The sequence below is a fragment of the Coenobita brevimanus genome, chromosome 107, assembly GCF_032717465.1.
Source record: "Coenobita brevimanus isolate Jiangsu-jjx chromosome 107, ASM3271746v2, whole genome shotgun sequence".
NCBI classification, from domain to species: domain Eukaryota; kingdom Metazoa; phylum Arthropoda; class Malacostraca; order Decapoda; family Coenobitidae; genus Coenobita; species Coenobita brevimanus.
The window spans coordinates 23907961-24052139 of NC_137060.1; the positions used below are offsets into that span (position 1 = coordinate 23907961).

Genomic DNA, 144179 nt, shown 5'->3' on the forward strand with positions numbered 1-144179 from the left:
CCCTCCCCTCCCCACCTCACCCACAGCACTCTAAGCGTGACAGAGTGAGAGGTCCGCTGAGATGGATGACCGCACCACTGGACCTCCCCCCGTCCACCTTTTATCCCCCTATCCCAACCTTTTATTAACGAATTAACCCGCTATTCCCACCATTATTTTCTTATAAGGGCACCAATCATTCCTACACGGCCTCGAAGGGCGTATGTAGCGGTAGGCGGGTGGGGGAGTTTGAGTCTAAAGGAGGAGGGTACTAGGGTGGGAATTAGTGGCGAGAGGTGGGTGTTTGTGAGGACTTTGGTGTGCGTTAGAGTGAGAGGGCATTAAGACCTGGCAGAGCTGGGAAACAAGGAGAGAAGTGGGAGGGAGGGATGGAGGGAGAAAACTGGAGAGGAGGGGGAGGGTAGGAGAGGAGGAGGGAGGGATGGAGGATGCGAGGAAAGATGGTGATGGAGGAAAACTAGAAAGAGGAGGAGGGTAGGGAGGAGCAAGAGAGCGGAGCAAGTTGAGGGTAAGATAGGGAGGTAAGGGAAAAGGAAATAAAGGATAGGAGTAAGAGGGAGTGAGAGATGGAGGAAAGGAGGGAGGAAGGAAAGGAAGAGATTGAACGAAGGAAGCAGGGATGAGGGAGGCAAGAAAGGAAGTAAGGTTGGAGTGGGATGAGGAAGTAAGAAGGTTGTTCAGGAAGAGTAGAAAAGATGGAAGAAGGAAGGGAAGGAAAAGATAGAGGGAGGAAACGACAGAAGGAGGGAACAGTGATAAGAGGCATGGGAAAATGGCAGGGGGAAGGAAAGAGGAGAGATAAAGGAAGGAGGGAGAGGAAGAAGGAGGGAGAAAAGGAGATAAGTGAGGAGAGAATTACACAAACTCACCCCGAAGGACTTTTTCCCTCCCCTTCCCCCTTTGCTGGCGGGAAGTAGGGAGGGAGAGAGATGTAAATTTTGGTGGAAGGAGGAAAAAGTAGGATCAGAGTAGGAAAGGATGGAACGAAAACAGACTGCAAAGAGAAAAATAAGGAAAAGACAAAGGTTGAAGGAGGGAGGGATGGGGAAGGAGACAAGAAAGTGGGGATTAAGGAAAGAAAATTAGAGAAAGAAGGAAGACGGGGGAAGATAGAAAGGAAAGCAGGATTTTTTAGGAGTAAAAAGGATAAGGCAAGCCGAAAGGGAGTGAGAGAATGTTATTGCCGTGTATTTTCTTTCACCCAAATATGTGTTTTATTTTGATTTTAATGTTCTTCTCATCTTTTCCTTTCCTCCATCTTTGTCTTTCATTCTCTCCTCCCTTTTCCACCCTTCCCCATCAGTCTGTGTATCCAACCTCCCTCCCTTCCGTTCTGTCTTTACTCCTCCTCCCCTCCTGTGTCTTCTTTCTTTCCCTCCCGCACCCACCCCACCCCTTCCAATTTCTCTCCCTCCCCCATTCTCCCTCCCTCCCTTTCACAGCTTTCACAGCTTTTACTTCTCCCGCCCCATTCTCTTTAATTCTTGACCATCTTCCCCCCCCCTCTCTCTCTCTCTCTCTGGTTTTTCATTCTTACTCTTCCTTTTTATCTCCTCCTCGTTCTGACTCAATTCTCCTTCTTTCCCTTCTTCCATATTCTCCAGTTTTTTCTCTTTTATAGTCTCTCCTCCTCCCATTCTGCTGTTCTTCTTTCCTCCCCCCTTTCGTCCCTCCTTCCTTCTCTCTCTTCCTTTTCTTGTCTTCTTTCCTTCCTCCTTCCCTCTTTCTCTTCCCTCCCGCCTTCTCTTCCCCCTCCTCCTCCTCCCTCCTTTCCTCCTCCCCTCCCCTCCCTTCCCCCTTAATACGGTCAGCTCTGCACTTTCTGTTAATTGTTTAAGTTTGGGATGGTCAGACTGGAGAGAGAGAGAGGGAGGGAGGGAGGGAAGATTGAAGAGAGGGGAGGGGAGAGGAGGGAAAGATTGAGGAGAGAGTAGGTGTGAGGGGAGGAAATCAAGGAGGAGGGAGGGGAAATGTGTGTGTGTGTGTGTGTGTGTGTGTGAGGGAGAGAGAGAGAGAGAGAGAGAAAGCAGGTTGTTCCATTATTCATGTTTCCCCTTCTAATTGACACTTGTTTTAGTCTCCTCCGGTCAGATTTGGAGAAGGGAGGGGAGAGGAGTTAAGAAATGGAATAAAGGGAAGATTGGAAGGGAAAGAGAAGAAAAGAGAATGGAGGGAATAGAGAGAGAGAGAGAGAGAGGGAGGTGGGGATGTGTGGAAAGAAGAATTAGGAGGTGAGAGAAGTGGGGAATAGAAGATGAGGAAGAAAAAGGCAGGAGGGAAGGAAGTAAAGGCCTCGGCACTTAAACGCATGTTGTTCTGTACCGTTAACTTAGCCTCTTGTTCTTATACCTAACAAGGGGTAATCTTAAGACTTACTGTTAACGTTGGCGATGATATGTGTTGTTTTATGAGTGGATGGTTAGTGTTATCGCCCTGTTAGAAATTCATGGCCACCTCTATTATTATATCTATTATGTTTATTGTAGGGGATTATAGGAGTAGTTGATGTGGCGGTTTGTGATCAGTCCCGCCCATTACCCTGGCCTCTTTCTACACCCACACCATTAGTTGTGAGGCTAATGTGGTTGTGGTGACTCTCTCTCTCTCTCTCTCTCTCTCTCTCTCCCCCCCCTTTCCTTCCCATTCTTTTCCGCACATTCCTTCACCTCTCTCCGCGTTTTCTCCCTTTCTCTCCGTTCTTCTCCTCCTTTCCTCTCTTCCCCATCTTGTTTCCTCCTGTTCCTTCTTCTTACCCCCCTTCACGTCTTCTTTGCTTCCTCAATATGTTTCCTCAGATAGCTCACCTTTTCCTCAATTACCTCTCCCTTTTTCGTCACTTTCGTTTTCCTTTTTTCCTCACTTACCTCTCCTTCTTTCCTCACTTACCCCTCCTTGTTTCTTCATTTACCTATTCCTTTTTCCTCGCGTACCTCTCCTTTTTTTCTCACTTACCTCTCCTGTTTCCTCGTTTACCTCCTTTTTTTCCTCACTTACCTGTCCCTGTTTCCTCACTTACCTCTTCTTTTTTCCTCATATACGTCTCACTTTTACCTCCCCTTTCTCCCTCTTTCCTCACTTATCTCCCCCCTCTCTCTCTCTCCTTCTTTCCTCACTTATCTCCCCCTCTTTCCTCCCTGACCCTCCTTGCCTCCGCCTCGCCACTGCCGTAATCTTATTCTTCTCCTGCTAGTAATCGCCCACTTAATTCTCACAGTTACGACAAAACCTCTACCCCCTCTCCCTCCTCTCTCCCCTCCCTCCAACCTCTCCTCCAACTCTCCTCTCTCCCTTCCCTCCATTCTTTCCTCCAGCCCTCCTCTCCTTCCTACATTGATTCTGTTCTTTTTTCTTTCCCTACCCTCTTGTTTCTCTGCCTCATTTCCTTCTCTCGCCGTCTTTCTTTTCTCCTTTCCATTTCTTCTTCCCTCCCACCCTTTTCTCCATTTCACCCTCCTCCCTCCCTTCTTTCCTCCTTCATAGCCTCTTCTTTTTGCTCACTACCCTCTCCATCTCTCCTTCCCTCCTCCCTTCCTTCATCTCTCGCTTTCTCCGTTCTCTTTCATCTCTCCCTTTTCCCTTCTTTCTCACTCAGTGTCTTCTTTCTCCTTACCCCATTCCCATCCTTTCCTCCTACTTTCACTGTCTTCTTTCTCTCTTCTTTATCTCTCTCCATGTCCTTTCCTTTCCATCCAAGTCTCCCATTGTCTCTCTCCATCTTTGTCTCTCGCCTTTTCCCACACATTTCTTCCTTTTCTTCTGTTTTCTTCCTTCTGTCCATCTCATGCTCTCCACACACTCCCATCTCACATCAATCACTCTCCAGTATCATTCCTTCTGCATTCTATTTTTCTGTCTTCTTTGTTATATTCTTTCCATTTCGTAGAACTTTACTTTTACTTCTTCACCCCATCCTGCCATCCCCCTCCCAGCCCTTCCCTCAAGCCTGTCCTTTCTTCACCCTCTATTTTCATTTCTCCCATTTCCGCATTTCTTTTTCTCGCTCTCCCTCTCCTCTGCTCCCTCCCTGTTCCTCCCTCCTTCCCTGTCCCTCCTCCTCTTCCTCTTTCCTTTCCCCTCATCACCTAACTTTTCCTTGGCACATTCTCTCTTCCTGTGGCCCCCCCTCCTCCATGCCTCTCCCCTTCCATCTCTCACTCCCTTCCTCCTTCCTTTCTTGCTCTTAACTCTTCCTTTGTTCTCCTCCTCTCTTCTCATTATTTCCTCGCTCATGTTACTTCTTTTAGTCTTCCTGTTCTTCATCTGACTTTCGTCCTTCACTCCTCATTTCTCTCTTCTTTATCCACATTTTCATTTAGTCAGCCTTCTTTTCTCGTCTTATATTATCCCTCCACCTCATTTATTCCTCAACTCTTCCTCTCATTCTCTGTTTTTCTTTCCTCCTCTCTTCCAGCTTCATGTTTACTTTTTCTTGATGTGTAAAGCAAAAACTCTTCCTTTTAATATCAAGGCTGACCCACGCAACAAGGACCCTATGACCAGCATGGTTTGTGTATGTAATCTCTCTCTCTCTCTCTCTCTCTCTCTCGCTCTCTCTCTCTCTCTCTCTCTCTCTCTCTCTCTCTCTCTCTCTCTCTCTCTCCATTAAGCCATTATCGCCCCTATACTCCTCCTCCACAAGGGCTAAATTCACCTTAAGTGCCAGAATCGCCATTGTTCTCCATTTTCTCTAGCTCTTAATTTCTCTTTTCTTCCAACTTCCCTCACTTACACTTCTTCAGCTGCTCTCCTCCCCTCCCTTTTGCTCCTTTTATCCCTCTCATCTTTTAATATAACCTGACTTGATTCTCAGTCCATTCCAACTAAACCCAACCTAACTCTCTGTACCTTTGCCCATCCCAGCTCAGCCCAACTCAGCCTAACTCAGCTGAGATCAGAATAACGCGACTCATCTAATCTCATCTCCACACAGCTTATCTCATCTCAGCCCAACCCAGCCACACACAGCCCAACCCAGTCCAGCCTAGCACCCCATTACCTCAAACCCCGAGGCTCAAACTTTCAACCTCATTTCCAACCACCTCCCTCCCCTCCTTCCCCCCCTCAAACACTTAGTCACAACTCAGGCAGCGGGCGGGAGTGTAATTACGGTGGTTAATGAGGCAATTAGAGGTGCGGTGTCGTAAACCCGGTGAATTAAGGCGCGATTAACCCTAAGTCGTGGATAATTGTTGTGAGGAATACTTTGGCATTTGCATAATTGTGGGTGCCTTATGAGTGTGTGTGTGTGTGTGTGTGTGTGTGTGTGTGTGTGACAGAGAGACAGACACAGAAAGAGAGGGTGGGTATGGGTATGAGCGAATTGTGTGTGTGTGTGTGTGTGTGTGTGTGTGTGTGTGTGTGAAATATTGTACAGGTAAGAAGAGTTTAATGCAGAAGTCATCGTGGTTGTTGTTGTTGTTGTTGTTGTTGTTAAGGCCTCAAACTCATGCAGACGTAAGCTCGGTGGACTGCTGGCTGAAATGACCCTTGTATTGCACTCCACCATCCGTTTTTCCGGGGATTGGGGAATGAGTTGTAATTAACGCAGGACAAGTGTATGTGTGTGTGTGTGTCAGAGTGTGTGTGTGTGTGTGTGTGTGTGTGTGTGTGTGTGTGTCCATCTCTCGCACGTATCATCTCGGTGAAGATATTAATTACATCTATCAATTACTAATCTTTCCAATCAGCAGTCAACCAGCGATATGTAGATTAATTACTTTAATACCGTCACTTGGATATGACTGATATTAATTAGACCCAACACACACACACAAACACACCTGTCCTGCGTTAATTACAATGCTATTAATACCTGGGGTTTGACCCGGCTCACGTATTCAATCAGATTACTGCACAAGTGACAAATTTCTCTCTCTCTCTCTCTCTCTCTCTCTCTGTACTCACAGTTTATCTTCTCCCACTTCACTTCCTCGTTATCTATGTCAGAAGCGTCAAAGGTCAAGTGTGGTTTGTGTAACTATGTATGACACTCGTTTCCCTTCTCCCCACTGACCTTCCCTGTTATCCCCAGCCCACCCTTATCAACCTCGTATGGATCGTAAGTTCTGTGTAGTCTGTATATCTGTAACTCTATTGTCCCTCCCCTTTCATCACTTCCCTCCCTCCCCCAGCATGCTGCTCACTCCCCTCTCATTCCCTCTTCCCCTTCCCCTCCCTCTTTTTTTCTTCTACCTCCTTTTCGCCTCCCCTTCCCCTTTCCTTCCCCAATTCCTCTCCCTCCTCCCCTCTTCCCCTCTCTCCCCGCTCCCCTGTCCCTCTTCCATTTCCTTCTCCTCCCCTCCCCCCTTTTCCCCTCCTTCCCCTATCCCCGACCCTTGTCCCCTCTTTCCCCCCTCCCACCCTTCATTCCACTCACTCATGCAATTACACATTATGTTTCTGAAATTAAACATTAACCTTTTAAAGTCCATCTCTTTCGCACTCACTCCCCCTCCCCTCTCTCTCTCTCTCATATCTTTACTCCCTTCCCACATGCATCCGTATTCAGTCTCCCCTGTTCTCTCCATCTCACCCTCTCTCCTTTCCCACTCTTCCCCTCCCACTTTATCTCCTATTCTCCCTCCCTTCACCGTCTTTCCCTCTCCACTCTCCCCTCCTCCCCCTATTTCCAGTCTCCCCCACTCTTTCCTTACTCCATTTCTCCAACCTTCTCCCTTCCTCTCCTCTCTCTCTCTCTCTCTCTCCATTCCCCCCTCCCTGCCCTATCCCTCTTCCATATCCCTTCTCCTTTCTCCCTCCATTCCCTCCCTCCCCTTCCCCACATTATAATTAAATGCTGTAGACGTGATAGGAAGGGCAGTAATTAAAAACGGTAACGAATTAAGCCGTGCTGCAGCGTTGTACAGGTAATGAAGTGTATAATCTAGTGGCTTTCATCATTCCTACAGCCTCGCTACTCATCACATCACCTCTGTTTGGCAGGTGATGTTTGGAGTGCAGCCCCTCCTACCCCCACACCCATCGTGATTCTCTCACTCTCTCTCTCTCTCTCTCTCTCTCTCTCTCAAGACAATTACCGGTGTTCAGTTTAATATCATTGTCACATTTTTGGACTTACCTATATTTTTGAGTGATTTTATTCATAATTTTTCAACTCTTGCTGATTGTTTAATGGTATTGCTTCGTTTTTTAGAGTCATTATCGTACTTTTTTCCGATTTAGTGTTTATTTTTATTGTACCTTGTAAGTGCATAATGTCATTTTTTTATCATTATATTTCTAATTCCATTTTCATTGGTTTTTCATATCCTTCGCCTTCTCTGGATAATCATTTAACGCTGTTTCCCATATTTTTTTCGAGTTCTTGGCGTTTAAACGGAGTACTTAATGTTTTTCTTTCTTTTTTTTTCTGATTTAGTTTATATCGTGTATCAGTGTTGGCGTATTGTCTTTTTTTATTTTATCTTTTTTCTAACAAGTCAATGTTGATGGATTTTTTCCCCTTGGCTCTTTAGCGGATTATTTGATGTCATTGTGTCATTTTTATTGCACTCCTTTGTGTAAATTAGTTCTTTATATTTTACCATAATGTTTGCGTGATGTCATTCTTTTCATGCCTCGTTTTTAATTGAATCTTATTTTTGGTACCTCGTCAAGTTTTGTTTAATATTATTTTTATTGCTTCAGTTATTGCCGCCTTTTTCTGCTTTGCTTATATTAACTGAGTATATGTCATGTCTATTTATTAAGCTCCTTATTGCTGTTTTTTAGTTTATTTAATGCCACCGGTTTATTTTTATTATTACCCCGTTTTTTTGTTCATTGGTTTTGTCACTTGTGTTTAATAATACTTTTTTTTTTTTTCCCTGTAAATGTATCCGTTATTAGTTGCATCGTATTGTTTATTTCATTGGTTCCTACTGTTCGTTTTTCTCACCATCTTTCTGACATGGTTAAATTTGCGGCGTGTGTGTGTGTGTGTGTGTGTGTGTGTGTGTGTGTGTGTATGTGTGTGTGTGTGTGTTTGTGTGTGTGAGAGAGAGAGAGAGAGAGCGCCCTATGACTCTAACACTTACCATAGATATTTGCCTTTTACCTCATCTACTCTCTCTACCCAATCCCTGAGTTCACCTCCACCATTATCACGGCACTCGGCCATTACACACATCCCTTAACCCACTCCCCCTTTTTTCCTCCACTTCTGACATCTGTACCCCTCCCCCCAGCCCCCTTCCCCTCCTCGCGCCTGTCCCTCTACTTAACTCTCCTCACAATGACCATCCCCCCCCTCTCTCTCTCTCTCTCTCTCTCTCTCCCTCCCTCCCTCCCTCCCTCCCTCCCTCCCTCTCTCCTTCCAGCGCATTATTCCTTTTACTGGGCCTAAAGACTTGTACAATTTGTGTTGAGGGTTGAAGCAGTCATGTAATTGGATGTTAGTGTTGTGTACAGTACTGGTGATGGTTTGTTGATGCCACTGTCAGTATTGTTAGCAGTGTTTTTGTTGTCATCTTCACCACCACCAGCAGCTTGATTCATAGTTAATGTTCGATCGGCATCATAAGGATAAACAATGCCGTGTGAGCCAATTTTCCTGCATTGTCTATTAGCTAAAATGTAATAGACTGGGTGTAGCAGTGACCAAATGCATAACCAATATAGTCGTGGGTTATGAGCAAGAATAGAGTTGATAAACACATCAGAAACGTGTATATATTTCACAGTGTCACTCTTCATTGCCGGCTTGTGACTGTCATTAGGTAAAAACGTTATTACAACACTTACATAGAGGCTTGAAGTGGAGAATAGTCAGGCACAAAAGTTGATCTGTTGCACTGCATCTACTTCACACAGATTCATTTTGCAGAGTAGATGTTGCCTAGGGTAGATAAAATTGTGTTATGGAGGGTAAAGTACTTGAGTAATTTTGTTCGTCCTTCGTAAATGTTTAATGGAAGTTGAGAGAATGAAAGAATTGACTTGAGATAGAATTGGATATCATAGAGGTGGCTGTGACAGGTTTTACCCTTCAGTTTTATTGGTCACCCATTTTAATAGCGAGAAATAGGGTTACGGTGATGGTGGTGGTTGTGATGATGGTGGTGGTGATGGTGGTGGTGGTAATATTGACCGTGGTAGTGTTGCTGATGGTAGTGGTGATGACAATGGTGATGCTGATGGTGGTGGCAGTAGTGGTGGTGGTGATGATCATGATGATGTGATGATGGTGGTGGTTGTTGTGGTGAAAATAATAATGACGACGGGCATTACAGTGAAAAGAGTTCATATTTCATTACCTGCTCTGTTTCCCCAGCCGTATTTTCATTGCCATCAAGTAAAAATGTGTATAAAGATTGCTCATTTAATTTCCAGCGTTGTTATGCGTTTTTCACTGCGTCAATCGCTTTCCTTCCCCTCCACTTCTACTCTCATTAGCTAAAAATTGTGCAGAAAAATGTGTGTGTTTCTTTTTGAGTCTACTGTTGTTATTTGTTTTGCATAAAGTGAGTCGGCGTTCATATTTTACGATTATTATTTATTTGTATTGTTTTATGTCCTTCCTGATCATTCTCGTTAATTGGATGCTTAAGTATGTTTGTTTGTATTTTTTGTAATTTTAATAATAGTTCCATGCCTTCCTTTCCCCGCGTTAATTCAGTGACATCGATCTCCTTTAGTTTATTCTTGCTACCACCACACGATTTTACCCAAAGTAGGACTGATTGCAACCCCCCAAATATTATTAAGAATCGTCGTACTGAAGAGATACGGTAAAGTGTGTGTGTGTGTGTGTGTGTGTGGAAAGATTTTTCATACATGTCAGAATTATTTTTATTGTTTAGTACTGCATGGCTTATCTTTGCGTGTTATTCTCGTGCCATCCTCTCACAGCAACTAAATTTTGTATGTATGGTATGTTAAAGTACTTTCATTTATTTTTCCATTCTTTCTCTCTGTAAGAAATGACGTCATATGGACAGTTTTCATCAGTATTTTATTGTTATTATTATCATCATCATCATCATTATAGAATTGTAGTGACTTCCCTTTTCTCGTCGTTCTCTCGATGTTTTTTCATGATTATAATTGGTATTGTTATTTCCCTGACATCAGCTCGACTTTCTCATCGGCAAAAATTCTGTGCATAGTTTTGATTTACGAGTATATTTCAGTTTTGTTTATTTTTAATTATTTTAGTGGTCTGTCTTTTCTTATCATTCTCTCTCATTTAATTCATTTGTATACTTAGGCTATTCATTTATGTTTTAATTATTTTTTTCTCTTAATATTTTTATTTATCCTGACGTTACCTGACTCTGAAATTGTATACATTTCCTTTATATTTCATTACTGTGAGTCTTTCAGCGTTTCATTTACTTTTATCTCTTTGCCTCTCAGTTGAAAATATATATACAGTTATGGTTAATATGTTATTTACTTCTCTTTTCCCCGCCTTTGATTCTTAAATATACAATAATAGTGAACGATATTTATTTCCTGTGAATTTATCTCGGCGTTTCTCATTTTGCAATATGATAGTTGACATTTCACTCACGTCAGATCACTCCCTTGTTTCGTGAAAAATGAAATTGTGATATATATTTGATAGTTGTATAACACTTTCCAATCGCTCATCTCCCCCCCCCCCGGCACTCTCATTATTAACTCTAGTCCAGTAGTTGGCATTTTATTTTACCTTATTGTTATTATTTATTAGATTTTTTTTAATTGTTATTGTATTTACTTACTGTATATATTCTGCGTGCTGCTTGCCGTACTTCTTTTCTTCTTCATCATTTCTTCTATTTCTTTTCCTCTCCTTCTTTTCGTCTACTCTTTTTCTTCCTCTTTCTTCTTTCTTCTTCCTCTTCATCTTCCCATTCTTCTTCCTCTTCTTTCTTCTTTTGTTTACTATTTTGATATAAGGATTGGGTTTTCAGTCCTGTATTTTCATCACTCTGCCTCACTCATTAGTAACTAAATTTCAGTCGTTTGATTATATATTTATTTTGTCTTCTGCTGGTTTCACTCATTAAAATTTCATGATGTTATAATATACATCAGTTCCACATTTCTCTCCCTCCTCCCTCTTTGACTCCCAAAGTGTTCAGTACTTATTACACACACACACACACACACACACACACACACACACACACACAACGAAATTCCCCCACTTCCCCTGACTCACATTAACATTCAAGCTCCTATGGTCCACTTCAAGCTGAATAGAATTGCTTGTTATAAGATGAATGAAAATACTGGCATTACCATATCTCGTTATTTAGCCTAGAGGGTTAGTGGTGACCTATTTTACTCATGTCTCAGCTGAATAAAATCGTCTGGGGTTTAACAGGAATTCGAGAAAATACACCATCATTAGTGCTGTGTTTGTTATTTGTTGGTGTGTTTGAAAATATGTGTGGTCTTGTTTTATGAGGTTGTGTTTGTTTGTGCGTTTGAAAAGTGTGTGTGTGTGTGTGTGTGTGTGTGTGTGGTCCAGTTGTATGTAATCCCGTTTGTGCTAGTTTGTGTGTGTGTGTATGTGTGTGTGTGTGTGTGTGTGTGTGTGTGTGTGTGTGGTGCTGTTTTATCACCTGCATGTAAAAGGCAGCTCTGGGTATTTCGCACTTTTGCGTCCTCTTTCAGCGATATTGTGTTCACCCGCGTTTTGCATTGTTTTCGTGTATTGGTGTGATTCTGTGTGTGTGTGTGTGTGTGTGTGTGTGTGTGTGTGTGTGTGTGTGTGTGTGTGTGTGTGTGTGTGTGTGCGCCATCAATCTCACTGCATGGGTTTTTGGAAAGATTGGAGTTCAGATGCATTTATACCGTTTTGTGTCGATAAAATTTCATTCCACGGTATTTTGAAATGTGTAGTGAAATGGAGGTAACCTAGATGTGTTGTGTCAGTCCTTGTGCTTCGATACGACGTCAGTCTCACTCCATGAATTTTTGAAAGGTGTGGAGTTCAGATGGATATAAAGTCCTTTGTGTCGATGTGCTCCTAATCTCGCTATTGGTGGCTTTTACTAAGTGGTGATGGGGAGAGGACAGACTGATGATCGAGGACAGGCTGACATAGAGGCGATTCGTTTGTGGCTACCTCTGCCGAGATAAGACATGTAGTTGTCGATAGAAAGATAATTAGATAGACATTGGGATGGAGTTGTACCTCTCTGTTTGGGTTTCGGTGTGCCTGGCTGTAGATTGATAGATAGATAGAAATGGAGATGGATTGGTACCTTTCTATTTGTTTCGATGTATACTGCAGGAATTTAGAATCCAATGGCACATCTCAAGCAGCCATTGCGTTGTTATTTTTCTCTGAGCAGTGACAATAGGAAAATATAAGTAATGTAAACGTGACGGTATTGGTGTTTATCTGAGAGGGCGAGAAATGCAGGCAGGGATGTTTACGTGATACTGTTGATGTAAAGACGGTATTATGTATCGCATTTAGAACAGAATACTCTACTGTCATGAATATACAGTATTAAGTACCTTCATCACTTTTACGTAGTGTCAAACCTGTATTACTGTAGGGCAGAATAGAGTCGAACTTGTATTACTTGTGGGATAAAATAGTCAGACCTGTATTACTTTGAAGGATAGGGTCAAAATTGTATATCTTTAAGGATAGAATAGAGTCAGACTTGTATTAATTTTAGGATAGGGTGAAGAATTATGTATACACAAAGAATCTTATCCACAACACAAGCTCGGGGGAATATATAAATGCCTGTTGCAGTTCCTAACGTGTCCAGAAGAAGTGAAGTCGTTTAATCTCGTAAATGAAACGTCGTGTCGGTGTTCAGGTTTGTTGTACACTTAGCCCCACCGATTCTCTTCTCCCTGATGAAGTTTGGAGCAGATGAATTCAATCCCATCAGGACGGCTCGCAGCGCTTCTGGTCTTGTTGATGTGTAAGCAAACGATGACATATACTGATTTGGAGACGTGGGTGTGAGGGTTTATGGATAGGTGGGTGGATGGAGGGATGGATTGATGGATGTGTAAGTTGAGAAAGGCACACTGGTTTGGAGACGTGTAAAAATTGATAGATAGGTAGATGGATGGATGGATGGATGGGTATATAGATGTGTAGATGGATGGATGGGTGGGATAGATAGATTGGTGGATGGGTAAATTGATAATGTATACATGAACACAGTGGTTTAGAATATCACACACACACACACACACACACACACACACACACACACACACACACACACACACACACACGAGAAACTGTTTAAAGTCTTTTATACACAGGTTTTTAGTCACGTACACGCAGCACGTCGAATGTCATACACAGAGAGCGCTTTGAATCTTGCATATGCACACAGGTTGGAAGTCTCACATATACACAGAGGCGTGGAATCTTGTACACTGAGGCAGCTTTGATACATCGGTGCAATTCAATCCATCAAGTGATTGTCCAACAGCCAGGTATTCCGGCCCTGCATACGACTTGAATACACACCCATTTGGCACGCGACCAGCACCAGGCGACGCAACGATGGCAATAGTTAATGGACGTTGTTTCTGACGCCTTTACTGAGAGAGAGAGAGAGAGACGTCTAGGTGATGAGAATTACCTGGTGGAAACAAGATTAAAAAGCCGTCGTGATGTAGGTGTGTTGTTTTTTTTAATTGCCGACGTACCAGACATCGCCGCTGAGCTGAATGGAAGTTGCCTAAGAACAGCGAGAATGAAATACCAAATGTCCTGTGAGAGTTAATGTCGATCTGTTTGGTACCCCTTCACCACGAGAGTCCTGTAAGCTACGTTGAATCGTGTACGGGTAACAGAAAAAAAAAAATGTTAATGGAGGATGATTGTAATCGGCGGAGCATTTCAAGTCGCTTCTGATACCTTACTTTTTTTTTATTTTTTTCAGTATCCTGTTGATGAGTTTAAATTATATTTCCATTTACTAGAATCTAGATGCATAGATGTCATTTATAACATAGCGTTCTCATTTATTTGTGTGAAGGATTGTACTTTCGGTATCACGTATCAATGTACAAGTTAACGGTCCGTGCTGTGTCCATTTGTTTCCAGTTCATCTTATAGTTCTTAAGAGGGTGCTGTATGGCCTTTCATGTGTTCTTAAACGTTTACATCCAGTTTAGGAGAAAGAGGAGGATTGGTGATGATGGTGGTGGTGGTGGTGGTTTATGAAACATCAAAACTTGCTGAGGTTAAACTGTGGATTTTTTAAATTTTATGCTATACTAACACACACACACACACACACACACACACACACACACACACACACACACACACACACACACACACACACACACACACACACACACACACAATCTATTCATCGTTGAAGTGACAAAATGACCAGGGGCGGTTTTGGGAGGGATTTTATTGTTGGGGGGGGGGTGGATCAGTGGGGTAACACCATAATGAAGGAGAGGGGAAGGGGGAATTGGGGAATGGGGTGGAGGAGAGGGGAGTTGTGTAAGGGGGGTTGGGGTAAGGGGATCAAGAAAAGGGAGGGTTGGGGAGGGAGTAAAGGGGGTAAGATTGGTTGGAAAGAGGAAGGGTGATTGGTGGGGATAGGGTGGAGGTGGGATTGTGGTAAGGAAGGGGGTGTAGGCGATTGTGTTTGGGTGGAGAATGATTGGAAGGTTTGGGGGAAAGTTGAGTGTTGGAGTAGGGAATTTTTGTAGGGGGATGGAGGAAGAATTTGAGGATGGTATGAGGAGAGGGGAAGTTGGAAAGAGGGGAGTAAGCTAAGAGCTGGGGAAAAGAGGGGTTGATGTGATTGGCGGGGGGGGGGGAAGGAAAAATGGGTGGTTAGTGGGGAGGACAGAGGGAACGGAGTGGGAGGAAACGGAGATGTGAAAAGAAGAGAGGAAGAAGGTTGGGGCTGGTTGATTTGAGAGAGAAGCAAAGAGGGAGGGAGTGGAGGGAGGAACGGAGAGGAGATTGGGGGTGACAGAATAACCAGAGGCACTTCAGGGGATTTTAGTGTTGATGGGGGGAAGGGAGGCTGATATGCAGAGGTAATCACTTAATGAAGGGCTTAAGGGGAGGAGAAGAGGAGCGGGGGGGGGGGGAGAGGAGGTAGGGAGTGGCAGAGGGGGAAGGGGAGATAGGGAAAAGGAGGGGTTGATAGGTGAGGAGTTGAGAAAGAAAGAAAGGATGAGTAAGTTGGGGATGACCAGAGGTGATGATAAGAATGGATGAGGGATGTGGAATGATTGAGGGGGGGGAAGGAGGAAATTTGAGAAGGAGAAGTTGAGGAAAGGAGGAAGAACACTGGGAGGATTTTAGATGAAGGCAAGAATGAGGGAGGAAGGGGGTGAAGGAGTGAGTAGGGGGAATATGATTGTGTGTGTGTATCTGTTTCAACTGTTCATTCTTTTATTTCACGTAATTCAAAGCTCTTCTGGGAATTGCACTTCTTTTTCACGTTACTTTCAATTCCATCAACACAGCCGTGCAACACCGCCATTCACTAAATTGTTGTTGGATCAGACAACCGAAACATGAGGAGTTGAGTAATATTTTAAGCTGGGTTGAGTGGAGGAGAGGGGGACAGGTCAGTTCGAAACTAGATAAAATTAGAAAACAGAAGTACAGCTACATGGGAAGTATTGATAGATAAACAGTAAGATAGATAGATACAGAAGGGAAGGGGTCATTGCACAACGAAATGTAATTGAAAAAAATAGGAGTACATAGACAGTAGGACAGTAAATAGATATATAGATAAAGAAAAATTATTATTTGTGTATGTATTTATTTATTTACTTTATATTGTACAGAAAGGGGAGGGGACAACACTCATCTGCGCCTCCTTCATGCCTGTGTCACTAACCACAAAAACTATAATTTCATCATTTACCATTACAACCCTCCTTTATAAATTACACACTAATTAAACCTTTATATCCTTAATTACAAAACCATCACGCATTCATTTATCACATCACAACAATGCACTTTACGTCAAATCCCAAGTCTCGCTCCCTCAGGCCATTTTTCTTTTACAAAACGGCTAAATCCCTTCCATTAACACGTTTCCTATAGCTCCGGGTGTCATAAGGATCAGTTCTCCACGCCTAGCACCGTTACTCTCACCCTAACAGCACCGTTCAATCGCTCTTAGATGGGGGGTTGGGTCGTAAGGGTGATGGGGTGGTTGTTAGGAATGGGAGTTTGCGTCTTGTAGGATGTTGTGGATTGGCATTGTTTCGGTACCAGTGTTGTCCATTTCTGTTGATTAGTAGATGATGCGTAGATAAGATTGCGTGTGTGTGTGTGTGTGTGTAAGAGGAAAGAAAAGGAATGGAAATTCTCTCTCTCTCTCTCTCTCTCTCTCTCTCTCTCTGTAATAAGATATATTGACCATAGCCCCTATGATGACTTGGACAGATAAAACAGATAGACTACACATATAGGCATGTAATTCAGATATGGAGAGAGAGAGAGAGAGAGAATGTGCAAATGTATATGCACCAGGTATGTATGTGTGTTTTGCACGAGCATGTACAGGACGTCTGCTTGTGTATAAATATAATTATTCATGCAATTAACACCTAGACACAGGCAATCATTCTATTTAATTACGCAACTAACCAGCCAAAGGTGATTAAGTCTGACTGAGTATAATAATTATCACAGCTTGCCAGTGTTAAATGACCTCATATTAATCTTATCATTATATATATTCTGGGGTAATTATTGGAAATGGTGTTAACTGAGGTATTTTAGAGAATAGTTAAGGTGTCAGAGGAATCACAAATAACCGTTTCATTACGATGACGCCTGTTTTCGTTTTTGCCACCGCCAGTCTTGTTAAGCCTGTATTAAACCGTTTCTATTATGTACCGGTGTGGATGTTTGGAGATATTTCAGCATGGGGATCAAACAGGCTGGATATAGGCGGTCAGCTCTAGTACAAATAGTAGTTGCACCCCAGGCTCATCCAAACGTGAACCCGGTGGATTGCTGGCTACTACCCTTCTGCAGTTCACCATCCTCCTTTCAGGGATAGGGAGGCAGATGAGGGACGTTTGTATAGCCATTCGGTATCCCTTTTCAGCATCGGCAAGCAGCACATCCTAGCAGTTTTACGGGTTTTTGAAAGGCATCAGACCCTTAGGGTCAAGAAAAAACAATTTCTGTCAGTAGAGAAGGGTATAGGTGTCTTTTGCAGTGTAGGAGGGAAATCCACGTGCCAGCTGTCAGCTCAGCAACGGTCTGGTTTACTCTGTCCTTCCCACTGCCTGCGACCTCAAACCTTTAAATGTAGTGTATACAGCGTCTCACAATTCACGGAAATTGAATAAGGTTTACTGTGATTTTGCATTTTCTATTATTTTTCTTTGGAAGGAAAAGGTTTTAACAAGTTGTGAGTCTTGGGTTTTTTCGTTGGTCTGAGAAATGTATACTGTATGGTATATATATATTACGCATCCAGGCTTAGAAAGCAAGATATCCCAGTCAGGCTTGTGAGTTTTCCTGCAGCTGAATAAAGTTGTGTGACGGTCCTGGAAATAAAGCAGTAAGAGGCACGTGGGTCCCGATAGAATGCATTAAAGAAAAATTATGTCTTCATTTGTGGTGAGTGAATGGCTGGGTGCAGTGTGTGTGTGTGTGTGTGTGTGTGTGTGTCTGTGGCTGCATTAGTACACACTGGCAGCAGCTTCTTGTGCCTCCCACTGTGACTAAGCACTAATATTACACATCTCATTACAACACCGGATTCTAAACACCTTACCCCCTTCGCCACCCCCCAGACCCTTCCAGCACCCCTCCCCTTCCCTCTGTGCCCCCCATTACCTCCTTTCCTCCTGAGTTCTCTAGCTCTCCCTCCCTCCTCCTCCTCCTCCTCCTCCTCCCCCCCCTCCCTCGCTTCTTGTGCTTGCGACGTGTGACTAAAGACAAATATTAAGATCTGATTACACCGCCACGTCTAAACAACCTTCCACCTCCCCTCCCACCCCCTCCTCTCTCTCTCTCTCTCTCTCTCTCTCTCTCTCTCTCTCTCTCTCTCTCTCTCTCAGCCTATTCAGCTTCTCCACATTACTTCCATTTGTACCTTTTTTCCCTTTTGTTCCTCCTCTTCCCTCCCTTCCTCCCTTCTCCCTCCTCCTCTCTCCCTGGCCTCCCCTCCCCTCCCCTGGCCTCCCCTCCCCTGGCTTCCCCTCCCCTGGCTTCCCCTCCCCTCCCCTCCCCTGGCCTCCCCTCCCCTCCCCTCCCCTTTACACCCAAGGGGAGGTTGAAACATAACGCCTTCATAACCCGGTTTTAATAGATGCGGTAATGGTTGTATTAGAGCGGGGGGAGGGGAGGAGGGAGAGAGAAGGGAGTATTGGAGCAAGAGAGAAGAAAAGAGTAAGAGGGGGAGAGGTAAGGGAGGAGGAAAAGAGATGGGGGGGGCCGAAAGAGAGGGAGAGAGTATCGGTATGAGAGGAAGATGTTAAAGGGTGGTAATGAAGGAGTTGAGAGGGAGAGGAGAAAGGGGAAGGGGTAAGTTTGAAGAGCGGGGTTTGTGAAGGAGGGGAAAGAGGGAGGGAGAAAACGGGGAGGGGGGAAGTGTGTGTGTGTGTGTGTGTGTGTGTGTGTGTGTGTGTGTAGTCATCATCTCTTGACTGCAAATTGTGTGTAAAAAGTAATGTGCTTTCTGTTTTAGCCCCAGAATGCTTACGTGGAGACACTGCTGGTTGGCTGAGTTGGTAGATAATGTGGCAGATAAATAGACAAATGGATGGATGGGTAGGTAGATAAACAGGTATATAGTTTGACTGATTGAGAGGGAGGAAGGTTAATTGGCAGAAGAGGTAGAGCGAGAACAAAGTAATGTCCTGTAAGTGGTTTATCACGTGAAAGAACTGGACAAATCCCACACCTTAAATACTAAGTCGTGGTTGCCTGAAATTCGCGGACCCTTAGCTATGAAGTGGAAATGAGTCTCCTTGGTTACTAGTCAAAGCGTCCCTCAAACTACGGAGGGTCGTGAACCGAGCTGAAGGGGTTAGGGATCAGGTTAGAGCAGACGCATTATAGTTTTCCGATATATTAATTGAGTGAATTGCGTTCTCTTTATACACGCATCATAACGAATATCGAAAACTAAGGTAAAATTATTTATCTATCTACCTATCTATCTATAGTCCGACGCCCTAATCCCGCAAAGGGTGGCCGCAGACAAAACACCTCCAAGTCGCTCTGTCACAATGACGATAAAAATGTGAATTAAAATATAAGGAGAATTTTGTAACTGCTTCATTATATTTCGCGTATTTCATTATTATCGTGAAATCATAATGCCGGATGGTCAGGCTATAATTCTAGTGTGATATCCTGAGCTAATCTTTCACAAGTGTGCTTGAAATGTATTTGATGCGAGTTTGTCTGTTCTAAATAGCACACTTATTCTGTTCATCATGGTAAGAGGATTTGGTTATTGTTATTCAGAGTTATTTGGTGTTATTTTATTGTTATTCAATTATTGTTAGTTATTGTTCTCCAGTTATATCCGTGTCATATCCCAAGTATTTAAAATTCTCTCTTGTATTTCGTTTTGTATTTTTTGTCTGAGTGTTTCGTATGTGTGTATATATATATATCGCTATGCCTATATTTCATCGTTATATTTTTGCTTGTGCCATCAATTCCCTTTCCTTGTTTCTGGATCCAGCCTTAACCCATCCTTAGGTGGAAATAAGAGTCTTTGGCCGTATGAAAAGGATGGAGAGTGAGAAACTGACGAGGAGAGTGTATGTGAGTGAGAGGGAGAGGGAGCCCATGGATGAGATGAAGGGATGGAGTGGAGAGGTATATGAGAGAGGGGGATGTGAGCTGGGAGCAGGGCAGTGAAATGGCGGGGAACAGGGCGACATGGAGGCGATTTGTTTGTAGCCACTCCTTACGGGATTATGGCGTCTGGCAATAGATAGATAGTGATGATGGTTCAGGGAGTAAAATGACGGACATGCCTTAGCTGTCTTTTGAATGTATAAAATGATGTTGCGCTGCCGGTTTTCCATGATCTGTATTCGTGAGAGAGAGAGAGAGAGAGAGAAGGAGGGTAAAAAGAGATGGAAATTTTGCAATGGTAATATTCTTGTCTGAGCCTGGGTTATCATTCTCACATTCTCTCTCTCTCTCTCTCTCTCTCACCCGTATACACACACTTTCCATGTTCCCAGTTCCTCATTCTTCCGCCCATCTTCAATCTCTTCCCCTCCCCTCCTCCATCTCTCCCATATCTTCCCTCTCCCCTCCATCTTTTCCCCCACCTTCCCTCCATCTCTGCCCCTATTTCCATCTCTCCCCCATCTTCCCTCTCCCCTCCATCCCCCCCATCTTTGTGCTCCATCTCCCCTCCCCTCTTTGGCCATGAGAGCATCGTTAGCACAGCAGAGGCCGTCGGCGTTGTGTCCACTAATTGTCTAATGATGACAAAACGCTCTGCTAGGACACAAGGCTGGGGGGATGTGTGTGTGTGTGTGTGTGTGTGTGTGTGTGTGTGTGTGAGTGAGAGAGAGAGAGAGAGAGAGAGAGAGAGAGAGATGAGGGGAAGTGGGGGTTAATGGCCGAATAGGGGGGTTGGGGGAGGTGATTAGAGACGGGAGGAAATCTTGTCTAATTGTGTTATGGTGGGAGAGGGAGGGAAGGAAGAGGGGAGGGGGAGGGAAGAGGAGAGAGGAAAGGGAGGAGAAAAGAGGGAGGGCGAGAGGGGGGAGGGAGTGGGGAGGCTGTGGTGTCTTACAGTAATAGTCTTCTCTCTAATTTATTTCCTTTTCTCGAGTCACCCCTTCAGTACGACAGTGTAATTTGTTCCTGTAGCCACCAGACGATTTTATTCAACTTAAAAAAAAAAAATAAAACTCACGGATAGACTTAGGCCATTATTCTTGTCGGTTAAGTCTCCCTAACACCTCTTCCTTAGCGATTCATTTCTACATAATAGTTCGTTATTAATTCCTTGTGGTAGGGAGCTTCCTGAACCGACGGGAATACGAGCCCTGGAGTTGTCCCGACCATGAGACGGCTGAGAGTGGTGAGGAGTAAAGAGAATGAGTTATGATTAGGCGTGTGGCATAGATTGGTGGCGTGTTGGAAAGATAACTGAATGGACAGGTGTAGGTAATGAAATACTAGACATGTCGGTGATTAGGTATTTCGAGATGAACAGTTGTGTACAGCATTTTAATATCTAAATTGACGGATTGATAGAGACATCATTGGGAAACTTGCAGATATACTACAGACAGCTAAAAGAAGAGAAGAAAGGAAGGGAGGGAAAGCGGAAGAAAGTGAAAGACAGGAGAGGAGAGGAGGGGGGGTTGGGGCGGGGTTGTAATGGTCAGCGGGGTGGTAATGAACAGAAGATGGTGGCGGTGGTAATGATGACACAGTGATACCGATAATGGCTTACCTCCTATATAATGACATCACCACTATCATCTCATACGTGCCTAATGGGAGGAGGGATAGATAGATGAAGGTAGATAGATAGATAGGTTTTTACGTAGTTTTAATTACATCATTATTATCTCGCCCAGTAGAATACAGAATCACTATACAGTAGATAGATAGATAGCTTGGTTGGTTGGTTTAGGTAGGTAGGTAGGTAAGCAGCTCTGTAATCACTCAGTAACTCTTCATGCCATAGCTTTAATCTCAGCTCGCCTAATAGAGATATAGATAAATAGATGTATTTACGTTGTATGGATAGATAGACAGACAGGCTGATAAATTTAATTGCATATGTGAATCCCCATATTCATATACACAAAGCCAATTTATAGTTCTAATACAGTAGTAAGTTTCAAGTAAAAATATTAATTCCCACCTTTTCTTCCGTACAGGTGGCCATCGATCGGCCTACATCCCTCTTCACTGCGTCAAATAAGTAAGTTCAATGCATTTATAGAGGTTTGATTCTGGGCATGAGTTACGAAGCCTGTTTTCGCGATATGCGTATCCTGTACACGGGCCTGTGTGTAGGGAGGAGAGCGTAGGGTAAGAGAGGAGGGTGAAGCAGGGTGGTAGGGGGTGAGGCAGGATGGTAGGGGGTGAGACAGGGAGGTAGTGGGTGAGGCAGGGTGGTAGGGGGTGAGGCAGAGAGGGAGGGGGTGAGGCAGGGCGGTAGGGGGAGATGCAGGGAGGTAGGGGTGAGGCAGGAAGGTAGGGGGTGGGGCAGAGAGGGAGGGGGTGAGGCAGGTCCCAAGGTAGATCGTCGTAATTGTGTTTATCTCACTTACTTCTCTTGTGGCTGGCAGGCAGGGAAAGGAAAGCAGCGAAATAGGAAGGTTGAGAGGCAGGAAGTGGGAAGAGAGGCAGGCAGACAGGATGGGAAGGATAATGAAAGGAAGAGAGGCAAAGAGGGAGAAAAGCAGGCAGGAAAGGGAAGGAGAGAGGATAGGAAGAATAATGAAAAGGAGGGAGGGAGAAGAGAGGAGGCAGAGGACAGTTCGAGGAAGGGAGAGAGGGAGTTGGAAAGGAAGGGAATGACAGTGAAGAGAAGAGAGAGAAAGTAATGAGGGAGGGTGAGAGAGGTAGTGGTGGTAGGAGTGGTGACAGTGATGACGGTCCTTGTGGTTATGGTCTTGTTGTGCTAGCTGTCTCTCTCTCTCTCTCTCTCTCTCTCTCTCTCTCTCTCTTTGTTTTATATATACTTGTTTTCCATGTTCAGCGTTTTGTCTTTCTCTTCGTTCTTCATGATTTCCTTCTGCAGTTCTTTTCTTTTCCTACCTCGTGTGTTTACTTTTTTTTTTTTTTTTTTTTAACAATATATTGTTGATATATTATTTTCTTATTTTGTCTTACTTCAGAGGAGAGATTGAGACAGTTGGTAGAGGAGTTTGGAAGGGTGTGTGAAAGGAGGAAATTGAAAGTAAATGAGAATAAGAGTAAAGTGATGAAGTGTACGAGGTTGATAGATGGTAGGGGGATGAATATAGTTTTGAATGGTGAGTTGCTTGAGGAGGTAGATTGTTTTAAATATCTAGGGTCACATGTTGCTGTGGATGGAAGAATAGATGCAGAAGTGAAGTTTAGAATAAATGAAGTAGGAAAGGTGCTGGGAGGAATGAAAAAAGTGTTTAAATGTCGTTCGCTTAGAATGGATGTAAAGAGAAGGCTGTATGAGGGTGTTGTGGTACCGACTGCATTATATGGGGCTGAAACATGGAATATGGGTGTAGCAGAGAGGAAAAGTTTGAATGTAATGGAGATGAGATGTCTGAGGAGTATGTGTGGAGTGACGCGTATGGATCGGGTGCGAAATGATGAAGTGCGAAGGAGAACTGGAGTTGTTCGGGAGATGGCTGGTAGAGTTGAGCAGAGGGTGTTGCAATGGTTTGGACATATGGAGAGAATGGATAATGAGCGATTGGTGAAAAAGATATCTAGATCTGATGTGAGAGGTGTAAGGCTGAGAGGAAGACCACGAATAGGATGGATGGACAGTGTGAAGAGAGCGCTGGATGCGAGAGGGATGTCTGTTGAGCAAGGAAGAGTGGCTGTGCGTGACAGAAATAAATGGAGAGAAATTGTGAATAAATAAGTGATGACGCAGCCCTGAGGGGATATTCTCCCGCATTTGGTCTGATCAGCTAGTCAGGTCAGGTGCGGGTAAGGGGATGGGTCTGTTATGATGTGGCAGGGGTAAACCAGTTCTGCTGTCGGGCCCTGCTGCGGATGTCACTGATTGCATTGCCCAGTTGACCCTTGTGCGGTGTGGTGCGGTGAGGATCTGTCCGTTCTCCCCTTTGGGGCTAAGATGCAAATGATTGTGTTTGAATGGATGAGTAAATGGAGAGTGAGTCGTCCTGTCTCGGCTACCTCCCTTTCCTTGGGGGAAGCAGCCTAGGTATATAGATAGATAGATAGTCTTACTTTTTCCTTCTCTTTCATTACTTTTTTCTTCACCATACCTATCTTTCGTCTCATCCCTTTTCATTTGATTTCCTTCCATCCCAGTTCTTATTTCTCCTTTCTTCGCCTTCTTCCCTTCCCTTCACTTGTATTCCTTTCTCTCCTCCACTTCCTTCTCACTTCTCTCACTTTCTTCCCCCTTTCCTTCCTGTTCCACTTCTTTCACCACCCTTAGAGAGAGAGAGAGAGAGAGAGTCACAAACGAGTGTGGCTGAACTGCTTGTCTCTCCGCCATTACTGGGTACCATATCATCGTGGGGGGGGGGGGCTAGGGAGAGGAGGAAGAAAAATGGGGAGGGAACAGAGTGGAGAGGAGGAATGTTCTCGTGAGAGGGAGAGGAAGGGGATGAGAGAAATGGGGAGGGGGGTTTGTGGAAAGAGAAGAGAACAGTTGAGAAATAGGGACAGAGGTGGGAGGGAAAGGAAAGGGACTGGAGAGGATGTGTGTGTGTGTGTGAGAGAGAGAGAGAGATGGGGGATTACAGTGGGGAAGAAGGGAGGGAGAGGGGAAATACTGGGAGGAAATATAGGGAAGATGATGGGCGAGCAAGAGAGAAACGGGAGGGAGGAATATAGAGGGGAAAGAATAGGCGAGCGAGAGCCAACGTTGAATAAGAATCAAATTAACATGATCACAGACAACAGGTTAAAGTTGGTAGGGATCTCGAAATTTTATCCAGTCATCCCAGTCCACGTCGTGTCTGTCTTCTCCTCCTGTACTGCTTCATATGCACCTGGGTTTTCTCTCCACCCTATCAACACACGATTTTGTTCAGTGGAAAGAAGTCCTGTGCTCTTTCTACTTTAACTTGGCCAAAAATTGCACTTCTCCCTACTGAGTGCTGAGTTGTAACAGTAGGTTGACAGTAGAATATGATGATTGTCACGAAGAAGTGCTGCGGAAGTTAGAGCCATAGTATTATCCTTCTTTTTCTGACTGCGCTGTGTGAAAAAATCAGCAGAAGGACAGATATTTGGACCAGGTTAAGGTGAAAAGAGTATAGCCACGGATGCGCCTGTTTTATTCTATGCATCACCTGACAGTTTTATGCTGTTTAGTTTAGCTGACGGAACCCGCCTTTTCCTTCTCATTCTTCTAGTCTGATTCCACCCCCCCCCTCTCTCTCTCTCTCTCTCTCTCTCTCTTCCACCTCTCTCCGTTCCCTTTCCTCCCCCTCCCCCTTCCTCTTCCTCCCGAAAGGTTTGCTGACTCCCCCAAGCTGACAGTCAAGAGGCACTCGACCTGAAGAGAGAGAGAGAGAGAGAGAGAGATTTGATAGATGCAGAATGTGAAGTTTGAGAGGAAAGATAGCTAGAAGGTTGAATGAGTACGTAGATAGACGGATGGGTGGGTAGGTAGGGAGACAGTGAATTTGATTTTGTGGAATAACTGTAAATGGGGGAGTTGGGGAAGATTTACACACACACGCACACACACACACACAGGTTTGATAGAATAGATATAAATGGGAGAGATGGGGAAGATTGACACACACACACACACACACACACACACACGAGAGAGAGAGAGAGAGAGAGAGAGAGAGAGAACGCTGACTACACAGGGAGGGAAGAAATAATGAACCGTGATACACACTTGTTTAAAGCTGACCCCCCCTCCTCTCCCTCCCGCCCTCCCTTCCTCCTCTCTTTCCCCCCGATCTTCTCTCCTCTCTTTCTCAGCTCCTCCCCCTCTCTTATTCCCTCTTCCTCTTCCTCCTTACGCTTTCTTCTTCCCTCCTTGCCCTCCCCCTCCTCTTCCTTATTCCTTCTGTCCTCCTCCTCCTCCTATTATTTCTCCCTCATTCTCTCTATATTCTCTCTCTCTCTCTCTCTCTCTCTCTCTGTAGAAAAATGGAAACTGACAAATCCTCTCACTTTAAAATTTCTCGTTTAAGCTAAATAAAACCGTTTGGAGGTAACAAAAGAAACACGTCCTCGGCTTGAAGGGGTTAAAAAATCAGTGCTATCCTGACTACATTGGATTTACTGATATCTTCCCTACAGTGGATTTTATCTGTGTTGCTCAGTGGTTCAGGTTATGTAGACCCGATGTAGGCAGGAAACTTGTACTACACACACACACACACACACACACACACACACACACACCTGTCCTGTTTTTTTTTTTTTTTTACCCCTTGATTAATCCCGTAAATTCCATACTGTAGATTCAGGCTTGTAGTGACGCGTCAGAAAATGTTCCCGGCATAACACTGCTCGCTCCGTAACTCCCCTGTCTCTGTCTCTATAGTCCATGACCCTGTTCTGTGCATCTGTTCATTTCATAACTTCTGTTCTCCATATCGTCTCCAAGTCTCTCTATACACCGTGACCCTCTTTTCATTTCATTAACCGGTTCTGGCGGTGATGGTGATACTGAATGCTCTCTTTTGTGTTTTCGTTTATTGTGACTCGGATTCTAAATACGTAACTGAAGTACGGTATGGGAAATTGAGATGTGATGGTAATGTAATCCGTTTTTGTGTATACCGTATCTGTTTCTCACTTTCCTGCTCCGTGGATTGTTCTCGGCTGGTACAGATGTCGAACATGGGGTGATGATTGGAGTTCGTGGTTTAGTGGCAGGTGTATTAATGCATCTTTCTACACAGTGTTTGTCTGTAATACCTGAGTAATGATAGTAATGATGATATAGTTTTTTTAGGCTTAGTATCTGAAAAAATGCCAGAGTATGATGGTGATGGTGACAGCTCTTTCTGGCATAGTAACTGAATAATGCTAGGGTATGATGATAATGGTGATGGTGGTGGTGATGATAGTGATGATGATATACCGGTAGCTCTTTTAGGCTTAGTTGCTGAATAATGCCTGAGTAAACGGAAATTAGCGGGGAGGGAGCGGAGATGAGCGGGAAAATAGGAAATAGGGAGTATGACTAGGAATGTATTTAGTGGCTGGGAAATGGGGAAATATATAGGAAAACAGGAATGGAATTAGTGTTGGATGTAAGTGAAAAGTAGGAAAGTATGTGGTGGGTACGGCACTAGTGGGTGTGAAGGGAAAGTAAGAAAAAAACAAAAGTTGTAGGTGGGGTAGAGCCCATGAGGTGCTGTGTCTTAGGCCTTTGAGACTGTGGCGGGTTAGTCGTCCACAATCCTTGGTAACAGGGTATTACACCATCCAGGTTACCATGGTTACCTTCTGTAGCTGTTATCCTACGTACTCAGAGTAAGTTTATCTAACAGCCCCACAAAGGCGCCAACTGCCCGCGTCAAGAGTCTAATCTAGTGCTATGTAGCTAGGAATACTCGCTCCCTAAAGGATCATCTACTCCCTCACTGAAATGACGTCCTCCGAGTTGGATCGAACCCAGCTTGTGTAGGTAGTAATCATGCATTATACAGTGCACTTGCTCAAAAGGAGGGTAGGGTAGAGAATAGTACACATAAAGATAAATGGTTAGAGGTGTGCATCGTCCCGTCCGGCCGGCCGTATGTAGCACTGAGGTGAGCGGAAATTATTGCCCCAGCGGTGTGTGATAAGAGTAGGTGATTACTGTGTTGATTAGTGTCACCTGCCCCGCCTGCCTCACCACAGTTCACAGGTGAGGTGAGGTGATGGCACTGTATAATCAAGCGGCCGCACCTGCACACTCATAAAGACCGGGAAATTATTGTGTGGGTGGATTGTTGTTTAGCTGCGGTGACACTGTTGATCATGTGTTGGTGAGGTTCTTTGCCTGCTCGCCTTTTTTGTGCAGAGGAGAAAGAGTCTTATGTGTTTGTGTATGTATGTATGCGTGTGTTTATAACTGAATGGGGGCAGACTTCAAAATTCCTATTGCCATGATTTTCACTCATTGTTATTATTAATAGTAGTAATCTATCGCTCTTGATTTTTTATTACACACGATAAATAATTCATACATTTTCTCATTGTTCCTCGTTTCCTCTGTTTGTGTGGGATCTAGAAGTGAACGATGCCGAGTGAGATAAAGCGATACACACTGACACAAAGCGAGACAGACAGGCATTGACCGAGAGCCTGTCAGATGGACGAAATTGACAGGAAAACAGACAGGTGTTTAATCAGTGAGCGGACAGGGACGACACACACACACACACACACACACACACACACACACACACACACACACACACACACAGTAACCAGACGCAGTGAAATAGATAACAACAGTAATTCAGTAAAAGCTGCTCTAGGCCACAATAAATCAGAGAGAGAGGGAGACATTTTAAAGTCAAGTACTCTCTTCGCCAAATTAAAACTCTGTAAATTGTCTGGCGCGAAAAAAAATGAAAACATTAATTAATAAAACAATGAAGTTCAGAGAGAGAGAGAGAGAGAGAGAGAGAGAGGGAGCATGAAGGGACAGAAAGGAGTAAATTGAAGATATACAGATGAAGTATTTGAGTAAGATAGATAGATAGTCAGAAAAAAAAAAAGCTAGAGGGTGAAAGTGAGCAATAAGGGAGAGTAAAGAAAGCGAGCGAGTAAAAAAGAAAAAAAAACTAGAGAGTGGGAGGGAGAGAACGTGAGCAAGTAAGGGAGAGTAAAGAAAAGAGAATGAAGAGGGAAAGAGAGGTAGCTGCCCCCCCTGCTTGATTTTGAGGGCCTTCCACTCTTGATGTGATTTGTAAAGTTTTGCCTTGATTCAATTTGGCGGCAGCGGCATTTAATCCAATCAAGAGGTGACGCGACGGGCTGCAAGGATGCTCCGGGCCACGGCTGCTGGGGACGGGGGAGAGAAAGATGTGGGCGGGAGAGATAAAGAGAGACTGATGGAGATATGAGATAGAGTTGAGGAGGATAGGAGTATAAAGAGGTAGATACATAGACGGATGGTAGGTAGGTAGATAGACAGAGGGGAGAGGGATGTGGGATAGGGAGGTATAAAGAGAGATTGAGGGAGATATGAGACACAAAGGGAAGGCAGATGGAGGTAAAGGATATAGAGCTGGAGCGGAGGAAGAAGGTGACAGATAGATACGTGGAAAGCTAGATATAAATAGGGAAGTGAGGAGGAAGAGAGAGGATAGATGGAAAGAGGCAGGACGAGATGGAAAGATAGAAAGACAGTGAAGACAAAATGATGGCTGGCAAAGAGAAGAATAGATCGGAGAGAAAACATTGCTGAGACATACTGTAGAAAGCGAAGGAATATGTAAGGAATGTCGTTAAGAGGTGAAGATAGGATGGAATATCGGTAGAAGTGAAGATGCTGGATATAAGATGCTCCCCGTCTTCGTCCTTTCTACCCGGAGTTAAACCGTCGTCTTATCAAGGGGACCGAAGGCAGGAGGGAAGGCAGAGGGAGAGAGAGGAGGAAAGATGGGGAGAGGGAGAGAGACAGGGTAGGGAAAGATAGGGGGAGTAAAGAGAAGGGTGGGGGAAAAAGAACATGAAAGATATGTAGAGAGGGGAGAGGAAAGGGAGGAAAGAGGGAGAGATGAAGAAGAGGGGTGGGGGAGAAGAGCTGCAGGCAGAGATAGGGAAGAGAGAAGGGGGGAGATGAAGCAGAAGGGTAGGGGAGTAGAAGGAAAAGTAGGGCAAGGGAGGGAGTGAGGGAAGATGGATAGTGATGATACTGGAGGAAAGGTTGGGAAAGAGAAGGGGGGGGGGAAGAAATGAATAAGGGGAAGGAGAAAGGACTGTGGGTTGGTTAGGGTTCCGTTAGAGAAGGGAAGAGGTAAGACGAAGGGGAAGAAAAGGGAGAGGAGTGTAACAGGAGGAAAAGGAAATGTGGGGGGAGAGAGGCGAGGGGGGGGGGATGCTGTCTTTAATCTCATCTGCCAATGTGCGTGTCAAGGAACAATTGGCCTGACTTCATTTAACAAGCCTTAATCCATTTTTAGCAGCCTGACTGAGTGTGAGGAGACAGTTGATGGATGGACGGATGGTCGATGTGACGGATTGACGGGATGTTTTGGTTGATAATTGAATTGCTGACTAATCTTTCACTGCGATTATGTATTTTTTATTCAGCTTAGACTACAGCGTGTGTACTCTTCATAAACACCCTTAACCCATTTCAGCTTAGTTGGTGGTCAAGTATAGTGAGATTGGGGGGGAGGGGGTTGATTTTACTTGTAACCAAAGAGACTCGTTCCTTCCCCATAGCCAAGATTCATCTAATTGTACGTAAACGCAACTTGATATTCAGGCTTTAGGAGTGGCCCTCATTCTTCTCTTCTACACATCCCTTCTCGCTTTCTGCCTCACTCTCTACCTCTTCCCTCACTGATCAATCACCCCTCTCTCGTAACCCTCCCCCTCTTTGCTTTCTCTTCACCTCCCACCCCCCACTCTTCCTTCTCCCCCTCCCTGCTTCATAATCCCTCCACCTCACTCATCCCTCACCCCATACCTTCATCCTCTCACCCCTTCTACGCTTCCCCTCACCCCACACCCTCTCCCTAGTCTGTCCGCCTCCCTCTCCTCTCCCTTCATCCCATTCCCACCCCCTCCGTCCTCGCTTTCATCCTCTCACCCACCCCTCCCATTTCAAACCCTACCCCATAAAGTCATATTTGTCGACGTAAATTTGAAGCCTGATTCACCCCTTTAAATCACGCCGTAAATAAGCGATAAATAACAATAACAATAAAGAAATGACAATGGTACTGAAGGATTTGATGGCGCAGATTAAGTTGGGAGAGAGAAAGAGAGGACTACGATTTTTTTCCATCTTTCTCTACGGGATGATAATGAAGTTTGACGCACAGTACAGCAGAAATAGATTACCCCAGTATGTGTAGTGTGCTAACTGATCTTTGATGAAGTTGAGACTTGAACCTGTGTTGGTGTAGCATTTATATACCCCCAAATCAGCCGTAGACTCATCCTGAAGCTAGTACATCTTAGGTAGATCTGCACACACACACACACACACACACACACACACACACACACACACACACACACACACACACACAGGCGCGCGCACACACACGCGCGCGCACACACACACACGCGCACGCACACACACACACACACACACACACACACACACACACACACACACACACACACACACACACACACAAGGACGGGTGTGTGTGTGAACCAGCCCCCTCAACCACTTGGCCCGGCCTAACCCAATCAGGTAATAAATCTCGTTTGTAGCCTTTTATTTGCTCCGCCGCAGCCACCCCACGCAGGCGCTGATTGGCGGGGAGAGAGAGAGAGAGAGAGAGAGAGAGAGAGAGAGAGAGAGAGAGAGCAAACGTACTCGAAAAGCAAATGCTGGACCATCAGGGCTGTAATTTGGGGTTTCGCTAAAGTTCTTTGGAATAAAACCGCGTCCAAAAAACCTTAAGGAGTAGTTGACGGACAAAGCCACTCCTAGAGATGCTCCCACATCTAAAGACTAGACCAAGAAGACAACAGATGATAGAGAAGATGGAAGAATCAGATGAAAGAGATGGGAGTGAGGAGAGAAAAAGGAAGGGGGAGAAGGGATACCTTTGGGGGAGGGGGGAGAGGTAAGCAAGGTGAAGAGAGGTAGGGGAGCGGAAGGGGAAGGAGTGAGGGAGATGAGTTGAGGAGTGTGAGATATACTGTAGAGAGAGGGAGGAGAGACGCAGGGGGATGAAAGAGACAAAGGAAGTGGAGTTTGAGGAAGGGGAAAGGGAGAGGGGGATGAGTTTGGGAAGGGGAGGGGAGGAGAGGAGAGGATAGTGGTGGAATTGGAGAAGAGAGAAGAGGGTGGGAGAAGAGTAGGGAAGGGGATAGATATTGAGAGAAGAGGAGGAGTGGGGGGAAGGAGGAAGGGGTGGGGGTTAGTAGGCGGCTGGCGGAAGATTGCCTGTTTGGGGGAGAGGGTAATTCAATCAACTGTGTCTGTCTGTGTGGAGCTGTGTTTTTTAAGTTTTTAGTGTGTGTGTGTGTGTGTGTTTCTGTAAGGCATATACTGTATACTGTGCTGTTGCTTGACGTGGGTGTATGTTCTGTATATCTTCATTACACGTTCTTTCTTGTTATGAATAGGACATTTGACTGATAGAGTAGAATGGAAGGCATCATCGTACGGAAGGTGTTACAGAGGAGTTTCTGAATACAGCGTTGCCAGAGGACCTTTCCAAGATGAATAGTGAATGAAATTAGCGATAAGATAGGATGTGATCTTGTGGAAGGACCTAATAGTTTCTCTTTACTTACTTTCTTACACTCACTCGTACATAAATACATATATAGAAAGCCAAACAACATTACAGGTCTAACACACACACACACACACACACACACACACACACACACACACACACACACACACACACACACACACACTTCTCTCTGTACGCCCATGAAGAACAATTGAATCAGGGCTTTTTTAGATTTGAGTTTCCTCTTCACGGCCTGATGTGATTTGTGGGGGTCATTGGAGGGGGATGGGGAGGGGGGAAGGAGGGGGAGTGAACTTAGGAGTGAGTGGGAGGGATTAGAAGATGAGGAGGAAGAGAGGAATGGGAGGGGATTTAGTCATGAGTGGGAGGAATCTGGGGAAGGGTAGGAGGAGTAAGAAAGAAGGGGGGAAGAATAGGAGGGATGTGGAAGGGGAATTGAATGAGTAGGAGGGATTAAGAAAAAATATGAAGGGGAGGAAGAAGGGAGGGAATAATAGGAGGGAGAAATTTAGAAGAATGAAGGGAGGGATAGCGAGGAAAAGGAAGGATAGGAGGAAAAGGGGAGATGGAGGGGGATAGGGAGGAGAAACTGGAAGAGGGAGGTGAGCGGAGTGGGAGAGGGGAAAGGAAAAGACTAGAGAAAAAAGGAAAGACGAGGGAGGGGGAGGAGAGAAGGGAAGTGGGTGTTGGAGGAGCCAAAGGGAAGGGGAGGGAAGGGATAAAAGAAGAAGGGGGAGGGGAACGGAGAGGGGAGGGGGAAGATATGGAAGGGTGTTCACTTGACCGTAATATCACTTTGTACACGTAACGAAATACAAACAGCCGTGATCCTGAGAGAGAGAGAGGGAGAGTAAAAAGAGGCTTTTTGGAAGAGGGAGTTTTAGATATTTGCGTGTTTATGCGGTACTCTCTCTCTCTCTCTCTCTCTCTCTCAGATCGTGTAATAGTAGCAAGTATATTTCGAATAAACGTCATCATTTTGAAAAGAATTAAGTGGCATGAAGGAGATTTATTTGGTTTCGGTGATCTAACATTTGGGAAGAGGGGCGATCGGGGTAAACCGCGTAAGAGGAGCGTGATGGTGATCGTATTTTAAAATATGGTTTATCTGTTGATGGGTATGTGACAGGTGAGGGAATGGATGTGAGCTTCGTTTCGTTTCTCATGTTCCAGAGTGATAATAACAATAATTGTGGTGATGATAATGCCATAACGACATACTCCTTAAGTAATTATCATCTCGCTTACAAGAGGGTCACTTTGTAAGCTAAATCTCACAGCTTATTGGCTGAAGCTCCATCTCTCCACCAATCAAAACAAAGCCTCGCTCGCGGGTGTTGCCAAGTGCAGGAGAATCTCGCAGCTCCATTTAATTACACCCTAATACCAATTTTTATTATCATTATCATATTCCTAAGCGCGTCGTCCTTAGTAACGCGCCAATACATTCGAATAAAACTCGCGGTAAAAATTATATTATATTAATGACCCTTGCAAACTACACTCTTACAGGCGTGGGATGTTGCCAGATAGCATGAGACGAACTGGATCTTTTATTTCCCATCGTACTTAATGCTTCTTACTTGATACGATCTGTGGGGGGCTTTAACATCGCGTAAATAATTAAGACTGAGGTGTGCCTAAGCTGATTAGCCCAAGAGTCACCTGGATTTACACCTGTGGAGAGTGTAAGTGGGAAGTGTTTACCTTAATGAAGTGTCGGCAACTCTGATTTTTCCCACGTGCGCTGTTGCCCGGCGTACGATAATATCGTCATTACTATAAATTGCCGTATTCATTATTTCTCACGCACCCATCATTCTCTGACTATACTTATAATAAACTGTATTAATTTTGCTCTAGGTATCAAACATAAACACAATATATGGAGCGAAAATGGTAAATAACAGAGAGGAATCCCAACAGGAACAATGTCCGCTTGGCTTTTGTTTTTCCCAGCTCCCCATCAGCGCCAGCACCACAGCCCTCTGTCAGTTCATTATGTTAATAGTCCACCCTTAGGACATAAATCATTTTTCCGTATTAAATTCCAGATGATTAATTATATTTAGCACGAGCAATCACGGTTCTTTTTCATTTAATGCCTGTTTTTATGATGCCTGCCTGCCTGCCTGGCTTGGTAAAGGCTTCCTGCAGTGATGTTAACCTGTGCTCTCTGATGTTCGTTTTAATGTTGTTTATCTGTGTGTGTGTGTGTGTAGGCTGGTTTTATATTTTGTGTGTCTGCTTTGCTAAATTATAACTCGTACTGGTTCTCTTTCTACATATGTCGTGTTCTGAGTTACCATTTTTCTTTGTTTTTGTCTTGTTATTGTGTTCTCTCTCTCTCTCTCTCTCTCTCTCTCTCTCTCTCTCTCTCTCTCTCTCTCTCTCTCTCTCTCATGGATTTTCTGTCCGTTTCTTTCATAGCAATATTCCGCCCTTCCCCTCTCGTATTCTCTGCTGTAATGTGTGTGTGTGTGTTTCATTTTTATTGTTGTCATATCTCATTGTAAAATGCTGTCTGCGTGCTATTTTCCTTTTTGGCTAACTAATGTGGGGAGTTTCTTTATCCTGTATGTCAGTGTATATTTCACACACACACACACACACACACACACACACACACACACACACAGCACAGCCACTACCATTGCCAACATGTCAAACAAAGGAGGTAAACGGGAGCATGTGCGCATAAATGACAGCAACAGTTCTGCCATACTGCTGTCATCAATAAAGTTCATCATCTGAAACTGTCACCACTACCACCACCATTATCATCAACAGCCCATATCATCACTGCTACTTGCACTATTCATTTTTATTCTCATTCATCACATCACTGCCACCATCTGCCCACCATCACCGGCATCATTCATCTCCATGCACCACACCATCACCCTCAAAACATCAATTAAACGCCAGTACCACGGCAGATAACCTCGTTTTAGGCCAATATTATTAATGTTATCGGCATTTCCTATATACTGTAGTGTACCATCGGTGTTAACAGCACCACCATCGCTTATTCAAGAGCAGCAACTATCACCATTACCACCACGACCATCAACAACAGTATAAAAGTTTAGCATCACCACTTGTCTCCACAACAGTTAACACCAACCGTTACCACCACCACCATTCATTTCCACCACTACCACAAGCACGCCACAGCACGGATACAACCACCACCATCCGAACCACAGTCCACAGTCACAACCAAACACCCAAACAAACAGAAAGAAGTGTGGGGATAGTTGGAAAATGTCTTATCTACAAGCAAAATTGAATTATTAAGTGAAAATGACTACGGTATTCCACAACCACCATCACAACCACAACAACCACCTTACCACAACCAGTAGCCAGACGGACAACTAGACAGACAAACAGGGTGGTGTGGAGGGTGGTAGTTGGGGTGGGTCATATCTACAAATGCAATTGAATTATAAGGTGTAAATGGCTATTAAGTTTGAGAAAGATTGAGTTGAGTTCTGGAGCGACAGCGGGAATACAGGCGGAAAATTTATGAGCCGAGGTGGAGGCCCGGTACGAAACGGGCGAAAGCGGTGACGGAGAGAGGGAGGGAGAGAATGAGGGCAGGGAGGGATAGAGGGAGAGGGGCGATGGGGTGGGTTGGAGGGGAAGTTGTGTTTGTGTGTGAGAGAAGGATGGGTCAGGAAGGGATAGGGAAGGAGAGGGAGAGATGGAGGGGAGATTGGGATGGATGTAGGGGAAAACTGTGTGTGAAAGAGGGAAAGGGATGGGGACGGGGAAGGGGAAGAATGGTGATAGAGAGATGGGGATGGAGGGAGTGGAAATTGAGTGTCAGAGGGAGAGGGATGGGTGCAGAAAAGGAAGGGAGGGAGGGAGAGAAAGGGGAGAGAATTGTGTTTGTGTGGACTGTTAGAGAGGAAAAAATATAAACACGAAACAAACTGTGATGGATCCCCTGTCATTTTAGAGAAATGAGAGAGAGGCCAAACGAAGTAGACAACGAAAAGGGAGATAAATGAAGGCAAAACGTAACATAGAAAGAAATTTGCGAAAAGGTAAAAAACAAATTGATAAAGTAGTGCTTCGTTAATCGCTGGTGTATTAGGACAGTCGCCCAGTTATATCAGTGCCACCACATGAAGGCGTCCCTATCCAGCACCATATATGCTGTCCGTAGATACATTTTGCAATCGACGTATCACAGTAGTTGCTGGTAGTTATGGTATCGTATGGAGGTAGCTGGAATAAAAGAAGCTACAATAACAACAGAGAAAGTAAGAAAAGAAGTACTGGGTGTGTTTGTGTGTGTGTCTGTGTGTTTATGAGTGCATGGTTGTGTTTGTGTGCATGTGTGTGTGTTTGTGAGTGGATGGTTGTGTTTGTGTGCATGTGTGTGTGTTTGTGAGTGCATAGTTTTGTGGGGGTGAGTAAAATCGTGTGGAGGTAGAAAAGCTAATGAGAATAGAATTTTAAAACAGTGAAAGTAAAGAAAGTTCTCAGTGTGAATGTGTGTTTTATGTCGGTGAGTTCGCCCCGCCTCGCACACCTCGGCGCTGTTCAAAGTGTATGGGCCGAGGGGGAATGGTGGGGCGAGAGTGTGAGAGATAGAAGCCTGTTATTGCGATTGTTTTGTGATGGCAACCTATTTGTTTAATCATGATTTAATATCCAGGATTGAGGCGCTAAGGGGCATGCAGGGGGAAGGAAGGGAGAGGGAAGTGGAGGGAGGGAAGGAAGGGAGGGGGAAGTGGAGGGAGGGAAGGGATGAGGGGAAGTGGAGGGAGGGAAGGGAAGAGGAGGAGAGGGGGTTAGGGGGGGAGGGGGGGAAGAGGATGGGAGAGGGGAAGGAGGCTGGGGGAGTGGAGAGAGGGAAGGGAAGAGGAGGAGAGGGAGTTAGGGGGCTGTGGGAATGGAGAGAGGGAAGGTAAGAGGGGGTTAGGGAGGAGGTAGGAGGGGGAGAGGAAGGAAGAGGAGAAGGGGGCTGGAGGAAGGGCGGGAGGGAGAGGAATGTGTGGGAGGGAGATGTGAGGGATGGGAGTGGAGGTGATTTAGGAATTGAGGGTGGGAGGTGTGGAGGTGTTACAGGAATGAAGGGATAGTGAGAGGGAGGTTTGGAAAGGGAGGGGGAGGGGTAAGAGGAGGGAGGGAGGTGTGAGTAAGGTTGGGAAGGGGAGGGGACGTGTGTGTGTGAGAGAGAGAGAGATTTAATTTTTCTTTTGCATTATGTTTCTCTCTCTCTCTCTCTCTCTCTCTCTCTCTAATAAATCATCCAACTCGGCATTTAATGTTTTCGTAATCAGGTGAGTGATTGAATGAACTCCGGGATTGGTCGCTGGGGTAAAGTGTCCTATATAATTGAATTTTTGACGGATGTGGGCGTGAGGAATTATGGGCGTAAAGGAGAGAGAGAGAGAGAGTAGGTACTTTCCATAGCCCTTCTATGTGAGGTAGCATCATAGTCCCGTGTTTATCTGCTACTACAACTCAACATTCAGAACGGAGCGATGGCAATTTTAGGCCAGGTTAGAGTGAAGGGAGTATAGATTTTTCCCCCTCTATATAGTCTCTTACTTTCTCCAAAACCGTTCATTAAGGTAAAATAATAATAATAATAATAATAATCGTGTGGGGCAGGCAAAAATAGTTGAATAAATAAATAGAAAGTAACCTACTGAAATGGTTAATGTTGACAGCCTGGCACGGAAGGCTCGCTACCGTGCTTTAATATCCGCGTTTGTAGGTGTTTTAATATCCGTGTTTTTTGTGCGTTTAATTAGTTTGCATTTGAGGACGGTGTGTTTGCCTAACGAGCGTCATCATCATCATCAACATGGAAGCTTGTGTTGGGCATTCTCATGTCTCTGGATTATTGTGAAGTTCTTGTTTGTACTGTTTATTTTGGTTTTTGTTTTGCGTGTGTGTGTGTGTGTTTCATTTGTTACGGTATTATCATGAACTGTCTATTTGTTATTATTATTATTATTATTATTATTACTCTGACTCGCAAATTTTCAGTTTTTCATCCATCATTATATATGTAACGTTTTACTATTATTATTATTATCATCATCATCGTCATTACTGTTTTTATTTTTACCATCATCATCCTCATTATTATTTTATTTTTATTACGGACAGTGATAATAGAGCCTGAGCTGTCAATCAGAAATATTGTTGATTTTTGTACGCATATTTGTGTGAGAATATCCTGTGTAATTGAAAGTGTGTAGGAAACGTTTGGTAATGAGTGTTTTATTTGGCAGCAGATTTCCTGTGTAAATGGCGAGTGTAAATGAGTGTGTTAGCTGTAAATGGTTATGAGTGTAAATGAGTGTGTTAGCTGTAAATGGTTATGAGTGTAAATGAGTGTGTTAGCTGTAAATGGTTATGAGTGTAAATGAGTGTGTTAGCTGTAAATGGTTATGAGTGTAAATGAGTGTGTTAGCTGTAAATGGTTATGAGTGTAAATGAGTGTGTTAGCTGTAAATGGTTATGAGTAATCGAGTGGGTTAGGTGTAAATGGTTATGAGTGTAAATGAGTGTGTTAGGTGTAAATGGGTGTGTTAGATGTAAATGGTTATGAGTGAGTTAGGTGTAAATGATTATTGAGGGTACGTGGGTGTGTTGGGTGTAAATGATTGTCGAGTAAATGAGTGGGTTGGGTGTAAATGATTAAGTGTAAATGAGTGGGTTAGGTGTAAATGGTTGCTTGTAAATGAGTGTGTTAGAAGAAAATGGTCATGTTGAGTAAATGGGTATTAGGTGTGAATGATTGAGTAAATGAGTATTAGGTGTGAATGATTGAGTGTAGATGAGCATGTTTTGGGTGTATGGAATTGTGTGTTGGGTGTGTGTGTATTGGTGTAAGTTGATTAGATGTGAGTGTAAAGGACTGTAGGAGAGTGTACAGGAGTGTGTTAACGTTGTGGAATCGAGAACAGCTCAGATGCAGCTTAGAGAATATTATTTTTCTGGTTGTTTTGCATGTAACATCAATTTTGTGTTACCTTTTGTCTTAAGAAAAGTTGTGATAATTATTGTTATTATTATTATTATTATTATTGTTTTTGTTGTTGATGTTGGTATTATTATTATTATTATTATTGGACACCCTTGTAACACTCCCCCTCTTTCCCTCCACAGGTAGGTTTCACATGGCGTCCCACGGTTCCTGTTTGGTGAGTACAGAACTGCTAATTCGTCCGCTCCAGCCCCTTCACTGCCATGACCATTTATTTATTTATTGTTTATCAGTCCACCATTATGGCAAATTTGATCTCACATGACAGATCTCTAAACCCCTTTCAGCTCAGTTGGTGGCCAGATGCCAGATTAGAGTTTTGGTTTGACTAGTAACCAAGGAGACTCATTCCTACCTCATAACTAAGGCTTATCCAGTTTCATGCAACCACGACGTACTATTCTAGATATGGAATTGACCCAGTTCCCTCAGATAAAAATAAACTGATTGTAGACGATTATATTTAGCTTAAAAATTATCTTTAATAGTGTAGAGGTTAATAAAGGTAATATCTAACCCACTCATTCGAAAATTCTTCCCCAAAATAAACTAATTTATCACTAGTTTGCAAGGAAGAGATGCAACACACGTCATGGTGGTGAAGGGGTTGAAGATGGGGACGTGGGGGTGGGAGGGAGCGCAGAGATAACCCATGTTGAAAAGACAGATCCAAATATTTTACGTCATACACATTATAAAAACTGTCATGGTCCCTGTATTCAATATATTAAACCTATAGCCCTGAAACTATATTATTTTTGCACCTACGAAAATACTGTCAGTGGCAATTTTCAGGCGTCTTCGGTTTTAAATTCTTCAGATATCCTAAAAAATGAATATAAGGAAAAAACTAACATAGTCTTCATGAAATTAACATTACTGTGTTTATAATGCAATTAATTATAACTTGTCAGTAACCTTTTTGTGAGTTTTTAACAGTTTGAGTCTTACATTGTTGATAAAAGAAAATAACAGTGAACTACTCTGGAGAAGATTTTACTGAAGGAAATCCTCTAAAATGAAATCATATAAGAATAACTTTTTTGCGTCAGAGTTTGAGTTTTTAACAGTTTGAGTCAAGTTGTTAAAAAAAAAGTGCGTTAATGAACGACTTAGAGAAGATTTCACTGAGCGAAGTCATCTTAAATTAACTAAAAAAAACTTTTTTTTTTTTCTTTTTTTTCCCTCACATCAGAATAAAGACAGATTTCGAATATTTTACCAAGTTGATGTTCTAAGATTCTGAATATTTTACCAAGTGGATGTTTTTTAAGATTTTGAATATTTTACCAAGTGGATGTTTTAAGATTTTGAGTATTTTACCAAGTTGATGTTCTAAGATTCTGAATATTTTACCAAGTGGATGTTTTAAGATTTCGAATATTTTATCAAGTGGATTTCTGAAGGAACTCATTTACCGCTACCCTTATAAGCTTTAACCAGATCGTTGTGGGTATCTGTTTCTGCTTTACTCGCTCCCGCCCCTAACTTTATATTTCTCTCCCCTTTTTTTCTTACTTTATCTTTTCTTTACATTATATAATTTCTTCTGAGTCCCCTTCACTTCTTGCATTTTTTTCACATCTCTTCCTTTTACTTATTTATTTCATTTGTTATTGTATTTGCATTGTTTTATATTCTACGTGGTGTGAACACAACATGACGCTGTATTCCTGTATTTCGTTGCTTTATATTTTTTTCGTATCGTGTGTACCTCGGTCTCAGCCTGGGTATACGAAAGCACGCTGTATTTTTTTTTTTTTTTTTTTTTCCGTGTATACCAGTCTCTGTGCTGGGTCAATACGAAAACATTCTGTACTGTATCTCGTTATTTACTACTGTACCATAACGAACGAAAAACCACTCTGTACTGTCTAATTTCGTTACTCGTTACTGCGTTATTGGCCGTCTAATCTCCTAAGCATTCTAGTTAGGTGTAATATTCTTTGGGTATACGTTCCTTTGAGTTGGGTGAGGAAGGGTGTGTTGAATTTACTCTGGTTATATTGTCTTGGTTTGGGTAGGCTGGATTTGGATTTGGATTAAGTTTGGTTGTAGGCTGAGTCGGGTTTGCTTGGATTCGGTTAATTAGGTCAGGTTGCACTAGATTGACCGGTAGTTAGGCTGAGTTAAATTGTCCCTCGCTGAGTTAGGTTGCATTGGACTGAGGATTAGATTGGGTTGGAGCTTACGTGAGTCTGGACAGCAGTAAGGTTGAGTTTGGTGTGGTTGAACTGAAAGTCGTGTAATTATTAACACTGAAGACTAACACCTGTCTTTTTACGATTAATTATTTTGTTATTATTATTATTTTGCTTATTTATTTGTGCTGTGTATGTTATTGTGATATTTTAAAATTATTTGACGATAAAATCACAAGTATAGGTGACTGAAAGTTAGTGTAAAGAAAGCATACGATTAGGAAAAAAAAAAAAGGCTCATAATGAAGGATATTTCGTTCCTGTTTGTCTCCTGTAAGATGGAGAGGATGAGAAACATTCCTTTAGCCCTTGTTCCTGCCCTAAGTCTCCCTTGAACAAATTATACTTCGTCCGATGATAGCTACCTGAGGGGGGGGGGTTATCACATTGCAGCAAGTCAGGAATAAATATGTGTGTGTGTGTATGTATGTCATTATTGCCCCAAAAGTGAGTACAAAAACTTAGTATTTTAAAAAGTATTATAAAATAAAATATCACAGCACACAAAATGTTATATTGAAGTTATTGAGAAAGAAAAAAAAAAAAATTATTTGAAAAGCGTTACCGTTTCTGAGGCAAATTTGGAAAAAAATATAAAATGCACTTCCTGGAAAATATATCCACACACACACACACACACACACACACACACACACACACACACACACACACACACACACACACACACACACACACACACACACACACACACACACACACACACAAGGCGTATACCGGTAAGTAATTAGAAAAATGTGCAGAAAAAAGTGAACAGCTGTAAAAAGCTTTATAAACAGAATCAGGTGACATTTTGTATTATTATCTTTTATGTATTCCTGATGCCAACGAAGGAGTCTCATAATTTCTTGGGGGGAAAAAAAATCGTACTGAAGGAGTTAAGGAAGGTCGTATGTAATCCCTCCCGTTGAGAAAGTGTGTAGTCATTGTAACAAGTAATTTTGTTTTTTACCGGCTGAGTTTTCTTTTAATTATGCCTTGATAATCCAGCCATAATTAAAAAAAACGAAAGGGGGGGAACTAGCCCAAAAAAGTATATAATAATAGTCCCAACACACCAAAAGCCAGAATCTGAGTTTTCCCCCAATTTTAAAGATAGCGTAGAAAAAAAAAAAAAAAAACATACATAAATCCAGTACACACAACAAAAGCCGTGTTCAAGTTTTTCTTACTTTTTTTTTCATTTTTTAACAACAATCCGGCCTCAGTTCATTTTTTACCGGGCCTCGCATTTCAGTTTAATCATCCCGACCCGCGTGCAAAATGACACAATTGAATTTACAGTTTTGGCGTTTTTTGTGGAGGGCGACATAACGCGTGTAACGGGGTGGTGGTGGAGTGGTTGTGGTGCTAATTGGAAGTGATAGCCCCGTGTGTGTGTGTGTGTGTGTGTGTGTGTGTGTGTGGAGGAATATAGTGAAGCTGTGTGTATGACCAGTAATGTCTATTGTTTTTTGTTTTTTTGTTTTTTTAAGTTTTTGTGTTAATTTCGCTTTACAGATACACAGTGGATAAGAGAATGGAAGGTGCGGTAGGTGGATGGGACAGGTGTGTGGTGTGTGTGTGGGGAGATATATACTGTATGTTGGATGTGTATGTGACAAGGAAATAACGGTGTGTGTGTGTGTGTGTGTGTGTGTGTGTGTGTGTAACGGTGGTGGTGGTGGTGGTTGTGATTGGAAGTGGTAGCCTGATGTGATTGTGTGGAGGAGTTTATATAATGTGGGTGTGTGTTAATTCTTAGCAGTGTGTACCGTATAGTATTAATTTTAATTCTTTCTTTTAATCCCTTTCAGAGCACACTACTGTTATTCCGACACAGTTGACAGTAACAAAATTAGGTGTGATTCTTGAGGCAGGGTTGATGTGTGTATGTGGGAATTCGATATAGATATTTATATTTATTTATGAGCTGCCTGACGTTAGATATATAGGGAGAGGTATATTGGTAGGTAGATGGATAAATAGATAGATAGCTGATGTATATGCAATCCATTCGTACGCGAGATTATAAATAGGAGTAAAATCACATGTGGTTATCCCCCCTACAATGATGCTTTAGTAATGTGTGTGTGTTGTCATCGGAACCAATTGTTAAGTGATGCCTGATCGGCCTGTGTGTGGGCCGGTATTGCTGTATTAACGTGATTACACCCCATACATGCAAATTAGGTCTGTGTGTATGTGTGTGTGTTTTAGAGAGAGATGAATGTTGTACGTGTGTGTGTGTGAGAGAGAAGAGAGAGAGAGAGAAGGTGAATGGCCGTTTTCACAATTTTACCCTCTTATCATTGTGCTTTGTGCCCGTATTATTGTATCCATGTGCGCGTTTGAATGCAGTTGTGTGTGTGTGTGTGTGTGTTTTATTTGACTGTGAATGACACTTTATTTCCCACATTACTGCCAATAAATATAAATGTATGTGAACAGAATGAAATGACGTGTTGATGGTATACTGTAGCCTGCACTATATTATTATTATTATTATTATTTATTATTATTATTGGTATTATAATGATGATGATTATTATTATTATTTATTTTATTGCTTTTGTTATTATTATTATTATTATTGTTATTATTATTATTATTATTATTATTATTATTAAAGAACACAGCGTGGTGGACTAAAGTAATTGGATACAGAGCGTAAAGAAGGCCATTGCAAGAGACTTATGACCTGTTGCTGCCGGAATTGCAACGGTGGGGGGGGAAGAAAAAAAATGTCCTTGAAATATAATGAGAGAGAGAAAGAGTCCTCCGAAAAATCCCCTTGAAATACAACAGTTACCTTAAAAATACTCATGGTATTTTAAGAGAGGGGGCAATTAAGGAGGGCCTAATGAGTGGCTATTAGGAAAGGCTGAAGCGATGCAATTAGTGTCCATTATTATTTTTTTCCTGATGACAAGTCCACTCCTCCACGCTCAGCTCTGCTCCACTTTTCCTTTCCTAACTATAATCCAGTCTTCCACTCCTGCCTATACTCGCTCACTCTAACTCCCTGTAACTCTCATCCACTCATGTTTATAATCCACCCTTGCACTCAAACTATAATCTACACTTCCACTCTTAACTATAATCGACTTTTCCACTCCATCCACTCCTGCCCATACTCCCTCACTCTAGCTCCATCGACTGTAACTATAATTCCCATCCGCTTCTAACTATGATCCACCCTTCCACCCTAACTATAATCTATCCTTCCGCGCTTCTAATCCACCCTTCTACTCCACCTTGCTATGTGGAGTGGCTTTTAGTAACGTGGTGGAGTTTGAGTGAGGTAGTATTAGCAGGTGTGAGAGGGTGTGGGTGTTCGAGTGTGTATAATTTGGAGTGGGTTTTAAATACTGTACTATGGAGCACTGTAATAAGATGTACGGTGGGATGTAACAGTGTAAGGAGTAATGTAATAAGGAGCACGGAGCGATTTCATAACGTACAGAGCGATGTAATGAGTACAGAGATGTGTAATTCAGTAATGTACAGAACAGTAACAAGGGGCACCGAATGATGTAGTGAGCGTGGAGTGGATTAATGATGTACAGAGAGATGTAATAAGTAGCACGGAGCAGTGTAATTACTTATGGACCTGTGTAACATGGAGTACAGAACAGCAGAATGTAACAGTGTAATATTATAGTAACCGAAGCAGTGTAGTAATGTAATAGGAAGCAATGTACTAAGGGTCTCGTTAAGTTAATTATTGCACGTGCATCTGGACAATGGAATGCAGCCAATTAGATGTCCATTAACCCCCCCGCCCCCCGCCCATTACCACCCATCACATCTACTAACAGCTATTAACACCACTTGAATACATTACTGAGCAAAAAAAAAAAAAAAAAAAAAAAAAAAACTTAGGGCCTGCCTGGTGTGTTCACCCCCTCCCTTCTTTCCTCCCCTCGCCCCCCTCCCCATCGTTTGCCTCTTCAGTATCCCCTTCTCCCCCCCCCCATCTTTTCCACTCAGTCCCCTCTTTCTCCTTCCCCACATACTTTTCTGGCTCTGTACTCACTCTTCTCCCCTTCTTTTCATCTTCCTCGTCCTCCCCACCCACAACCCCATCGTCTTTTTCTCACTCCTTTGCATCCTCCTCATTTCTATTCCTCTTCCTCCTCCTTATACTCTCCCTTTTTTCCTCCTCTCTTTCCCCCTTATCGTCCTTTTCCTCATTCTCTCCTTTCTCTCCCTCCTCCTCCCCTTTTTCCTCCTTTCCCCCCCTTCTCCTCCTGTACCTCATTGTCTCCCTTCTCCCCCTCCACCTCCCCCTTTTCCATCTTTCCATTTACTTTCCTCTTCCTTTTCCCATACGTCTTACAAAAAGAAAAAAAATCCTTGTATATCCCTTTTCCACTCTTATAACACCTTCCCCATTTATTCCCACCTCTTTTCTCTCCCTCCCCACCTTCTGCACTTTTTCTTATTCAGTCCCTTTCTTCCTCTCTCCATCCGTTCTCCTCTTTCCTCCCTCTCAATCCCTTCTCCGTCTACTTCTCTTCCTGCTTCTCCTATCCATTCTTTGCTTTGACTCTTTTCATCTCTCTACCCCCCTTGTGTCCCCTCTCAGTCCCCCTTACCGCTGGCCCCCTCTCAGCTCTTCCCTTCATCTCGCCCCTCACTTCCTTCCCTCCTTCCCCTAGCTACTGCCTCAACACTTTACCTTCCATTCATTTTTTTTTTCCCCTCACCTCTGGGTATTCTCTCATCCTTCATCTTTTTTCCCCCCTTCCCCTTCACCATTCCCATCCCCTTTACCGTTTTCTCCTCCCCACCTCTTTTCCATCCCTCCTACTTTCTCATCTTCCCCTACCTCCCTTTTCTTTCTCACACCCTCACATTTTTACCTTTATCCTTCCCGCCATCTTATTTATTTATCATTTTCTCCCTTCGTTCCTCCCCTCTTTCTTCACACCAACTCTTCCCTTTCGTATCTTTAATATTCTTCTGCTACCTCTCCCTCTAGCATCCTCACCCTTTATTTTTCCCTGTCTTTATTCGTGTTTCCCTACCTTCCCCTATTTTCCGCTCTTTAATTTTTCACTAACTTTCTTCGTAACTCTCTCTCTTTTTTCTTTTTCTTTTAATTTTCCCCTCTCTCCCCTTCTTCCATATCTTTCCTCTGCCTTGACTTTACCTTCTTGTTCCTCATCTTTCGTCTTCTTTTACCTTACTCTCTTACCTCCTCTCCTTCGTCTGTCTACCTCTCTTTCCCCTCCTCTTCTTTCATCTTCCCCTACTCTTACGCTTTCTTCTTTCATCTTCCCTTACTCTTTCCCCATCTTCTTTATTTTCTCATACCTTTCCCTCTCCCCCGCCCCATTCTTTTTTCTTTTCATGTACCAGCCTTCAGTTATCCTTCTTTCCTTCCTTTTCCCGTACGCCTTCTCCCCTTACTCTTTTTTTCGTCTTATCTTTTCCTCACCCACTCTTCCTTTGTCTTCTCATCCCCATCTCCCTCACTTCCTTCATCTTCCTTTCCCCACTTCCATCGTCTTCCCTCCCCTTCTTCCCCCATTTCCTTCACTTTCCCCTCCTTCTTACCTCAGCTTCCTTCATTTTCCCTTCCCTGTTACCCCCACTTCCTTCCTTTTACCTTCCTTATTACCCCCTCTTCCTTCATCATCCGTCCTTTTCCTTCGTTTGCCTTTCCCCTCCTCCCACACTCCCTTCATCCTCTCTTCTCTTCCTCCACTTTCATTTTCCCTTCCTTCTTACCCCCTGTTCTTTCGTCTTTCTTCTCCCCACCCTTCCCCTCCCCTCCCCTCACCCTGCACCCCTGCGAAACGAGGTGGGAGTGATTAATAGTAGTAGTTTATTATACTAATCAGGATAATTAAAGCCAAGGGGGGGTTAAGGTGCAGGATTTTCGAGATAATTACAAGTCTTCAGTCCATTACCTCATATATGGGCGAAGGAGATATAGGTTAATGAGGGCTCTTACTTCAATTACATTTAAATCTGCTGTCTTAATTGTTCTCTTTGAGGTGTCTGTGTGTCCTAATTGTTTTTATTTCTTATTTTGTTATGTAATTACGGATCTTTAATCAGTACCCTTATATGAACGGATTTTGAATGAAGCTCTTATTGTTTTCGTTTTTCCTGGGAACAGTTTGCGGACTCCTGGCTTTTGGTTCCTTCATCTTTGCTTAAAAGAAAAAAAATGTATGAGCAAAAGATATTGTTAATGATTGAATTACATTTAGTTCTGCTTTCATGATTAATGATCTTTGCGGCCTGTGTTCTCTCTCTCTCTCTCTCTCTCTCTCTCTCTCTCTCTCTCTCTCTCTCTCTATATATATATATATATATATATATATATATATATATATATATATATATATATGTTTGACGTCATTTGGAGGCAAATAGCTGATTCTTAGTCAATTATCCGGTATTTTTGGTTTGCCTATAATTTAATCATTTTGATGTGACAGGATAATACAGTAATATCGCTTTCTTTTCTTTGAGTTTGCCTTATATATCATCTCTCTTTGTGCTTTTATCCTGACTTCCTTTCTGTTAGGATGGATTTTTGTGATAATTGTGACATTTCAAGACCGCCAGACGATTTTATTCAGCTCGATTAAGATTTTTATTGAAGGAAGTAATGAAAGATGGCACATATCTACTCTCCATTTCGAATATCTATCAGCTGTGGAAAATAATCATGGGATAAGGAAAGTGGACATGACGTAATCGTGGAGAAGGTTAAGTTGGATCTGTGGAGGTGCCTGTGTCGCCACTTTATTTCTCTTTCTTGTCTCTTTTAATTCATTTACATCTCTCTTTACTTTGCCTCAGGTGTGTTTTCTACTTTTCTTCCATCCCTCGCCCTCTTTCTCCTCTGCCTCTTTCTCTCTCTCCCTCCACTCTATCCCTTACAACCGGTTTAGCTTCCTCGCCACTTTTACCTCGCGAGAAAGGGAGAGGGGAGGGGAGGAAGAAGGCTGGAGAGAGGAGGAGGAAGGTTGGGAGGGAGGGAGGGATGGGTGAGGAGGAAGGTCAAGGGGGAGGGAGGGAGGAGAATGCGCGCACACCTTCCCTCCGCCCACAATCCCCTCTTGGCTCCTCCCACCATTTTGTGCCAGTCTAGTTTCCAGCTTCCTCCCCATCTTTGAGTTTTCCATTATTTCCCCACTTTCCCGGCCTCCTATCCCCATTTAAGGGTGGGGATAGAACAGGAGCATAGTGGGGGTGTCGGTGTGTTACTGGGAAGAACGGGAAATGGGCTGCAATGGGTGAAAATAATGGATAACGATGGGGTTGCGGTGTGTGGTAGCTGGTGATGGGGCAGAGGTTCCAGTCCCCGCCCACCATTTTGTAGCCGTGATGGAGGCGGGCCCTGATTGGTGGAAGATGGGTTGAGTGCCAATCCTGACCGACAAGTGATCCAATTCATGTGTTTTTGGCTTAAATACACTCACATTAGTTGAGTTATGGCATTAGCGTGCGTGTGCGTGCGGCGTGCGGTGGCGGGGGTTGTGTGTGAGTGAGGGAGTGTGTGTCAGGCACTTGTTGAGTGATGCCGACCCGCTGCTGACCTCACCACCTAACGACGGAGAGGCTGACGAAGTTCACCACCACCATCGCCGCTCGCCTGACGCAACTCCTGCCTTGTCGCGTCTGACCCTGAGAGATGACAGATAGGAAAAACTGACGGAACTCCAGTCGTCTCGCTTCTGACCCTAAGATGTAATAGGACTGACGGAGAGGCTGACGAAGTTCATGATCGCCGCTCGCTCTAAGAAAACCTGACGGAACGACTCCTGTTTTGCCGCTACTGGCGAAGCTGACGACCGTCTGTATATGTAGGAAGTGCTGACGTGATTATTTATATCTCGTGTATCCTGAGAGATTGACGAAGCTCCTGACCAGAGAGCGCTGAAGGTGTAGCTGACGAAGTGCTGTCTACCGCTTAGGATTTCAGTTACAACGCCGCTGATGCAAGAAACTCGATTAAGAGGCTGACGAAGCAGACCGGAACAGCTGACGGAACCCCTTTTTCGCCGCTGCTGACTTGGCGAAGGTGCTGACGCGGTTCTTGATACACCACGTGCTGAAGCGAACGTCTGTATCTCGCCGCTGACGTGAGAGAAGCTGACAAAGGTGCTGACAAAATTAAGCTAGATAGTCATTAACACATCCGCCGCTGCACAGGGTTTTCAGAGCCAAATAAAATGCTGTGGAGGGAGTTGAAATAAAATCAGAAGTTCGGAAGTTGCAAGGAAATTATTATTGTCTTAGGAGAGTGAAAAACCTGACGGAATTCTTTGTCACTGATACCTGAAGGAGGCGCTAACTAAGGTATCCCGCAGCTGACAAAATTAGAAACGCCGGTGACGAAAAATAAATATCCTGCTGACGAGTATAATAACGCCGCTGACGGAGGCACTGACGACGTTCCTACAAGCTGCTGGCAAAGGAAGAAGAACGGATATTTTGTAGCATCATGTACTTTGATGTGCTGTACGGAGGAAAGTAAAACTGGAATATAATAACAGCTGAATAACTAGAGAACATGCAGACACAAGAAAAACAAAACAATAAGAAGAAAATGATTGAGATACAGACGCAGTAGTTTCTTTACTTTAAAAACAGTCCTGTGTGGTTGTTTTCAATCTGGTTTCTCGTGCACTGCTTAGGAGGATAACAAGAGTATTTGGAGACACTGAGGAATCTTACCTACACCGCTCATAGACGGGAAAAAAAAGAATCTCAAGGGGAACAAAAAACACTGACAAGTTACAAAGGAAAAAACGCCGCTCACAAAGAAAAACAGCTTACGAAGAAAAAATACACAGCTCAAGAGGGAAGAAAACACAGCTCACAAAGAAAAAAATACACCGCACACAAAGAAAAAAACAGCTTATGAAGGGAGAAAACACCGCTCACAAAACAAGCTTGCGTAGGAGAAATACATAGCTCACAAAGGAAAACAGAACACCCATTTTAAGGAGGAAAAACGTCCCTGAGAAAGAGAAGAACGCCGCCTATAAAGGGAAAAAAAAACGTTAGCTTCTATCATCGCATTAACTCTCAGCTTCCCTACCATAGAAGATAAAACGGGAGGATTTGTAAGATAAAAGCTTGCAGTACAGTATCTTTCCCAGTGACCAGGAACTAAGTATCCAGCCAATCACCCTCTGACCCAAGATAACCTCATAAATGTAACCCCTTCACTATGGGGATCTGAGGTGAATAAAATCGTGTGGAGGTAAAGGAAGGATAAAAGACACAGTAGGGTCCAGATAAGGCCAAAATTTCTTTCTTCTCCGATAGTAACTTTTCTAAATGTAATTATAATTTTTGCGACGGCATAAACAAGGCTCCAATCGCACTGAAGGAGTTTATAAAAAAAAAAAAAAATCGTTCAGCGGTAGCAAGAATAGTATGTAAAAGAAAAATGTATTGAAGAGGTGTCTTGAGTAACTTAAATTGGCCTTAGCAAGACTAGAGGTATGACTTTGCAGAGATTAAGGGACTAAATAAAAATGGTTTGGCGATATTAAGATAAGAATAAGAAGATATCAAGATTTGGCGGCATTAAGATAGGATTTAAAAAAAAATCAAGATTTGGCGGTATTAAGGGAAAAAAAAAAAAAAAAAGATCGATTTGACGGTATTAAGAAAAAGAATAAAAAGATATCAAGATTTGGCGGTATTAAGAAAACAATAAAAAAATATATGAAGATTTTGGAATGGAAGAGTAACATCATTTGGCGGAAACAGGGACAAGATACACAGGACTCCATCATACTGACGAGGTTAATTGAACTGAATAAAACAATTTCGCGGGGAGCAAGAACAAGCTAAGCAAGACATCATCTCACCGGAAGATCTAAGAATAAGGTGGTTTGGCCGCTGCAAGGCTGGTAAAATCAAGACATAGCAATAAATGAGTTAAGGAGCTCAGACTAATTAACGAGACCAATTTATTCCAGGTTATATAAAACTGAATAGAGAGCCTAGCAAGAAAAGAATTCGCTATTATCGTACTACGTAGAGGTAGTTGTTTTATGATTGAGCATGGGTAGATTGAGAATATTGCAGTTCTAAACATGGAGAGGGTAAGATTATTCCCCGCTGGCGGCCTCTGGGCATGGAGGCGTTGAGAATACTTATGGTAGAATTTATGGCCCCGCCGTCTGTGCAGGAGTTGAGAATAAGAGAGATTATCACCGTTTATGCAGAGAATATACCCCTGGGAATATCACCGTCTGTAGAAAAGCAACGAATATTTCCCTGAGAGTACGACCGACTACGGCAGAATTGAGAAGATTTATGGAAGAATTTTTTCCCTCACTGTCTACGAAAAGACTGATACTATTTCCCTGAGAGGATATTGTTATCTGTGCAGAAACTGAGAATATTTCCTGGATCATAGCACAGTCTCTGGAAAAGATACGAATATTTCCTCGCGAGAATATTCCCTTCAATGAAGAAAAATATACCCCTGAGAATATTCTCGTGTATGGAGGGAATATACCCCTGAGAATATTACCGTTTGTGGAGAAATTATATCCCTGAGATTTTCCCCGTCTATGAAAAGGCTGAGAATATTGCCGCCTCGCCCCTGAAAATATTACCGTGTCTGGAGAGAATATTCCCGTCTGAGTATCGCCGTCTATGGGAAGGCTGATAATATTGCCGCCTCGCCGCTGATCATGGAGAAGCTGACGGAGTTTGTGTCCAAGTCCTTTGACCCCAGCAAGAGCGCCCTTAGTGTCCAGTACCTAGCCCAGTCCGCAGCACGCCCTGACACTCCGGGGGGCGCCGATCCTGACCCCCCCGCCCCCCAGGACCTCAGAGTCACCGTGCCCCACCCCCCTCCACCCCACCTGACCTTTGACCTACCCCGCTTCCCCCCTGTGCCCTATCCCTTACCCCTGCTCATGAGTCGACCCCCTCCCTTACCCCCCTTGTCCCTCCCCCACCCACCTGCCTCCCCCCGCTCCCCCTCCCCCTCACGCCCCCACGAGGAACCCCCCCATGAGGATGATGAAGATGAGGACGTTGATGTAGAAGCCCCAGATCATGGGGATGGGGCTGCTAACCTTGTCTTATCACGAGGGGAGGGACCCGCTAGCCTTGTCTTATCATCCACCGCCCACACCCACCCACACCCACACGCCCACGACACATCGATAAAAGCTGAGCCGCATGGGTCACCCGGAGACACTAACAGCACTCAAGACGCAGCCAACAACAATAATAATAATAATAATAACAACAACAGCAAGTCTCGGGGCACCCCACCTCCCGCCTCGCCCAGGACACCTACGCTAACTCTGCCTGCCCTGGGGGATGCCCCGCGCTCGCCGCAAGAAACGATGCATCATTCAGGTTAGTAAAAAAAAAAAAAATTAAACCATTACTAGGCTAAAGCCCTTTTTGATAAGGATTCCTTTCGCCGTCAGCTATTTGACTCTGCATACAGAGAGAATAAAAGCATTAGATGATAGAACTCATACACACACACACACACACACACACACACACACACACACACACACACACACACACACACACACACACACACATCAAGGGGCTTAGTATATTGTAATACACCGTAGAATTATAATTTTTTTTCGAAAATCACTGGTTTAACCCTTTCGCTCAGGGGGCACCGTTTTTATTTGTTTTCTGTTTTCCTCCGGACAGTTTTATTCGCCTCTCAGGTTGTTCTTGTACGGGAGGTAGGTCTGGCGATGGCAGGTATATAACAATCATCATCGCAGTTTTATTTTTTCATTCATTTATTTATTTTTTTGGGGGGGAGAACAGTATTAGTTTTCCGCCTTGTACTGCTCACATTGTTGTCACGTGACGTCCACTAACGAGCCATGATTTAAGTCAGCTTCAGAAGGACCACTGGAATTGAATGTATCTGGAACCATCTCCCTTGGTTGTTGTCGTTGTTGTTGTGGCCTCTGGATCGTGTGGACGCGACCCAGTTGAGTGTGGACTGAAGGCGTCTTTCCACTGCCGTCCAGCATCCTCCCTGCGGAAGACATACGGAGAGCTGAGGGACATTTGTAGAACTGATAATCACCTCCTTATGCGGGCGTCCATTCCCAGCACCTCCATCTCCATTTATACCTTGTCGCTTGTGGGGATTCTTTTTAAATCCCCGAAGCAGCAAGGTCCTTCATAAGTTGAGTCAATCCCTTCATATAATCCCTTCCCTCACCCCGCCCTTTTTCATATAGGTCCAGACGAATGTACCTCAGGACAGTTCCCTGGTAATGAAGAGGTGAATGAAGGCAATATTTAAACCTGCCATCTTAAAAATAACAATAAAATAATTGGGTAGGATCGTGAGGGGAGCGCCATAATAAACAAACAGGACGTGTTCGGGGTGAAGGGGGTTGAGTGGACCCCTTGATGATCAGAGTTTCCCTAAGCTGAATAAAATCGTCCGGTGTCAGACAGAATAAAACACTAGATTATCTTGCTGATCATCCAGTGTCATCTCTTTATTCCAGTTATGTATTTGTTTTTAGTTTTATTTTTTTCCTTAATGCTTTTACCAGACGATTTTATTCAGCGTAAAAAAGAACCCTAGTTTTGAAGGGGTTAATGAAGGCCTTTTGTCCAACCCCTCCAGTTCGAAAAGCCGCTCCAAAGCCGAGTAAAATCGTCTGGAGGTAACAAGAATGCCCTTTTGAAAATGCGTTGTGTTTAGTAGTTAAAAAGTCTGCAAGAAAAGAAACTGAAAGGAAAGTGCTTTGTCTTGCGCGCAAAAAAATCCTGCTTATTTTTTTTCTTCATCTCCTAAGTATATTCGTTCATTTCCGTTCACTTCAGGGATCTTACATTTTTCATTTGCCTTTATTTCAGCGACTTTGCCTTTTTTTTTATTTTTTTAACGGATTTGTATTTGTTTTCTGCTTTGGTGGTTTTCGTTATTAATTTCCATTTACTTCAGCGATTTATACAGTTTTCATCATGTATTAGTTCGATTTATTATTATTATTACTTTTATTGTCATCATCATTATTATTATTATTATTATTATTTTCCTGTGTATTAGAAATCTTTATATATTTCCACACAAGTCAACATTTTTTTGTCATTGGTTTTAATTTCGTTTCACTTTCATTTCTTTTTGCTCATACTGGCGATTTTTTTTTCATTACCCTTTTCACTTCGTCTCACCCTTTTCATTGTGCATCCTTTAATTTTGTTCCTCAGTTTGGCGTGTTTTCTGTTTTCTGTTATTTCTAGTGTTCTATTTTTCTGTTTCCATTCTCTCAGATTATTTTATTATTCACGTCTTTCTGGTTTTATCTTTCAGTATCTTCTTCATTTTGGTGATTATTCTTTCTCATTTCAGCCTTGTCATTCAGTTATTCATATCATTGTTAATCTCTCCTACACACCGATTTCTTTCCAGCTTATTCACTCCTTTATTCACTTACATGTACTCGAATTCACTCATTTCCCTCTGTTTGTTTATTTTTTATTATTACTATTATTCTCGTCAACCATCATTTATATCCGTCCCATTCATTTACTCATTTTCTTATAGTTATTCTGATTCATTATATTCCTTCTCATCGTCCACCATTATTTTATTTATTTTTATTTATTATTTTGCATTCATTGACATTGTGCCTATTTCTCCTCCCTCATTTTATTTTTATTGCCTCATTCACTTTGACATTTATTCTTATTTATTTGTCTTATTAATTCCTTGATTCGCTTCCAGCCACCTACCTCTACAGCCATATCTGACTTCATATTATTATTATTATTATCATCATTCACTTGCATCCTTTTCTATATTTATTTATTTCTGTTTGTCTGTGGGTGTTTTTTTTTTTTTTTATTGCACATGTTCGTTTCATTCATTTTTTTTTTTTTTCATTTTCTCATTTGCATAGAAAGTTGTTAACATTTATTGGACTGGGTGGTGGTTGAGTGCTTGGAAAAGTCGTCTGCTTCCCGAAAAAATGCGTTTGATTGTACCCCATACCTCCCTTTCCCCTTCCCTTCCCCTCTCCCTCTCCCCTTCCCTCCCTTTCCCTCTTTTCTCCCTCTCCTCCCTATCCCTCCCTCTCATCACTATTGCATGAGGTTAGCGACCCACGTGACCACAGTCCCCCCCCTTCCGTCCCGTCTCCTGGGTACACATACACATATATCGTATTTATCGATTATTGTCTGTAGGCCGCTCAAATGATGGATATGAAACTAGGATATTTATTTTTCAACTCTATGTCCTGATGATTTTAGAGGTATTTGTGTGATGATATTACTGGGCACACAGATAGACAGGTAGATAGATGGATAAATAGATAAATAGGTAGGGAGGAAGATAGATACCGTACGTAAATCGATGGATAAATAGATAAATAGGTAGGGAGATAGATAGATACAGGTACGTAAATTCTTGTCTGTCTGCTAAAAAAAAAAAATAAATAACTAAAATATGCCTGTTAAATTCAGCTTTTGTCCATATCACCCACGCGATATAACCCAGCCTGTATTATCGGTATGCTTCTTGTTGGTATACCCGATGGTGTAGGTTGGAGGGAAAGTCAGATGTAACCCCCTTAGTATATTCTTGTGTATGCTATATGCGCTAGTGCCAGGAGCCAGGACGTGTGTATGGTTTCGCCCTCCTACGAGTATATATCTCGCTGATCATCATGTTATTGCTGCTGTGTGTGTTTGTAATAGAGCGTTTACATGTTATGCTTTTTTCACCTTGATTTGGCCCAGATTCTCTCTCTCTCTCTCTCTCTCTTGCTATAACTCAGTACTGAAGGTGAAGAGAAGTCTGTTTTTGGCCAGGTTAGAGTAGAAAGAGTATAGTCAATTCTTTTCGGTCTGAAGCTAAAATTATTACGTTTCAGCCATGGATGTCTGTATTTCCCACGCCTTCGTCTCTGTCCTTTAATTTTAACTATCGGTATTTTGCAAGTATCGCCAGATGCGGTATTCTTGTATGAACTTCCTTACCGATTTATTTTGATTAGCACCTTTTCCCTGCCGGTTTATTCAGATTAACGCCTCGTCCTTACCGATTTATTCAGACTAACACCTCGTCCCTACCAATTTATTCTGATTAACACCTCTTTCCCTACCGATTTATTCTGATTAACACCTCATCCTTACCGATTTATTCTGATTAACGCCTCGTCCTTACCGATTTATTCTGATTAACACCTCTTCCTTACTGATTTATTCTGATTAACACCTCTTCCTTATCGATTAATTCTGATTCTGCTTGTTACCGTATTCTTGTGTTTCATTCATGCAAGCTGTGTCCACATTAAATATATAAGGAGCAAAAAGACGGATGTTAATGGGTAGTTTGGAAAATAGATCGTTAAGGAAGAGGTGTTACGGAGCTTTTTTACCCGACAAAAATATCACTAAGCCTTTGCCACTTGGCTCGCCTCACTCTGGTGTTAGTAGAGACGTTAGTAAATTGTTAGTGTTAATGATGGAGTGGAGAGGTATGAGAGAGGGGTGTGTGAGCTGTGAGCAAAGCAGTGAAGTGGCATTGGACAGGACGACATGGAGGCGATTTGTTTGTAGCCACCCTTTACAGGATTGAGGCGTCTGGCAGTAGGTAGATAGAGATAGATAGATGTACCTGGACGTCATTAAGTAGGTCCTCAGGTGCGTCATGATTAAATACACCTGAGCTAATGGCGTGTGTGTGTGTGTGTGTGTGTGTGTGAAAATAGTGGGCGTCATGATAATTTGTAATCAGATGTATAGTATTTGTGAGGATTAATATTGATAATTTTTTTGATGATTACAGTAATGATGATGAGCATATTTTTCTCGCTAAATATTGGAACATGTTAATAACCAGTGATCATAATTACCGTGCCATTGATCTGTGCGTAATTACATGTATCTCTGCCTAATTATATGTATTTATTGGCGATCAGGTGTGGCGATTACGAAATGAGGGAGAATTTGCACATGCCATGACTCAATCTATTTTTTTTGGGGGGGGGGGGGGAATTTTAGTATATTTGTTTTTTCCAGTTTAGTTTTTTTTATTTTAGTATATTTTCCATTTCATTTTTTTTTAAATTTTAGTGTATTTAGTTTTTTTCAGTATTTTTTCCAATTCATTTTTTTTAGTTTTAGTATATTTGGTCTTTTTGCAGTTTAGTTTTTTTTTTTTTTTTGTTAACTTTCGAATAATAATTGGTCTTTTCCTTATAATTTTTTATGTTGCTTCTTTTTCGAATTCATTGAGATTTTTACTTAGTCTCATTTTGTGATTTTTTTTTTTTTTTCGATTTCATGGTGGTGTGTATTCATTTTCTTTGATTTCGGTGTCATCATTCAGAATTATTATTATTATTATTATTTTTTTTTTTTTCGAATCGGGTATATATCGCTTTAATATTTTTCCGTTTCCAATATGATCGTGGAGGGTATATGAGTTTGTTTTTCGTAATCTTAAGAATTATATATACATTTATTTATTTATTTATTTTATTTGTAATTTAATGTATGGTGGTAATTCTGGCGCCATTAATCTTCACCTAATGATTATATTCAGGTGTGATTAGTGGCGTTGTTGTGAAAGGCCTGATAATGTGATGAGGACATTGTGTGTGTGTGTGTGTGTGTGTGTGTGTGTGTGTGTGTGTGTGTGTGTGTCGATTTCAGTCATGTTATTGTGTCATAGTCTGATTTTTTTTTTTCCAGTGGTGTCGCGTTTAACTGCTAATTGGATTTTTCTTCTCGAAATTGTTTATAATGTTTTTTTGTTTTTATTTTTTCGATTTTAGTGCGGTGTTTGTTCCTATTTCAGTTCTATACATTTTTTTCTGCTTGGTGCTTAGTTTGTTTCGATTTCAGCGTGTGTGTGTGTGTGTGTTTTTCACTGTGATGCTGGTAGAGTTGTAATGATTTTTCGCTTAGTTGTATGAAGTGATGGTAATTGTGGTTGCATTGATCTGGACCTGATGATATGTGTTTAGTGGTGGTGAAGTGCCGTGGTTATGAAATGATTGATAATACCCTGGTGCCGTTACTGATACCTGACATTCAGCCTATCATTTATTGCCTTTTTACATATTTAATTTATTTATTTATTTATTTTTTTCGGTCTTTTGATATTTAATTTTTTTTTTTAGTTTCGATTTGATTATGTTTCTTTAAAGTTGCGTTTATCTGTTTTTATATGATGTTTAGTTTTGTCGTTTGTGTACCTATGTATGTATAATGTGGGAGGAGGAGGAAGAAGAGAGGGAGGGGATAGAGGAGGAGGAGAAAGTAGAGGAAGAGAAGGAGATGGAGGAGGAGGAAGAAGAAGAGGAGAAGGAGGAGGAGGAAGAGGAGAAGGAGGTGGAGGAAGAGATGGAGGAGGAGGAAGAAGAGGAGAAGGAGGTGGAGGAGGAGGAAGAAGAAGAGGAGAAGGAGGAGGAGGAAGAAGAAGAGAAGGAGGCGGAGGAGGAGGAAGAAGAAGAGGAGGAGGAGTGACACTAGTAAAAAAGTACAAAAATCAGATCGTTTTCACCTGCGCGTAGATGCCATGTCCTCGTCAGTGATTAATCTCCATCGTAATTTACCTGACTGCCTTCCTAATGAGCCTGTGAAAATCCAGCATCATTGAAACAGTGCAGGGAAATGATGGCTGTAGGTGCTGTTAATTACTTTGTGAGGTGTGTGTGTGTGTGTGTGTGTGTGTGTGTGTGTGTGTGTGTGTGTATGGGGTAACTTCGATGCACCTTAGTTATGTTGAAAGAATGAGTCTCCTTGGTTACTAGTCAAATCCAACCTCCAGACTGACTACCGGTACACGTAATCTTCAGCTGAATTGAAAGAGGTTAGGGATCTTCTTTAGCGCTCTCTCTCTCTCTCTCTCTCTCTCTCTCACACACACACACACACGCGCACACACACACACACACACACACACACACACACACACACACACACACACACACACACACTTCTCCTCCTCCTCCTCCTCCTCACCTATGCTTTCCTCCATCCCTCCACTTCTTCCTCTCACCAGCCTCCGTTCCCCTCATCCTCCTCTCCCTTTTTACATCTTTCATTTCATCACTTTAAATTTCCAGTCTCTTTCCACATTCATCTTTTCACGCTCCCTCCCCCTCCTTTTTTTCTCCCTATCTCTCCATTCCCTCCCCCCCTCCTTTTTTCTTCCCCATCTCTTCACTCCCTCCTTCTTCTCCCCCTCCTTGCTCCCCTTTTTTCCTTATCATCATCATCTCCACTTTCCACTTTACTATCCTTTTCTCCCAGCCGTCTTACACTTCCTCCTTCATCTCTCCATCTTCTTTCCCTCCCCCACACTTTCCCTCCCCGCTTCTTCCCTCCCCCTCCCCCCCTCCTTCACGCATGACACCAGCAATAACGTAACGAGACTCTATTATTGAAATTAAACCCTCACACCCCCACTCCCTCACCCCCCAGCCCTCACCCCCACCACATTACTCCAGACACCGTTCTCCCTTGGGTAACCCCCCCCTCCTTCCCCTTCTCTCCTTTTCCCTCTCTCCTTTCCTTTCTCCCTGTCATCCCCTGCTCTCCTTCCCATTCCTCTCCCTGTCATTCCTCACTCTTCCTTTCTCCTTCCTATTCCTCTCCCTATCACTCCCCCTTTCTCCTTCCCCCTCCTTTCTTATCATTCCCCCTCTCCCTTTCTCCTTCCCCTTCATCTTATCTTCCTCTCCCTGTTTTCTTCCCCTCCTTTCCTTCCTTCCACTCCCCTCGCCCCGCGCCTCTCTGTCTCCCACTCTCCTTACTTCCTGTTTTTTCCTCCTTCCGTCTGTAATCCTTATCTTCCCTCCCCCTGGTCCCTCCTTCCCTTCCCTTATCTTTCTCTCTCCTCTTCTCCTTCCTCCCCGTTTGCTTCTTCTCTCCCTCCCTCTTTCCTTCATCCTTTTCTCCTCTCTTCCTTCCTCTCTTTCTCCCTCCCTCCCTCCCTGTCTTTCTCCTGTACTCCTCTCCCTCTTCGTCTATCCTTTTCCCCTTCCCCCATTACACCTGAGACCCTGCTCCCCTGGGTTCCCCCTCCCCCTCCCCTCTGCCATCCCTAGACCCTCTTTCCCCTCCCCCTGTTTGATCACTCCCCTACCTCTCTGTTTCCTTTTCTCCTTTAAGACTCTCCCGCCCCCTTTCTTCCCCCTCTTCATTTCTCCTTCTCCCCCGTCTTCCCTCCTCCCTCCCTTCCTCTCCTTCATTCCCTCTCCTTCCCCTTCTCACTCTTTTTCGCTTCACGACGTCTGTGTTTACCTTTTTCCACTCCTTATAATGCCCCCTTCCCGACCTTTGTTTTCTCCCCCCTCCCTTCCCCCTCTTCCGTCTTCGTCCCCTACCTCCTTTTATTCGGCCACTCTTCCTCATCTTTACATAAACACACACACGCCAGAGTCCGTGACCTTGTAAATAAATGTGTGTGTGTGTGTGTGTGTGTGAGAGAGAGAGAGAGAGAGAGAGAGAGTTCAGAGGAGGGGAAGGGAGAGAGAGGAAGAGGAGCAAAGAGGCAAGGGAGGAGGGATATTGTCCTAGATGTTAACCCTACCCCTGGAATCAGTAAAATCTGGCTTCAGTATATAAACCTAGTCTGTGTAAACCTCTTCCCCTTAAAACCCACTTCCCCCTCACCCCTTTCAGCGAGGGGAGAAGGTGTGAGGGGAAGGGAGGAGCGGAGGAGATGTGAGGGGAAGGGAGGAGCGGAGGACATGTGAGGGGAAGGGAGGAGCGGAGGAGATGTGAGGGGAAGTGGGGAGCGGAGGAGATGCGAGGGGAAGGGAGGAGCGGAGGAGATGTGAGGGGAAGGGAGGAGCGGAGGAGATGTGAGGGGAAGGGAGGAGCGGAGGACATGTGAGGGGAAGGGAGGAGCGGAGGAGATGCGAGGGGAAGGGAGGAGCGGAGGAGATGTGAGGGGAAGGGAGGAGCGGAGGAGATGTGAGGGGAAGGGAGGAGCGGAGGAGATGTGAGGGGAAGGGAGGAGCGGAGGAGATGCGAGGGGAAGGGAGGAGCGGAGGAGATGCGAGGGGAAGGGAGGAGCGGAGGTATGAGGGGAAGAGAGGCACTGTTATATTTCTTCGTCCTGTATTATCTTCCTTCCCTTGTCCTTATTTAAATCTCTAGTCTATATAAACCTCTGCCTCTTAAAACCAATTTCTATGTATATAAACTTGACTCCTATCCCATGCCCGAAAATGAGGAGGGAGGGAGGACAGGAGAAAGGAGATATATGAGGAGAGAGGGGATACATAAGGGATGAGAGGCTAGGTGGGGTGGAAGGGAGAGGTGATGTGAGGGGTGATAGGTGAGAAATAAGGTATAAAGGTGTGTTGGTAAAGGTGGTGGTGGTGGTTTGTTTATGGTTGGGTTGAGTGGCAGATAACAGATTAGGTATAAGGGTATATAGATTAGGGTGGTGGTGGTATTTGGGAAAGAGATAAGATAAGGTATTAGTGTGTATTGTTAAGGGCGATGGTGGTATTTGGGTGAGAGATAAGAAATAAGATAAGGTATAAGGTGGTATTGATAAGGGTGGTGGTATTTGTTTATGGTTGGGTTGGGTGCATCAGTAAAATCAGGTGTTTCGCGCACGTAAATCAAACTGGATCCAATTACCTCCCTGAACGGCACCCCGGGGACCCGCCAGCCCTCACCCCACGCCATCCTTCACCCCTGCCTAGCCCCGTGCCTCACCCTGCTGCCTCTCTCGCTCGCTTCTGCCTCGCTCAGTCCTGCCTACCTCCTTGCTTGTCTCACTACTGTCCGTCTCCCTGCCTGCCTAACTCCACGCCATCCTTCACCCCTGCCTAACCTCACTCCCTGCCTGCCTTGCTCAGTCCTGCCTCATTCATGACTTCCCTCTCTTTTAGGCTTTATCCCATTCTGCCTCACCTCCCTGTCTCAGCCTTGCTTTCTTTTGCTCCGCGCGATGCTGCCTGTCGTCTGTCTCCCTGTAGGCCCTGCTGTTTCACCCCACTCACCCTTCATCCCTGCCTAGCTCGCTTCTGCCTCACTCAATCCTGCCTCTCCCCTTTCTCGGCTATGTCTCGTCTCCTCCGCCTCTCACCCCCAGTTCCTGCCTCACCTGACGCCATTCTTCTCTCTCTCTCTCTCTCTCTCTCTCTCTCTCTCGTTTTGGTTCTGTTTCCTGCTTCACCCCCTCTCCGCCCTGCCTTAACCCACCCCCACTCTGTCCTTCACCCCTGCCTCACCCGCCTCCCTTTCTGCCTCACCGTTATCTCGCTCCTGGCTTGCCTCTTATGCCTCCCTGCCTCCGCCTAGGCCATCATCCACCCCTGCCGCACCTCACTCCCTCCCCTGCCTCACTCGCCCACTCGGTTCTGTCTCGCTCATGTGGTTTCTATTTTCCTGCCTTACCTTCTTCTCTACCTGCCTCTCTCGCTCCTGGCTTTCTCTGCCTCTCTGTGCCTTCCTGCCTCCGCCTAGGCCATCATCCACCCCTGCCGCACCTCACTCCCTCCCCTGCCTCACTCGCCCACTCGGTTCTGTCTCGCTCATGTGGTTTCTATTTTCCTGCCTTACCTTCTTCTCTACCTGCCTCTCTCGCTCCTGGCTTTCTCTGCCTGTCTGTGCCTTCCTGCCTCCGCCTAGGCCATCATCCACCCCTGCCGCACCTCACTCCCTCCCCTGCCTCACTCGCCCACTCGGTTCTGTCTCGCTCATGTGGTTTCTATTTTCCTGCCTTACCTTCTTCTCTACCTGCCTCTCTCGCTCCTGGCTTTCTCTGCCTCTCTGTGCCTTCCTCCTTCCCACCCCTGCTGTTTAACCCCAGTCCTGCCTACCCTCTCTACCTCACTGGCTCCTGTCTCGTCCGATGCTGTGTTTCTGCCTCGGTCTTTTTCCTGCATTAATCCTGCCTCACACACCGCCACCCCTCGCCTTATCTCCGCCTTCCTACCTTCCCTGCCTCCCTCACTGTCTCTCTACTTCTCTCCCTGCCCGCCTCATGGTCCTTCCTCTCGCTCCTTCCTATTTCCCTTCTGTCTTCCTGCTTTCCTGCCTGACTTATTCCTGATTCACCCGCCTCCCTTCCTGCCACACTTCTGCCTTTCCTGCCTTACCCTCCTCAGTCTTCCTCATCTATTCCTTACACATTACTGCCTTATCCATTTTCCTGCCTTATCCCTGCCTCTCATTCCTTACCGTCCTCCTCAGTCTTCCTCATCTCTGCCTTACCCTTCTCACCCTGCCTCGCTGTCTTGCCTGCTTCTGCCTCCCTGCGTGCCTGCTTGCCTCACTTCCGCTCGATTACGTTATCCCTCCAGCGTCCCTCACCCTATACCTCCCCTCTACCCCTCTCCCGCTTCTTCCTTCCTCTCTTCTCTCACTCTTCCCTCCTCTCTTTCTCCTCTCTCTCTCTCGTCCTTCCCCTCTCTCTCCTATCCCTCTTCCTCCCTCCCCCCTCCTTTCCCCATCCCTCCACCTTCTCCCTCTTCTCTCCGTCCCTCCTCCCTCGTACCTCTCCTCTGCCTCTTGCATCCATCAGTCTTCTCTTCCTGCTTGCCTCTCTCCGTTCATCATCTTTCCTACTTACCTACATAACTTTCCTACTTACCTGCCTACCTGCTTACCTCCCTACTTACCGACCTGACTGCCTACCTACTCATTTACCAATCTCCCCATCTCCCAACTTACCTACCTGTCTGCCTGCCAACCTCCATACTTACCTATACCTGCCTACCACCTTACTTATACCTACGTGTACTTACCTACCTACCCACCCATCTCTGTGCCTATCCATTTGTCTACCTGTCTACATACCCCCCAGCCTGTCCACATAACTGCCTACCATCCTACCCCATTCCATCATTTCACCTCCCTACCTCACCCACCTCTCGTCTTACCCCCCTCCTTGCCTGCCTTTCTACCTCCCTTGATTCTCTGCCTCCCTACGTACCTACATCCTGTGCCATCCTCCCTACCTCCCTCCCTGGAGTCCGCCTGCCACTCGATCATGCCTCATTGCCTCTCTCTCTCTCTCTCTCTCTCTCTCTCTCTCTCTCTCTCTCTCTCTCTCTCTCTCTCTCTGATCGATACATTCTTCTAGTAGCTCATTTCCTTCCCTCTACTACCTTCATTTTTTTCCATCATTCTACTGTCCATTCTTTTCCATCGCTTTTCTTCTTTCCTTCCATCTTCCTTTCTTTCCATACTTCTTCCATGTCTTCTTTCATTCGTTTATACTCTTGATGCTTCCTTCTTTCCGTTTCCTCCCTCTCTTCCTGGACTTTTATTTTTCCCCTCTTTTTTCCTTCCTTCCCTCCATTCTCTCTCTCTCTCTCTCTCTCTCTCTCTCTCTCTCTCACACACCCTTGATTGGAGATTTGATATTACGGTAAACGGGTCTATTTTGTGTATGTATTGTTTTGTTTCTTTGTCTTTGTTTTCTTTCTTCATTTTTTTTTCGTTGTCCATTATTTCTGTATTTATTTCCATTGTTATTGTTTCTTGGGTTTTTGTGTTTGTCTGTTGGTCATATGTTTTTTCTCGCAGTGATGTATCTGATAATTCTCTTACGTTCGTCATTTGTCTTTCGTTATTTTCTGGACCTTACGCTACTCCTTCCGTTGGTGGGAAACGAGGTCACGATAATGATGATGATGATAATGTACAGGTATCAGTAACAAAGAACATCGTCATCATCATTATTATTATCATCATTATCATCGTCATCATCATTATTATTATCATCATCATTATCATCATCGTCACCAACAACTGCTGTCAATCTCGCCTTCATCACCAACTTTCCTACACCATTTTGCCTCCCCCTCTCCTCCCCCTTCTAATCTCTCCCTCCCCTCTCCCCCCTCCCCCTCCTCCCCACAGGCCGTAGCGCGTCCAGATTAACCAATGAGAGCGAGGGTTTGATTATAGGTCTCTCTCTCTCTCTCTCTCTCTCTCTCTCTCTCTCTCTCTCTCTCTCTCACACACACACACACACACACACACACACACACACACACGCCATCAAATTACCCTGACTCCCCCACCATTTTTCAGGTAAGATCTGTCGTGTAATAATCACCTGTGCCAGTTACTTCATTTTGCCTGCCTCTCTCACTGTAATTGGCGGGGGAATTGTTGTTGTTGAATGTGCTCCTGTTGTCTTGATTGTGTTGATTGTTTTTGAGGGTGTTGCAGGGAAGGGTGAGGTGTGTGTGTGTGTGGGGGGGGGGAGAGAGTGGATGAGGTGTTGTGTTAGGATGATATCATGATGTATGTAATGATGATGATGATAAAGTTTGGCGCTGTGGTCGGATTTGTCGCAGTTTTGACGATCGTATTAATCTGGGTTCGATCCGGCCGTGGGGTGGACATTTAAGTACATGCAGTAACCTGTTCCTACATATACGTTCTCCCATGTACACACACGTTGATGTATTGAGACCCTCCTCCCCCGTCCCTGAGCGTGAAGGATGAGTAAGGAGCGAGTCACTTCACCTGTGGCTAAGTTGTTTTCGTGGGTCCTGCTATCAGATGACCCAAGACCCAGCAAAACAGGACTGGAACGTGTTTAGTTGGCCTTCCCGTCCATATCAGCTGTTATACTCGCTGCACATGATGGTGATGACGATGGTGGTGGTGGTGGTGGTGGTGATGGTGATTTTTTATGTTGCAAATTGATGAACAGTTCTAAGTCCAGCAGTAGTCCTAATTAGTACCCCCCACCCCTCTCCACTGTTTATTATCGTCACCCCCTCCATCATTCTTTCCCTTCCGCCTTCGCTCATCCCCATTTTTGCCCTCCCTCTACTCAGATAATCCGTTCCCACCTCATTATCACCGCCCTAATAACCCTCATTAAGTCTTATTATTAACGGCGTGTCCACTCGTTAGAATAGAGAAGTTACCCATGTTTTTGTCCTGCCTTTCCCGTTTTCTTTATCTTCTTGATTTTCGCTCACTACTGCTTTATTAATATCGTTTTTCTTGCAATGTTCCTTTTTGCCTTTCCTTTTCGCCTTCTACTTCCTTTTCCTATAGTCTTTTCTTCCTTTTTCTTTAGTCTTCCTTCGCTCGCTTGCTTCCTTTGTGTCTATACCTCCTCTCTCCTTCCTTCCTTCATTTCTCTTCCTCTTTCCCTCCTTCTGTTTTAAGCTTCCCCCTCTCTTCCCTAGTTTCTCTCTCTCTCTCTCTCTCTCTCTCTCTCTCTCTCTCTCTCTCTCTCTCTCTCTCTCTCTCTCTCTCTCTCTCTCTCTCTCTCTCTCTCTCTCTCTCTCTCTCTCTCTCTCTCTCTCTCATTTTCCATTCTTTCTCCCTAGTTGTCACCTGTATCCATCTCTCAAGCTACATCACACACACACACACACACACACACACACACACACACACACACAGCGACAAACAAATTAGGCACACTAGGGCAAACAGAGTGCCAGGCGTAACCAAATAAACAAACACATGCACACACACTGGTCCCTCATAAAACACCGCTTGTCAACTGCCCCGGCTCGTTCTGGTGTTTGGTGGATGGAATAATCGCGTGAGAGAGAGAGAGAGAGAGTTATTTTTATTCATAGAAAGGGCGAGTATCTCCGTGTGTGTGTGTGTGTGTGTGTGTTTGTGTGTGTGTGTGTATGTTCATGTCACCCTACCCTCCTTTTTTTTCCTGTCTTTCTTCTCACCTGTCTCTCCCTCTTTCATTACTTTCCCTCTCTCCATTCTTTTTCTTCTTTCACCTTGCGTCCTTTACCTATGTGTCTTCTATCCTCTCCTTCCTAATTCGTTTCTTCCTCTTCATACTTTCTTTTTTCCATTCCCACCTCCTTCCATCCTTCCTTCTTTTATATTCTCCTTTTGACTTTCTTCTTTCCCATGTGCTTTCTTTCCACTATATCTTCCTTCATGTCATTTCTTAGACTTTTTCTTTCATGTAGCTGTCCTTCCTGCTTTCTGCCTTCCATCCTCCCCCCCTTTTTTTTCCCATCCTTTTGTTTGTCGTTCACTCACTCCTTCGTCAGTTTCCCTCTGTATTTCTCTGACTGCTTCCTTCCTTCATTCGCTACCTCTTGCAGCCTCCCTCGCTTCTCTCCCCCCATCCCAGCCATTCCTACTGTTTGTCTCTTGCTTCCCTGCCTTTTCTCTTTGATGTATATTTCTATAGCCTTATATTTATTCCCGCCTCTCATGCATTCCTTCCAATCTACCTGTCATTTTATTTTCATCCTCCATGTTCATATTTTCCACTCTTTCTTTCCCTTCTTTTCCTGTATGTTCCTTGAGTTTTATCCTTCCCTCTCTCATTTCCCCACCCTTCCCTCCAGCTCCTTCCTTCCATTATTCTTTCCAAGTTTCCTTACCATCCTTCCGTCTTTTAAAACAAATCTTCCCATGCATACACATCTCCTTCCTTCTTCCTTCCCCTGCTTCCTTCACTCTCTCCCTCTCCTTCTCTCCTTCAGTCATTCATTCCCTCCCTCCCTCCAGTCTTTCCTTCAATCACTCTCTTGATCTGGTTCTGTGCATCTTTCCTCCCTTCCTCTTAATTTTTCCTTTTCTTCCCCTCCATTTTTCCGCTCCCTCCCTCCCTCCATCACCGTCTTCCCTCCCTCCATCACCTCCCTTCTCCCTAATTCCCCTCCAAGCCAGTCCCCAGGGTGAGATGTATTGCAGGATATCGATCGGGTGCATTTTGTGATTGTTAGCCAGGTGTGGGATGCGACACTTTACAGGGATTATTATTTTTTTTTTTTTTAGCACCCCCTCTCATCATCCAGTCATCCCATTTTCTTTCCTGTTGTTTAGTCGTACTTTTTTTCATTGTGTGTGTGTGTGTGTGTGTGTATCATTTTCTCTCCTTCTTTCTTCGTATCATACCTTTTTTCCCCTCCTCTTCTCTCCATTTTTCTCCTATCGACCTAGTTCATTTCGTGATTGTTTGGCAGGTGTGGGATGTGACACGTTATGCGGATTAGGCATCCCCCCCCCTCTCTCTCTCTCTCTCTCTCTCTCTACCTACCTACCTACCTATCTTTCGATCTATATTATTTCATCTTCACTTCTTTCTCAGTCCTCCCCTCCTCCTCCTCCTCTCTCTTTTAATTTTCTCTTTCCTTATTTTAGTTCCCCCCTCCCTTTTTCTGTACACTGCCTCCTTCCCTCTGTTCTTTCCTTCCCTTCCCATCGTTTCTTCCTCCTTTTATCTTCTTTCTTCCTCCCCCACCTTTCCTTCCAGCCTCTCCACTTTCCCTGTATGAGAGAGAGTTGAAGGAGGGAGGGAGAGTTGCCAAGAATGTAGGTGGAATTTTGCCAACATGTTTGTGTATCTCTCTCTCTCTCTCTCTCTCTCTCTCTCTCTCTCTCTCTCTCTCTCTCTCTCCTTTCAACCTCCTTCACCTGTTTTATGTTTATTTGTTCACTTTTCCTCTCCTGTCTTCCTCTTCTCTTGTCTCTTCTCACTTTCTTCTTTTCTACCTCCTCCTCCCAGCGTTTATCTTTCTCCTTTACAGTCATGTCCCTCCTCCCTCCATCTTCATCTCCTGCTATTCCCATCTATCCTCTCCTCTCCTTCCCTCCTCTCTCCTCCCTTCCTCACTTCTCCTTTCCCGTCCGCCTCTTCTCTCTTCTGTACTCCTATTTCTCTCCTGTCATCTTTCTCCTCCTCACTCCTCTCCTTCCCCTCTTTCTATCCCCTCTGGCTATCCTCGTCCATTCTCTGCTTCTTTCTTCCTCTCCCTCCGTCGCTTTCTCTCACTCTCACACTCTCTTCCCTCTCCCTTCTCTCTCATTTTTACCTCTTTCTCTCTCCTTCCCCTTTCTGCCAATTCTTGTTCATATTTTTTCTGTTCTTCCATTTCTGTATATCGGAGCCTTCTTCTCTCTCTCTCTCTCTCTCTCTCTCTCTCTCTCTCTCTCAGTCATCTAATCGCATATAAATGTATGTATATACTCATATAATATATATTTGTACATAATATGCGAATATATATATATATATATATATATATATATATATATATATATATATATATATATATATATATAGTCCAGTCAGCCCGCTCACTTCCCTCTCATATCCCACACATTCCTCTTACCTGTCAATTCCCCATTCAGTTCTAGCATCAGTCCAATCTCTCATCACAACTCATTTCCTCCCTCTATTCTCTCACATCTCCACCCTGTTTTCTCTCATCTCCTCCTCCTTTTCTCTCAACTATCCTCCTCCTCCTTTTCTCTCACATCTTCGGGACTACCGCCCAGTCACTTCCCTCACATCACCTACACTCTCCATTCTCACCTGCCAGCTACTCTCAGATACCTTTTGAATCCCATCACACTAGTCAGATTGCTTTAAACACTCCATCCCACCACTCACCAACACAATCCCTCTCCCATCTCACGCACTTCTGTACACTCACTTACCTCTCACTTTCCCACTTGCTTTCATCTCTTGGTTTTGCTATTCGCCCTTGCAGATATCCCACCTTTTTCACTCTTTCACCTCCAGTTTCTCACTCATTTCTCACACTTTCTCCTCACCTGTCATCTTTGTCTTTCAGTTCATTAAGTATCAGTCGGAAATATCATGTCACTTTTCAGACTACTCAACCATGCACTCTTTCCCTCTCCACTTTATTCTTGTCTCCCACTCATCCCTCTCAGGCATAAAGCACAGGAAGACAGGCAAACACACACACACACACACACACACACACACACACACACACACACACACACACACACACACACACACACACACACACACACACACCTCTCGCCCCCACTTGCAAAGGCATTAATTTGGCTCAATTACCGAGATGAACTGGTTTAGGCGATTGTCAATAAAGTCCTCCGCGCCAGACCCCCCCAGACGTTTTTATTTGACACCACTTCGCTCAATTTGCCAAATGGGACGTAATGCCTCCCAAGAGAGTCCACCGGGAGAGGGGAGAGTGTGAGCCAGAGTTGTAGGGTGAGGGTGGAGTGAGAGGAGAGTTGTAGGCAGGGTGAAAGCTGGGAGAGTAAGGGAAAGTTAGGGGTGTAAATAGAGAGAGGTAGGGATGTAGGGTGTGAGGGTGAAAGGATGAGGTATAGAGAGCGTAAAGGAGTAAGGGTTTATTATATATATATATATATATATATATATATATATATGTAGAGAGAGAGGGAGAGAGAGAGAGAGAGAGAGAGAGAGAGGGGGGGGTGAGGGTTGAGGTGACAAGGAAAGGTAGAAAGTGAGGGAAGAATAGGAAGTGTAGGGAGAAAGAAGAGTAAGGGCAGTAGGGATGTGTATATTATAGAGTGACGGATGAAGCGAGAGGTGTATGTGTGTGTGTGTGTCAGAGAGGTGTGGGGGGGGGGGGATCACAGGCAAAGCAAGGAGAGAGGGAGAGTGCACAGGAGCACATAGGCAATACAGGTAATGGAGGTCCAATGGCGTATAATGAGGGAATTTGATGAGCTCAAACTAATTACGCTAAACATCTTGCCTACCTGTTTGAGAAGCGATTATAAGAAAGAACGGCTTTTATATCCGCCTTACACTCCAAGTAGCGTGACAGCTGGCAGGAAACTGACAGAAAAACACCATAATTACTGAAAAAATTCATATGGAAATAATTATTCGAATAGATGAAGAAAAAATACTGCTGTCTTTTATAATTCTCTCTCTCTCTCTCTCTCTCTCTCTCTCTCTCTCTTTGTCAGTATCTTCTCTGTATATTTGTATCAAATTATTGTCATATACTTTTTTTCTGTCTTATCTGTATGTCTGAAGCACAAAACCAATTACCTTAATACAACCATAATCATTCTTATAGTTTGTGTACTCGTCGAACACACACACACACACACACACACACACACACACACACACACACACACACACACACACATCTAGTCTGTAAATGGTTATCTAATCGAATTGTAAATGTATCTATATATTTAGTACTAACGACTGCTTCTGGGAGCTTATTTTAGGGCTGGGGGAGGGGGAGGGAAGAGAGGAGTGGATAGAGAGGGGGGGAGGAGAGGAGGGACGGGAATGGGTTGTACATAAGGAAGGGGGAGGGGGTGGTAGTGGGGGAGGGAGGAGGTAAGTTGGTGGGGCAAGGGAGAGGGGACGAGTGGGAGAGAAGACAGGAGAGGGGATGTATAGAAAGAAGATGGTGGGGGAGAGGGGGAGAGAAGTAGGTGGGTTAGTGGGGGGAGAAAGAAGTAGTGGAGAGGAGGGGGGGAGTAGGTGTGGGGAGTTGGAGAGGAAGAGGGGGAGGAAAGGAGGTTGAGGGATGAGAGAAAAGAGGGAAAACTGGTGGACAAAGAGTTGCTGGCTTAAAAAAAGAGAGAGAGAATCGCTGTAAGAATCACCATGTTAGTCGTGATAATGGTGATTGAAAATTAAGAATAAAATTATCTGAGCACATTTCCTGAATTTCCGAAGTAAAGACACGTCATCCCTTCATTAAATATATTACAGACGGAATTTACAGGTATTAGGTTACGTCTTTGTATTAGAGCTTAGTAAAATGAGTATCTGTTAAGAAGGACCTGATTAATCTTTAAGGGACGTTTTGAAGTGTTATTCTTGTTTCGGTAAGACGGTTTTATTCAGCTTAGATATGGGTTTCCTTCCCTTTGAGAGAACTCTTTACCGGGTTGATAATAATACCGTAGTTACTTTAATAGATTGTAATGCCAAACACTAGAAAACCACATTCCCCTGAGAAAGAACCCTGTCCGACGAAAGGTTGACTGGAAGTGTATCACATCAGAAATATTAACAGCAAAAGCTCATTCTTATCTGAATTCCATTATATAAGCAGAAAGTTGATGCTTGTTAATGTGGATTTATTGTATATCGAAAGAAAAAAATCTTTAAAATCTTATCAGCAAATTAATACTTGTTACTGTCGTCTTATATGTTATTGTACAAAAAGGTAATATCGTCTACTTTTGCAATATATGAAGAAAAATATGATCGACTTGAATATTCCATTATATAAGCAGACAATTAATACGAGATAGTATCGACTTATTTTCCATTATATAAAGTGTTTATTTAATTAGAGGGTGCGTGCTAATAGCGGGCTTAATCTTAATGTTAGGAGTGTTATTAGCACGGCGAGGCTGGCCGGGGTAAGAGTGCTAATGAGAGCAATTAGCGCTAACAGGTAATATGCCCCGCTCCTGGCCTTGCTACAGAGCGAGGGTGGGGAGGGAGAGGAGTTAGGGCAAGGAGGAGGGAAGAGGGATGCGAGGAGCAAAATTGTGAAGGGAAGAAGGAAACAGGAAGGAGGCGAAAGGAAAGGCAGGGAAAGGCGAAAGGAACAGGAGCCTTCAAAGACTTGTTTTTCTAGTTTCTTATCTCTCTCCTTCGCTTATCCATCTCTGTTATAGTCAGTCACCCTCTCTCCATTTCTTTCCTCCCAGCTTCTTCTGTTTCCTCCATACCTTCGTCTTTTTTCTCAGTCTTTTTCGTCTCTTTCTTCTATCCCTCCCTCTCCTCCATCCTTCCATCTCCGTCCCCTCCATCTTCATCTCTTTCCTCCATCTCCATCTCTCCTCTGCACCCCCCATCCTTCCATTTCTTCCCTCCTCCTCTTTCCTCCCCGTATCTCTCTCCTCCGTGTCTCCAATTTGAACAAAGAGGCGAGGCATCAGGTCTCTCATGGCGGTCGCTCATTGGCTATCGGCATCCCAGACACCAGCCAATCAACGCTGAGCTACGAGAGAGAGAGAGAGAGGGGGGGGGATGTTGGTTGGTTTAGAGGTGAATAGGAAAGGAAAGTGAGTGGGAAGGTGAGTTTGAGAGGTCTTGGGGGTAAGGACGCGGTTGATGGAAAGAAAGAGTTTATTGATAGGTGAATGGAAAGGTGAGTTTGGAAGGTGTTTGGGGACAAGGAAGGTGATATAATTAGGTTGATGGAGAGAGAAAGAGGTTATTAATATGATGATGGTGTTATGATAATGTTGATAGCAATTAATAATGAAGCAGCCCCTAATTAATATATATATAAAGTGACATGTAGAGGTGTATGGTATGTAGGAGGACTGCTGGGCCTTGATAGCAGGCTGTAAAGCCTATGCCCAGAGTCGGACACATTAAAAAAAAAAAACGAAGGTGATGACTGCTGACGATAGCGGTGACATCACGTTCCCTCGTTGTCGGCCTAACTGTCGTTTTATTACATATCACACCAGACGATTTTCTTCATCAGAGACATTGGAGCCTGAGGGTATTAATACTGGTTCCATTACTCTTATGGTCTGGACAACTCTAGCTAACGGCAGAGATTTTGATGAGCTGTGAGTGAATCCTTGGAGCTGTATGGTTAACTGTGATGTTGGTGATCATGTTAATGATGGAAGTTATGAATGAATTATTAAGATGGTGATGAAAGTGATTGTGACAGCAGGTAGTGGTGGTAATAATGATGTCTAATTTAGAAGATGGTACAACTGTGATACTAATTAGAGGACTGATTTGTAACAGTTAACCGGTAACTGGTACATAGCCATCATATCTATGTAATATCCATCATAAGCAATACAACTGGTATTATAGTCTACTAATGAGACTCATGTATGAAATCATATTTATATAAGTACCAGCATTTGTATGAAAGATAAGAAAACTGTTACGGTATATGTATTAAGTCCAGAAGTATGTATACCGTTACAAAAGATTTTTTTAGTACTACCGTGTTTCTCTCTCTCTCTCTCTCTCTCTCTCTCTCTCTCTCTCTCTCTATGTATATATATTAGTTACATGTTTGTTACTGCAGATGTAGGTATAGTAAAACCAGAAAATATTTCAAGTAACTACAGAACTGTGTTCCGTACTAAAACCAGGAAAAATATTAAACTTACTACAGAAATCCCAACCCCAGGCCAATAAAGAAATATATAAAATAAATCGTGGAGCGCAAGATAAATGGAGCAGTAACATCTAACCGGCAACTCTGGCGTAATGACTAGGGTCCCTCGGGAACAATAGATGGCGCTGATCACTCTGGCCTGCCCCCACCCCCAGCCCCCCGCCCCCCTCACCTCGCTTCGCCTGCACCAGACTCTCTCACTATAAACCTTCAATTACAGACAGACAGACGCATGACGGCACAAGGGTTTCGGACCGGATGCCGTAAATATCGAATATCCATGTGCATATATGTTCTAAAAAAAAAAAAAGAAAGAAAAAAAAAAAGACAAGGCTGAGAGGCTTTGATTTTTGTAATGTAAATATTTGTTATCCGACACTAGGTATAGATATGACAGGTTGTTGCCTGAGGTCCAACAGTCCTCCTGGACGTCACTGACATTCACGTCATCACCTTGGTGCTAATACCCACACTGAATACATGCAGGGGTTGTCTCATCCATGACTAGTGTGACGCAAAGCAAGTCCTTCCCAAAGAAATTTCACAAAAAGAAAGCTCAGTTTAAGGTCCATATATTTTGAGATTCACGACACAGTGTACTTAAATGGCTGAAGGTCATGGACAGTGAAAAAGACAGTTGCGTGCATGAAAGACCTAAGCTTGGACTTAATGAGTGATATGTGTTGCGTGGTGTGTGCTGCTTGCCTGCCGTCATGGGAGAATTGTAATTATTGTGAAGTATTAGTTTTGAAAAACGTAAGGACAGTGGTTTTGTGAGGGAAATAGACTTTATGGAAGGACGAGTTTCTGTAATGACGATTCTTGTGTTTGAGAGAGAGAGAGAATGTGTTAGGGAGTGTAATAGGTGTTTGAACTGAATTGATACCGGTACAGAATTAATTGGATTTGTCTGGCGAATGCTTCGGGGTGAGAATAGTTACAGAGCAGCGGAAGACAGTGCCACGCCTCACACTACCACACTTCACCCTTCCACATTTCACACTAGCTCACTTCACCCTTCCACATTTCACACTAGCTCACTTCACCTTTCCACATTTCACGGTGCCACACCTAACACTTATTAAATTGTCCTGTGGCTGTTCTTTCTGTAATAGCTAACAGTCAGGGAATATAAGTATTACCGGCTTAGCCTCAGATAGTATTGCACTGTGTAGGTTAGGCTGTTGTGGATGATGGTGTTGATGTGGATGTGTTGGAAGGCATTGGAAGTACTTTGAGTTGGTTTGGCCATGTGGAGAGAAGGGAGAATGAGAGATTGGCCAGGAGAGTGTTTGAGGTGGAGAGGGATGGAGGAGACCGAGGATGAGATGGAGGGTTGGGTTGGAGAGGTGTATGGGGGAAAGGGGGAATGTGAGTGAGAGACATGGCAGCCTGATGGCAGAAGACAGAGTGACTAGCAGGCGATTTGTTTGTGGTCACCTCTTCCGGGATTAAGGCGTCTGGCTATTGATAGACGAATAGATGAATTGACAGAATAGATAAATAGAGGGTAATAGTATCGTTTTACGTCCTATCCACAATCTGTCAAGCAAGCAAATCTCTCTCTCTCTCTCTCTCTCTCTCTCTCTCTCTCTCTCTCTCTCTCCTCTCCTCTTCTCTTCCTTCCTCCCCTCCCCTCCCCTCCCTCCACTCAGCACCTCACCCCGTAACTCGATCAGGCCCCACCCATTACAAGAATCGCCTGTCCCTACCCTGAATCCAAAGTTCGAAAGCAAGTGAAAATGTGCCTCTTGGGAGTGCAGTTTAATTCGATTTTATAGGTCGGCTCCAGTTCATATCGCTCAGGGGCACAGGGATCCGTGATTTATTGGCCCGGCTGAAAAAGGGTGGGAAAGAGAGAGAGAGTGGGTGTGAGTGAGTGTGTAGATGAGAGAGAGAGAGAGTGGGTGTGTGAGTGTGTAGATGAGAGAGAGAGGGTGTATGAGTGAGTGTGGAGATGAGAGAGAGAGAGAGAGAGAGAGGGGGGGGTGAGTAAGTGTGGAGATGAGAGAGAGAGAGAGAGAGAGGGTGTGTGAGTGAGTGTGGAGATGAGAGAGAGAGAGAGAGAGAGAGAGAGGGTGTGTGAGTGAGTGTGGAGAAGAGAGAGAGAGGGGAAAGTATGAAATAGTGAATGAGAGGGGGAAGGAAGGGAGCTGGACTGATGGTGAGAGGGGAGGGGAAGGAGGAAGGAAAGAGAATGGAATGGGGAGGGAAGGGAAGGCCCCCCCCACTTTTTTTTTTTAAGAAGTAGACAAGGTGGTGGAAAGGGGGTATGAAGACTGGGAGAAGTTGATGGGAGAAAAAAATTGATGAAGAGGGAGGGAAGAGAGGGATTATATAGTCGAGAAGTGAAGAGATGGAGAGGGAGGAAGCGAGAAAAAGAGGGGAGATAAGGAGGGAAGAAAGGGATTATATAGTAGAGGAGTGGAGAGGGAGGAAGGAAGAAAAAGAGGAGAGATAAGGAAGGAAGAGAGAAGCCTATCAATATTGCTTCCAACCCTGACAACATTTACAACAACAGTATAAATGATAAGAACCAGCAATAAAACTGACACTAATTACACTTTGAACTTTAGCTGTGAACCTTTTATTGGGGAAGAGCAGTGTAGCGTCGTGTTTAATTTATAGAAACTTGTGATTTGTGTGTGGGAATATGTATGAAAGTGTGTGTGTGTGTGAGTGTGAATGGAAGGAAAATAAGGAAAAAAAGGAAAAAGAGATGAAGAGAAGGAGGGAGGTGGAGGAAAAAGGAGGTAGAAAAAGATATAGGGAGGGAGAGGGAGAAAGAGAGGGCGAGGAGGGAGGGATGGAGAGAGGGAGGAAAGTTCCCCAGGGTATTACACGGTGCTTTAACCTATGTAGTCCTGATTATCCGTGAGAGAGAGAGAGAGAGAGAGAGAAATCTTGTTTGGTAGTGGCTTATGTTTGGATGCGTATGAATTGTTTTTGTGTGTGTGTGGAGGGGGGGTTGACGATGTGTTTATGTGAATGTGTGTTTTTCTTGAACATGTGTGTGATATGAAGTGCTGTTTGTGCGTGTACGTGATACCATTAATTTGTGTAAGTGTATTTATGGAGGTGGTATTATTATTATTATTATTATTATTAACACTACTATCCTTACTACCACTGCTACCATTACTACTACAACTATTAGTAGAAGTAGAAGTAGTGGTAGATATAATTATAGCAGTAACATAGTAGTTATAGAAGAAATGCTGTGACCAATCCATACGTAAATCCTACACTGATAAATAATACGTATACGAAATAAGAATCCGACACAGAATCCAGTCCCATCATGTTGTCGTGTCGCATATCTTTAGTTATCAGGACTAGTGTATATTGTATGTGTGTGTATATATATTTTTGAGTCGGCCTCTGTGTGTGTATATATTTTTGCAGTTTATGTATTTGGGGCAGCGATGGATACTGATGGAGTGCGTTAGTAAATTGATGGTGGTAGATTAATAGACGGAGCAAGGCAGGCAGGGAGAGGGGGAGGAAGGGAGAGAAAAGGGGAGGGAGGGATGTGGAGAAAGAGGGAGGGATGGGGGATGAACATTGGAGAAGGGGAGGGACGGGGCTATACTAGGAGATATGGAGAGAGGGAGGATGGGAGGAATAAAGGGAGGTAGGAACAGACGGAGAGGCAGGGGGAAGGAGGGAATGGGGACAGGGAGGTGGGGGATATGGAGATGGAGGGAGGGAGGGAGGGAGGGAGTGTGGTCAATTACGGAGAGTAAGGGAAGTACCCATAGGGAATAGTTGTGGTAGTGAGGGAGAGAATGGTTGTAGTGGTGGTAGTTGTGGTGGTAGGTGAGGGTGTAGTTGTGGTAGTAGTGGTTTTAATAGTTGTAGCAGCAGTTGTTAATGTAAAAAATGCTGGGATCCTGTTTTGGTGGCCGTCCCCTCACAGGATGCGGCATCAGACAGTAAATAAGCAGATAAAGACATAAAAGATAATATTGTATTTGTATCGCGTGTAGTTAATAATATCCTTGGCTGGTAAATAGGTGAGGAATTGATAGATAGATGGGCAGAGAGATAGATGGATAGATAGATAGAAAGGCAGAATGATAGATAGGTAGGCAGGCAGACAGACGAATAGATAGATAGATGGACAGATACATGATTGAAAGGATGGATAATATAGATGGATAGATATCGAGGTGGATGAATGGAAGGATGGGTGGATGGAAAGCAGGGATAGATTGATAAGCACAAATGGATAGATAAATGATAGCTAGATAGATAGGGTGGATGGATGCAGAGGGACAGACTGATAATAGATAGATAGACAGGTAGATACATAGGGACGAAACTCAAGCAATAATTCCTCTCATAAATCCAAAGGGCCATCGATTTGATAGATAAATAGATAGATTGGTTCGGTATACAAGCTATATTTCACAGCTCTGTCATAAATCCAGCCCTCTCTCTCTCTCTCTCTCTCTCTCTCTCAAAGATTGAATTAGAAAGGCAATTTGGAAGGATTGTCCAAGGGATTAGGAAGAATTAGCAAAGATTGGGAAAGACCAGCCCCAGGAGAGAGAGAGAGAGAGAGAGAGAGAGAGAGAGAGATCCACTTTTATTGTTGTCTTAGTGATAAAAGTAACTTGAGATAAATAGATAGATAGCCAGGTAAGTAGAGAGAGAGAATCTTCCTTTACTGTTCTCTTTTAACCATGACAAACTTACTTAAGAAATAGATAAATAAATAGCTAGGTAGGTAGAGAGAGAGAGAGAGGCTGTAGTGTTAATTGCTTGAGTGGTCATTTAAGCAAGGGGATTGGTTTTGATTGGTTCCCTGAAATTGGCCTTTAGGGGGATAAGGGCGAGATTGCCTGCCGATGTGTTGGGATTTTCGCCCCTGTGTGAACGCTTCCGATTTTACGTGTAGGTTTTCTTCGGCTTTGTTATAAATCGTCCCGTTAATACGTAAGATTTAGTCCCGTAATTCCTCCTTTGCGTAGGGTCCCGGGGCTAGACTGGCATTATTGAACAGTTAACCCTAGCGGAACGGGTGATGAGAGAGAGAGAGAGAGAGAGCCCTGTGTAACTCTTAGGATAATTTTAGCCATGTTTAAATTACCCCTACCCCACCCTGTCCATCTCCCTGCCCTACCCTACCCCGGCCCTCCCGTGCCTTACCCCACCCTGTCTGTATCCTTGCCCTACCCTGCCTAACCCTTCTCACCCCTATTGTGTCCCTCTTCCTACCTTCCCTGCCCTCTGCCTTACCCTTCCCATCACATTTTACCCTACCCTCTTATCGCTGCCCTCCCTGTCCCTTATTCCCTCCTTTTCCTACCCCCGTTCCCCTCCTCTCCATGAGCCCTACCGCCATCCCCCATCTCTCTCTCTCTCTCTCTCTCTCATTATATCCTCGTCCACCTCCTTACCCTCCCCCAATCCCCTTCCCCCCCTTGTACCCTAAGAGTCTGGCAATTACTCTGTCTAATTACTTTGTCTAATTAGGTCATCGGCCCAGAGACTCCGCTGCCAATCGCCCTCCATATAATTATCTCACCCTCAAGTTAGCGCTCACACACCCACGCATCTTATTTATTCGTACGCTTCCCGTATTGTTTCGCTCGCCTCTGTTTCTAAACGTTATCGCTCACACCCTCCCTTGTCTTCTTTCTTTGTCCACTTCCCATGCTGCTTCGCCCGCGTTTATTTTTGAAGTGGTGGTTCATTCCCCTCTCTTACCTTCGCCGCGTATTTTCAGAATGTTTCACTCACTACATCCTTATTTCCTACCATCTGACTTCCCAAAATGTTCCACTTATTCGCCTCATATCCTCGTCACTTTCCTCCCATTATATGTAAAGGTAGATAGATAGAGGGAGGTACTTGGATTCAAGAGATCATAGTGACTCGATGTGGTAAATTGGATTGAAATATCAGTTAAATCACCGAAATTCCATCGGATTAGGTAAAATAAATTAATTTATAATCGTAACTAACCAAATAATCAGGAAATGCGGTCGCGCTCGCGCAAAGAAGAATTACATAAACATACACACATTAAAGACAAACAGAATCTCCCCCCAAAAAATAATTAGACCAAAAAGTAATCGAATCTGATCACACCAGAACGAAACAGGTCTGAAGCAAAGCGAAGCGCGGATGAAGCAGCTGGAGTCGCCCCCGTGGACAGGCTGCACGATGTGGCTGCAATGAAGGCGGGCATTAACAAGGCCATTTGGTAATTACACTCCTAATGGCCCCGATTACCTTCCCTTCGCCTCCTGCCTTCCTCTAAGTCTCTCCTTCCACCGATTTGACTCTCTCTCTCTCTCGTTTTCTCACTTCTCTTTAACTTTTTCTTCTCACAGTCTTATTTTCGTTGCTTTCCATCATATTCGTTCCCTGAAATAACACAGAATGCTTATTTATCTATCAGGCTCTCTGTCTGTCTATTTATCTATCCCATTAACGAGGCCATTTGGTAATTAAACCTCTAATGGGTCCGATTACCTTCCCTTCGCCTCCTGCCTTCCTCTCAATCTTCACTGATCACGTCTTGGTTCTCTCTCTCTCTCTCTCTCTCTCTCTCTCTCTCTCTCTCACACACACACACACACACACACACACACACACACACACACACACACACACACACACTTGAAGGTGTAAGCATCAGTGTTACCTGTAAGGTGTATTAATTAATAAACTAGAGTGTTGTTACCTGTGAGGGGAGTAGCCTATGGGATACCTTGATTGGTTGATGAGGAATAAGGTGATTGGTTATTTCTCTCTCTACATGGTTGTCCTTATGTGTCTGTCCCTCCGTCTTCCATTTTATCTGTGTCTGTCTTCTTTGTCTGTCTGTCTGCCTTTCTGTCTGTCTGTCTGCTTGCATGTGTTTATCTGACGTGTGCCTCGCTATCTGCTTGTGTATTTTCTGTATCGATTTATATGTATCTGTTTTATCTCTTTCAGTCGATACTTGTCTGTCCGTCTGTCTAGTTTATCCGCGTGTCTGTCTGTCTTTTTATCTATCCCTCTGGTTTTCTATATTTCCCTACAGTCATATGTGGTTTTCTATATTTCTCTACCGTAATATGTGGTTTTCTGTATTTCCCTGTAGTAATATGACGCTCGTGTAAAGTCAAAGATCACGTATTTGCCGCACACACATTCGAATCCCCTTGAGGTCGACTGGTTGTATAGATCATGCAGTGCCATCAGGGGCTTGTGTCTGTCACCTGCCTTTTAACCTATTGAAGCCCAGCACGTCTGAAACAAATTATATCGTGGGCCTAACCGGGTAATTTCTTGCTTACCTGTAGCCCTTCACCTCATCTCACCTCTCCATAATGGGTTTGATACGTACATACATAGGGTTTGATACATCCATACATACATAGGGTTTGATACATACATACATACATACAGTCTCTTATGCACGGATTCATACATACAGCCAAATACACACATCCATCCATACACACACACACACACACACACACGCGCACACACACACACACACACACACACACACACACACACACACACACACACACACACACACAGGCAGTTATACACATACAGGCACCAATATATACATTAATACATACATATGGTACAGGTATATATACACACATTCGCTTAAACACACACACACACACACACACACACACGAATCAGAGAGAGCGCTATTCAATTGAGTTAATAGGCAGTGAATGGTGGGTGTAACCGGGCATTGTGTGTTACCATTACAGGATATTGATACCACTACACTCACACTGCCTTTTATTCCCCTCTGGTATTAGTTTATTTTATTTATATCTTCAGTTCTTATTTTACCTGTAATTAACCTTTACTCTTACCTCTTACGTTTTGCCATTGTTTTATCTGTGAAATCATTTCCTTGTACCTGTTACATTCTGCTCTCTAAAAGCTTTCCTCTCACCAGTTACATTCTGTGCTCTAATTTTACCTGTATTTAACCTTTCCTCTTACCTGTTACATTGTGCTCTTTTACCTGTCTAGTATTTTCCTCACCCGTTATATTCTACTCATTTTACCTGTAATTAACCTGTCCTCATGCCTGTTTTAGTTGCTGTCTTTTATGTTACCAGTACTTAATCTCTCTTCTTATTCTCTGCGCACTTCACTGTCTAATCCCAGAGTTTGTGGATCCCCTCAGTCTTTTATTTACACGTCTGGACATATCTACAACCACTTGGCTCTCATCTGCTATTCTTTGCTTTAGTAGTCTGATGTGATTTATTTTTTTCTGTTCCTCAGTCTCTTGCTTCCTTAACACGTTTCTCTCTTCTCTTCTCTCCTTTCCCATCCCATCCCATCCCTTCCCTTCCCTTCCCTTCCCTTCCCTCCTCTCCTGTCGAATCTGCCTTTTATTGAACATCCATAATTAGAGAGTAAGTCTTTCCAGTAATATGGCCAAACGGCATAGTAAGGACTCTCTCTCTCTCTCTCTCTCATTTCCAATTCTGTGTCTCCCTCTCTTCTCTCCCCTCTGTCTATTCTTCCTCTCCCTCCTTCCCCTTTCTCCTCTCCCCTCTCTCTCTTATTCCCTCATCATCATCATCTCTCCTATCCTCACCTTTCATAACAACGCTAACCAATACCGTTAATTTTAAGCGATGAATTTAAGAGAGAGAGAGAGGAAAGCAAAATAAAGCGAGGGGCGTAGCGAGAAGGGTGGCAAAAAACTGCAGTCATATATCTCAAATGTTTGTTTTTAATGTCACCAGCGACTAGTGTAGAGTTTTTTTGTTTTCTCTAGGTGGAGTTGATGTACGTGTGTGTGTGTGTGTGTGTGTGTGTGTGTGTGTGTGTGTGTGTGTGTGTGTGTGTTTGCTTGTAGGTTCGTGTATTTGTATTAAGAACAGTGGTGATTTTGTGTGTGTGTGTGTGTGTGTGTGTGTGTGTGTGTGTGAGGTGTATTAGGCACATATAATCAATCAGTTATCTTGTTACTGCGTGTGTTTGTTTGTTTGTGCTTGGTTACCTCCCTTAATTTTGTGTTTGTTAATTATGTGTTTGTGACAAGGGAATTATATTATGTAGCATCTTCTTACATGCTCTGTAATTATTTTTATTTCACATGCCTGCTTTTATTTCTTTATGGTTAGTGTTCTTTTTTTATTGTGTTTATTTTTCATGGATGTTAGCAGGTATTATCGCATTTATTATTAACGGCGCTAATCATTATCATTATCATCATCATCATCACTTTTTACATTCTGAGGGTGGTCTTAGCTTTGTGTATCTAGGTTTATTTATTTCTGTGGTTCTTTACTGGGTGTTCTGTTTATTTATTTATTTGATTGTTTAATTCATGTTTATTCCTCCCTTCCGCTGCTTCCTTCGAGTTAGGCTGTGGACCTCTTTAATTAGGAGCGGTGGGGGTAATGTAGGTGATCGGGGGCGCTCTAACGGGGTTCACCACTTGATTGGATTTGATATTGGTAATCAATTTGCTGCTGCGTCCACCACCCTCTCACTCACCGCCTCTGTGTGTGTGTGTGTGTGTGTGTGTTTTGAGTGCATAAGTTTATTTGGCATGTTTGTGTATGTTAGATTCTGTTTACACACACACACACACACACACACACACACACACACACACACACACACACACACACACACACACACACCATCGCTGGCTCACTCACTGTCATTACCACCACATACTTCACGCTCTTCTTGTCCTTATTATCTCCACGCAGGGTATATGGGTGCGTTTGACTATCGGTCTCTGTCTGTTCGAGAGAGAGGGAGGGGGAGGAGAGAGGGAGGGAGGAAATGAATGACCATGACGAGAGAGAGAGAGAGAGAGAATCAATATCAGTATTATGAGTGTGAGGGAGAGATTACTTCCCTCACTAACACAATTATTCCCTCCCTCCCACCCTTCCTTCCTTCCTTCCTTCCTTCCTTCCTTCCTTCCTTCCTTCCTTCCTTCCCCCCTCTCTTATCTCCCATCTTCGGTTCTCTTCTTCCTTCCCTCTTTCGTGTCTTTTCTTCCTCCCTCCCCCCACCCACTTCTGTCTTCCTGCTTTCCCTTTGCCTCTTCCTTTTTTCTCTCCCACCTCCCTTTTCCAATTCCTCTTCCTTCCTTCCATCTGAGGCAGACAGTGGGAAGGATGTGCTGATGTATGGAAAGGGAGGGAGAGGGAGGGGGAGAAAGAGAAGACTGGGAGTGGGGGAGGGAGGGGGAAAAAGAATGACCACATGAAATGAATTCTGGAGAGAGAGAGAGAGAGAGAGAGACTTAACCTTTATCACTGTAGTTACGTTGTTTTTTGGAGCTAAATAAAGTGGAATGTAATACGCCTCTTAATTATGGACGGCAGTGTTATTCATGATACTCTTTGTTTTCCTCTTGTAAGACGTAGTGGATTCTTCCAGACGTTCAGAACAGCCCCAGTTGCCCCTTCAGTCTGTGTACATCTTGATTCTGGTTTACTTCAGGTGATTAAAGTAGTTTTCGTTAATATTCTGCTCTGCCGTAACCTGCTACCCTGGGACGCTCCTTGTCCAAACGACTTCGCTTTACTCAGAACAAATCGCCTCGTTGTGAAGTTAAGAGTCCGATTCTGCTGCTGGTGTATCTTAAAATTCGACACGGTGCCTTCCCCGATGTTTGAGAAATCGTGTGAGAAAGTGAGTGAATGAATTCTTGACGGGCGTGTGAGTGAGTGAGTGAGCGGTGATAATGAGGGAGGGCGGGGACTGCCGGGTTTGTCTTGCCGGGAGTTGGTGGACCTTCAGGACTAATGGTGCGCTGAGGAATGATAACGTGGAGACGGGGAGGGGTGGAGGGAGGGAGGAAGGAGGGAGAGAAGACAGGGAGAAGAGGTGGAGGGAGGGAGGAAGGAGAGAGAAGGGAGGGAGGAAGGAGGGATGAAAGAAAGGGAGGCAAAGATGGAAAAGGGTGGAGAGAGAAAAAGAATGGCTGGAGGAAGGAAGGGGAAGCAAAGATGGAAAAGGGAGGGAAGAGAGAAGAATGGACGGTGAGAGAGAGAGGAGGGATGGACGGAGAGAGGAGGAAGGGAGGATAGAGGGGGGAATGGGGAAGGAGAGTGACGAGTAGCGGACTTCTACAAGGTAGGAAGGGGATGTAGCAGAGAGAGAGAGAGCTAATAAAGAAACATGGAGTGGAATAAAAGTTGATATAAAGAGGAGGAGGATGGACTGAGGCGAGAACGATGCTTTCACGTCTAAGTTTGAAGCGTTACTATTTAGAGTGGCATTTTCAACCGGGGCTCCAACCAACCTTGTCATTATTTCACCTATTAGCCAATTTTAACCCTTCTCACATAGATATATATTATTCCGAATTAGTTATATGCATCTGTGTTTATCTGTAATTCTTTGTAAATAACTGTCTTCCAGTATCTTTTTATCTGTATGTATCAATCTATTTATGCATCTGTAACAGCAACTATCTTCGTCTATCTATAATTATCTAACTTATCTGTCTCTCTCTATATCTATCCGTCTATCTATCCGTCTATCCAACCCGAAAATGCTATATCAAGTTATGTTTCCGTACACATATTAAACCTAACCTCAATCTTACCCTCTAATCCTGCCCATATCTCGCTCCTGGACCAAATCAACCAAGACACGGGGTTAAGTCGTGAAGGAGGAGGAAATGACTGGCTCCGCTAACACACAGCCACTACACAGCGCGTATTTATGTAAGGATAACCACTACGCAACCCGGATATTACTCCTCACTCCAATTATAAGGCCGGAGAGGCTACATAATCTCGTATTTACACGCACATACATACATACATATAAATAGATATACAAACCCGTTTCCACATATAAATGCATAAATAACAGACGTACATATTCGTACACATCAGAGTCCCACTTAATACACATACTGTACATGTATACATACATTCGGGTACATGCATGCACCTTGCCAAAAATCTTTCTAACAACTTTACCTCATCATCCTTCCCTCCTCTTTTCTACTCTGATGGTTCTGTAGCTATTTCTTCTACTGATAAAGCAGATCTCTTTGCACAGACTTTCTCCTCCAATTCCACCTTAGACGATTCCGGTGCTGTTCCTCCATCACTTCCCCCCTCTGACTTCCTCATGGCTGACATTAAAATTTCTTCAGTTGATGTATTTTCTGCCATTACTGGCCTCAGTACTAACAAGGCATATGGGCCTGATGGGGTCCCTCCTGTTGTTCTCAAAAACTGTGCTTCTGTGCTTACACCCTGCCTAGGCAAACTATTTCGCCTTTGTCTGTCAACTTGTACCTTTCCTTCTTGCTGGAAGTTTGCTCTCATTCAGCCAGTCCCAAAGAAGGGTGACCACTCCCAACCCTCCAACTATCGTCCAATTGCTTTAACGTCCTGTATTTCAAAAGTTTTCGAGTCAATTCTTAATAAAAAAATTTTAAGGCATCTTTCCTATCACAACCTTCTTTCCGATCGTCAGTATGGGTTCCGTCAGGGACGCTCCACTGGCGATCTTCTCACCTACCTTTCAGACTCCTGGTCATCCTCCTTTCGGGACTTTGGCGAAAGCTTTGCCATTGCACTTGACATCTCAAAGGCTTTCGATCGAGTCTGGCATAAATCTTTAATTTCCAAACTGTCCTCCTACGGTTTCTATCCTTCTATCTGTACCTTCATCGCTAGCTTCCTTTCTGGTCGTTCTATAGCTGCTGTCGTAGACGGCCATCGTTCTTATCCTAGATCTATCAACAGTGGTGTTCCTCAGGGCTCTGTCCTATCACCAACTCTCTTCCTTTTATTCATCAATGATCTTCTAAGCTGTACATCTAACTCTATCCACTCATACGCTGATGACTCCACCCTTCACCTTTCCATTCGGTTCCCGCAACGCCCATCTCAACAGTTACTTCAAGAAACAAGGGATGAAGCTATGGCACACCTAATGTCTGACTTGGCTCATATCTCTGACTGGGGTAAAAATAATATGGTTGTCTTTAATGCTTCTAAGACTCAGTTCTTACACCTATCAACCCGACAAAATCTTCCACAGGTATACCCACTAATGTTTAATAATATTCAGATTAATCCTGCATCATCCTTGAACATGCTTGGGGTTTCATTTACTCGGGACTTATCTTGGAAAGATCATATTGCATCTCTTGTAAAATCTGCTTCCAAGAGATTGGGTGTGCTAAGCCGACTCCGCTCTTTCTTTACCCCTGCACAATTGTTGACTCTATACAGGGGTTTTATCCGCCCCTGTGTGGAGTACAACTCTCATGTGTGGGGAGGCTCCCCACATACAGCTCTTCTCAATAGGGTGGAGTCAAAGGCTTTTCGTCTCATTAACTCTCCTCCTCTTACTGACTCCCTTCAATCTCTGTCTCTTCGCCGCACTGTTGCATCTTTATCTCTTTTCTATCGCTACTTTAATGGTCACTGCTCCTCTGAACTGTCTGCTTGCATTCCTCCACCTCTACGACGGGCGCGTAGCACCCGTCTGGCAGCAAACTCTCATCCCTTTTCTGTCCAACTCTCTAATGCAAGAGTTAACCGTTACTCCCAGTCTTTCATTCATGCAACAGGTCAGCTCTGGAACTGTCTCCCTCTGTCTGTATTTCCTCCTGCCTATGATCTCCAGTCTTTCAAACGCAGTGTGTCCAGGCATCTCAAAATGATCGGATCTTGAATTTGGCTCTCTATTGTATTTTGTTTTTCTCTTGGAGGGAACTGTTACTGCGGGCTCATGGCCTTTGGTTCCTTCTTCCTCGCATAAAAAAAAAAAAAAACATAAGTCCGTTTACGTATACATGATTATCTACACACTAATCATTCCCTTTCACCATACAAACGTCCATACATGCAGACGTACATTCTCTCTCTCTCTCTCTCTCTCTCTCTCTCTCTCTCTCTCTCTCTCTCTCTCTCTCTCTCTCTCTCTCTCTCTCTCTCTCTCTCTCTCTCTCTCTCTCTCTCTCTCTCTCTCTCTCAAGCTCCTTTCCGCCGGGCGCTAATTCCGCCTCACAATCCAGCGCTGAGCCTCTACTTTATTTCCGGGTTGTGTAATGGAATGTGTGTGTGTGTGTGTGTGTGTGTGTGTGTGTGTGTGTGTGTGTGTGTAGAAGCGCTTCACATAACCTACTATGTCCAGTCAGTTAGGTAAAGAAAGAGAGAGAGAGAGAGGGAGGGAAGGGGGGGGGAATAAAGTAGTACCTTGTTTTCATGAAGGCCTGTAATCACACATATCTCACTGTTACAATAATAAAAAAAAAATCCTCAGCACAACCTCAACAAAAGTTCTCAGGGAGAGACCGGTTAAAGTTGCCATTTTCTTGCGGTCCACTGGGTTTATTCCAAATGAGCTTCGGCCAAGAACAGCAACAACAACAAGCACACTTACCTGGGGTCAGTTTGAAAAAGTTGTAAGCACATTTTGACTCGTGATAAAAGTAATGACGACAAAGGACAGCCAGCAGTTTTCTGGCACTTCTCTTACTAATACAGAAACTAGTGATTTTCTAGTAACTAACAAAGCAAATTTCAGTGTTCTAACCTAGCCTGCTAACACAGCAACTAATAATATTGTAGCATGCAAAACGTAGGCAGCATTGTTCAGGCATATATCTAACTTAGCAACCAGCCTGCCACTTTCTGTCACAATTAACAATTAAGTTTCTAACACTCCCACTGACTCACCAACACAACTAACATTTATCTGATACATTACATACAACCAAGTTAATGACAGCCCAGAATCTTCTAGCATAAACTAACAATTTTCTAACACAGCTAGCAGAGTGTAACACCGAGTACTCAGAGTGCATACCTCCGCCAAGGCGTCACCATCCCCCGTTGTGTTTTCATGACCTTGACCTTTGACCCCCCCTCCCTTTTTTATTACTAAATGTATTCACTTGTTCCTCTGATGCTTCTCAATCAGCATTTTGAATTTAGTGTAATTCCGTTCAGTTGTTTTTCCATAATATTGATGATAGACAAAGAAACTGAGCCCAAACCTTAATCTCCTTGGCGAAGGTAACTGTAGTAATTTCTAACACATCTCATTTTTCTAACTTGTACTAACCAACTAACAACTACTAACACTTCCACCCCCGCTATATCAGGGTTAAGTGTGAAGCTGGAGGAGGATACCACGCCTCCCTCTGCGCCCCCACCTCCCCCCACCAGCACGTCCCCCACTCCCCCCAGTAGCAAGCCGCCCCCTACCCCGTCCTCGGCCTCGCCTCCGCCCCCCCAGCAGGGCCAGGGCAAGAGGGAACAAGACGGCAAGGAGGAAACATCACACCAGAAGGTGGGTTGATGTAAGGGTGGATGGCTGGATAGACGGATGGAAACAACGAATATATTCGGATAGTAAAATATAATGATGAATATACCGTAAAGATTGTGGATAATAGGATAGATTGATAAATTGGTTCATATATCGTCTCCCATCACCGTATATACTTCGATTTTTTGTCCATTCTATATTTCGGACACCAAAATTGCATGCCATAGTCTAAATGTGGCCTTCCTAATGCCGGATGAAGTTGAGGTATTACTTTTCCCGCACACATCAGGTCAAACAGCGACGGTCCCGCACCAACTTCACATTGGAACAACTTAACGAGCTTGAAAGGCTGTTTGACGAGACCCACTATCCCGATGCGTTCATGAGGGAGGAACTATCGCAGAGGCTAGGGCTGTCCGAGGCTAGGGTCCAGGTGAGATGGGTAGGCTATAGGTGATATCGATGGATGGATTGGCACAGGTTCAGACTATAACGAGTGAATGGTAGATTGAGTGATGAGTGAGTAAGCTAGATGGATGGGTGTATATATTGATAGATGGATAGATTGGTGCATAGGAAGTTTGAATAAGTGATGGTTGTGAATGGTAGGTGACTGTTAGGTAGATGCTTTGATGAATAACCGAGTTCAAGCAATGTTCGTTGGATAAATGGATTGCTAGACCACTTTTGCGTCACTGTCCTCTTCTATTCCATCCCATACTCGTTCTTCCCAGCCATCTCCCATTTTTCCCTACCAACTTCCTCCCCATCTTCTCTCTTCTCTTCCGTCTTTCCTCCCCATTACTTATCTTCTTCCGTCTCTCCTCCTCTGCCCCCTTCACTTCCCATCTGCCTTCTTCTTCCCCACTCCCATTTCGTGCAGTATCCCTGACTTTTCCTTCTCAACCGCCTCTGCTCCAACCCCCTCCCTAGTCTCCATGTCACTTCTCCCTCCCCTCCCCTTCCCTGCCACCTCTGTCCCCCTATCCCCCTCCTTTTCTATGTAACTTCCTCCTACTCCTTCTCTTCCCCCTCTGTTCTTCCCTTCCACTCCCCCTTCCCCTCCACCCCTCCCCCCATGGCACCATCTTCCAGCTATAATGTAATTTGGCATCAGTGTGGGGGAGGGGTGGGGGCAGATTCAGACCAGCTCGTTACTGAGGAGGGGGAGGGGAGGGGACGGGGAGGAGGAAGGAAGGGGGAAGGATACAGGGAGGGGATAGAGTAGGAAGGGGAGGGAGGGGAAGACTGAAACACACACACACACACACACACACACACACACACACACACACACACACACACACCAGCTCCCAAGTCATTACCACTAACTTAAGCAATTTTAAGTTCTCACGTACCTGACAACTCCGTCTTTGTTATACTTTAATAATATTAATATTTTCATCTTTTTCTGACGATGTTAATTTTACGGTGGTAGCCAGGTGAGAGAGAGGGAGAGAGAGAGAGAGAGCCTAGTGAAGGGATTAAAAGATAAGCCTTTCCAGTCAGAGAGGTCATTCTTATTGCAGAAATATATAAATTACATGTATGTGGACCTATGTGTGATTTGTAGGGAAAATATGGTTATGAAGTTTGAGAGGGAGAAAGAGAGAGAAGAGGAGGAAAAGGAGAGTAAAGAAATAGTCTCCGTCATGGTCTCCTACTGTGAACATAATTGCAAGATAAATGTGACGGCCTGGAGAGAGAGAGAGAGAGAAAGAAAGAGAGAGAGAGAGAGAGAGAGAGTTGAAACCTTTTTTTTAATTCCTCTTTCGTCCTCGTATGTTTCCCTGTATCTATGCCTGTCTGTCTACCTGTTTATCTATCTATCTGCATCTATCCATACGCTACTTTCTCTCAGAACCCATATATCTGTTTGTATATATCTTGAATCGTTAAGTCTCTCTCTCTCTCTCTCTCTCTCTCTCTCTCTAATTGCCGGAGATGTATGGTTCTTGACGTGGCCCCTTAACTTCTGGAGCCGCTCCCCCGATAATTCACCAGATTTGTCTTCATGAGAGAGAGAGAGAGAGAGAGAGAGAGAGATTATTTATAGGCAGGTATATTTGCTCTTAATTCGATGGACGGATAGCCAGGCAGATCCACACACACACACACACACACACACACACACACACACACACACACACACACACACTGTCCACTTCACCCCACCGCCATGTTGTTTTCGTGTGTACGCTTTTTGACGCAATCTTCGACTTGGTGCAGAAATGTTAGTCTTTTTCCAGTGCTGTTATTTAGAGAGAGAGAGAGAGATTGAAAGCTGTAATGATTTTTTTTTTTTTGGGGGGGGGGGGGAATTTGGATAGAGATTTCAATTTTTATTTTCTTCGGCAAAAAATATTCTCTGTAAATTCTGAATGTCAAGCTGAAACTTTCTTTTATTATTCTTTGTAACCAAAACTCAACATCAGTTAAATTCTCATGGGTTTAGATTAGACCATTATGTAATTTCCATCTTTATTACTGATTATTATTATTATTATTATTATTATTATTATTATGTTATCCATAGCTAATTTTTCTGCCATACTGCACTTAGCTCCATTTGACTAAACACGGCAAGATTTTTATTAACTTTCGCCGGAACTCTACTTATTTCTTACGGACATCGGCTTACATCCCTTCCCATTCACGGCAGACATGCAACACCCGTCTACTAAAGCACTCTCACCCTTTTTCTCGTCATCTCTTTTATGTTCTAGTTAACCAGTAGTCTCATTCCTTCATGTCTGCCCCTCCAACTTTGGCACCTTCTTCCTCAGTCTGTATTTCCCTCAGTCAGTACATTTCAGTATTTTGAACGCAGTGAGTCCACGGATATCGATCTGAACGCATCCTGAATTATTATTATTATTTTTTTATTATTATTATTGCTATTATTATTATTATTATTTTCTGCTAGAGGACTTTTTTCAGGTGCCCGGAATTTTGCTTTCTCTAGTGCACTAAAAATACTTAATTTTGATTCACTGGTATAACTTCGATCTCTATCATCTTTATTATTATTATTATTATTATTATTATTTGGCTTGAACCTTGAAGTGGTGTCTTTATTTTAATGTATTGGTGTTTTGATGTAGGGTTTTGGGTTTCCTGATATTGCTGTGTGTGTGTGTGTGTGTGTGTGTGTGTGTGTGTGTGTGTGTGTGTGTGTGTGTGTGTGTGAAGGGATGGCACGGGTTCGAATCCCCTAGAGCCCCTGCTGGGACACGGTTCAGGGCCCTCCAGACGAATGATTTACCTCAGTATACCACGCCCCCCCCCCCAGCTTGATCTCTCTCTCTCTCTCTCTCTCTCTCTCTCTCATCGTTATTATTATCATTATTATTACTAGTATTATTATTATTATTATTATTATTCCTACCTTCGAGTCTTCATTCATTCTTTTCCTTCATCTCTCCCTTCCTTCCTTCCTCCCTCCCTCCCTCCCTTCTTTCCTTCCTTCCTTCCTTCCTCCTTTCCTTCCCTCACTCCTTCCTTCATCTGCCCAGTCAGCACCATTATCATTGTCTCCCTCCTCCAACCTGCTCATTTCACACATTTCCTCTTTTTCTCTTACTCCCCCCATCACATCCGACACCCCTTTCCTTGTTCTCCCTGTTTCCTTTCTCCCTTCCATTTTAGCCCTCTTCCTTCCTTCCTTCATCCTTTCCTTCCGCCCTGCCCTCCATATTTTCCCGTCTTTCCGTCCGTCCTTTCCGTCCCTCTTCCTACCTTCATTTCTTCATTGGTTCCTTTCATTCCTTTTCTCCTTCCTTTATACCGTCTTTCCCTTTTCTTCTTCCCTTCCTTCCTTCCTTCCTTTCGTCCTTCTTTCTCTCCTATTCATTCCTCCCTTCCTTCTTTCCTACCTTTTTGGTGTCATTGGAACTAACATATATTCAGAAAGTTTATTGTATTTACTGTTTTCCTTGATAGTGTGTGATGTTTTAATGTTTTACCCTGTTTTGTGTTTGTATTTAGTCTGCTGAAAGATTGATAGACTCCTTGGATGACTCTCTCTCTCTCTCTCTCTCTCTCTCTCTCTCTCTCTCTCTCTCTCACAGCTTCCGTCCACTCATTCCCATTCCTCTTCCGCTCATTCGTAACCCTCTCCATCCCTCCTTCGGATATTTCAATTCCTATTCATCCCTCTTCTTTCCATTCCCAACCCATCCCAGCACTCTTCAATCTCTCCCATTCCATCCTAGCCCTCCCCCACCTATCCCCAGTCCATCCTAGCCCTCCCCTACCTATCCCCAGTCCATCCTAGCCCTCCCCCACCTATCCCCAGTCCATCCTAGCCCTCCCCTACCTATTCCCAGCTCTTCCCAGCCCTCCCCTACCTATTCCCAGCTCTTCCCAGCCCTCCCCTGCCTAATCTCAGCCCGTTCTAGCCCTCCCCTACCTATTCCCAGCCTCTTGTTTCATATTCATAGCCCTTCCCAGTCCTTCTCAATCATCAACCTCTCCCAGCCCTGTCGTCATATTCCCAGCCCTTTCCTGCCCTCTTCAGTCTCTCCCAGTCCTCCCTAGCCCTCTTCAGCGTGTCCCAGCCTTCCTAGCAGCCTTTCTGAGCCATCCTAGCGACCCTTCCCAGCCCTTCTCAGCCCCTAGCCATCCAGTAACCGGGGTGGGCTATCAATTAGTGGAGGCGACTTGAGTCCTGTAATCACATTCACCCCTGTCCCCTCAACCCACCCCCCTCCTCTCTCTCTCTCTCTCTCTCTCTCTCTCGTCGTATACATTTTAGAGAGAGAGAGAGGGTAATTCGTGAAGATGCAAAGGAGAAGTGATAGAGAGGCAGGGAGGGAGGGAAGAAGGCATTGATGGAGAGGAAAGGAGGGAGGAAAGATTGGGGAGGTGTGTCAGAGAGAGAGAGAGAGAGAGAGAGAGAGAGAGATTGGAGATAATGAGAAGCGAAGGGAGAGAGATAGGAAAGAAAGATAGCAAAGGGAGAGAAGGAGAAAAATCCAAGAAAAAAATATGATAAAAAGGGAATGATATGAAAGAGAGAGAGCGAGCAACTTCTTTAACTCAGTGTAACTTGAACCAGCCATGTGTACGTGTGTGTGTGTGTGTGTGTGTGTGTGTGTGTGTGTGTGTGTGTGTGTGTGCGTGTGTGTGTGTGTGTGTGTGTGTGTGTGTGTGCAAAGAAATTTATTGTGGGAGAGTCGGACCCACACAGGAGAGAGAGAGCACGAGAGAGAGAGATTGTAACCCCTTCACGCCGAGCGCTTTTTCCCAAATCCCTCAATATTATTTTCACATAAACATCTAAGAACTCTGAGAATTTTTGTAGTCAGTTTCATATATTCTCAACCTTAATTTTCCATTCATAATTTCCTTTACATTTGTGTTGGGGCTGGAGTAGTGATCTTTTTCATTGAATTACACATTTTTTTTTATTTTTCTTCATGCTATCGTCCATAACAGTAGGATTTTTTTTTTTTAACCAGCACTGAGTCATACTGTTCGCCATAGAAGAAAATCAGAATCGTATTTATTTTTAGTTATTTATTAATGTACGTATTTATGGGCATCTGTGTGTACTTACTATGGGATAATCATACTCGTAGATAGTATACGCCATTACGTTTACTAGTGCTACGTTTTTTCCTTTAAGTTTTCCCATTTTCTAAGTCTCTCCTTTCCCTTTCTTCCTCCACTTACCCCTCTTCCTATTTTGCCTCCCCGCTTCCCTTTCTCCTCTCTCCCCTCTTCCTTCCCACTCCCCTCTTCTTTCATTCTTCTCTCTGTGTACCTATCTTGTCTCTGTTTCTCCCTCCTCCCTCTCTCTCCTCCTCTTCTCTTTATCTTTCTTCTCCTCTTTCTTCCTCTCCTCCTCTTCCTTCACTCTTCTCTCTGTCTCTTCTCCTCTTTTTTCTTTTTCCCTCTTCCCCTCCTTCTTCTCTCCTCTCTTTCTTTTTCACTCTGCCCCTCCTTGTCAGTCTCCGTTTGTTAGGTATATTTCCCCACAACACCACAGGGCATTCAGACTGACTAGCTGCTTTATCATACAGGCGGCAAATAGATTAGGGAGAGAGAGAGAGAGAGTGTAAATGGGTGCGTCAAGGCGATCTGAAGTGGACTGATGGTACCTCACCCACGCACAGATTGTCACACGAAGAGATGGAGGAAAGGAGAAGATAAGGCTGGAGGAGTAGGAGAGGGAAGGAAGAAGGAGGGAAGAGATATGGATAGACGAAGAAGAGAAGGATGGATGGATGGAGGGAGGGAGGGGCGGACGGAGGATGGATGAATAGATGAGTGGCTGGATTGATGGAAGGAAGGAAAGAAGGAATGTATGAGAGTGACGAAAAAAAAGAAATGGAAGGAAGGAGAAAGACACAGTGATAGAGAAGATAATATGAAGTTGAAAAATGGGAGATAAGCAGGATACAAGGAACGGATAAGGTGAGATGAGAAATGATGATGATGGTGATGATAAACTTCTGTGAGCAAATAAGAGTGAAAATAATAACTGATGACTTATTTTTCTTTTGCTTTTCTTTTTTCTGTAAATGTAATTCTGTTAAAATAATTTCTTTGCCTTAGTCTCACTGCCACTACTAACTTTCCTCCAACCTTGATATTCTCTTACCCCTCCCTTGCCATTCCATTTCTCCCTCCTCTCTTCTCCCCCTTCCCTTTCCTCTCCTCACCCCCCTTTCCCTCCCCTCCCCTCCTCTTTTCTCTCTCCCCTCCTTATCCATTTTCTGATTCCTTATGTTCCTTTTACCTTCCCTTCTTCCTCTCTTCTTTCACCCTTCTCCTTTCCCTCTCTTCCCCAGTCCTCCTCTCCTTCTCCTTCCCTTTTCCTTCTCCTTTCCCCTCCCCAGTCCTCTCCCTCCCCTCCATTCCTTCTTTCTCTCCATTCCTTTTTCTACATCCTCCTGCCTCCTCCTTTTCCGCCCCTGATCCCCCCCCCTTTCCTCTCCTTCCATCACCATCACCTCTTCCCCTTACCCTTCCCCTCTGTCCTACCCTTCCTCACTTCCCCTTCCATCCTTACCCCCTTTATTCTCCCCTCCCCTCCCCTCATCCCCCTCCTTTTTTTCCTTCCTCTCATCCCCCTCCCTTTCTCCCCTTCCCTTCCCTCCCTACCCCTCATCCCCCTCCCATTCTCCCCTCCCCTAATTCCCTCCCTACGTTCCTCTCTTCGTAGTGAACGCTAATAGGTTATGATGGCCTCCCTCTCCCTACCTTCCTCCCCTCCCTCTTCTCTCCCTTCCCCCTCCCCCTCCCTTCTGCCAAGCTGTACGCGGTAACATTTACTAATTCAATTACTTCACTTACCCCTCCCCCTCCCCCATCTCTCTCTCTCTCTCTTTCCCCCCCCCCTCCGAAAACTCACAAAAGAAGAAATATATAACATAGATAACGTTGCTAAAGCTTTATTTTTACCTGCGACAATAGCCAGGAGGTCAGTGAGTGGCCAGCGTTCTTCTTATTCTTCTGCTTCTGGCGGATTTGTCAAAAGGAGGCCTTTGGAGACATATAAGTGGTACCATATAGGGTGGAAGAATCCATATTTGCTGTCAGCTGGCACCTGAGGTGGCGCCATCTAGCGACAACTTTAGTAAAATTGCTTACTTTAAGCCTATTGAGACATAAAAGTGCTACCATATAAGGGTGTTGGACGTGGAGAATCCAAATCTGACATCAGCCTCCCCGCGCGACCCAGGGCAGTTCTACTCTTGTTATGGACATTATAAACTAGATCTATAAATGAATATATATTAAAGTTACAATATCAATAAACAGAGCCAAACAGGAGACAGATAAATAAACAGAGCAACGGGGTAAATTTACTAGCACAGGCAATAGAGGAGAATAGGTACAATGGTGAAGAGTAGCAACAGAACCGAGGAAATTAGTGCTAGGATAATTGATACAAGCGTGGACTGTTGCCTGATAGATGGATGAATGGATACATAGATAGATAGAGGCAGACGTGGGGGGGGGGTGAAGGGAAAGAAGAGGGTAACTGAGGGGAGAAGGGAAAGAGAGAGGGAAAGAACAGGAGAGGGGGAAAGGAAGAGGGGAATAGAATAGTGAAAAAAGGTCTGAAAGGAGAGAAGAGGGGAGGGAATATTAGGAAAGAGGAGAGAAAGAAAGAGAAGTGGGGGGGAGAGGCAGGGGGAAGGAAAGGGAAGAGAGAGTGGTGAGGCGGGAGAGGCAGGGGGAAGGAAAAGAAAGAGAGAGAGAGTGGTGAGGGGGGAGAGGCAGGGGGAAGTAAGAGAGAGAAAGTGGTGAGGGGGGAGAGGCAGGGGGAAGGAAAAGGAAGAGGGAGAGAGTGGTGAGGGTGAGAGGCAAGGGGAAGGAAAAGGAAGAGAGTGAGAGAGAGAGAGAGAGAGAGAGAGGGAGGGAGGGAGGGAGAGAGAGAGAGAGAGAGAGGTGAGGGAGGCAGGCTCATAAACTCAGTGATCTAGCGGGCGAGCCTCGGAGTCTGGCATCCAACGTCACAGCGAGTCTCCATATATCCCTCAGCCTTATACCTGCCTTATACTGGCCTTATACCACCTCATACTCCTCTTATAGCTCCCTTATACTAACTTTATATTTATGTCTTAGTGTTTAGTATTAGTTCTTATCCATCACCATTGCCATCCTCATACCGGCCTTATACTTACCTGATACTGGGTTTATTTCGCCTCATACTGGTCTGAAAGCTCCCTTATACTTACTTTATGCGTACCTTATTTTCTGGTCTTTATGTTGAGCACCATTGTCACCCTCATACTAGCCTTATATTTACCTTATACTTGGGTTATATTGCTTTTGTGCCTGCCTGTGTTGATTATATTTTCGTTATGCGTCCTGTATAAGCACTATGAGATTGAGTATAACCATCATATTAATATTGACCTGATACTTGCCTGACATCAACCTTGCCATGCTTATACTGCCCTTACACTTCCTTATATCACCCTCATACTGCCCTCGCACTTATATTCCAACTACTTTTCACCTGCCTTATACTTTCCCTATATCGTAGGATCAGAATTTGTCTTACCAGTTATTCTCCCCTATACTGCCCTCATATTTAACTGATATATTACTTTCACCCTCCCTCTTATGCTGTCCATCACTTATCCCATCCTGATACTTGCCTTATATTTCACTGATGTTATTTTTGCCTCATACTTTTCGTTACGTGTATCAGGTTTATAACATTGATAGGCTACTTAAAGTTTAGACATTTTGTAACCCTGTTCCCCCCACCCACCCTCTCTCTCTCTCTCTCTCTCTCCAGCATCCGTATCAGTCTATCTAGCTATCTATATCTATCCATCCATCCAACCCCCTCCTCTCTCTTTCACATCACCCCTTTGCTTTCTCCTATTCCTCTCTCTCCCTTTCCAGCCACTCCTTTTCCGTCCCTCCCTCCTTCCACCCCTCCCTCCCCTCGTCTTCCCCTCCTCCCCTCCCCTCCCCTCACCTGGCTGACACAAGGCAATAACACCTCCATCTCAATTACAGCCAACTCGTCTCATAGCAACCCAACCACCCAATTGATCCTTACCACCACACCGTCATGTCACCTTAGTTTGGCTTAGGTTGACTTTTGTGTATTAGGGTAGTGATGATGGTTGTACAGTATGTTTTGGAGATAGTGATTGAGGAGTAAGTGTTATGAATGTGAGATTGATGGTGATGAATGTGGTGATGTTGTATTGATGTGAGGTAGCTGTGAGAATGATGATGTTGGTGATGATGATGTAATGACGTGATGGTTTTGAGAATGATAAGGATGATGTTTTTGTAATGACGTTAGATGGCTGTAAGAATGATGCTGATGATGGATGGTGATGCTGTTATGACGTGAGATGTCTGTGAGAATGAGGATTATGTTGATTGTAAGAGTGATCATAATAATAGTAACATTAGCAATATTACTGATAGTGTCTAATAGTCAAGGTATTATTCAGTGTTTACAAAAATATATATGTGATTTTTGTCTTCGTTGGAAATCCATTCCAAAAATTAATTAATGGAGATGTTTCGTAACCCCTTCAGTACGACTATAATAAAATGACGTCATAGAAGTGAAAAGGTTAACCCATTTTCTTTGAAGGCCCCATTTTTTCTTGCCACCCTAGACAATTTTATATCAAGGGGTAGAACTAAATGAGGATAATCCAGTGTCCTTCTTATAACTAATTTTTCTTTATTTCTTTATTGACAGAAGCAACCAGACACTGCATGTAATAATCTTAATTGCCTCCTCTTTTCATAAATTATCTGGGTGTGTCATTTAGGGTGATAAAATACATGGTAATTAGTGTAAATGTCTGGAGTGTTGCTTTAATTAGCTTTGTAACTCACTCCTCGTCCGATGGTGTACAGTCGTTTTGATTAAGGTGATGAGTTGCCTGTGTGGATGCGTTATTATTAGTATTATTAATATTAAAATGTTTATTAATTATGGCTCTTTCTTTCTCCCTCTTACTCTCTCGTTTATTTTTTTTTCTCGTATTTTATTTGTAACCTGCTTGTCTCTTCCTTTGTCTTACTCACTCGCCTTTTTTCTTCTCTATTAATTCTAACTTGTTACTCTCATTTCGTTCACCTTCTTACTGTCTTTCGTTTACTTCTCCTTTACTCCTTACCTGTTCTCGTATTTCTTTCTTCTTCTTACTCTCTTTCTTTTTCTTCTTTACTTACCTATTCTCTTATTTTCTGCTCCCCCCACCCGCCTCTCTCTCTCTCTCTCTCTTGTTTTCTCAATCCTTACCTCTCTTTGTCTCATTTTCTTCGCTCCTTTGCTCTCTCCTTCCTTGTCTCTCTTTCTTTCCCCCTTTACCATTTCTCACATTTTCTCCTTTCCTCCCTCTCATCCTTTACCTCTTTCTTCAATTCCCTCTCCTCAACATTCTTTCAAAATCTTCTGTATTATTATTCCTTCTTTCGTTTCTTCCAATCTTTCCTCGTTCAATCCTCACCTTTCCTCCCTTATTTCCTCTTCTCCCTCCTCCCTGCTCATTCCTTACCTTTGTCTGTCTGTGTTTTGCTCCCTCCCTTCCTCTTGCAGGTGTGGTTCCAGAATAGGAGGGCGAAATGCCGAAAACACGAGAGTCAAATGCATAAAGGTAAGTGAGAGAGAGGCTAAAGAATGAGGGTGTGATAAAAGAAAACTAGTGAATGAATTATGAGAACGAAATTGAAGGTGTGTGTGTGTGTGTGTGTGTGTGTGTGTGTGTGTGTGTGTGTGTGTGTGCGTGCGCGCGCGCGTGTGTGTGTGTAAAAATACTTGAAACTGACGTAAGTTTCAGAAGAACTGTATTTTTTTACCGCCTTCTTAGTAAATATCTTCAAGGAATCTTAAAAGTTTTCGACGTAAGGAGGCAAATTAACCAGCGTGGCCAACAGCACACTTTACCACTCAGCCACCTCCACCTAAGAGCATCCACCTCACTCCGGGGGCCTTCAGTCTTGGGGATATAGGAACCACTTGCCAACTTTCTCAACCTTATCTTGCCTCTTCGTCTCACCTTATCACCCTAACTCTCTTCTTCCTCTCAGCTTATCACCCTAACTCACTTCCTCATCCCAGGTTCTCACTCCAACTCATCTCCTCTTCCCCGCCGGGCCTCGTCTACCCCCTCGCCGACCTGATCAACTTTTAACCCTCCATCTTGTGTTGTTTATGGGTCATGTCTCAGCGCTGGAACTGATGCTGTTTTGGCCAGTGGGGCGTAAATCAGGGTTGGGTATCTGGTTAGTTCAGGAAACATTTTTTGTTTCCCCTGGTCGCCCCCTCACTCACTTAAGATGCTGCGCTTTTCATCCTACTTCTCCTCCTCGTCCTCGTCCACATCGTAGGCTCCCTATTGCGTGCCTCCATGTTTGTTTTATCATTTATGGCGATACTTTTTCATCTTTCTCTTGAGACGTAACTGCCCATTGCTTAAGCAGTGTTCACCATCTTTGTCCCTCGCCCCCTCACTCACTGAAGACGTTACGCCTCTTCTCTAATTCCTTTTCCTCACCTTTGACCTTTTCCTTCTTTCATCCATTGTAATTTTATCATTCTAAGTTACATTATGTCATTCTTTCTCTAGGTACATGACTACCCTTTTGATATTGACATAGTGAAGGTACTCATCCCGTCATCTTCCTCTTCAATCTCTCCCTCTTGCTTTCTTCCATCATTCTTTTATCGTGTTAGGTTGTCTTCTTTCATCCTTTTTCTTGATACATGACTGCCTTTTGGTCTAAACAGGTGCCGGCAACTTTTCCTTTCATCGCCTTACTTCCTCCTCACGTCTTCCTTCTCCTCTTCCTTATCTTTTCTTCTCTTCCTCACGTCTTCCTTCTCTTCCTTAGCTTTTCTTCTCTTCCTCACGTCTTCCTTCTCTTCCTTAGCTTTTCTTCTTTTCCTCACGTCTTCCTTCTCCTCTTCCTGACGTCTTCCATCTCCTCTTCCTCACGTCTTCCATCTCCTCTTCCTCACGTCTTCCTTCTCCTCTTCCTCACGTCTTCCTTCTCCTCTTCCTCACTTCTTCCTTCTCCTCTTTCTTGATCTTCTCCGTTTGTTTTTGTGGAAGATTGTGGCCAGATTAAGGAATTGGGCTTTTCATGCACTAGTATAACACACACACACACACACACACACACACACACACACACACAGAAGAAGGACTGTTTCACCTCCTTTATATCGTATTTATGTTAACCATGAGATCTTCGTCCTCTTGAAGCATATTACCCGCATCTCAGTGGCAGAATAAGACAGTACTTTGGCTCTACATCCTTTCCGTAGCACTTCTTCGTGATTAGCGCCATTTTATAGTGTTCGAGAATAGGAGAGCCAAGCAGAAGGCTGTCCCCCCAGAGAGAGAGAGAGAGAGATGCCATAAAACAAAAATTAAGAGTAGTGAAGAGAGGAAAATCAAGGACCTTCATAGTCTTCCCTCCCCTCTTTCCTCTCCCTATTCCCTCTCTTCTCTCATCCTCTTCCCTCCTCTTTATTCCTCCATCTTCTTTCTCTGTCTATCTTTCTCCTTCCTTCTCCATTCATCCTTCATTCTTTCATTCATTCTGGCCTTCTTTCCCTTTTTATTTTTTATTTCACTTTTTTCCATATTTTTCGTTCCCCATTCTCATTTTCATATTCTCTTGCTATCATTTGTTTTCCTTCTAGGAATTTTTCTTTTAGTTTTCCCTCCTCCTCCTCCTCTTCCAGCTTCCTCCTCTCCCTCCTTAACATCTCTTATAATTCTTTCCTCCTCATTCCTCCCCATTTCTCCTCTGTTCCCTCCCTCCTCCCTCTCCCCCTCCCTTCTTCCCTGTTCCCCCTTTATTGTACCCTTCTCTCTCTCTCTCTCTCTCTCTCTCTCTCTCTCTCTCTCTCTCTCTCTCTCTCTCTCTCTCTCTCTCTCTCCAGGACATTTAACTCTTCATTTAAACATTATCTAATCCTTCTACTCCCTTTCTCCCTCCCTTTCTCTCCTCCTTAATTCCCACCCATCTCGCCCTTCCCCCTCTCTCTTCCCCCTTTCCTGTCTCTGTCCCCTTTCCTTCTGTCTCCACCTCCCTTCCCCTCTCTCCTCCTCCTTCCCTCAACTCTCCCACATTTTCCCTTCCTTCAACTCTCCCCTCCCTTTCCTCCTCCCTTCCTCGGTCTCCCCCCCTCCCTCCCTTATCGGATTACATGTCTCACTCCTCCTCATTTTACGATTTGAAAACTTTGTAAATCAACTGACAGGGGAGGGGGGGGGGGTTATGAGAGAGAGAGAGCAGATGGTGGAGGAAGATAGTGCTAGAAGTTGTGGTGGTGGCCGTAGTGATGATAATGATGATGATGATGATGATGATAGGGGTAATAAAGACAGTAAGGTTGATGATTGCCATGATGATGATGCTGGTAATGGTAATAATATGATGATTTTAACGATATAGACATTGATGATACAAAAATGTCTGTATTATTGTCTCAGGGTTTTGCAGTGTGTATATGTCCACGTATTTTTATTTAATGTAGTGTGTACCCTTCTGAACGATATGTGTGTGTGTGTGTGTATTATGTATGTGTATTCTTATGTATGGGTATGTATGTTCTTGTATGTTTCTGTATGCGTGTTTATTCTCAAGTACGTAAACGTGTGCATAAACTGTGTGTGTGTGCGTGTGTGTGTGTGTATGTTTTGCACGATATGCATGGGTATACGTGTTCTTCATGTGTGTATTCCTACATGATTGAGTATTCTCCAGTATGTATACATCTTACCCTATACTGTGTGTGTGTGTGTACGTAAAACCCATGCCTTCAGTAACGCACACAGACCCGCGCCGGCACATGAACGAGCAAAAATCCGTGTCCAGCAGCGGAACTAATTGCATAAATGAACGGAAATGAAAATAGTCGCTCGGATGATCAACTAATTCTCGCTAATTAAAGCAGCATAACAACTCGGCTTAATACCACCCAAGGTTTTTTTAATTGTAATGAAAATGGCGGCCAAGTTGGAAAAAAGTGCGCGCCAAATTCGAAAGCGGCGCAACCATTCGCGATTATATGACCCGATTTCTTTTTTAATTGTAATGAAAATGGCGCCGGGTTCGGTAAAAGGGCAGGGAATTCTTAAATATAACTAGGAAAATCATGAGAAGGCAAATTTTGGAGAAAGGGGGGCGAGGAGACTCTTAAAAAATTATGGAAAACCTCAACATTGCATTGATGGATAAGGATATAGATAGATAGATAGGGAGAGAGAGCAAAACAAAAGACAAACCAAATCAAAACAAATCCAAAAGGCAAACCAAAATCCATAAGAAAAAAAAGTCCGTTTAAAAAATAGGAAAAAGAAAATCACCCCCTACCCCCCAAAAAAATACCCTTCCCCCTCAAAAAAAAAAAAAAAAAAAAAAAAAAAAAAAAAAAACGGAAAATAAAGCAGCAAACGGAGGGCGTGGGAAGTTTGACGCAGTGCCGTTTTTCGCGTCGTTGTCAAATTGCTAACGCGAATCTAAGACCATTTTTTCCCTCCTCATCCTCGTCCGGACCTGAAAATTACCCTGGCGATTTTTGCGTCGCTTCGGGAGCATTAGCAAGTTTTTGATAGCCGTAGTTAGCACCGGGGCTGGCTAATTGGGGGGAGGGGGAGGGGGAGAAGTGAGGAGGGGAGGGGAGAGAGAGGGGAAGGGGAGGATAGAGGGAGGAGAAACAGGAAGGGGTGGTTTTGTTTGGTTGACTTAGTGTGTTCTTGTCTGTTTATATTTTCTGATGTGGCTCTTGTTTTATTATTTTGGTTTATTTCTCTCTCTCTCTCTCTCTCTCTCTCTCTAATAGGTGTGTTTATATTCCGTAATATACCTTTTGTTTGTATGGTTTTATGGAGCTTCTCACACCACTGTTTGTTATTATTAATATTATTATTATTACTTTTATTATTATAAGGATGCACCTCATCATTTGATTATTTTGGTAGTTTTTTCCCATCAAGACTTTTATTTCACATCTCGATTATTCTCTCTCTTTCTCTCTCTCTCTCTCTCTCTCTCACCTGCTTCCTCTTTTCTTTCCTCTTCCCCTCCCTTCCCGCCTCTTCTGCTCCACTCTCACATCTTACCTTTTCCTCTCTCCTCTCTTCCCTCTCCTCTACCCCTTTCTTCCTCAGTCCACATCTTCCTCACCCCTACCCCTCGCAACCCCACCGTAACCCTCTCCTATTCTCCTCTTCCCCTTTCTCTTCCTTCCCTCATTCCTTCCCTCTCGCCTTTCTACATCGCTTCCCCCTCCATTCCCTATCTTCTCTCCCCCGTCCCTCCCTCCCCTCGCTTCTCCCTCCCCTGCCTCTCCTCACTCTTCCCCCATCCCCTCCCTTCCCTCACCTCTTCCCCCTCCCCACGTCCATAGTAGTTGGCAGGCAAGGTGGGGGGCGAGGGAGAGAAGGGGGGAAGCAATGAGTGTTAAGACTGTTTCGCTGCTGTCATGTACTTACCTCTCAGTTGACAGGGAGAGGGAGAGAGAGAGAGAGAGAAGTAGAAAAAGTATAACAAAGAGAGAGAGAGAGAGAGAGAGAGAGAGAGAATAATCTTTCCTCCCTTCCATCTTTCTCTTAGTCTTTTTCAACTCTTCCTCTTTATTTCTTTTTCTCCCATTTCCTCTCTCCTTCCCCCTCCCTCATGAACTTTCTCACTTCTTCTCCTCCCGTACATTATTCTCTCTCTCTCTCTCTCTCTCTCTCTCCCCCCGCCCTTCCCCCTCCCCCCTTCATTTATTTCTCTCCCGACATTCAAGGATTCAGAATTATGCAAATGCCCGGGTTCTGAAAATCTGCTAATCGGATAAAGGGGTAATGCAATTGTACCCAGGGCTCGGAGACAATGACATTAAGCGGTGTACAGCCTGCCGGAGCACCGCGGAAAAACCCGGTTAATCGCATTGCCTTTGAGAGAGAGAGAGAGAGAGAGAGAGAGAGAGAGAGAGAGAGGCGAGGAGGGGGGAAGAGTTGGTTAATTGCTGTGATTGTGAAAGAAATAAAAATTGGATAATCACATTGGTGGAGAGAGAGAGAGAGAGAGGTTGATGCCCATAAAGAGAATATGAGAGCAAAAGAGAGACGGATGGATGTGATAGACAGATAGAGAGATCACTAGGTAGGTAGACAGGTAAATAGATATACAAGTATTTAAGTAGGTAGATAAAGGGAAAAAAAATGTGAATGTTGTAAATATTTGTGTGTGTGTGTGTGAGAGAGAGAGAGAGAGAGAGAGAGAGAGACGGTTAATCGCATTGGGGCGATTGTGAGGGGGAGGAAGAGTTTGGGGGAGGGAGGGGTCATTGAGAGATTTATTGAATGAGCATTTGGCATTGATGGAGAGGCATTTTCTGCAGAATTAATACGTTTGGTGTGTGTGTGTGTGTGTGTGTGTGTGTGTGTGTGTGTGTGTGTGCAAGAGTGCGAGAGGGAGGGAAGGCAGCGAAGTTTATACAGAGCACTTCTAAGATTTTTATCATTTCGTTCAATGTCTTATACTTCAATTAATTCAACTGACTGCATTTAGACTTTATTTAAAACTGTAGAGAAACTTTGTCCTGTGATGTTAATTGAATGATGTAGTTGTGGATGGTTATGTGTAGGCGTGAATGAGGGGGCAATGGATGTATGGCACCATTTGACACGCCACTCTGTTGATGGGATGATTGTGTGTGTGTTTATACCGTGGTGTGGTGGGACGTTAGGGTGATGATGATGATGATGGAGAGAGAGAGGATGTTAATGCCGCAATGATGATGATAGAGATTTAATGCTATAATGATGATGTTCGAGTTTATGTTATAATGATGATGATGATGATGATGGGGAGGCGGTGTAGGCAGTATGTTTCTGTTTAGACTCATATTATGGCATCGATGGAAATTTTTCTTTCATTCGCTCCCACCTCTCCTTCCTTCTTCCCTTCCTTTTCTTCTTCCCTCTCTCCCACTTCCCTCTTCTTCTTTCTCTTCCTCTTTTCTCCCTCCCTCTCTCCCTTCCTTCTCCTTTCTTCCTCATTCCCTCCTCTTCTTTCCTTTCTTCCTCCCTCCTTTTCCTCTCCTTTTTTTCCTCCCTCCCTCCATCCCTTCCTTGCTCTTCTTTCTTATTCCGTCCATTCCTCCTCCTTTCTTCCTCCCACTCTTCCTCTTCTCTCCTTTCTTCTTCCCTCCTTCCCTCCCTCTCCTGCCTCCTCCCTCTCCCCGCCATCCCGTTTTCATGCTAACCTGGCAAAACACAAAATGGCTTCCCTTATTATACCTGCCTCTCTCTCTCTCTCTCTCTCTCTCTCTCTCTCTCTCAGGCAGGGAGAAGAGATTAAAACAGAATTCGCTGATAAAGTGTGTGTGTGTGTGTGTGTGTGTGAGAGAGAGAGAGAGAGAGAGAGAGAGAGAGAGAATATTAACTGCAACTAACCCTTTATGAGTGAAAAAATGATAGACTGATATTAACCCCTCCCCACTCCCGTAGCCGGCATGCTCCTGTCCCCCTCCTCGGCCGCCCCCTCCCCCATGGGCGTGATTGGCGGAGGTGTGGGCGGGGGCGTGGGCGTGGGCGTACCCTTGGAAGCCTGCAGGGTGTCCTCGTACGTGTCCCCCCTTCGCCTCCACCCACCCGCCCCCTACGATAGATTGCCTGCCCTCCCCGCCCTCTCGCTCGACCCCGCCCTTCTTTCGGCCGCCCACCAGGTGAGTTGCGAGGCTATATATAATTTTTTTTCGTTTATTTTGACTTTATTTTCGGATTTTTTCATTTTCGCGTTTTCGTAATTCTTTCTCACGGTTTTGCTTTCTTTTACACGCTTGTCTACGATTTTTTTTTTCTGTATTTTCCCACGATCTTTTATTTTTTTCCCACCGTGTTGTAGTTTTTCCACACGCTTTATTATTTTTTTTTCCACGCTAGTACTCTCTGATTTTTTTTTTCACATGATCCTTTCCTCCACGCTTGTCACAGAGCCTGAGGAAACAACAGCAGCAGTAGTGCCTATTTCTCCCCGCTTTCTACGACCTCCTCCTACCTACTTCCCTCACCTGCCCGTACACTTCCCCATCCCCTCGTCCGCCATACAGCAGACTTCCTACTTTCTGTCTGCATTTTGTCTTTCTCTCTACCGGCCACCAGTTCAGTTTGTGTCCTTGATATTTTCACACTTGAGTCTGTTATTACACGCTGCAAACTTCTGTACATGTTTCTCCTCTATTTTGTAACGCTTATGTATTTCCATCCCACGCCTGTACACTTTTCCCTCTGTTGTGCACTTTTCCCATGCTTTGATGTGCACTTTCCTCTCGTGTACGTTCTTCCCTTGCTTTTATGTACGTTTTTCCACGGGTGTACACTTCCTACGCCTGGATGTATTTCTTCGGTTATTGTTTCCCTTCAGTTTTATATTTGTTCTTTGATTTTTCTCCAGCTAGGAAATCGAGAGAAATATCTTTATTGAGGTGTATATTTTGATTGGCATCCCTCAAGCCTGGAGACAGCCTCTAGGATACGTTTATGATATCGCTTTAGTGAATCTCCCTTCTTTCTCCCGGTTTTTCCTTACCTGTCCAATTAGCCAGAGCACCCGTGTCTTCAAATCCAGCTGTGTTCATTTAGCAGCGACACCAAACTCAGGCGCTGCGGTGACGGGAGAGTAAGAGTGATTAAAGGATATACTCTGTTTTCCATCCTCCTTTCCATTTTTTTGTGTAGCCATTTCTGGGCAGACACAGTCCGTTCCCTGAGGACAGTCTTAAATCTCATATGCTCTTTTCTTTCGTTCTTTTGTTTTTTCTTTCACTTGCATGCCTTCGTTTCTGAGTACCTAGCATGAATTAACAATGCGGATTTTAAGAATATGTAACCCAGTGTAAGAATAAACTGATTGCCACCCCATTGCCCTGCAGTATGCAGCGGCGGCGGTATCCTTGAGTGCGGGCATCACAGCCAGCACAAGCAGCGGCAGCAGCATAATCAGCGGTAGCAGCAGCAGCAACAGCACGGCCGGGAACAGTAGCAGCAGTAGCAGTAGCAGCAGCAGCAACCCACTCAGCTCGCCTCCCCTGCTGTACTACCCACACCCGACCTACCCCCTGGCCCTGTCTGCCCTGGCGGCGGCGGAGCGGGTGTCCTCCAAGAACTCCTCCATCGCTGAACTGAGGCTCAAGGCACGCAAACACGCCGAGGCCCTGGGACTCACCATGCCGCAGACATAATTACTCACACTGTACACTCACATACATACACATACATACCACTCACACATCATACATACCACTCACATACACATACATCACACACGAAATTTATTGAAATGTCTACCTGGTTTTGAATTCCGCTGAACCAGTGCATGAAAATTGTGAGAGCTTTTGCTTTCTAGGTTCTTTTTCACTTCTACCAAGACTCCGTAAAAAATGACGTTTCCCCTCGACGTATCACTGGCAATAGTAGATTATTATATTTTTATTTTTTCTAGTGAAGTATTATGACGAAGATTTTATTAACGGTAAGGTGAACGCCAGGTAACTACCATCACGAGTGCTGAGCCACGCAGGTGTAAGGTGTATCTAATCAGCAGCACGTCGTTAATATCAGCTGCACCGTGAGTCCAGTTACAGCACGTCGTTAATATCAGCTGCACCGTGAGTCCAGTTACAGCTTAAAGTTAACCATGGTTTTATTTATTTTAAGGTACGCATCATTGGCAGCGGCCCATGTTGAAACTGCTGCCGACTTTATTGTTAGATAATTGTGCTTCTTGACTGACGGTGGCAATGCAGCTGTTGACCGATATTGTACTTATGAGAGTTCTTGTGCACAGACGTTGATGCATAAGGGTTAACGATTATTTCATTGTTGTATATATATTACCGTGGCATTAACGAAGTCATTGTTCTCCCCCACACTGAGATACGTTTTAATATTTAGTGTGTGTGTATATATACAGATTCTCCTGTGAACCAACCAAAGATAAACAAGTGAAAGGACACACTGGGACTCCTGTATTTCGTGTGTGGCAGGAAACTTTTGAGGAACTGAACACTAGAATGAAACTAATCAGTGACAGTAGAGATAAAATAGTCATTAAGGAAGTGTGCTAATCAAAACTAATCATAAAAATAGATGTTGGATTGAGTATAGAACGAGTGACATGACTCAAAGATATAAAGCAAACGATTTACTGGGAAAGTGTAAGGAAAGTGACTTGTGAGTTTGTCCAGTTTATGAAGAAATCAGTGGTTTGGACATAATAATTATATAGTTAATTTATATTCTCTCAAAAAATGCCAAAATTTCTCACGAACTGATGACTACAAAATAAAATACCAGAGGACTTTTTCTGTGATAGTCTGAGTTATTTGTCATCGGTTTTTACGCGAGGACAAAATTTAAAACTACCTGTTGCTGAAGGTGCATTATTTGAAATCTGTTAGAAAAAAAAGGGGAATTATTGATGAAAATGATACTGGACAAGAAGACAGGTAAAAGGGAATGGACTTCTTATAGGTTGAAGTGATGATTGCTGGGAACAGAAACTTATGAAATTATTATGATGCTTTAGCCAAAATAAAAATGGTAAAATAATGATGCGAAATTAAGTGTAGGGACTTTGAAAAAGGAGTAAACAGGGTGAAGAAGGTGAAGGAAAGTAAAGGAAGGAACTAAGAAGGATGAAGGAAGGAAACAGGGTGACGAAAATGAAGGAGAATAAAGGAAGGAAACTAAAAAGGAGGAAGGAAGGAAACAGGGTGAAGAAGATGAAGGATAATGAGTTAAAGATAATGAAGGAAATCAAGGAGGAAGGAAGGAACTAGGTGTAATGAAGTCTGTTGTTTTGTAATATTGCAAAAGGTTAGTGTGTGGAATGCATACCGTTAGATTTTCCATTCCACTTTGGTCGAAAATCAAAATAACAATAATAGGTGTAACAAAATATGTGTAAGTGTATTGTACATAGACAACGCTAATATACATGTGTGTGTGCGTGTGTGTATCGTTGTTCATGTAGGTGTTGTGTACGGTGTGTGTTTTAGGTGTAAGGGGAGCAGTGTTGCAGCCAAAAGGAATTTATATGTTTCCTGGTATTTATTTCATTATTATTATTATTATTATTATTATAAAGACTAATATTTGTTCATGCGATCAGTATTCTTGAAATTCGGGCTATTTTAGATTTACGTTTTGTACGTGAATATCTGTTGTACTTTATTTATAATTGATGTTTACATATCACAGCTATTATTAACATACGGTAAGCACTTTATATACATATTTTAACGTTTATTTTCTTTTACATATTTATTACTTGTCTTTTTATTTTCTTTTTATCCATTACTTTCTCGTGTGAAGTTTGTTCTTTTTATTTATTTTATTTATTTATTTATTTATTTTTTTTTTTTTTGCTGCACGGCGTATTGTTTTCTTATTCATTTCTTTTTTTTTTCCTCTTATGGTAATGATATGACCTCTTTTTATACGTTTGTCGACATATTTTTATTTATTTATTTTATAGAATACTTGGTTTGGGAATATTAATTATGGTTGTAAGTTTCAGTGCCAAATTGTGAGCACTGGTTTCCTGTTGCCAATAAAGATAATACGCTTCATGTACAAAGTAAGTGGTATGGATGAAGCCAGGCACTGTATCGTTATGCATTTACGTCATCAGTCACTTCCTTTGTACAGCAGTTATTCATTTAGGTCATCAATCACTTCCTTTGTGCAGTAGTTATTCATTTAGTTTATCAGTCACTTCCTTTGTATATTATACATTTAGGTTATCAGTCACTTTCTTTGTACATTCGTTATTCATTTAGCTCATTAGTCACTTTCCTCGTACGTTCGTTATTCATTTACGTCATCAGTCACTCACTTTGTACATTCGTTATTCATTAAGGCTATCATTCACTTCCTTTGTACATTCGTTATTCATTTAGGTCATCAGTCACTTCCTTTGTACAGTAGTTATTCATTTGTCATCATTCATTTCATTTATACATTCGTTATTCATTTATACGCATTCTGTTATACCTTGTTTGATACTTTTGGGGTTGTCTTTTTCGTTAGGATGATGATTCGTTGTTTTTTGCTTAAGATGTATGCTTTTGAGTTTGCGGGGTTTTATTTTTTCCATTATTTTGCTAAGGTCCCCCCCCCTTCTCTCTCTCTCGTTTTTGTTTATATTTTGCCTATCGTGTTTGTTTACAGTCGCGTTTTGTTTACCTCGGCCTTGTCAACATCAACACCACCAGATAAACAAACAATTTTTTTTTTTTTTTTTTAAATATAATTCCACTCACCTTTGGTTTTAAAAAAATAATTCCATTCATATTTTGTTTTAATTACAAAAAACAATCGTCTTACTCTAATTATATCTTTTGATATTTACAAACTGAAATATGGTCTTGATTTTTCTTCTTTAAGTTTTTGTATAGAGATGCAGAATTTCACTTTTTTTATGAAGAGAAAATAAAATAGTGGAAGAAAAACTGATCGACCTTAACAGAAAATCGTCTTAAAAATTTATTTGTGATTGACATTGAAATAACAATGATAACTGAGTATAGAACTGAACGAACAAGATTTCTGGGTTTTGCTTTGTGATATTTTTTTTTGTGGAAAGAGTTTGGAAGAAAAATTGAAGAAGTATAATTAGAAACGAAACCTTAAAATTGTAATTATATTTGAAGGTGATTTTTTTTAAAGGAAATAAAGACGTTGTTGGATTTAAGTGGAGCCGTGGTGATTATTTTTTTATTTTTGTTTATTTTTATTTTTTTAATTTGGATGGGATAATTTTAACAGCCAAGGTTGGGTGAGTTCCCGGGCTGAGAGTTATGTTGTGAGAGAGGACGAGAAGTAAGGGGGGAGAGAGAGAGGATGGATGGAAGGGATGAGAATGAAATGGAAGTGGCATTGGAAGGGAAAGGATATAGAGAAATGAGAATAAAGAGGACAGTGGAAATGAAAAAATGGATATGAAGAAAAGAAAGGAGGGAGATGAAAAAAGAAAATGAGGAATGGACGGGAAGGAAAGTATGAAGGAAGGTAAGAATGAGGTGAGTGAAGTAAAAAAGGAAAGTGAGAAGGAAGGTAAAAAAGGTGAGTGAAGTTAAGAAGGAAAGTGAAGGAAGGTAAGAGAGAGGTAAGTGAAGTAAAGAAGGAAAGTGAAGGAAGGTAAGAGAGAGGTGAGTGAGGTAAAGAAGGAAGGGAAAGGATTGAAGGATAGAGGAAGAAAATAAATCGCTTCTCCACCATAACTTAAGTCATATACAGGGCAACCATCTTGACCTTGGCTGTAGCGGCTCTCCCCCACCCTCCACACCCTCTGGCTCTCCCCCACCCACCATACTCCCTGGCTCTCCCCCCACCCACCTCATCCCCTGACTCTCCCCCACCCACCACACCCCCTGGCTCTCATCCCCCTGACTCTACCCCACCCACCACATCCCCTGGCTCTCCCCCACCCATCACACCCCCTGTCTCTCCCCCACCCTCCACACCCCCTGGCTTTCCCCCACCCTCCACACCCCCTGGCTCTCCCCCCACCCACCACACCCCCTGGCTCTCCCCCACCCTCCACACCCCATGGCTCTCCCCCACCCACCACACCCCCTCTGTTACATTGAAATATATTGAGCGATGTATGGCCTGGCGTTTTATTGCATACCTTATCTTTTATCTGTTACTCCTGTTTTTATGTGTAAGGGAAGTGTTTGTTTTGATCCCTTCACTACGAGAGGTTGTCTGCGTTAAATCCTTTGGCGTTGGCATTAGATGTATATTAACTCTCTCTCTCTCTCTCTCTCTCTCTCTCTCTCTCTCTCGTCGTTCCCTCTTCCATCTCCCTTCGCTCCATCTTATTCTACCTACCCATCTCTCCTCCTCTCCCCTTCCATCTCCATACCTCCCCCCCTCCCCTCCCCTCTCCATACCTCCCCCCCTTCCCTCCCCATACCCCCCCTCTGTGCCCCCCTGAATATAAACGATAGTAATTCTGTTAGTGGGGGATTGGCAGCGGACATACTCCCCTCCCCTCCCCTCCACCTCTCTCCCCCTCCCTCCGTCTCTTTCCCCCTCTCCATGTGTCTCCTCTCTCTCTCTCTCTCTCTCTCTCTCTCTCTCTCTCTCTCTCTCTCTCTCTCCCTAATCTCTCATTCACGTCATCTTCCCCCTCATCCCACCTCTCTTCCTCCTCTCCCTATCGCTTGCTCTTCATGTTTCTCCCTTCCTTCGTCCCCTCCCCCCTCCTCTCTTCTTCCTCTCTTCCCCTTTCTTGGTTCTCCCCATCCATCTTTTCCTCTCTCTCTCTCTCTCTCTCTCTCTCGTATTGTGAGCGAGGGGGGAAGAGCAAACACACCCAATCCTGTTAAATAATGAGACGCCAACTAAGTGAGCCGGAACCGACCGATTGGCGGATTGGATTAGGGATTGGACGGATTAGATTAAAGGATTAGCGTTAAGGAACTGGATTTATGGGATGAGAAAGAAAGAATTAAGATTTAAGGATGTATTTTAAGGAATGACAATTGGTATGAAGGCTTGCGGGACTGGATTAGGGAGTCGAGGGATTGGATTGAAGGATTATAGTCAAGGAATTGGATTTAGGGATTGGGGATTGTGTTTTAGGTTTAAGGGTGAGCAACGGCCCGGTCAGTCAGTCACTCCCGTAGGATTTTCGTAAGGAAGGCGTTACACTTCCGTAGACTTTAGTGACCCCTCATCCGCCCTGAAGGTTCCTCATCACTCAAGGATATCTGTTTAGTACATTTAGTTGGTATTTAGTACATTCCTTCCAGACGATATCATTAGTACATTCCCTCCAGACGATATTACTGTACTTAAGAATGACCTCGAATGTAATAGGGTCAAACAAGGTCATCTGTAATCCCTCCAGTCTGAAGGTTTAGGTGAATGGAATCGTCTGGAGGGGATTAACTAACAAGACGACAGGGTATTGGAGGCGTTGAACGATTGGGATGATGTTGAAGTGATTAGCAGGTAGTGAGATTAGCTGATGAGATTAGTGATTAGCAGTGAGGTAAGTTAGTGATTAGCAGTGAGATGAGATTAGTGATTAGCAGTGAGATAAGATTAGTGATTAACAGATAAATAAGATTAGGGATTAGCAGGGAAGTAAGATTAGCAGTTAGTGATAATAGGAGTACTGTATTGAATTATAAAACTATGATTGGAAAATGAACTGATTATTAATTAAGAACACAAGCTGGTAAGATACTGATTAGGAGAGATTAGTTTCTGGTATAAGGAGAGAGAGAGAGAGAGAGGAATTGATTAGTATGATTTAGGGAAAGAGGGAGACAAAAGGAAAGAGAGGGAGGGAAGGATGGAAGGGGAGGATCGGTTAGAAAGAACAGCAGAGAAAAAAAGAAGGGAAGGAGAGTAGAAAAGGCTCTAGGTAAGTCTTAGAGAGAGAAAATTAAATATACCCAAAATCACGTCATAATAGGTTTCATAAAGTAAGCACCTTAAAAAAATAAAGCATTATTGATAAAAGCATATGCATAAAAATGAGAAGAAAAAATGTTAATAATAAACTAATAATAATAATAAAAAAGAAGCTATTCCGAGCGCTTGGCCTTAATTCAATAAAAATCAGGAGACGGTTTGACGCGCGCGGTGTTGCCATACGCAGAGAGTTTGATAATGTTCGCCATAAGTAGGCAATACAGCCACTGTAGGTAGGTTTTGGGATGGATACAAGTACAAAGCAGTTGTGTTTGACTCCCACGCGTATTGTAGTGGTGTTCTTCTCTCCCAGCAACGCGGAATAACTGAGTATTTTTGTAATTACGTGGAACTCGGTACATATTTTGCCGCTCAACCTGGCTTGCGTAGGTTTGCGCGCGAAAACGGTCACCTTGTTAAGGCTAATGAGGGAAATTTCTTGGGCAGACAGGCGGAGTTGGGTTACGTTTTGGTGGAGCAGAATTGGATGTTTGGGTTGTTAGTGTGTGTGTTGGTGAGGATCTAGCTTCTGATTCCGTATCCTCTGATTCTGCAGGGGGAGACCTCCATGGGGGGATGAGAGGTGATACCCCAACAGGGAGTGAGAGCCCTTCATGGAGGTAAGGGGGGGGGGGAGACCTCACATGCGAGGGTTAGGGAGGGGGGAGACCCCTGTGGGTCTTTATCGTAGACATTACCAAGAATATCTGATTCTGTATAATAATAATAATAATAATAATAAAAGATTAAATAATATATAAAAACTTGTCTGGAAATCAGTGTACGGTATGTTAAGGTAATCAAATCCATCTCATAACGTCACGCGTCTCGCATTAGACGACTGGGTGATTGACACGTACCCCCTCCATCCATTCCCTCTTTACTTCCACCCTCCTTTCCTTTCTTCCTCCCTCCTTTTCTTTCTCCCTCGCTTCCTCCTCCATTCTTCCTTCCCTCATCGGCCAACCGCTGCTCCCAACCTCTCTTCCCATTCCTTCCTCGTTTCCCCTCTCCCTTTTTCTGCTGCCAACTCCTTTTTCCACCTCATTCCTTCTTTTCCTCCTCTCCCCGCCTCCTCTCTGTCCCTTCCTTCCTTCGCTTCCTCCATCCTCCCTTCTCCACTCTTCCACCCTCACCCTTTTTCACCCCCTCTTTTCTTACGTACCCTCTCTCCCTCACCTACCCTATCCCACTTTAGCCCCATCCTCCTCCCTTCTCTACCTCCATCCCCCACCCCTCTCTGCCTTCATCCTCCCCCACCCTGCTGTCTTGAACTGTGATTGGTGCTAATTAGATAACGTCGCACTTCGCGGTCCGCATCGCTACCAATCAGCTTGTTGATTTTTGTTAGATTAGATTAGCTTGTGTTAGTTTGGGTTAGGTTAGGTTAAGTTTGGCTAGTTTCGGTTAGATCATGTTAATATACCCCCCCTCCTCCCCTGCCCCTCCTTTCTCCCTTCTCTTCTTCCCCCTTTTCCCTCCTTTCTCCCTTCTCTTCTCCCTCCCCTTTTCTCCCTCCTTTCTGCTCTCCCCTTTTTCCTTTCCTCTCTTCCTCTCCTTTCGCCCCCTCCCCCTCCCCTCACTGCTTCTTTTCCTTCCCCTCTTTCTTCCACTTTCCTCACTTCTCCCTTCCCCCTTCCCCTTGTTGATTTGGTCCTCTTTCTTCCCCCTTCTCTCCCTTTCCTCCTTGTTTCCTCCCGCCATGATTTATTTCACCCTCTCCCCATTCTCTTCTTTTCGCTCCTCTCGCTCTCCCCATTTCATCTCTTCTCTCCCCTCTCCCCTCCCTATCTACTCTTCCCTCCTCTCCCCGTCCCCATTTCTAATTTCCCTCTCTTTGTCATCCCTATTTCTTCTCTTACCTCCCTCCCTCCCCTCCCCTTCCTACTCATACCATCCTCCTCCCCTCCTTATTTCAAAATCTTCCCTCCCCTCCCTCTGATTTCCACTCCTGCTCCCCCTCCCTCACTATCCTCCCCTCTCTTCCCCCTCCCTCACTATCCTCCCCCCTCCCCCCGTATCGCGTGCTGTGATTGGTGCTAATTGAATAACGTCACACATGTCGTCCACCAATCAGTATGTAGCTTTACGTTAGTCTCCCACACCAACGCCCCAGGAAACACCCTCCAGAGGCGTGTATGTGGCCGCGACCTGGGCTTGGCGTGTGTGTGTGTGTGTGTGTGTGTGTGTGTGTGTGTGTGTGTGTGTGTGTGATTACCTTATTTATAGTAGGTGTAGTAGAAGCATTGGTATCGTGGTAGGTTAGGGCGCCCATCATCCACGCACCTCATGTAGTGCTTTCTTCAGGTGACTCTACGTTGAATGACACGACTGGTTGTTTACTCTAACCGGGGAAACCATTGACTACGCTGGGTGGTAACCATATAACAAAATGGTCTTGTGGGTTAAGGCGCTCCAACCGGATGGGGCTTGCATGGGTTCTCTCTCTCTCTCTCTCTCAAGTCGTGGCCACACCAATCGAACACTTCCCTCCGTTTATTCATCATGCATACAGGAGTGACAGGAGGGGTGGGGGAGGGGAGAGGGAATAAGGATGGGAAGGGGGGGAGGGAAGGAGCAGGCATAAGGGGAGATATAGGGGAAGGAGGAGGAGGAGGGAAGGGGGTGGGGGAGATGGAGGGAAGGGGGAGGAATGGGAAACTACAATGAAGGGAAGAGGGTGGGGAGGAAGGAGGGTGTATGTGGAAGGAGTGAGTTATTGCTTCTCCCTATTTTCCTGTACGACTGATTGCTGGAAGGACTGGAAGGTGGGAGAGTGGCTTCTGGTTTGGTATCTTCATCTTAGACTTTTGTAGAGTAAGTCTTTTTCTGTTAATAATCACTCCTTCAGACTGCTGACGTTATGATGATGATGTTGTTGTTGTTTAATATTCTCTCTCTCTCTCTCTCTCCTTTCCCCTTGATCGAATTGACGTTTTCTGTCCAAAACTTCACGCAGATGGAAGTGATGGGGAGGAAAGGAGGGAGGAGGAGGACGAAGAGAGAGAGGAAAGAAAAGGAGGAGGAAGGTGAAGGGAAGAGGAGAGGAAAGGAGGGAAGAGGAGAGTGAATGGAAGAGAGAAGGAAGAATACAAAAACAAGTAACTCACTCGGCTGAATAAAATCGTATAGCGTTAACTGGAATGAAGTACTAAGATTTGTCCCGACCGTGAAAGAGGTAAAGAAGTGGTACCATGTAAGGAAATGAAAAATAAAAGTATAAATGAATAAGAATTTGTTAATGTAGAGGTGATAGGTAGGGAGGGTGGTATGGTGGCGGGGAGAGTAACGTTGGCCACTGTTGTCCTGTCGTACATTAGGCAGCCAGGGCAGGTCACTCATCAGTATAGTATTCCAGAGGTAAGAATTTCCCAGTCCCTTCAAGTGAAAACAAACGAACTACAGCCAGTCTCCTTCCCCCCTGGGGTAGGGGGATCCCTTGGGTACAGGGGAAGTAGAATACTACCCTCGTATTCCCTGCGTGTCGTAAGAGGCGACTAAAAGGGAGGGGGTGGTGGAGGCTGGGAATCCCACTGCCCTCTACTGTACATAGGGTCTCCCACATACTTTAACTCAGCAAGCGTCCACTCTGTCGACGCCAACACTATCAAAGCCGACTCTTAGCACCGTCCACTCTATCAGCGTCAGGTCTATTAACGCCCATTCAGTCAGCGTCAGCTCTATTAACGCCCATTCAGTCAGCGTCAGCTCTTATCAACATCCACTCTGTCGTCAACGACAACTCTTTTCAACATCCACTCTGTCGACGCCGGCTCTATCGTCAACTCTTATCAATATCCACTCTGTGTACGCTGGCTTTATCGTCAGCTCTTATCAACATCCACTCTGTGTACGCTGGCTTTATCGTCAACTCTTATCAACATCCACTTTGTGTACGCTGGCTTTATCGTCAACTCTTATCAACATCCATTCTATCGACGCTGACTCTTATCAACGTCGAGTCAGTGTCGAATCTACCACGGCCAGCTGTATCATTGTGGACTGTGCCATCACACATCGTTTGGTTAGCCTTTACACTTAAGTTATTCCTCTCTGCTGATACTTTTCTCTGCCCTAGTAACAAACCTTCCTTTAGTGCCAGATAGCGGTTGTATGGTTTGGTGTTATGAGCTTTGTTATTCCTTTATTATCTTCCTTCATTTTTTCCCTCCTTCCCTTTTTCCGTTCTTCCCTCCTCCCTCTCTCCATCCATCCTACCTTCCCTCTTCCTTTTTTCCGTCCTTCGCGCCTCCCTCTCTCCATCCAACCATCCTTCCAACCATCCTTCCTTCCTTCCTTCCTAAAATGTCAGCTAGAATAATGGTCGTCATTTTGCTATCGTGGCGTAATATGATAAGGCAATTAGGGCAGGACACCCGTCATCACACAAAGCAGATTAGGCTAATTGGGGGAGTGAGCCTAATAGCATTCATTAATTTATTCGCCCAATTACACGGAGGAGCGGTAATTAGGCACGGAGATGAGACTGTTCAAATTCAGCTGTTGGCTCAGGCGAGGGGATACGCTGGAGAGAAAATTTAAGTCTTTGCTGCAGTGACGCCATTCTTACTTTCTCCTTCCTATCTTCATGCGATTTTGTTTTAGCTGACATCACACCGTTTCTCGTAACTTGTGATTTTAAACCATTTCTGGAACGGCGTCATTTTCTTCCCTTGCCGTCTCCAATATTTCTTTCAGCTTAATATTATGCTGTATCGATCCCATTTATTTCCTGGTCCTGCCAAAATTAAATAATTATGTACTTCAAACCCAATTATTGCAGACTAAAAACTGGAAATTATGAGCTGCATAAAACATCTGTTATTGCAATGTTATGTACACAGGTAATTGCACAGGACCCCAAAATTCACCCCCCCCCCTTAAAAAAAAAATCCGCTCCCCCAAAATGTGCCTGTCTGGCAAGCTTATTTATTTTTATTTTATTTTTTTCAATGGTCATCCCAGAGTTTTCCAGTATATTCACTGTGACTGCTGTTTAGTAACCATAGATGCCTTTCTATAAAGCAAGGAGACAGGAGACAAATAATCGAGGTTATTTATCCCTGCGTGTTGATTCAAATGCTGGTGCCAACCCTCCCAATAATTTTTACAGTAGTGTTTATTAGTCGTCGAAAACCACACCAGTTTCCCACAAACCACACTGCTATTAAACCGGGGTCATTTCTCATACCGATTTTATTATATTTATTTTTAAGATTGACGTAATGTAGTCTGAAGTTGAACAAAAGCAGGAGTGATGTTTGTCGCTTAGGTATGTAGGGAAGAGGTAATTAAATTTGCCGTACGAGATGGGATACTTGGCAGTGTCACGCCATACAGCCTTTACTCGGTGGAAAATAGTGAAAAGTACAGCCATGCGAGTGGACAGCAGGAAACACGTCTCGCACGGAGGTCTACAGGGCAATTTCAAAATCCATGATGACTTCAACTCTTGTCAGGTGCTTGGTGGCCTGAAATACTCCCATAATCTTCCTGACGATTGCCACTCATTAACGCCTGTGATACCTGGTTAGCGAAAATTTCTGTATTTATGAACAGGTGAATATGGAGTTGATAAAATGGTTGCCACGGCAAATATAAAACTCCATCACTATATCACCCTGCAGATGGAGGTGTTCTTTGATGACCATGAGTAGGCTTTATGACGTGCTATCTTCATTGCCTGTTTGATCCTAATTGATGTTTAAAAAGTCACAATACCCTAACAAACAGTGAGATAGAGGCAGGGGATGGGGATCAAAGTATAATCTAAAGTTGCCTCTTAATGAAATGTACCGGTGACGAAAAGGGCGTAACCTCACTAGAGAAAGCCGCGCCATCCATTCGACCGAGATCACGCATTTGGTATCATCGTATTACTACAGGTTATATTTCGAACGAGTTTATTGTGTTTAAACAGAAATTAACTTGTTATCTTATTATATTATAAATACAAATAGCATAAATTGTTTCTTTGCTCAGAGATAATATCCACCAAATGCTGTCATTGTTTATGTTGACTAGCAGGTCTCGTCAGCTGATGGTGAGGGGAGAGCTATTATTATTAGTCTGACAGGTGCCTAAATATAGTACCAATGACGTTACGTGTACTTGTGGGCCATTAATTACAAGGAGTTCTTAATTGTATAGAATAATTAATGTGGGACGTATGATTAACATACTTTGTTAATGCAGTACAATTTACCTCCGCATTGAAGGACAGGTTAGATTGGCAAAACATGCTCATATTTGGTCAGGTTATTGTTTAAGTTGATGCCATTTTAATTTTCATATTGGTTTAAAGTAGGATTTGGGGAGCTTGGAAAGGAAGAAATCTACCGTTCCCCCATTTTCCCCCTTTTCAATGCAAAATGTAGTGTGTGTGTGTGTGTGTGTGTGTCTGTCATTTTAATGGGAAAGATGTTGATGTTCTGTGTTAGGTTTATGAATGTAGTACACACAGTAAATAGTCCAAAAGATCAGATTGGGAAGGAGGCCAAAGGGTTGACTAGGGGGCTCAGGCTCACCCATACCTGTGCCACTGGTTAGGTTAGATTATGTGTTGATGTGATAATATCCCTCCTTCATCAGGCCGTGTGTTGAGTTTAGCCTGGGGAGGGAAGGAATTGCTGACAACATAATCCACTAACTTATCAGTTGTCCTGTTTTAAACTTGAAATGATACAGATTACCCTCATGGTCTTCATCAGATTTTCCAATCCATTTTGCATCGATTTTTATTCAGTAGCATTTTATATTAGGCTAATTGTGTGGTAGGCATAATTGCAAATGTTAGGTCTGAAGCTTGTCAAGCTTAGATCAGAAGGGTGTAGCTTCATATAATTTGTGACTGGGTGTTCAGCCCTTCTGTTTCTTGATGCAGATGATTGGTATTTGTGATTATTATGCAGTATGTTATTCTAATAAAATAAGTAAGTGTCTAGCCATAATTAGAGCAATAGTAGATTCATAAATGTTTGTTAGTTCAGGCTCACCTAATTTACCCTGATAATGAGAACATTGTGACTATTTTAACTATGATGTACAGTAAAATTAAAATGAATTGACAGCCTCTGAATTGCAGTCTGTAGGATTGCAAGTGACAGTACTTGTAAAACATGTTGGCACTGCTGTAGTATAATGTAAAACTAAAATGCAGTGGCTGTAATAAGCTTTCTCACTTTGTTTTCTGTATCATTAGAATGCAAACTGTGGGAGAACCTCAAAGTGTTGTGAGGGGAATTATTGGAAACTATTTTCAAAAGTGGAGATTTATCAAGGAAAGAGTGGCAGCACCAGACTGCCTTGAACCTTTCGGCTACAAAACACCTATTGGCATTACTGTATATTCTGGCTTATGGTATATGATTTTTGCCTTCCTTTAGAGACACCTAGGACACCAGATTATAGCCAACTATTATTTTGAACATTGTGGCAGGAATAAAAAGCATCGTATTTTATTCCAGCTTACAACGGACAATTTTATCCAGCTTGTAGAGAGTCACCAGAGCCAGCAGGTTGAGATTTAAGACAACAATGGCCGGCTTGTACAAAGAAACCACACTGGGGAAGGATGATCTACAATTTTTGCGGATGTACAAGTCCATTGACCAATTGTCCCATGAAATGGAGTCCATCTGCTACCATCCACCAGAGAAATGGGTGAGCAAGCCTCCAGAGAGTGCACCCGCACCTGGCCGAAGGTACATGTGTGATCTGAAGGACTTTTATGCCCCAAGGGATGATTCAGATAAGCAAGTTCACTATTCCCGGCTTAATCCCTACCCAACGGCAAGGGAACTAAATGACATGCTGTACACCCATGATGAGTATGGCCCGATGGAGGACTATGACGACTATGAGGGGTACATGCAGGAACCAGATGTCATGCTGGATTCGGATGATGAGCTGGTTGAGGAGCCTGAGGCGGAGGGGTGGGTGATGAAAGAGATCAAGAAGCATGTGGCGGCAAAAGTCATGGCCGAAATTGCAAAGAAATCAGTCCGTAAGAAGAAGTGAGAGTGCCGTAGAAAAACAAGAAAGAAATGACTAAGGAGAAGTGAGAGTACTGCTGAAAGCAAAAGAAATGGCCATAACACGTGTATTGTACAAAAACAGAAAAGAAACCACTTTAAAAACAGATTGTAAGAGAGAAGCTTGTTTAAGTAGAAATGAGATTAGTGTAGAAAAATAGAGAAGAAATAACCACTTGGAGACGTGAACTTTGTGTTGAAAATTTGGTCATAAGAAGTAATTAGGCAGGCAGAAGATAGAAATATTGCTACTTGAAGAACAGAACTTGGAGAACAGATGAGTAGATTAATGGAAAAGACACATGGAATGGTTTACAAATAGACAGAGAAACTTTAAAGAACAGGAAAGTGTAGAAGAGATAGAGCATATACAAAGTGAATACAAACTACCTTGTAAAGCTAGTTACCATAGTGGTGGAGGTAAAAGATCTGAGAAATTGTGTTGTGAAGTGAAAACCAACTAACTGGAAGAAACTCGGAAGTGATGAAGGTAAAAAAAACTGGTGAATTATGCAGTAAGACCCATGCTAAGACTGGGGGGAGGGAGGGGAAGGTCATAATGATGAGAATGATAATAGATAATTAAACAGGAGGGGGACAAGTGCTCAGAAATCATTATAAGAGTAAGGACAGAATGGAATACTGTACCGTACAGTAAAATTTGAGTGAAGTGTATGGGTCATGATAATCATGCAGGTAGTTGCAGATAAGAAAGAAGAGCAGGATTAAGAGTACAGAGAAATGAATATAAAAACCAGAACTGAACTGACATTTTGAGTGAAGTGTATGCTGACTGTTGTTACCGACTTTGAAAATAGCTGATACGTGCAGCTCAGTCTTCTGTATGTACTGTATCCCGGCTTTCATCATGCAGTTAGCACGACAAATACGAAAATGCTATAAAAACCACGTACAGGTATACCCCGGTTTAACACTGCTGTTGATTAAGTAAAAACCCATTGTTAGGCGAGGTTTCACATCTCGGGGTAGATTTAACATGTGAAGTATAGGGATGCATTTTTGAGCCTTGGGTTCTCCCCCCCAGCCAAGTTCTAAACCCATCCAAATGAGTCCAAAAACAAGTTTAAAGCCAGTCTAAATGGCCTAACAGCTGTAAAAGAAGCTAACCTAAGCCTAATACCTGTAAATAACTCACCAAACCCAACAAATAAAATCTGAAAATCATCAAATATAAATCTGGAAAAAATCAGGCTAAGTAAACTGTACCTCAAAATGACAATGTTCATCCTACCTATGGCTAAAACACATTAATCCAAGTCTAAAATCAGTTTATAAATCAACCTAAACACACAATTTTATTCGAAAATATCATCAATATCGATTAAAAAACAAAATAAAAACCCATCATCAAACCGAGGTTTGGCCATCATTAGGCGAGGTATGGTGGTATTTCTACCCCCACCGTTAAGCCGGGATATCGTATATCAAGGTGTACCATTTACTGGTGTATTTCTGCTGCCTCCAGATTGTTGCATTCAACATAGAAGAGTTGTCAAGTAGTGAAGAGGTTAAGGTAGTCCGTATTTCAGTTTGAAGTCTGTCCCAGGTAGAGGAAAATCATGTAAATAACAAGACTAGTGGCTACTGTATGTCAACAAAGTAAATGGATTAAGAACGATCCCTTATTCTGTACCCATTAGCCCTTTCAGTACCAGTTTAATTTTTAAATTGTTTTTCTTTAGCTGCCTGACAGTTCTGCTTTGCTTTGTGAGCAGACTTCATTGTTGAAGAGTTGAGTGGAGAGGATTTCTAAGCCCTTCACAGTGAGAGGTTTCTCTGAAGATAGCCTCTTCCCTATGAATGCTTTTTTTTTTTTTTTTTTTTTTTTGTCTTGCTAACACAAGACAATTTCATTAAATTTAGGGAAATTTTTTTGGAAATAAGGGATTGGAGAAAAATATATCTAACTGCAGTGTGAAGAGTATGTCCTCAGATAAAGCCAGAATAAAATTAAGAAGCCACTAGATGGAAGGAACTAAGTATAAGCATGTGAAGTAATAATAATGATAATATAAGTTGTAATAATACCATAATCAAGTTTAGGAATTTGCTGAGAGATATCATTGTTGTGAAGGAGCTAACTACTTTCACACACTGACATCTTTTAAATTTTATTATTGCCACCTCAAAACAGTGACATTCAACTTATGGAAGACCTCCTTTTAAAATATCTAAACTTCATTGTGGTTTCCACGCCACCTAGTACGTCCACTTGTTTTTTTTACAGTGATTTATTTTTTTTATTCACTATCGGATACGTCTATATGAAACTTCAGAATGTGGCGAATGTTTTTGGCATATCAGATAGAGCCTGGATTCTGGGAGCTTGAATGATGAGTGAATGGAAACATGGCCTATTAGATTGGGAAGACTCGGGCTGTCTGGACGTTGCTACTCCTCACCCTGCCCTAGGGTGGGAAGGGAGGTCCAGATAATGTTGATTATTGTTATTATTATTGTTATATATTTATTTTTTATTTCATTTTATGATGCTGTTAGAGGGACAGTTCAGTCACCTATACTTAGTTGTTTTAGAGTATGGTAGTCTAACCTCTGGCCCCAGCACCTGTATATACAAGGAGCAACGTAGAGCTGAGTGATACTGTATAATGTTGTCCTGGAAGTTTAACCATAAAATATAGTGGCAGTTTAACTTGCTTAAAGTTCAACGTTTTCACTTATTTAAAGTGACAATGTTTTACACAGTTAAGAAATTGAAATTCAGAAGCACAATATGTTATCCATTGATATTTTTGTACATGTGCATGTGCTTATTGCCTTCCAATAAAATATAGTGTAACCGTCATTTGATATTTGTCATATGAGTGCAAAGTGATGGTAATATTTTCAGGTTTGGCACTTAGATAAACCTGGTAGTCAGTGGAATAATTAGTTGGTGTATGTGGAAGATGACAACCACAAAGTAAAAGTGAAAAGCATGTGCAAATGATATGTTTTGTGTGCAGTTATGATTCTTGGGGCTTGGATGTTGTGTGCATGATTGTGTGGCCTCTGTACTTGACATGCTGTACATAATCCTTCCACTTTCATACATTCTTTCTTTTGTGTGGATTTTACCTCACCTCATTCTCAGTTGAGGATAAAGGTTAGGATGATGATGCTGGTGATATTTTTTTTTCTTTTACCAGCTTAGGGAGACCTATAAAAATAGTATAGTAAAATCATCAATGAATTGTTTAACCCCTTAAATCCTGTAATGTACTCTTTGACTCATGGCATCTTCATACGATGTTATTTAGTTTCAGGAAGGCTTTTTGAACTGGAGGCGTTTACGTAGGGTTACACTTAACCTTTTTGCTGCTAGAGGTCCTTGCTAAGTTGAAAAAGAAAAAGTAAATGTGCCAATAAGAAAAAAGAGGTTATTGGATTGAATAGGACAACCCCCTCAGCTCAGTGATGTCTTAAATTTTTACTCTAGATTACGACAGGCAATTTTATTCATGTTAGGAAGATCCATTTGTATAGAAGGAATTAGTGAAGGTCATATCTTTCCAGTTTGAAGCACCCAAGCTGAATAAATCATTTGGAGATACCAGAAAATTTTTTAAAACATATCCTTGGGTTACATTTGCATTCAGACACTACCAGCTAAACTAGCAGGTGTAGGTCCTTCCACACCGTGGCAGCCCACCATTTCCTCTGACTGAGAGGTAAACAAGATAGTATTAGTTATCATATATCCCTACTATAAAATGCTTTGTATGATACTTGTTTTGCAGAAAATTGAAAATGTTCATTGAAGTTCCAAAGTTATGCTAATCACCAGTTTTCCCCGATTTACAGTACTAATTATATAGAAATAATTGTGGTCATTTTACAGACATTCCTAACTTTTATGAAGAGTCTCAACTGCTCTGGTTGTCACATCAGCCGTATGATGATCTGTAGTTTGTTTTGGTACTAAAGGAGAGAAGGTTGATGGTTGCATTGTACTCAAGTTAGGGACACTTTTCTCTGGGAAGGACAGTTTCTGTGGGATGAATGTTGAGTGGGAGTCATGAAGGATGCTAGTCTGGCCAGAGGTGCTGTGGTGGCTGTGTTTGTGTATACAGTTTATTTGGGAAGGATATTGTTGATTGGAAAAGGAAGGAGGTTATGTTTGATGAAATAAAATACTGTATTGGCACATCTTTCTAAGTGCAGTAGTTTGTGCTGCTGGATACAGAGCTGATGGCTTTTAGCACCAAGGTTGAAATCCTGGTGCAGGTTACTGACATCTTTCAGCATGGATGTCAGTTTGGTTGGTAGGTAAAATTAGTACTTAGGGTAATATGTAGGGCAGATGGCTGTGGTAACCTGAGTGATGCTGTAGCCATGTATCCCAGGGTAGTGGGTGAATGAGTTGCTTTGGGAAGGACATACAGTAATCCCCCGAGTATCCGATGATTCACTACTTGTGAAACAGAATTATCCAGTAAGCACAAATCTGTCCCCCCAAACCCCCCCCCCCATTAACCCGTCACGTCCCGACCACTTTCACACCTCCGACACCCCCCAGTCCCGACAATTTTTGGATTTTTTTTTTTTTTTTTTTTTTTTGTTTTTGGCTAAAACCTCCGCTTTTGGTGAGAAACATCGAAAATTCATAGAGAAATCGCTCACCCGAGGTTTAAAATATTCGATACAGGTAGGAGTACCTCCTTACCTTACGGGGTTTTCTATCAGGCTGGCTGCAAAGAAAACGAGTTCTGTGGGAGGATAACTATTCCACACCTCTCCTAAACGGTATTTATTTATTTATTTGGTACGAATTTATATGTAGTATGAGAGTATATTGGTTTTCAAACAGTAATATAGGCATTATAAGCATTGTTTCACTCACTAACTCATCACCATTCCTGACCTTCTTTTGCCACATTACCTGATCATCATTTCTGACTGTTTCTTCCTCTAATGCTTTGTAAACTTTGTCCTCCACATTGTCATCGATTGGGGAATCACTCTGGCCCTGAATGTCTTTATTGGCCAGGTCACTGGTAACAGGTGAATTGCCAAGACAATGGCATGGGGGGGGGGGAGGTTATGCGGTGTAAGGCATTGTCCCTGCTTGGCATCTTGTAGAGGAATAGAGGAAGGTGTCCCGTGTATACGTACGAAAAATCACTCGCGAAAATTGAAAATTGTGCAAATTAGGGACCATGCAATTGCAAAACGTACCAGTACGTCGACGGGACTGGCAAATGCTAAATGTTGCAACGTAACCATACGTCGATGGGACGTCTCGGGTTTACTGACAGGGTGCCAGTAACCACACAGAAATAATCAACAAAATCTTTTATAATACAGTATTGTGGTAGGTGCGGGCACTCACCATCCACTTACTCAATGTAGTGCTGCTCTCAGGTGTCTGCCCTTTCCTCTCCTCCCTTCTTTCCTTCCTTCCACTTCTGACTTTACTTCGTTCTTTCCTCTTCCTTCTGCCTATGGGTGACGTTACACTCCCTCTTTTGTCTTTCTTTCCTTCATTCTTTCCAGTTCCTTCTGCCTGTGGGTGACTCTACACTGAGTGACAAGCCAAATGGTTTCCTGTACACCAGGAAACCATTTACCACGCTGGGTGGTAACCATATAACCAAATTATGGTGCCTGGTGGTTTAGTGGGTAATTAAGGTGTTCCAATCGGATTGAGCTGGTGAAGATTTATATCCAAGGAGTGGTTGGGGTTCATTGCTCACATAATGCCACTCAGGGATGAGCGAGGCTGGTCACTCTCATCTTAAACGTTTGGACCAACTTGCCTAGCCCTGGGCTTCTATGCTTGTCATGGGGAAAGACTGGATTGGATGATGGATGGATGGATGGATACAATGGTATGGTGAGTACTGTATAGAGTAACTATATTTTACTGTAAAATACTGTACTGTTTATCAGGAAAACTATGTGATGTTTTTTGTATGTTCAGATAGTTACACTGTACAGTACAATGTAGGAGTTTTGTAGAGGGGCTGCAGGGAGTGGTATGGTATTATCCGACAAATAAATTTCCCAACACAGCTTTGGCCGACAAATTGGTGGATTACTGTAGCTCAGAGATGAACAGTGTGGATAAGTGCCTCATGGTGGCACCTCTCACCCTCCACAAAAGAGGCTGGGGCCTGGTGGGGCCAAGTATGACAAATGTGCTTGATAACTTAGAGACACTCCAGCTGGATGTAGCTCTAAAAGGGGTGTCTGTGGACTGAGTAGCCTATCCCTGGGCTCGTGCACTCGTGATAGAGCAATAAGGGTATAGTGCTGTAGGGAGTAAGGCCGTGGGTTGGGACTCGGACAGACTTACGATAACTTCCTGATAACTTGGGATTTTCTGCAGAAGAACAAGAGGCAGGGGAAGAGTCTACACATCTTTCCTTATCCCTTGTAAAACAGAATGTATAGCTTATGGTAAAAGTTCTCTCATAACCAAGATTAGTGGGTAGGTGCAACAGAGGCATGGGAAATTACAGCACTTTTAACCATGTCCTCTCAGGAAAAAGTTCTTAGTTATGAGGGAGAATTGATAGTAAGTTTGTGAATTCAGGCTGTGGTGGTAGATTGGAGAATGGCAGCTACACCAAAGATTACTTCAGTTACTGATGGTTTAGCTACTTTCTGGCACTGCCACAGAAAACGATTCTTAGTAGAGGTTAGCAGGTGGATATTACAGAAAGGCAGTGACCGTATGCCATAATGGAGACGGTCACAGGGAGACATCTTGCAAGTTAACTCATGCTTGATGGAGTTAGCTTACCAAATAGTATTTTGCTTTCACATTTGCTTTGGCATTCAGGGCGAGTATATTGCCTCATTCACGTATCATCCCTAGCAGTAGGTATTATTTTATTTCTGTGTTGAGATGATACAGTTATTAGTAATAGGTAATAACTGGTGTTGATCAATCAGTAATACTGGATATCAGTTTTGTTTTACTATATGTCTATTTATAGGTAATAATTACAGTAGTAGCATGTCTGTATAAGTATATAAAATCAGCGGTTATTACTGTTGCTGACTATAACGTTACACTGTCTGACTAAGAAGATGCACAAACCATCATAGGCAGCTGGTATGATTATATTTAATACACCAGTAAAATGTATATCAGTACAACCCACTAGAGTGAGAGCCCATAAAACTTGAAAATACGTTATGGTAACGAATGGGATAAGCAAGAATAATCTTACTAAGTAAAACGATTATGAAGTATGGGATTTGATAGAAATGTACCTGGGGGCGGAGGAAAGAAAACGGGTTTGGCGGATGCACAGAATGAATGCACAGCGGACCAGTAATTTAACTTTTATCACCTGAAAATCAGTAAAAATATATATCATAATAAATTTTAAAATATTTTAATGTTACATAGGTTGCAAATAAACGGCGGTTTAGTATATTTCTAAATTTTTGAATGAGAAGATTGGGCGACATGCGGTTTGTTTGTTGACCCAGGGTGTGTCGTCTAACGATTTTTGGTTGTTTTTGTGATGCTGCTTCCCAACATCATCTTTTACATTCGATGCTCTCAATGTTGCTAAGCGCAGAATGAAGATTTGGAGATCCTGCTGGACAAGTTTTGAGGTGTGTAGAGTAGAAGATTAGCGATATTAAAGGTGATCACGTCAGTGACTCACAATAGCAGCCCATAAGCTTTGGTGTGCTTTGGTACGAAATACTTGAATCAATTTTCGTTTATACAGCGGTGTACAGTAACAAATACACAGTTCTTCGGTATTTGTAGATGCTCTTGGAAAGTTTTGATTATGTACTGTGGTAGTTGGTACCAATATTTGAGAATTTCAGGTGAGGCAGTCAGTGGTATCAACAGCACTCGGTAAACCTAGTTTTGTCAGTGAAGTTTTGCCCTGTTCCAAGTTCTAGTACATAAGTACACCCAAATACATTTTTCTATATTGCTGGACGTTTCTAGGTGGGACAGTTTTCCTTCTTTCTTTTTCTTTGTTTTTTTTCCCCCCCTTTTTTAGGTTTTGAGAATTTTGATAGTACCAGTATTTATCATCATCATCACCATCATCTCTTAAAATTGTTCAGTTAATTTTCTCCCAGTCTCTGAGGTACATAGTAATTTGCACAATCATTATTATTATATTTCTTTCTAAATACAGTAGTATTAATAAGTTAGCATTATTTATTCATTGTGTATTTGTCTGTGCATGTACAGTAAACTCTTGGTTATCCATTGTCGCAATATCCAGCCCAGCACAATATCTGGCACTGTTGGCTTGGTGGTATTAGCCCCTAAAGACCACTAATCTCCCAGCCGCCCTATCTCAGAACTGCAATATGGGTCCTACTTTTTTTCAACTTTCACCAGGGTTAATTTTTTTCTTATTGGTTTGAAGAGCATGAATTTACCTGAAAATGTATACAGTAAACCGTCAATATAATGAACCCTTCTATAGCAAACTTCGGATATAACAACCCACCATTTCCAGAGCGAACTTCCGCCGGATGTAGCGACCTTTGGTTGCTACATCTGGCGGCAGTTTGCTTCCTGGCATGGTAAGTGTACTGTAACAATACTACCTAACATTATGGGCATTGTATTTATATGTGCATCTTCATACAGGATGGTATTTACACTACATGTACTGTATACAGGGAGGTCCCGAACATACAAGTAGTTAGGTTCCATTCGGCATAGTCGTATAATGAAACACGTAACTAATGGTAAAATATTGGTTGGGTTCAAGGACCCCATCAAAGATAAGTTTTCAAGCTAAAATATACGATACCAAACGCAGCAAACATATCTGTATTACTCACTTTTTAATCAGAATCATCGCCCTCATAAACAGAGGCATTTCTTCACATAAATTGGTAATTACTGTGGAATTAATATACAGTATTTATATGTGGAGTGATTAACTACCGTTATTGAATTTGACTGTTAAGTACCCACCAGATTATAATACAGTACTGGTTATCGTAAGAGTTACTAAATTCATTTACCCATGAATAGTAGGCTATGTCCTATTTACCGGGGAACAGTAGGCTATGTCTTTAAAATGCACATCAGTAGGTACAAAGGTGTCATATATGGTGCTTAGTGGGAAAGTGGAGGTGAGGCCAGAGATGTGGTTATAACAGTTATTAGAACAGGCTGACGAAGTCTGCTTAGGGAATTTCATTCCCCATAGCCATTTTTGCTGAGGATCTGTAACTAAAAACAAGCTAACCATGTTTTGCCTGAAGTCAGCCTGGTTTGTGGCACCCTCTCTTCTGGAATTTTCCCAAATACGTTTACCAGTTCCTGTACATGCAGCTGTACATTTCATATAGTTAGTAAAACAGTTTGGTGAAGTGTGAATACAGTATTGAGTAGTGTTCAGCAGAACAGCAAACAGTTATAAGCTAGGGCTGGATACTTTGCTTCATTTTGTTTTCAAAGACATTGTTCAATTTTTAAAAAATGTCGGTGCACATTTGACGTGAAACAGTGACACCATGGTTGATATCTACTGAAAGTGCTTGACAGTTTTTCCCCACTGTGTTCAACATAGACATGTCATAGATCACTTGCTTGTGATATTTTCTAGTCAGTATTTTATTATTTAGATATAATTGATTAACTTTCCTGGAACTTCCCAAACTGTGTTGGTTATTTTAGGTATCATTATACCCTCATGCGTGAATTGAGGCATCTGACCATATTATAATAAATAAATATATATATGAAAAGTTGATATGTCATAGAGTGAAAAATAGTGGTACAGTGTATGTAAGTAGCTGCATTATATTCTTGCTTTGAAAGTGAAAAAAGTATAAGGCATTTCCAGTTTATTATGCTTCACCAGTGAGCCCTCACCTCTTAAATGACAATAGTGCATCAGTGATAAACTTCCGTAATTAGAAAGCATAATTTCAGGCAGTTATACTCAACAGCCATTTAAGAAAGAGTATTTCATATTTAATTAATTTCTCTTTCAAGACAGGGTTACTGGATACATTTAAATTAAAATATATTTCTAGATTTGAAGTTGTGCTGGAGAGGACACCATCACTTGGTGGCACTGATATATTTCAGCAGCCATGTATGCAAATGTCCCTAGACTCTTCCCATCACCAGAAAGGTGGATGGTGGACTGTGGGAAAAGGATAACTTCAGTCTGCAGTCCACTGATTCACATTTCGGATGAGCCAGGGGCCACAGCAACAACAGCAGCAGAATTAAATATCATACAAAGAATTTTGAGTACATTCATGAATCACTTGTTTTGCCATAATTCAGGGCAAGGAGAATCACTGGCTAGTCTACACACAGTCAACAAATAAATGTTTTGCTTGCAGACATGCACACTAATATACTGTATGTCTATATAGAGTTTATATATTTGTTCCTTTGGCAACCATCTGATTCCTTGAGATATTGTGAATATTTACTCCCAAAGATTATATGTAATTTATGGTGAGTTTCTTATTCACACTGGTGCTGGATTATATTTTTCTATGGTTATCCAGTCAAGCACAGTCAGGGGAGTAAGTGTATTCCCAGTTTTGTTTGATGGTTATTTAAAATTAAAAAACCTAACCAAAGTCAGAATCCAGGTCTCAGATTGTTTGGCTTTTCCCCTAGATGTTCACTGAAGTATGAGAAGATACTTAGTTCCTTGACTGTACATAAATATATTTATTTTGCTCTGAATATGAAAACATTTAATGCCAGTGCTTTTATAATGAGTGAAATGGCTTTTAAATACAGTACACCTCTTACTCAAAGTTTCTAACAGTGTGGAATGATTAATGGTAGAAATTAATATATATCTTTGAAATGCCAGACTAACATCCCAAGGAATCAAAATCTATTTGTTGTTTGTACATAAAGAACCAGGCTATTACTCAGGTCTAATTGCCAATATACATTAATTATAATTTATATACAGTTAAACACACACACCCTTGTCTTCTTACAGTTCATGGCATCTAGACACCATTGCTATATTTTTTAAACCAGTAAATTCCCCAACAGTGTAGTGCATTAGCTATAATTGGATTCAGATTGAACATACACAACAGTTTTTTTCCACACAAGATGAATTTGTTATGCTCAATCACCGTTTTTGAAGTTACAATCACAGAGTTCTTGCAGCCCAGGTATTATTTACAGATTCTCCACATTGCATCACAGCATATCTTTAACCATGCATAGTTTTATCATTTTCATCATTTCTGTAAACCTGTGCATAATTTTACCAGTGTAGATTTCATCAAATCAGTCATTCATCACTGTACATATGTCAGCATTATGTACACGTTAACTGACATTCGTTGTGGTGCAAGAAATTTTATCACACACTGGATGGATTTATTTGCTCCTGTGTGTTAAGGTATTTCCATACCAGTTTGCTATGGCACAGTAATGATATAAATGCTGTACCCTGGATAATATTTATTGTTTGAAGAATAGATGATTATATTATGAGGTACCGGTACTCGAAAATGAAGGCTGAGAAAAGCCAGTATGTCAAAACGAATATATCAGTGTTACCCACTTCAGCATAGTGGCACTTCATATTTTATTCCTGTTGTTTCCAGGTGGTCTTATACAACTTAACCTCTAACCGCCGGCTGACTTGTATAGCCGTCACGATTTTGGGTGCGGAGCAACGCCGGTTGACATGTATAGCTGCTGGCATCTTCGTGCCACCTTTTGAACTTTAATTTATCCATACTCATCGACGGGACCACCTGGAGATGTTGGGATACTTTCATTTGAAAGAGGAAGAGTTGGTGAGTCTTATGTATCTTTAATTTTTTCACTAGCCATTCTAGTTTGGCAGATATTAGGGTTTGAAGTAAGAGTATTTTTTTCCGTCACGGATATCCCCTGTAGGGAGGAACGCGCAACATCGGAAAATCCCTAGCGTATAGGGGTTAAAGCAAACATTTCAGGCCTTTCTTTGTGACAGATCACCACTTAGCTGAATTAAACTGTTTGGGGATATCAGTATATAATGAAATTAATAAAAATGTTGTCGGTGCCAGAGTTAAAATGTAGGAAAAGATCCTTGTAACGTACATTAACCCTTGACACTAGTGTACCATTGTTTCCGAGTACTGTACCTCATATAAAGTAACACCAATGTGCCTCGGGATTTACAAACACTCTGGGATATGAGGTGTAGATTGAGGAATGCATACGGTATATTCAGACACTTAGAGTAGGTGCCGTTAGTGTGAAGGTTCATTTGTGAGCCATATATTCTTGTCAGCCTTTATCCCTACCCCAGATTAGAGGGAAATAAATGTCACTTGAGCGTCACACTGAACATAAAACCAGTTTTTTGTTTTAAGGGGATAGTTTGAAGCTTTGCTAGACCACACAAGGAACAGTTCACCATGACATATTACCTGTGCAGTCTAGAAAGGTTTCCGGTTACCAACAAGAAGTATTCATTTGGAGCAAAACTGAGGCTGCTACTTCCCTTCAGCCAAGGTAAAGTTAGAGAGTGAGCAGAAGTTATGGTTCACAAGTGTAACCTACTGTCTTGGGCAAAAGTTCACCAACAGTCCTATGCCAGCATTGTGTCCTGCCATCAAGTTGTGTAGCATCCGTAATGTCAGAGACTTTTCTTGCTGGTACTGTTGTGTGTTTCATATTATAATAAAAATACATTTCCTGTAATCTTCCATTGCCACAGCCAGCATGGGAGTGCCAGTAAAGATTTGGTAGTGATAGTACCTGTAGATGAATTCCCCATAATATACCCCTAAGCTTCGTTGGTCAGCACTTGACACAGCAAAATCGTTGTTGATATGTGTTTGCGTTGGGACCTGTGAGATTGTACTATGTATCACAGATAAATTGTGGGCTGGTTAGATGAATATTTGGTGTGGCATCTTAACTTTCACTAGGTGTAGTTTGTTGGTGAGTTGTTGAGTCCTCTGTTGGGCACTGAATTTTTTTTTACACTTTCTACCAATTGAAGTGGCCAAATACCAGTATGACTTGCTTTGTTCAGTAATTGCTGTTAATGATAACTTTTAAAAACTTGTTTTTGTTTTAATTCTTGTTTTGAAATTAGCTAAGGTAGTAGTAACACTTATTTATCAGTTCAGTTTGAAGTTAGGTTAGATACTAATAACATTTTGGGTACAGTTCCTTCCATGTCCATGTGTACAGGTAAACTTCAGGTTTCGAATAGTGTGCCATTCTTAATTTTCAGAAACTTTGTTTGGTATTTTCTTTAAGTAGATTCTGTAGTACTGTTTGTCTCCTTGAAGGAGGTCTGTTCAGTGCGACCATATTGCTTGACAACCTGAAGCCTGCTGGTAAATGGAGAATTGGAGAGTGGAGTGTAGTCTTGTCATTCATCCATGCTATTCCTCTGTCCATAAGGCAGAGCTTGTAAGATTTTTTCAACCTTTTCAGTATGGTGAAACCTTCTTTATTTAATTCTTGCTGCTGCCAGACTATTTTATTCAGCTATGAGGAGATGTTTCGTAGTATAAAGACAAGTGGAGTTTAGGTTGATTCTGATTTCCTTCACTACCAAGCATCTCCCCTAAGCCAGATAAAATTGTTACATGTTAGCAAGAATGAAATACTTTATAAAGGGATTGTACTGAAGGTGTTTGTAGACTTGTTCCTTCTTCACTTCCTGTTCTGGTGTCTCCTCTTCTAAGGTAGAAGATCAGGAGTTATTTGAGGTATCTGGAAACAAGTAAATTTATTGACTGGTGTAAGTGGTAAAGAGAGGTTAAGTATATCATGTATTCTAGCACAACATTGTATCTTGTTTGAATGGAGTGAACAGTGAAGGTTGAATGATTAAAACTGAGATTGCAGAGAAGCTCTGATTTTGTATGATAAGTTTTTCATTTGATGAATGAAGATATCTGACCTGTCTCTTGTTGTTTACTCCATTTGGTAATGTGGGATGCAGGAATGAGGGATAGCTTTCACCTTCATGCACTCAATTTAATAAACAGTCGAGGCACTGAAGACATGTTATTAATAGTATGTAATGAGAAACTTAAGCATGCAAATAAAAGTACTGAACATTTTAAGTGGAAGTAGTGGTAGGTGGGGGTGTTCACCATCACTCACTTGATGTAGTGCTGCTTTGGGTGTCTGCCCTTTTTCCTCTTCCATCCTTCCTCTTCTGTCTTGCTTACCTTCATTCTTCCCTCTTCCTTCTGCCTTTGTGTGACTTTATACGCCCTCTTCTGTTTTTTGTTCCTCCTCCTTCTCCCTATGGGTGACTCTACACTGAGTGACAAGCCAAATGGTTTCCTGTACACCAGGAAACCATTTACTACACTGGGTGGTAACCATATATCCACGGGTTAGTTGGGGTTTATTGCTCACATAATGCCACTCAAGGATGAGTGATGCTGGTCACTCTCATCTTACAGGTCAGGACCAACTTACCTAGCCCCAGGTTCCTATGCTTCTCATGAGGTGGCATAGGATTGCATGATGGATGGATGGATTTAAGTGGAAGTAAGGATTTAGTTTCTCTCTCATCCATTCCACTTTCTCCTCATGTTCGTTTCTTTCAGACTTCATTATCATACTTTCATACATTTTCAGTCAAGCTCCATCCTGCCATGTCATTCCTTTTTCATGTTCATTTTCTGCACAAATCATATCATTCAGCTCTTACTGCTTTACCCATGTTCTATGGCTACATTTCTGATTCCATGTCTCATTCATATTCCCATCCCACATTACTGCCTCCTTCTTGTCTTTTATCTCTCACCCCCGCCTTAGTTTGTTTTATATTTCCATCTCATATATTCCCATTTGCATTCTCTTAACTTCCCTCCCCCCTTCTGCTTCCATTTTAAGCTACCCTTTCTCCCATCCCCATTCCAAATTTCTAATCCTCAAACTTTCTCTTTCCACTGCCATCACCCCTCCCACCTTTCCTCCACTCCACCTCACATTCTCTCATCTTTTTTGTGCCACTTACTTTGCGGCCCAGTTGGTTCTGCCATGGACATTGGCGTTGGCACTGTTGGAGCGGGTAGGTCCAGTGGTGGTGGCGCTGGAGAAGTTATTGGTGGTGGAGGAGGTGGTGGCAGCGTTGGGGTAGGTGTTGGTCCGGAGCCCAACCACACCTTGTCCACTCTGCACGGACACTAGGGAGCCAGGCATGCTACGGCTTACTGCTCCTGTTTTGGGGGGAATAACATAGTTTTGGAGGAGGAGAAAAAATTAAGTTTCAGAATGTATTTTTGTGATGAGCATAATCACTTAACGTTACTGCATATCACTGCTTCATGTGTAAGGAGAAATAACAATTTTGGAGTAGGTGATAGACTTAAAGTTAAGAATATTGGTTTAAAGTGAATGTAAACAGCAGTGAATGCTTGAAGAATTTGGATTCTTTATCATCATCTAACTTTTTTGAAGGATGGGATAAGATCGGATCCAGTAGGAAGGGAAAAATAAAGAATGAAAGTTGGAAAATTGTTAGTAGCATGCCCAGTGAAACCAGCCAGACACTCATACACACACCATACCAAGTCCCCAATTCTTGCTTTCATCTCACAGGTCTTACCATCTGCACATTTTTATTTCTTACTTTACCTAATTCATGTGCCATAAAAAATGACCCTGCCAAATTAGTCAGTGTTTCAGCAATAAAACAAAATTAATAATAAGAAAAACATAAGGAGGTGGGAGGGTTGCCAAATTCTTGTTGTTTACATCTGTGTACACAGTTCATCCTGCTAACCTAATCCTGTGTGAGTGTTCTAGCCTCATTAACAGTGTACATTTATACTGAGCAAAAACAGCAACAGATGTTGAGTAATTTAGATTTGTAATGAACAAAGCAGTATCAATTCTGAAGTGAACATTAGTACATTTAGATTCTGAAATATGTTGAAGGTTAGTTAGTGACTATACATACAACATTCAGTATAGCATATACTGTGTTCAGTATTAAATATGAACCAGTTGCTGATTCAGATCAGTGGTAGGAAAAAATAAAGATTAATTATTAATAGATTGCAGTACGGTAGGTAAAGCAAAATATACTGTTTGTTAGCCCTACCTGCAGAGTTGTATATGATAATGTTTTGTGAGCTGGAAAAAGATTGTTGATTTGTATTAAGCCTATATTTTTCTGTGGTATTGATTTCTTTGGTAATTATGCCTGGCAAAAGGTGTTTATTCTTTACTACTTGGCAGCTTTATTCCTTACTAATTTGCAGCTATTTCTGACTCCTACAGTTAAATACAATCTGTGAGTCATTTCATTAGTAACAGTAGCTGCAGTACTAAGTGGAATTAGACTGGTAAATGATCTATACAAATGATTTTGTAGGGGTAAAATATTATTGTATACGTTATACATGCACAATCTGAGACAGCTTCGGTACACTTTTGACATGCAGTGTAGATGTCTTTAGTGCATGCTTAGAAAACAAGATACTAAGAGGAGGTTCTGCTTGCTGTGATAGTAGTACATGGAGATGAAACATTCTCAAACACTGGTCTTGAGCTTAACCCAGTGTATAGTAGTATATATACATTTGTGACAGTAATGAAATACAGGAATCACCGAAACAAGGACAGCATCATGCCAAAAAATATTTCCAGATGACATGCACAAATAAATCATGCCTCCAAAATATGAATGTATTCCGGATGACATGCAATAGGTACAGTATCACAAAAGTGTAGTATCTAATGGCATTCTAATTTTTTCAGGTTTGTGGTGCAGATGCGTGGATTATTTTGAAGGTGGTACAGTTTCATCTTACACCTGACCTGGTACGAAGCCTCACCAGTTACAGTACACGACAACCTTCCATAGAAAACGTTCATCGAAATATGGAGGACATGAGCAACTGGTATTTATATATGGCAGTTATTTTTTTATAGTTATTATTAGTTATGCAGTACCAGTAATTATATACGGCAGTTATTTTTTTAAGTTATCAGTACACATTAGACACAGGTTAATGGTATGCTGTTAATGACTTTTTTTTTTTTTTTTTTTTTTTTCCCACTCAGGTTTGTGGTCAAGTATATACTGTATGTAAATTCTGGAGGCAAAACAGTAAAGGGTGAGGTTAGGAATAGAGCTGATTGGTTAAGGTGCATTGTATCCTCATTGTATATACAGTAGTATCTTGGCATTTAGTTGAGTGTGATTCTATGGTAGCTAACTTTGTAACGGAAGGTTCCTAGCACTATATTGAAATGCTTATTCTTTAGATTCCATACATTATTTTCAAACTGAACTGTTATGCTGCAGTTAAATGTAGATGAACTTTTTAAATGCACTAACACAGTTTGTCAAGCTTAATATTGATGTGCCTGGTATGATTGATGCTTCCATACACAACTTAAAGACTACAGTTCAGGTACTGTAGTATTACTGCTTGGCACCGCATGACTTATTTTTAATATATCACTGTCACATTCATGATACTGTAAATCGTACTTCTTACTGCAATAGTCACTGGTCTTCTACAGCAGCCATAGCAGTTACGAGTTTTAAAGTTATTGCACCTATCAGTTGCGCTATACAAGATATATTGCAAATGATGCTTCTTTTCCCAGTAATGGTTTATCAGTTAGATACTGTACATTTATTTCATGGTATGATGACTTAAAATACAAAGTAGTTGGCAGGTGGTTGGTGTTGGGTTATAAATCTACAAAACATCAGCTGTTAAAATTAAAACACCCAAGGATAGATCAGTAGGGACTACAATGAAGTATGGCTTGGAAATGTTGAATGTACACTAAGAAGGGAGATGATACAGAAACAGAGTAGCACTACAGAATGCATTGGCTAATAGGGCTGCTAAGAGGACTCTACAGTACAGGATATTAAAGCTACAAAATGCAGTTGAAGAAGAGACAAGGAATGACAGTGAGGGGTACAGGGGTAATATGCATATTTATACATGAGCAACTACAGTGTAAGGGTTGCTGAAAAGCATATATAGTACAGCAACCTATATATGTTGCAGAGTTAAAGGTTGTTACTTTGGAAGGGAAGAGATTTACTACGATGTTGAGGATGCACAGTACAATTCTTGAGCAGCTACATTTGAATGGACATATACAAGGGCCTATCAACATTTACTCTACTTACTCAGATTACCATAACTCATTTTATTATCTTCAAAATCATCGTATTTGTCGTTGGGTGGGGGCTCTCTGAATGAAGACCAGTGTTTGGTGGTGGGCAGGAAGTCGTTACTGGTATGGTTTATACTCTTTTGCATATTTATATTGCTTAAAGGCGATATGAAGGGCTTGATCTGTGTGCCTCTCCCCCTTAAGCTACTGTCTGGCATTCTGCCCTCTCCTGCGGGCAGCTTACGTGATATGGGCTTGGGAAAAGGTGCCTCATAATTCTGTTTAGACCCAGAATCCAGGTCGAGTGTGATTTTAGAACGGTGGGGTGGTTGTTGGTGGTAGCCATTGTGCATGCTAGTGTTGTCACTGCCTCCCATCCCCACACCAGCCTTGACACCCACTATCCCACCTCCAAGCCCACCTTCCCCTCGCATCCCGTTCGTCCCAACCATCTCTGCTGCCTTCATTCTGTTGGGAAGAGAAAGGGGTATTAATATAAATGATAAAACAGTGCTTAACATTAACATTAGATTGTTGTTGTGTCTCCAGGCTCACATGAATATGAATCCAGTGGACTACTGTCAGGAGTTCCTTTCTACAGTTCACCATCATTTTAGGGGTAAGGGGAAAGGAGGACGTAAGGCATGTTTGTATAATTGGGCACCCAGTTATATCAGTACCAGTGCATGAAGGCAGCCCCTTTTAACGTCGCAATAATAATATATTGATTTACGGACATTTTAAATAAACCGCACCAAACGGGTCTTCACAGAATTAGACTTTGCTTTTGTGCTTTATCAGACACTAACATACAAGAAGTATATGCAGAGTAACCAGTGAAGTGGATCTTTTGTCATACTCATTTATATTTTATCTTAGTATCTCTGTTTGTACTACTTTGTGTACCTCCTTTGTTTGTCTTGCTCACCTCAGATGTTTTGTCATACCTATCTTCTTTTGTCCCTACCCACCTTCCCTATTTTGTTCTACCCATATCACATCCTTCCTATTTCTCATAGCACCTCTAACCCTCCCTGTTTGTCCTACCGCCTTCCACCTTTCCTGTTTAACCTGTCTACCTCTCCCCAGTATTTACCCTGTCTACCTCCCATTTTGTTGTACCCACCTGTGTCCCTCACCCTGTCCCACAGGGTCTGTGAGTCGAGTTCTGGCCAAGGCATACGTCAGGTTGTTGATATTGTCATTCTTTTGGTCCTTGAAGAATGAGTGCCTGGTAGAGACATGGAAAGCATTAGTTATTGGCTCAGTTAAATCTATCTATCTATTGCCAGACGCCACAATCCCGTTTGGGGTGGCCACAAACAAATCGCCTCCAAGTCGCCCTGTCCCCCGCCATTTCACTCCCCTGCTCCCAACTCACACCCCCCTCTCTCATATACCTCTCCACCCCATCTCTCCATCTCATCCTCGGCCTCCCCCTCCCTCTTTCCCCCTCCACCTCACTCACATACACTCTCTTTGTCAGTCTTTGACCCTCCATCCTCTCCACATGGCCAAACCACCTCAGTGTGTTCCTCATAACGCTTCCTATCACATCCACATCAACACCACAACGCTCCTTTATATCCTCATTCGTCAGCCTGTCTCTCCATGTGACTCCACAGGCTCCTCTTAAATAACTCATTTCCACGGCTCTCACTCTTGACTTGTGTCCTTCCAACAACGTCCAAGCTTCACTTCCGTACGTTAGAGTTGGTATCACAATACTGTCATGTAGTAACTTTTTCACTTCCATGCTCACTTCCCTGTTTCTTATCACTGCTTTCAAAGAACCAGCAATCTTTCTTCCCTGCTGTACCCTTTCAAGCACTTCACCCTCCAAACCTCTATCCTTACTCATCACACTACCCAAGTACTTAAACGTACTCACATTTTCCAATTCCTCACCATCCAGCCTCGCTGTACATTCACTGACTTCACCTCTCTCAAAGACCATCACTTTACTCTTCCCTACATTCACCTTTAGATTCCGTTTCTTACACACTCTCTCAAACTCATCCACCAAGCCTTGCAGCTCCCCTTCGTCTTCACTCAACAACACGGTATCATCTGCAAACAACAGTACAGGGAGTTTCCAAACTCTATCCTCTCTCACCAGGGCCACTCCAACATCCACTACCCTACCTTGTACCTCTTTTATTACCCCATCCATGTACAGATTGAACAACCATGGAGACATGACACATCCCTGTTTCAGTTAAAGATGTCATTTTATTGAACATTTAATGCAGTTGTTAATAACAACTTGGTGATGTATTTTGCATTTTTCTTTCCATCACAAGATAAGTCTTTTGAACTGTAGGTGTTAGAAATATCCACCATTAACCCATTCGCAGCAAGATGCCTCCCCAAAGTTATATAAAATTGTCTAGAGGTAGCAAGAATAATAAAAAAATTTAAAAAATGTGTCCTAAGAATTAAACAATACATTATCAGGTTGTATGTTGAAGACCATAGGAGGCTTACTGGCACTTTTTGAATGGTAATTTGCACCTTAGGACTATTGGCACCTTATATATGATTTTACCTAACCTCACCCAGCTCATCCCAAGCAGCTTTGACCTAGCATGTCCCAGCCTACTTTTGACACTGCTGTGTATTGGGTCTGCATGCTGGGTTCCACCTCAGTACCTTCGTCATATTGGATATGACCTTTGAGTTTGACCCTATCCAACCGAATTCAACCCGACATAGTTCAGCTCAAACCAACTCAACCCAACCCAGTTCAATGCAGCCCATCCCATCCCAGCTTGACCCAACCCAGCATAACTTG

General features: G+C 43.1%; 2 protein-coding genes across 3 annotated transcripts in view; one reads left to right on the forward strand and one right to left on the reverse strand.

Moving 5' to 3' along the window:
- The first annotated feature begins 51896 nt into the window (after positions 1–51896).
- On the forward strand, positions 51897–109011 carry LOC145416731 (uncharacterized). The gene is made up of 6 exons (XM_080285659.1): positions 51897–52575; positions 89152–89339; positions 89608–89751; positions 100360–100417; positions 107279–107496; positions 108703–109011. Exons 1-6 carry the CDS (start codon positions 51897–51899, stop codon positions 109009–109011), a joined length of 1596 nt encoding a protein of 531 aa, XP_080141785.1.
- A 27398-nt stretch (positions 109012–136409) lies between these two features.
- The window catches only part of LOC145416627 (serine/threonine-protein kinase MAK), a 19697-nt gene continuing 11927 nt past the window's right edge, over positions 136410–144179 (reverse strand). The window contains exons 7-10 of one of the 2 annotated variants that reach the window (XM_080285562.1): positions 142512–142616; positions 141630–141853; positions 138252–138453; positions 136410–136987 (exon numbers count right to left, since the gene is read on the reverse strand). In XM_080285562.1, the coding sequence (XP_080141688.1) occupies positions 136975–136987; positions 138252–138453; positions 141630–141853; positions 142512–142616 (544 nt within the window). In that variant the 3' untranslated portion in view covers positions 136410–136974. Of the gene's footprint in view, positions 136988–138251; positions 138454–141398; positions 141854–142511; positions 142617–144179 lie in introns of both variants that reach the window. The other variant, XM_080285561.1, reaches the window with a different exon arrangement.

Coding starts and splice junctions, on each gene's coding strand:
- LOC145416731 (XM_080285659.1), top strand. CDS start 51,897: ATGGAGAAGCTGACGGAGTTTGTGTCCAAGTCCTTTGACCCCAGCAAG. Junction 52,576..89,151: donor AGAAACGATGCATCATTCAG/GTTAGTAAAAAA, acceptor CCGCTATATCAG/GGTTAAGTGTGAAGCTGGAG. Junction 107,497..108,702: donor TTCTTTCGGCCGCCCACCAG/GTGAGTTGCGAG, acceptor ATTGCCCTGCAG/TATGCAGCGGCGGCGGTATC.